Here is a 142,287-nt window from a genome sequence, read left to right on the forward strand (position 1 = left end):
GATTATAATCATGATTATCTGAATAAAAACCCTAAGCCTAGCTACTTTCATCTAAGTACCAAAACCCCAATCAAATCAATCGAGCAACTGCCTTGCTCACAAACTTGCAACTTTATATTTAATCATAATCAACCAAGCTTAATCAATCTGATTAGATTTATTAGATTCCCTAGATCCCCGTGAATTCGATCCTTATATACTACAATTGAACCTTTTATTTGAGAGAATAATTCACTCCATAAGGTAATTTGAGTAAGATCATTTATGGTCTGTTTTGTAATTTGTATGTGTATTCTTTTAGTTGTGATTTGTTTTGGTAAATTTGAAAAGATATTAATAAAAAATTTGGTAAATATGTTCATGTCTACAATATTATCTTGCCAAAAGTACTTGATATTAAGGAAGCTATTGTTACAACTTCAACAGCAAAACAAATAACACAAAAAATAGTCAAATTTACTACAACAAATGGAGAAAATTTCTCAAGAAAACTTAGTCAAATGCACAAAAGATCAAACATTACATTAGTTAAAACCTATAATAGTTTCATTAAAAGTCTTTTCGGAAGTCTTACAGAAGACTTCTACTCAGAAGACTTAAATTTCAAGCGGGAAATTTAAATATAAATGGGAAATTTAAGCGGAAAACTCAAATTTTAAATGAAAATTAAAATTTCAAATTTCATGAAAGTTAAAAAGTATATCTTATGATATAAGAAGACACATTAAACCATATGACTTGATATTTTTGAAGTTACTTAACACTTTTGAAAGTTAAAAAATATATATCTTAAAGTTGAAAATAAATTTTTTACAAAAACTAACGTAGAAAACTTCTGGAGAAGTTTTCTCTCATTAACTAGAAACATTAATAAGCATGAATGTTGTTAACCTCATAATTATCACCAATTAAGTTATGAATTTCATTCAGAAGCCACAATATTAACTAATATACATCAATTAACAAGAAAATGTTAAAAAGTCTTTATGGTTTTAGAGAAAATAAAATTTTATTAAACGATGACGTAGACGACTTCCATAGAAGTCGTCCGGAAGACTTGTACGGAAGTCTTCTAGTCAATGCATAGATTAGTTTTGCAATTGACTTTATGTGTGAGAAATTTGAATTTTTCTAGGTGACTTACATGGAAGTCGTCTAGGATAAACATGTTAGTTTTGCATCTGACCGGATTATGTTAGAAATTTGATTTTTTCTAGACGGCTTACACAGAAGTCGTCCAACAGAAAAATAAAGTTTAAATATTTTTTTTTTGTAGGTGACTTCTATGTAAATCGTTTCAAGTTACTTTTGCAACTGAAAAATAAAATTTAAATATTTTATTTTATCCAGACGACTTTCTTGTAAGTTTTCCAGCAGACTCTTCTGTAATAACCAAGGTTTGACCAGAATTTCAGAATAAAATCCTAGAAGACTTGCGCGTAAAGACATTCTCATTGATCATACATCCATCAGCATTGTTCTAGATAAATTAGTTAACGTCTATAGCAATTGACCTTGGAACCTTTGAGATCGATGCCTTTTTAGATTCATCGATCTCCTAATCTTAACAACATCATTCCATCTTTTATTAGCAGCAAAAAATGTTAGACAATAACACATAAACGCCAATATCTTTAAACTCCATCTCTAGGAGCATCTCCAAAATAAACTCTATAGCTCCAAATATAGAGTTTTTTGCTCTCCAAAAAAGAATTTCAAAATTTCAAATTTGAAGTTTTGGAGAGTGAAACTCCAAATATAGAGTTTCACTTTTCAGAACTTCAAATTTGAAGTTTCATCTTTTTATTTGCATTTTGGTCCTTACAATTATACATTATATTTATAATTCTTAAATATTTTTTTGTTTATTGTTTTAATCTTTAAAACTTTTATATCTCATAAATATTTCAAATTTGTTTTATAAATTTAAGTTTAACACATGAAATTAAATAAAAATTTTAAAACAAGATTTATAATATTTTAAAACTAGAATTAAACAACAAGAATATTACAAAAAACCATAATAAAAACTTATTAAAAAGACCAAAGATTTTTTCGTTTGATGATATCAAACTATCAGCGGCCATATTATGAGGATATTCGATTCCAGCAATTTTTGGCTCGTAATCTACAAATAAAAAATAAATAGAATCATTTCTTACTTCGAAATGCACTAGTTGATCATATATGAGAGCATTACGGAAATAATTTTATGGAATAATGTAGTATTTGCTTGCAGTTTAATATCTAAATATGTACTTTTATTTATAATTTTATATTTTAGTGTAAGATTTTTTAATTAATATTTCTGTAATATTTACTTTGAAGTTTTCCAGACGACTTTCAACATCTCAGACGACTCAGACGACTTACTAGGGCTATATTTGTAAAAATAACTTCTGTTTTTTTGTTTGGTCACAAGGGGCTGGGCTGTAATTTCACAAGGCTTTTAGGTTAGTTTTGCATTTGATTCAAGTTTGGGTATAGGTTTGGGATTAAAGTCAAGTTGTGGGTTAGTTTTGGTAAATTCTCCAATATTTATATATATGTACTACTTATTTATAGAAGTTTTATGAATTTACATCAACTATGACAAATATAAGGAACATAGTGTAAAATATAAATAATTTTAAAGTTAGGTTTGAAGTTGTACTTTTGGAGAAGAACACAATGAAACTTCAAATATAGAGTTTTGGAAACTTCAAAATAGAGTTCATTTTTGGAGATGCTCTAAGAAACAATCAAATATATCTTTAGGAAAAAGCTCCATTGATGTCTCTTTTACTCTTAACAAGTTGCGATTCTTCATCTAAGAATCCAGCTCTACAAAGCAAATCAATCAAGCATCCATAATGCTCTAGCTTTGGGGAATGATTGTATGTATTCTCTTGTTTTATCTGATGGAAATAACTTCTCCCTTCATCGACTAACCTGTGTGGCAACAAGAGTTTAAAACCATTTGATTCCAGCGCTTACAACATACAACACGCAGAGATAACAACATCCTCTCCCAGCTATCAAAACCTGCTTCCAGAAACTCTCATAGAGCAACCAGACAATGGAATCCAGTCACCATGAAATTACGGAAGCAATAGCAGCACACAGAGATTAAGCAATCCAACTTAATTCTTCACCCTTTTCATATCAGACAAAATCAAAATTCTTTATACAGATCTCTCCACCTGGAATCAAATCAAGTAGGGTTGTTTGATTTATTGTTGCCCACTAAAATCATCTTGGTTCAACATATCTATAACATCAAATATTTATGGGTACAAGAATCTATACTATACTAAAAGGAGGATATAAGCTTCTCTTACAGTGTCCACGTAGGCACAAAAAATCATCCAATCAGAGAGTCCGAAATTGCCACGTCATCTCATTTATTTTTTCGTAAAAAATAAAAAAAAATGCAAAGGAAATGATCGAACCCGGGTTAGTATGACATAAATATAGGGCAAATACCACTAAGCCATTGAAACTTTCTTGGACACATATACAAGAATCACTAAATATGTAATCACACTCTTATGTACATTTACAATAATATGGATTCAACTTTCAAGACTCCGATACTTTGTTTTGTAAAAAAAAATAAGTAAGTGATTAAGCTAATATATTCTTTGAAAGTGTGAGAACATTGACAAATATGAAAAAACATAGATTTTTTTTTTTCGTGACAAAGTTAAGAATTTTGTAAAAGTAAATTTAACATATAAATTTTCGTGACAAATATGAAAAAGCATAGATTTTTGTACAATTTTGACAAAACAACTCAAAACATAGTTCTCTAATGCCTTAATAAAATATTATTTAAGGGTGCAATAATTAAATATATCAATTCAATAAATTTTGTAATTTATAGACAAATCAATAACACAACAAATTTTAAAACATTTGTTTAACCTATCGATTTCTTTTCATGAAATCCAATTAAAAAAAAATAAAAAACAATTAAATTTATTTAATTACAATTTTATTCAATTTTGATTAATTTCAAATTGTAATAATGTATCTTTTTGAAGTTACAAAAAAATAATGTTCTTTCTTTATTACACTAGCATTATATATAGATTCCACATACACAAATAAATATAATATAACAACATAAGCTTGCTTTCCCCGATTCATATGAAAACTTTTTAAGTTATCCACCAAAGCAAATTAATTAAATCAATCAAATTGTTAGAATACAAAAAATTCATATATAATTTTATTTTAAATTTATTTATTTAAAAAGTGTATTTTCATTAAAAACAAAATAATAAATAAGTAAAACTGATTTGATGGTAATTTTTATGACATATATATATTATGTGAAAGAAATATAAGCTTATTATGGAAAAAAATCTTAAATACAAAAAACTCTAAAATTAACAAAAAAAAACTAATAAAAATTAAACTATGATATCAATTGAAAACTTTTTAGACAATATTAATAAAATATTTAAGCGATAAATAGACAAATTTGATTTTTTTTTGCCAGCCAAAAGTTTATTATTAATTAGCATCAGTTATTTCAAGATGTTTAAGACATGATGGACTTAAATGATATATGAACTATGAATAGTAGTACTTTGTAAAGCTGACTTAGATAACACATATGCACATCATTTCCAGTCCTTTTTGATGCTTAAATTCAATTTCTTCAGAGCAGTTATTCCACAAAGAGATCGTATAAGATATTGTTTTGATATTCAGATTTGTTTCTTTACTATTAAGAAGATTGATAACTGTAAAAATATCTTCTTCGAATATTATATGTCTATAACCGAATCCCAAACTTGAGACAACTTTGTTTAAAAAGTAAATAATTTCATTTTTTATATTATATAATAAATATATATTATTTACTGATAATAAAAATATAGTTATTCATTTATGCAAATATGTGAATCAAGTACAACAATCAAACAACATAATGATTTCCACAAAGAAAATTTAAAAAATATATTTATTTTATGTAGTTTTATTTTATATTCTTTAAATAATGTAATACAATATTACACATTATTTTTTTAGAATTGAGAAATACATATATATGAGTTAGACAAATTAAGCGATAATTAGACAAATTTGTTTTTTTTTTTGCCTGCCAAAAAGTTTATTATTAATTAGCATCAGTTATTTCAAGATGTTAAATGTATTAATCTTTAGAAAATGTGAAGAGTAGCTTTTAAATTGTAGATATCTTCTTACAATTCTGTTAGGCTCTATTCGTATTATATTGCGTGATCATAGTTTAAAAGATTATAATATTTTTATTAAAATAGTCATCTAATATTATATTGTTTTGAATTAAAATATTTACTCAGTTTTGTATTAATTTCTGCTGAGTATGGTAGGGGCAGAGGGAATTTCCGGTGGAGCGGTGAAATGCGTTGAGGGAATGTCTAATGTTTTTTTACCTGGAGAATTTACCTATTTTGAATAGATTAAAGATTGTTTCGATGTTTTTATCAGGCATGGACAAATTTTATGGTTTGAAGGCGTGACCGACTAATGTTATTTCTACGACTGGATCCTACTTTGTTCTTGTGTCTGGAACATTAAGTTTTTTTAATGGTAAAATATTAAGTTTTTTTTTTGGTAAAACATTAAGTTTGTACTATTTTTCAATAAATGTAAAGTTGAAAAAAAAAACTGGACACAACATATGAAGATTGAAATACAAGCAACACTCAGACCAAGAAGAGCGACTGGCCATATATAACTCATTAGTGTCATCTATAAGGGAAACACAGCACATGCAGCTACTAAGCATAAAAAAGGGTTTACAGCTTTATTAACATAGAAAACCAACCAGGTCATATTGTGGCAAACGTTTGACACTAAAAGTAAACAACTTAACAAGACCAAATTCGATTATACATTTAATCTGCAGAGTCAAACAAAGACCAAGATCGACTAGATAGCTAATCTGCAGTGCAGAAGCTGAGGTCAACAGGGTAAAGCCATAGATTTTCAAACATATACCCGGAGCAACGGCGGAGAAGAGTTAGGCAACAAGACCGGACGAGATCTAGGATCGTCGGAGAAATCGAAGTTTATGTCACCACTGAAGTCGAGACAGGTCGAACATACCTAAGCTATCTTTTTCTTTTTTTTTGGAAAAAAAAAAATAATGTTTTCTGTTTTAATATTTAATGACCATGTTGTATAGGTAATGGTATCCGGAACATATAATATAGAGAGGAATGGGGTTTGTGTTCTTCTTTTTTCTGGAGTATGTGTGGAAACTGGAAAGTCAAAAGTAAGTTCTTTTATCTCTATTAAAAAAAACCTAACTACTTCTTCTTCTTCTTCGTCTGAGCATATCTGGTCATTTTGTCAAAAAAAAAGAAAAAAAAAATGTTCAGACGTCTTTCTTTCTTAGTTTTATTTTGTACGTCTGCATTAAGCTTCGAACTGTGGCTTTCAGAAAAAAATGAGAGAATTGTGTCCCTGAGTTCAATCTTCGAACTCGGTCTCTTCAAAGATGGTACTGGTTGGTATTTGGGAATCTGGTTCAGACAATTCCCAGAAAAAGTAGTATGGACCGGTAATCGGGGCAGTCCTCTCTACAGTTCCGTAGGAAAACTTCAAATAAGCAGTTCAGCTGGGATCCAACTCTTCGACGAGTCTGGCTACATGACGTGGCATACAGATCTCACAAGTCCTGCTGCTGTAGACGACGCGCCGTTGACTGCTTATCTGTCCGATATTGGAAATCTGACAACAACCCAAATGGGATCTTGTGGCAGAGCTTTGATCACCCAGCAGATGTTTTACTTCCAGGCATGAATCTTGGAATGGAATTGTTAAGTTCTGGCACGTTCTACTACGGGGCAGGAGGGTATCAATATTACATATGGGAGTCTTCTAGGAAAATTTATCGTATCGACCCCATATACTACGGTAGAGAGTCAACCAATAGTTACACTATCAGTTTGCCCAGGGCCACAACGACCAACTACCACGCAACTTTGAAGCTGTTCCATACTGGCTTGTTGATCTGGTCCGAGTGGACTCGGAGAGATAGAAAGTGGAAGGATTTGGTGATTGCACCATCTGATAGTTGCGATAAATACACTACATGTGGAAGTGGAACCAATGCGTACTGCTCTATGAACCCGCTCAAGTCTTTTGAATGTTTCCCAGGGTTTCGGCCTCAAACTGATTCGGAGAGGAATCAAGACAGCAGCTACGTTTCACATGGACATTGCGTGAGGAAATCGCCGCTGGCCTGCTCCGATGCTGATGGGTTTCAGCTGCTGAAGAATATGAAACTTCCAGAAACTGATAATTGGACAATCTCTTACGAGGGAGTGGGTTTGGAGGAATGTAAGGAGAGGTGTCTCAGGACCTGTAACTGTACGGCGTTTGCAAACACGGACATGCCAACTGGTGTGCGGAGTTGTGTGATGTGGACGGTAAGCTTGGAGGATACTCGACGTTATAGCACCAACCGGGGTCAAAATCTTTACGTCAAACTGGCTGCTCTTGACATAAAAGAAACGGATCATCGGATTTACCGTTGGCGCAATCGTTTTGCTTCTTCTAATTGTCGTCGTCACGTTCTGCTGCTGCTGGAAGAGATACAATAATGCAGTTTTGTTAGGTAAACACTACCACTTGCTGTTCAATTTCGACTTTGAAAGTTGGTCCTGATCTCTCTTTGTCAATTGTAGCACCTGCAGAGGTAACGAACCAAAACCTACCTGCGGAGGAGGAGGAGGAGGAGGAGGAGGAGGAGGAGGAGGAGGAGGAGGAAGAGGAGTGGCGGACGGAGGTGGATGGGTATAGGGTCCTGTGCCCCCTACTCTTTTTTTTTTTTTTTTGCTTAGATAACTTAGTTTATCCACTAAACTAATAATCTTATAATTATGGAAAAAATTAAAAGGTGCCTCCAATCTAATTTAATTATTGTTGTTTTTAGCACTGTCACCCCTACAGAAAATGTTTCTAGATCCGCTCCTGAGGAAGAGACGACTGGTAGTTTGACATCTTTATTCATGGAGTTTGACGTCATCGCCCAAGCCACAAACAATTTTTCAGATGAAATCGGATCTGGTGGCTTCGCCAAAGTTTACAAGGTAAAGAGCGCATGACTCTGTGTGAGCATTCTTTAACTTACATTTAATATTTAACAACATACAGGGGAGGTTACTTGACGGGAAAGACATAGCGGTGAAACGTCTTTATAAACTGACAACTCACGCAATCCAAGGGTTCTGGAACGAAGTGAACCTCATAGCAGTTCTGCAACATACGAACCTAGTTCGACTTATTGGTTTTTTCGATGACCCCGATACCAAGATTCTCGTCTACGAGTACCTGCCAAGATCTAGCCTCAACACTTACATTTACAGTACTGGCCTTTTTTCCCTTTTTTTTCAATACCAAAAAAAAAGAAGAAGAAATGATCTAATTTTGGTTTGTGATGCACAGACACAACCCGGAGCGATGTGCTTGATTGGAACAAACGTATGGACATCGCCAAGGGAATTGCTCGAGGGCTACTATATCTTCACCAAGATTCTAGGGTTAGGATCATTCACCTTGACCTCAAACTTAGCAACGTCTTGCTTTGTGACCAAATGATACCTAGGATCTCGGATTTTGGAACGGCTAAGCGCCTTGATGGGGAAGATACTGAAGTTGTTGCCAGTAGAGCGACTGGAACTTAGTAAGCAATAAAGATCCTCAATCCATTCATGCATATATATATATACCTTTCTCGTTTAATCTTTTTTTTTTAAATAAATATTATTTATATATCGCAGCAGCCAGTGCCGGCTTTGGGGTGGTGCTGAAGGTGCAAATGCACTGGGCCCTTTTATTTTCATTAGAATTTTTTACCTGTTTTAGGGCCTTTATTTTTTGAATTTTACTTGTTTTAGGGCCTTGATTTGTTGAGCTTTACTTTTTTAGGGCCCTATTTTTTTGAATTCTTTAAAATCATGTATTTACACAGGTAAATTTTATTGTATGGCACAGGGCCCACATACATTTTAAGCCGGGCCTGGCAGCGGCTATATGGCTCCAGAGTACGCGATAGATGGCGTGTGCTCCGTTAAAGCTGATGTGTTCAGCTTTGGAGTGCTGCTTCTTGAAATGGTCAGCGGAATAAACGCAAGAGAGTTCTATTGGAAAAATGACTATAAAAGTTTCGTAGGCTTCGTAAGATTTTTATTTATAGCAACCAAATCCATAATTATTTACTTTTACAAAACAGCGAGATCTCTTATCATCTCAGATTCTACAGATGTGGAACCTATGGCTTCAAGGCAAAGTGCTAGATATCGTAGACCCATATTTCACATCATCATCATCATCATCTTCGTATCAACCAGAAGAAGCTCTCAGGTGCATTCAAATTGGCCTCTTGTGTGTTCAAGCCCACCGCGAGGACAGGCCCCCCATGGCTTCTATTATATTGATGCTTGGGAGTCAAAACGAGTTAATCAGTCTTCCTAAACCGCCTGCTGATTTATTGCTATTACAAGATCCACAAGGTGAATCTTTCACGGCAAGTGTAGCGACGGCGTAGATTGTCGTGCCCATACGCATACATATATATATATATATATATTTTTTTTTTCTATATACTGTATATAGTGATGATTTCATATTATTTTCTTTGTATGCAATATATTTAGAGAAAAAGACCAAAATAGCACTAAATCAAGTTTTTGTTCCCAAACTAGCACTCAAGGCCAAAAGTCACAAAAATAGCACTCAAGAGGTGGGGTTTAGGGTTTAGAATTTAGGGTTTAGGGTTTAGAGTTTAGGTTTTAGGGTTTAAAGTTGAGAAGTGAGATTTTGGAGATAAGATTTCAAATTTTGAAAAATAAAAAAATTTAAATTTTTCAAAAGATATAATGCTATTTTGGTCATTTTAGTTTTTGAGTGCTATTTTTGTGATATAAACTTAGAAAGGTGCTATTTTTGAGATTTGCCCATATATTTATTATATAAAATTATATACATTATATATATAAGTAATTAGTGTTTTACAGCTGTTTCATTAAATATTTTTATTTCATTTTTTTTAGAAAAGCTAACAAACAGAAATGTGGTAGTTTAGAATCAGACAGACCGCGATGGTTGCAGATGCCATCTCAGGATCATCATGGACACTACCGCACCCTAGATCACACCAGGAAGTGGAATTTCATGCTTACTTAACTACTCTTACTCTCCCCTTATCTCATGATGTGAATGATGTATTTGAATGGGTTGCTGGTGACTCTCCCTTGCGTGTTTTCAGGTCGTCTACTACGTGGGAGGTGCTGAGACCACGACAGGAGAAAAAGGATTGGGTGGACGCTGTCTTGTTCAAGGGAGCGGTTCCTAAGCACTGCTTCACGATGTGGGTGGCGAACTACGACAGACTACCTACGAGATCAAGGTTTGCTGGCTGGGGAATGCTACTTTCTGCGGAATGTGCTTTCTGCTCCAGATTCGATGAAACAAGAGACCATCTCATGCTCACCTGCGAGTATAGTAACCAAGTCTGGAAGGCGGTGCTTCTCAAATGCCAATCGCCTTCAACTCAGCTCACCAACTGGTCTGAACTTCTGTCTTGGATCAGAGCATCACCGTCAAAGAAGCTAACCTTACTGAGAAAGTTAGCCACTCAAACCACTATTTTTTTCATCTTTGGAAACAAAGAAACAACCTAATGCATAACCAGACTTCAACCCCACCTGAGTCTGTCTTCTATGGCATTGATAAAGACATGAGAAATATTATTTCAGCTAGGAGACTCAGTAAGCATTTTCACTCGCTTATGGCGATGTGGTTGAGCTAAGGAGATTAGCTTCCTTGTAGTTTGTATTCTCTAAGTTCCATCTTGTTTTTTCTCTTTTTTGCCAAGATGGCTCTAGACTAAGATCTACTTTGTAACATCCTTCTTTCATTATATGATATTTACATTTTAGCAAAAAAAGTATCTCAAAGCTCTTCTTTGAGAAATCTCATACGCTTTTATTTCCTATTTTTTTTTATTTAAATTTTTAAAAAATGTTAGATACTACTCACCTAACACAGTGTCAAATTGAAAGGTTTTATCCATATGCAAAATATTCCTATCGATGGTCTGATGGTCTTCAGTACACCAACTCCTGGTTATCAACAAATATTTATTGGGATGTACCTTTTTGAGAGTTTTACTAGGGTTAACCGATTTAAGCTGATCTGTAACAGGATTATTACCTGTTTAACAAAAAGAAGATACAAAACACTACTAATAAACAATATTCTTGTAAGGAAACTAATTAAGCTTATAGTCTGCTTAATTCTAGTCTTTATTCGGAAACTCGCTAGGCGTTACGCGTGCGGCACACACGGACCTAGCGATTTATCGAAAAAACAGAAAAATCAGAGATTACGCGAGGAGAAATTTTTTATACTTTTATATGTATAATACTATATTCTATACATATAATACAATTTTTTTGTATAATACATGTTTATGAAAGAGATATCAATGATACTAAAACTTATAGATTCATAAATACATACCAATTATATCAGAAAATATAATGTACTTCTTTTAGTTCACATCCAATACACATCATTGGTCTTTTATGTCATTGGTGATTAATAATTTATTTAGGCCGTAGAGAAAATGAGTTAATAATTTAGTTGGGCTTAGGAAAAATGGTTTTCATTGAGGAATTACACAAGTTGGGCTACGCGGTTTTAGTTATTAAGCGGACGAGTTATTAATTCAACGGACTCTACGCTTGATACGTCCTAAATTCGGAGTTTCGGACAAGGATCACTCAATGGGACTTTGGATATGAACTCGCCAAAGATGGGAGAACTAGGTGGATTGAAAGGCGATACAAAAGGTTGCGGAAAGACCTTATGATACTACCGGCTTCGATTGTGGTTTGGAATGTTACGTCAAGACCAACAAGAGAATATTTGTTTACTTGGAGAATCATTCGACAAGAAACAAGACTGTTCTAAGCGATGAACAAAGAAATAAACTCATAAAAAGGGGAAAATCATTCATTTATTTCGTGGCTCATAGGCCCTATATATAGGATTACAAGTTGTAGAAATTCAAAAAAAAAAGTGCTAAAAACAAGGGATTGAAAATAGAATCAAAGACTCGAAAATATTAAATGAGTCAAGGCGCGGAATCTGATAAAGACCAGACAAGATAACCCTTAGGCTACTGTCCAGGTTAATTCTGGTCGTGTTGGTCCATGGTGGGAAGGATAACGACACACGCGGGATGATCCACACACCCGCCAGACGTTCCACACGAACAGACTGAACTTTTGGATGATCCGCTTGACCAAGATGTGTACTGTCGTGAGACAAGTCTTGGGACAGCTTGAGACTCCTTCCTTAGTGATATATCTGAGTGAGAAATCCATTAAAAAGGTCAAACACTGAAGTAAGAACGTCAGTACAGCCTTCGGGACACGCGGGCCGCACAAAAAGGGCAATAAGGGAGAATCTGCGGCCATCTTTGGATTCTTCGCGTCCCAAGTGGATTCTGGCTCGACCATCAGTCTTATCTTGACGAGAAGGTCGGGAAAGGAGTGATGTGGATCGATCAATTCCATCTCTAGGTCGTGGTTCCAGACTGAGCTCTATTCTGGACGTATGTGGGTCAATACGATGGACAGCACGTGCAGTACGGTCGGGATGATCGGATGGGATGGTACGGAAGGTCTGATCATCACGTTCCGATGGGAGAATATGATCAGTATGGACAGAATGAACTGATGGGATGACACGGTCAGTATGTTCAGCACGATATGATGGTAAAACCTCGGATGGGTCGAGCTGGCTGACAAGATCGCCTCCTTGGGCTGTGTCCATGATCCAAGCAGGTCGGTGCTCAAACCGGGGCGCATCATTCCCTCCCTCTTCAAAAGGATTTGACCTCAAATCCATTTTACCTGAAACAAAAGAGAATGAATCAGACAAAAATAATTTTTAAATCATGTAAAATTCAATGTAAGAAGATTTTGGACATAAACTTCCTTGGAGTTTTGAACTTGTTTCCCTCAAGTATTTCCAGTTCCATGTTCCAAGATCATAAGTGTTGTGTCGACCTTCTCTGCTTACTTCCATCTGAAACTGATCCTTTTTATCCTGCACTTTCAAAAAAACTAGAAGAACCACATCCAATCTGCGAAAGAAATAATCAAAGGGTCGTTTCTCTATCCTTAAGACATCAAAAACATGATCAAAGCTCTTAGAATAATCATCAAGCACGTGGGTAAACATCATGCAAGTAATCTGATCACCAAAAATCGGTTTACTAATTCCAAAATCAGGCACAACTGTGAAACTGTTAGGAAAAGAATGAAACAATGCCAATTTTGAAAACTCCTCATCATGACGAGATCAAAGTGATTCTCTTGCCTAAGAAGTTTTGGTTCATGCTTTTTTCTACACCAAATTTCTTTTAAGGCACATCTTAATGAAAACAACTCTTGGAAAGGTTTAAGCAAAACGTTTTTCAACCAAGTAAAGATCTGTTTTTGCTTAGAAATTCTCGGTTTCAAAACGATTTCATGATGAGCAGAGACAATCAACTCATGATCCTTACAGTGCTTTTGGCTTAGACAGAGGATTGGCTTTTGGCTCACTGCTTCAGATCTTAAGAATGGAAATGTGTATGTGCTTTCCTTGTAACTCTCTTCCACGGCCTGAGGTGTTGGAAACAACCTGAACCAATCATCAAGCTGTCTAGGCCGCTGAGAACTCATGGGATCATCACGCCTATAACCATGAACTGCTCCATTCCTCAAGTTCATGAAATTCCAAATCTCAGGCTGTTGAACAAGGGCAATGCTTTCATTTCTTTGAGTCTGAACCTGTCTTTCCTGGACACTCAAAACAGAAACTAAAAGACGAGGATCATCTGTGCAAGACAAGTACTTGTTCAAATCAAAAATCAAAATCTCTTTTCCAAGAACAAGTAGCACACATTTCAGCCTTCCAAGATGCACATCAAAGTAGACATTATAGACCAGAATGGTGTCAAGGCATGCAACAATATCAATCATTCTCAAAACATGCATATCCCTCTCAACATCTGACCCCAAAAGAGCAAGTTCAGATTGAGAAACATTTATCAAAAGCTCAAGGCGTTTTTCAAAGAATGTGTTGTAAACCACAATATCATCACAGTTCAAGACAACACAAATATTACGAAATGATCTCAGAAGATGCCAAGTTTTATCATTTTTAGAACTCAAGAGGTCAGGCTTCACAACAAGATCACAAAAATCAGTTTCAGTTCCAAGTGATTTCGGAGCAACTTTTTAATCAGAATTTTGTCCAAGGCATAAGAGGATGCAAACAGATCACCAGTGATTAGTGCATGTCTAGAAGAACTCAGATCAACGTCATTTCCTTTGAAAACGAACGAATCAAAAGATTTTCTAGCACAAAAATCAGTTTGTTGCAAATTAAGATCAAATGACTTTTCAAGATGATGAAAATCTTTGCTATGTTCCAAGAACTGATCAAAACTCAAAATAATTCTAGAATTGATGCCATTGACATTTTGAAGAAGTTCATCAGGTTTAAACACTTTAAAAGAATTAATCATGTTTTCAAAAACAGATTTTAAAACACAAAAATCTTTCACCTTGTTAAGACCAAAACGAATCACATCATGAGAACTGATCTTAACAAACATATCATGCAAAGAATTAATTATATCAAGATTCTCACAGTGCTCTTGAAGATCAGAAGACAAAGGGGCAGGAGTTCTGCTGAGATCAAAGCATATATGACTCTCCTTGATGATGGATGTGATGCTTGTTGCTTCTTCATCAAAGACTGGACCAGGTTCGTCTTCCTCATCAAAGATAGGACCTAGATCATCATCCAAGGGTTTCCTATTGTCAAGACGTGGTCCTTGATGTGGATAGTTTAGTGGCTCTTCCTCAAAAACCTGTGCAGACAAAACAAGACCACTCGGATGCTCCGGTTGCAAAATGGTTAGTTCTACAATGGTCTGTTGATTATCAATCATAAGATCAGATTCAAGAGACGGAAGGTCACAATTTTCCTCACAAATCATCAAGCTTTCAATTGGCTCTTCATCATATTCATCAAAAATTGGTAAAGAATCTGAAAAATCTTTTAGATCTCCAAGGTTGTTTTCAGATTTACCTTTGGATGTTTCACTGATGAATAATGATGGCTCAGCTACATGTGCACGTGTGGATGTGCTTTTCTTATGGATCTGGCTGACGTCCTTAAGGGCTTTCAACATCTCCTTCTCAAAGTTGTCACAAAACTCTTGGACATCAAACCGTAGAGAATACCTCTTTTGAAGATCGATCATTTAATCATGAAAATTTCTCAACACAAAAGGTTAACAGATAACAAATCCTCACACTCTCTAGTTTTTATCCTCACCCACCCACACACGTGTTTCTCTCGGAAATTGAATGGTCACTCAACAAGTTGTCTCTCAAAGTTCTAAGAGAACAAGACTAGTAACCAGTTGTGATCTCCAAGCAAATGGGGGTAGTACTAGATAGAAAGATAAGAATTTTGGTTTTGAAAATCCATTTTAACCACTCTAAGGCTGGATTTCTCCTCAGCCAGCAAGATTTCTCTTCCACCACCTAGCCACTAATCGAACTTTTTGAATCTTTTTTTTTAAATTAGATCTTTTTTTTATATATAGATTTTTTTTTCTTATAAGCTGGTGACTGGTAAAGAGATGGCCCGGATTTAAGATAGAAAGAAGAAGATGAAAATATTTAGAAGAAAATGAAATATGAGAAGATGGATGTATAGATAGTACCGGTTGAGTGGCTCTGATACCACTTCGATACGTCCTAGATTCAGACAAGGATCACTCAACGGGACTTTGGATATGAACTCACCAAAGATGGGAGAACTAGGTGGATTGAAAGGCGACACAAAAGGTTGGGGAAAGACCTTATGATACTACCGCCTTCGATTGTGGTTTGGAATGTTACGTCATGACCAACAAGGGAAGATTTGCTTACTTGGAGAATCACTCGACAAGAAACAAGACTGTTCTAAGCGAAGAACAAAGAGATAAACTCATAAAAAGGGGGAAAAACATTCATTTATTTCGTGGCTCATAGGCCCTATATATAGGATTACAAGTTGTAGAAATTCAAAGAAGAATGTGATAAAAACAAGACATTGAAAATAGAATCAAAGACTAGAAAATATTAAATGAGTCAAGGTGCAGAATCTGATGAAGACCAGTCAAGATAACCCTTAGGCTACTGTCTATGTTCATTCTGGTCGTGCTGGTCCATGGTGGAAAGGATAACGTCGACACACGCGGGATGATCCACACACCCGCCAGACGTTCCACACGAACGGACTGAACATTTGGATGATCCGCTTGACCAAGATGTGTACTGTCGTGAGACAAGTCTTGGACAGCTTGAGACTCCTTCCTTAGTGATATATCTGAGTGAAAAATCCATCAAAAGGTCAAACACTAAAGCAAGAACGTCAGTACAGCCTTTCGGGACACGCGGGCCGCACAAAAAGGGCAATAAGGAAGAATCTGCGGCCATCTTTGGATTCTTCGCATCCCAAGTGGATTCTGGCTCGAGTATCTGTCTTATCTTGACGAGAAGGTCGGGAAAGGAGTGATGTGGGTCGATAAATTCCATCTCTAGGTCGTGGTTCCAGACTGAGCTCTATTCTGGATGTATGTGGGTCAATACGATGGACAACACGTGCAGTACAGTCGGGATGATCGGATGGGATGGTACGGACGGTCTGATCAGCACGTTCTGATGGGAGAATATTATCTGTAAGGACAGAATGAACTGATGGGATGACACGGTCAGTATGTTCAGCACGATCTGATGGTAAAACCTCGGTTGGGTCGAGCTGGCTGACAAGATCGCCTCCTTGGGCCGTGTCCATGATCCAAGCAGGTCGGTGCTCGAACCGTGGCGCATCAACGCTCATTACACGGGCAAGCGTGGAACACAACCGAATTGGATCATTTCGCCATGGTCCCATCCCGCTTCACGTTTAATCGGACAAAGAATCGGCTAGGCGGCCGAGTTTTTGAACAAGGATTCTAGTATACTCAAAAGACACATTTCATCATGTAAAAAAATTAATATTTTATTGGTTTAGAAAAAATAAAACATGATTATAATACTAATATTTTTTTTCCTTCTAGAAGTTTTTATTGGTTTTAACCGTTGGAATTGCTCTTATGATTAAGTTCTCTCCTGTGTATATTAATATCTTTTTCATTTAGACACATGTCAACTGATTCACTATAACCTCAGACGCCGACGTCACCATCTCTGCCTCAACCGCCGTTGTCTCCTGAGCCATGAAGACAATTGTTGTGTGTGTGTGTTTTTTTTTTTGATAAGTATGTAAATTCATTAAAATGAAGCAGAGTGTACTTATACAAGGGTTAAGTCGGTTAAGCCAATCATTGCAAAAAAAAAAAGTGAAAAAACAACGATGGACTTCGAGCGTTAGTAAACAAGTTACGAACAATAGTTCATTGCAGCGAGTGCTTCAACCAGTGTCTGAGGCGGTTCCGAAAATTTTTACGGTTCTTCCTTGCGATGATGGCCTGCCAGACTAGACTGTCGATGTTCCTGAAGGGCACTTGAGGGGTGGATGCTGGTGAAGACTGGAGCCTTGCATTCCTCTCTGACAAAGCTTGTAGATCGTTGCTTGAATAACAAGAAGGCGGAGAGTAGTTGGACATGTTGGGTCTTTGATGTCTGACAAATCGAGGAGGGCAGTCCAAGTATGAAACATAACTGGCAGGTACCCTAGGTGCTTTAAAATCAGAGTCCAAAGTTGTTCACTATACTCGCATTGAAGAAAGATGTGCTCTCTTGTTTCTGCAAAATTATTGCAGATACAGCCGGATTTGTCAATTTGATGTCCCCAGAAGCAATACGAGTTCTAGTATGGTGCTGATCGTTAACCTGCCAAACGTAGTGATCAGACGAAGAAGATAGAATAGGCAGAGGTATAGCACATAGCATTATGTTAATCTGCTCTGCAGCATTTGATTTTCTATCCTTTGGGAGTACATAAGGAGCCAACAGAGGCAGAGAGATGAACGCCAAGTTGGCGAGGACCAGATGCCCCAATGAAGTTTATTAAAGGTTCTAAGACTGAAGCTAGCCTGCAGTCCATCACCGATGATGCATTTTATAAATTAATTGTTGAGCCAAAGGTCTAAGCTTTCTCCCTTAAGCCGGTGTACTTTTGTCCCACAGAGATTTGTTGTCTGCAAACAGCAGCCATATCAAGTTTAAGCAGAGAGTCTTGTTCCACATTGATAGATCTCTAAGTCCAAGACCCCCTTCTGCCTTAGGGAGACAGACCATTTTCCATGGGGTTTTTGCTGAGGCCCTCTCTGAGATGTTACCATTCCATAGAGATTCAATAGATTTTATACAACCTTTTGGGAGTAGAAAAGTGGAGAACCAGAAGTTGATAGTTCCATGGATAACAGATGACAGAAGTTCTCTCCTTCCAGCGTAAGATAGGGCCCTCGAAGACCAAGAAGAGAATCTCGCCTTCAGTTGATCAATTGAGGGGTCTATAGTCACGGATATGAAGCTTACGGTGCATCAATGGTAGACCAAGATATCTAACAGGAAGAGCACCAGCAGAGAAACCGAGAGCAGTGAGGTCGTCGGTTTCTAACTGAGTCAATCCTGCCACATACAGTTCTGTCTTGCTTATGTTCACCGTGAGACCCGACCAAACTGTGAATCTGTCCAGAGTAAGAGATATGTTATGAAGCGAGTTGACCTGCCCATCAAAAAATATCATCACATCAGTTGTGTGTGTTTTGTGGAATATTTCTTCTGTTGTTGTACATAAACAATAAGTTCTTCCATTTTTCTCCTTCGACGTGTCTACATTTTTAAAATTTATGGCTAGGTTGAACTCAGCCAATCACAACTACTAATAGTAAACTACACATTTAACATAATGGACTGGGAAATATGGAATAGATTGGGTCGATAAGGTTTATTACAAGTGGGTTTTTAGGGTCTTTTTTGAATACATACACATAAACGTTCCAACTACAAAAAGAATCATGAGAATGAATTTATTTATTTTTTATAGAAAGATTTTTAGAAAAGAAAACACATTTCCTTTTTTATTTGTCAAATAGCACTATCAAATATTTAGTGAGAATTCCTTTTTATGACATTTTCTTACCCAACTTTTATATAAAGAGGTTTTACCCTTATGTTTTTGTGGTTCTAACAAATTAGACATATTTTCACAATTAACCAAATTAAAACGCAATTATGATGATATTTTTTAGAAACTATGTAAGATTCCCACAAATGGAGTAAAATATAATGTTTTCAAAACTCTTGTTAAAAGGCTTCTAGTTATAAAAAATTCCCACAAACTTTTTTAATCAAATGCTATTTGACATAAAAATATCTTTTTAAGTTCTTTGGGAAAATCATAATGTTTTCAAACTCTTTCAAATAAGCCTTGCAGTCAGTTTATAGCAACCAATAAGAGATTAGGGGACTCTTTAGTTATCACCCAACTACTCAACGGTGATGGGTTTTACATCACGGCTTGATCTTCACCTTCCACGTAAACTTTTTCATTACACCTGACGCGCATCCACCACTCCCACTTGGCATTTGTACTTTTGACACTTGCTTTTTTTTTTAATGAATGTTAAATTTTATTCAGCAAAAAAAGCTTTTTTACATCAAAGTGTAGACCATTATAAAAGATATTTCCTATTCTTTTGCTTTTTTACTTCTAAGTTCTTGTAGACTTCAAAATATTTTTAAACTCTGGTACTGAACCAGTACTGTATAGCATACTCCATACCTTTTCCTCCTTTCAATCTCATTAAGCTTAGTTTGTTTCTGACTCCTTTATCAACAAGCTTCTGCACAACAGTCATGGTCAAAAGTTTCTCTCCATGTTTGATCTTATTTTTTTCTCTCCATATCGTGGGAAAAATGGCTGAGAACAATGGCTTGGAAAGCATATCTTGTGCAAAATGATCTTATTATCACTATCATTTCGGACAAGAAGAGTCACAACTTCTGACCAGACCTTAGTATAATCGCTTCTCAGGATACCAGTCATTTGATGTTTTCTGCCACGTGAACGAAATTTATTTAACCACGTATACACCATTGTTTTGGTTTAGTTATTCTTCTTTTCGCTTTCTCAAGGTGTTGACTTCTTCCTTTTTATTAGTCTGTTGCTCTGTCTGCTCCACAATTTTGTGATAAAAAAATTCGTTTATATTTTCGGGTTGCAATATAAATAGGTTTATCTGAACAATAATTATCATATGCGAAGGATACAGCTCAAATAAGATTACAATATTATCTTTAACAATATCTATTCTATTATAATAAAGTTGACTTGCGTCTTTTCTTCGAGTGCCACCTCAGCATTGGGTATCTCTATGGATGACACATGTCGTCTTCCTTTCAACACAGTTCCCGTCCTTTGCCTATTTTCAGACTGGGCCACGTTTTTGACAAACATAAGTCAAGAAGCCTATGAGCCTATCGACATCCTAATTGAAATAGAGAAGCCCACCTGTAGAAATATTGGGCACTTAATCTCCTTGGTCTCTGCTAAACTGCCGGAAACAAACCCACTGCGACTATAGGTTTTCTCAGTCCGCCGTTCAGTGACGCTTCTTCTGTGCATTCAATAATCCCATGTAATGATCGCATTGATAGCCTTTACACCACTCTTTCGCTTTCATAATCTCAGGCCTCCTTCCATGGTAACGTCTGCATCGTTGATCTATAAATAGCGTCGAAAGTCGATGTCAAGCATCTATCCCAACAAATTATTCGATAGTATCTCTTTGAAGCTCATAAAACACCGATGGCCACTTCACACCTACTTCTCACTGATTTGAAAGCCGGTCTCTGTGCTAACACACCTGGTGTTTTGTAGAGATTTCTAACCATATGAGTTCCATTAAAAACTTTCAGGTTCTGCATGTATTGTGAACATTAGGAGTACGTTTAAGTTGCTGCATCTTTTATCAAAATGAGCTCAATAATTTCTGGAACAGTCGTTTTTTTTCCTTTTCAGGCCGCTTATTGTCAACGCCACGTCGAGTACTCATATCCACTTCGACACATAAACAGGGCACCGTTACTATTAGAGGTTAGTAATCACAACCTAGAATATGTCATCACATCAGAACCTCAGGTATCACACACCTCTATTGTTTTAGTGATCACAAACCATGTTTGTGGCTCTTAATTATTTTCTTCTGTTTTCTCATGTGTACCATACAATCGATTTTATTTGCACCAGAAAAGTAACATGGATTCATTCTGAGAATGGGTGGTGTTACACTGCTTGCTCGAAGTGCTCCAAGAAGCAGTGTGGCGAATCTTCATTCAAGTCCGTATGATGTGAGGGTCCAAATGTTGAGAATACAATCGATTATATATTGTTTTAAAAAAATGAAAAAAAAATTTGCCCTCCCGCAACCGCCCGCAACCGCAAACACTAACTGGAGCCAGCTTTTGAATTTATGAGATTCGGAGCAGTTTGAAGCGGTTTAGAGCGATTTGAGTTATTGTTGCAAACCGCCGACAACCGCTACCAACCGCAAAAGATGCGTTTGTGGGTGGTAGCGGGAAAACCAGTCACCCCCTTAGACGGGGGCCTATCATCGCAGCTCAAATTTTGTGATTTCGGATACTCGAAGGTGTTATTACACATTTAATTCATATACTAGATTTTGATCCGCGTTTTGAAAGAGCGGGTTTCTTTGGGTTATAAATATGAATTACTTTAGAAATTTTCATACAAAAATGGAGAATTTTTATGTTTACCACTTTTTTGGTACCACTATTCATGTTTACCACCACTAAAGAGACATTTTCAAAAATACATTATTTATTAAGTGGCAAAAGACTTTTATACTCTTGTTTTATATATATGTATAATAAATAAATAAAAAAGAAAATAAAAATAATTTTTATTCTTTTCAATTATACTCTTTCAAATTTGAAGTTCTTATAAAAAAAATATGAATTTTTTTTCGAAATTTTTTTTCGCTATTTTGTTTTTTTTTTCTTTTTGAGAATCAAAAATTATTTTTGAAACTTTTTGTAAAATTTTTTAAGTATTTATTAGAATCCTAAATTTCACATTTCAAAAACTCTAAACCTCATCCCTCGACTCTAAACCCTAAGTATAGATTAGTTAACCTTAGGATTATAAATGTTTTTTAGCATTCATTAAATATGAGGGTAAAATGAGACATTAACTCCATATATCCCTCTCTCTTAAAAAATTCTCTTTTCTCCTTTTATTAAAATATCATTTAATATTTATTTTTTTAAATAGAAAACGTGGATCCAGAGTGTGTAAAGACTTCAATACCCTTGACCAATTAGAATATTCACAAACCCAACCTCTAATTTACCCACCCACCCAAAACAAATCGGATCTAAACCCAATTATCTCCCCCCCTACCCCCAAATCCTGTCTCCGTTCTCTCTCTCTTAAGGGCCTGACTGGTTCAAACGCAACGGTTGCGGTTGCGGTTGCGGGAGTTTGTGGATGCGGACGGTTGCGGTTTCTAGCGGTTTTAAGAGATTTGTACGATTGGTACTGCGGTTAAAAATTGGTGCATTTGCGGATGACTTATGACTGGTTAACTACCAAATGCGGTAACAGTCAAATAATAAATTATCAATATTTACATTTAATATAATTATAAAAATATCAAAAATAATAAAATTATAATAAATATAAAATTTATATTTAGAAAGTTATAATTTTAATTTTTGAAAATTTATTGAAATTGTTTTTATTATAAAATTTTATAATATTAATTAAAATATAATAGATATATTTTAATATTTTCATAATTTCAATTTTAAATTTTTTATTAAATATTTTTTACTTTTGTATATATATTGTTTTAAAAAAAATTGAAAAAAATTTTACCCTCCCGCAACCGCCTGCAACCGCAAACACAAGCAGGAGCCAGCTTTTGAATTTATGAGATTCAGAGCAGTTTGAAGCGGTTTAGAGCGATTTGAGTGATTGTTGCAAACCGCCGACAACCGCTACCAACCGCAAAAACTGCATTTACGGGTGTGGATGGTAGCGGGAAAACCAGTCGCCCCTTAAGTCGTAACGTAGAGAAATTTTTTTTTACAGAGTGAACAGAAAAAGGAGAAACTTTTCACCGAATTCTTCGATGAAGAAAGATGGAGGAGAAGTCATGGTTTGGATCCCGCCCATCGAGCTCTTGGATTTAATATGTCCGTCACAAAATTCTGGGAAAGTCGACGGAATCATCAGAGAGATCAAAATCTGCAGCTTAAAATCTTGGGACTTGTGCTGTGAGTTTCAATTTTTGTCCAAAATTCTGAAATTTTTTCTCATTTGTTTTTGATTTAAAATTTATATATCTCCAGTCAAATATAAGATCAAATCGAGAAATCTTGTTTATACTTCTTGTCTCGTAGAGAAAACAACGACAGAACATGAAGACGCCTTGTGGGTTCTGGAAACTCACCTGGTAGTGGGAACACTTGTCTGGATATAGAGGTATTATTGGTCATAAAGAGTTATGGTATTCCTCGGGGGGAAAAGCAGCAGCTCTTCTGAGAAAACCAAATCAGAATGGGTGTGCACGAGTTTCACTACACCCTCTTACCTGAAGTCTGAAGACAAGGTATTCATATAACACTCTTTAATCTCTTTGGTTTATGATCTGATTCATATGACTTTCTGGGGATGCTTGTTTTGTGTCAATAGTTGTTGTGCTAATTACTCATCAATGCTATAAATTATATATTAGTTGTTAAGGGATGTTTGTACCGACAAAACATAAGTTGAGGTTTGAAATCTCTGTCTGGCTTACCTTTTAACACTTGTGAATCTTATGTGCTTTGTCACTAGTTTTTGTACAGAGAACCTATGCGTGCTTGCAGTCGGAAAGTTTTATTAGTTATGGCTTTGTTATTTTATTGTCAGGAGATGTATGGCATTTGCATAGTTGAATCAATGGTTAGATGTTATGAGAATCTCGTGGCTTGTTTTTGAATATAGCTAGGATATAATCGATCAAAGATCTTGAAACATGTGATCTTGTGTGGGTTTTAAAATGTGAACGCTAAGGCGTGAGGCGACCTCAGTTGGAGGGGTCATGGCCTTACAGAGGTGAGGCGAGGTGTTTTCAGGAAGGCGACGCTCCACCACGCCTCACGCCTCACGCCTCACACGCATTGGACGCCTCTGCAAAAAAAAAGGGGGTAAGTTTCCATAAACCAAGACACTAGAATTTGAAGTTTTAGGTAACTATTAACATAACTTGATTTTTACTTACCTTTTTATGTTTAAAAAACTTAATGAATTTTTAATAGCTCTTTCTTCCATAATATATTTACCTGATGTTGATTGTGTTATAAGCTTCAAAGTTTCTGACTCTTTACTAACCATCTTACCAGGCGGACAAGCTTTTGTCTGCAGAGTTCAGTGCCGTCCCAAATTTTAGGGTGGCCTAAGGCACAATTAAATTAAGTGGCCTTTTATACAAGTACTAATGATAAATGGTAGCACAAATAAGACAAATTAAAAAATATAAAATCACTGAATATAGTTAAAATAAAAAATATTTTGGACAAAGGAGGGATCGAACAAGAGTGTTTGCTAACTCAAAGTTTTCTTAAAAAATAACAATCAGGCTAACTAACTTGTTATGTTGTGGCCCTAAAATGTTCAATATATTTTGTGGCCTAAAGCAAGTGCTTCACTTGCTTTATATCAGGGACGGGTCTGGCAGAGTTCCAGCCTTCTCTAGAGGAGTTGATACCGTTTCTGCCACAAAATCGTCAGTTTTTGATGTATTCCGCTGCATCTCCTGTCACTGTGAAGGCTTTGACGGATCGACGCTACTTGTTATCAACCTCATGGATGTTATTTAAGTATTTTGTATGTTTAAAACTTGAGAATCCTTTTTGAATGTTTAAAACTTGGTGTGTTGCAAAAGAAAAATATTTAACACATGTAAAACTCTAAAATATATAATATTAAAAAGGGGAAAATGTTTTTACAAAAAAAATTCACATGTAAAACGTGCAGCCGTAATATATAGATTTAATATCTCGATTTAGTGATATTCTACAAAAAAAAATTCATTAAAACGGATATAAAATCAATACGAAAGATAAATATTTATCATCTTTTTTAGATTTTAAAACCGTTTATGTTTCATAAAATTTGTTTTGTTTTATTCATGTTAAAATAATAATATAAAAAAATACTCATGTAAAACGTGCAGCCGTTATATACATAAATTTAATATTCTAATTATACTTAGTAATTCTTGGTAATCTTCAAGGTAATAGTAATACCACCTTACACATAGTAATACTTTGGCAAATTTTAAGTTTTATTAGTAAAACCATGTCCAAATGAAATATTTTATAGTAAAACCAATGATTTTATATAGTGTATGTCATTAAGGAAAAGTATTACAGAAACAGTTTACCAGAAATAAGTATTTTTATAGATTCTCCTTACTATAGCCTAACGATTCACATAACAACCATGAAAGTTAAGGCATCATTTTGGAAAAATGGTAAATATTCCTAAAACTATAGAAAATAATCATCTAAATAGTTTTAACTATATACATTGTCTACTAATAGATAATATATGGGTTCTATATGTTAAATATACGTACTACTTGCAATATATATGGGTTTAAAATTACACATAATAAAACCAAGTAATCCTAGTAGTCCGAATTAATATAATAAACCCAGTAATCTTAGTATTTCGAATTACACACAGTAAATTTAGTAATCCTAGTAGTCGGATTACACACAATAAACCAAGTAATCCTAGTTGTCAGGTTATACACAATGAAAACATGATAAATAAAAGCTTGTCTTATTCCTCTACATGCCATTGCGTATGATACATCCACACCAGTCCTGCGTATAACCAAATCGATGTTACTGTCCTTTCTGAAAGTTTTCTAGGTAAAAGTTATCTAAATTTTCAGAACAACGATCTCAGGGAACAATTATATATTTGCATCATAACTTTTAGGGTAATTCAGTTTTCAGTTATTTTGGTTAGTTATTTCAGTCCGCTCAAAAAATTTGTCAGACAGAATTTAGGAGACTTTGTTAAGACCTATCAGCAGATTCTCCACGCTAGTGTGGTTGGTCATGAGCTTGATGTGGAGAAGCAAAGATTTGGGGTATGTTCTGATGAAGTATCCAGAGTTGTTAGGGTTTAAGCTCGAAGGGATAATGAGTACATTAGTTGTTTATTTGGCGTCAAGGAATAGATGCTACCTTTGGTTACCGATAAAGGACAAGATGTCTACACAACACTACTTTTTCAGCGTGAAGCTCAAGATTGATCCTGAAGGATTTGCTCGTGTTGTTGAGAAGATGCCAAGAGTTGTAAGCCTTAAGCAGTTAAGCATAACTGTGATAATGAAACCTTTTAGAGTTTCTGTTAGGAATTTATGGAACTGGTTCCTCAACTGCAGTGACCAAAGGTTTGAGGAACGGTTGGAATGTAACTTTACTGATGCAGATATGCCTAATAAATAGTAATGGTAGTGATGAGGTTGCATCTTGCGTTATTTACATTATCTATGATATACATCTTATTTTAATGATATTTCAGAAAAAATATCATCAAAATCAGACATAATAAACCCACAAAAAAAACAGTTTTAAAAATTATTTTCAAATTTTCAAAAAACTCATCAAATCCTACATTCTTTACTTTACCCATGATGTCTATTTTATTTAATGATATTCCAGATTTTTTTTTTTCAAAAAACAGCCATAATAAACCCACCAATTGATAAACACAGTTTGTAAAAAAAAAATTCAATCTCTCAAAATACTCATCAAAATTTACATTTTTTACTTTACCCATGATGTATAGGTTGTTTTAATGATATTTCATTAAAAAAAAACAGCAATAATAAACCCCTCCAACCCATAAATACAGTTTTTAAAATTATTCACAATCTCTCAAAATAGTCATCAAATCTTACATTCTTCTTATTACTCATGATGTAAAATTCATTGTGGAACTCATATGTGAATTGATTTGTAAATAGTTTATTTAATTCATAAATTGGTGAGGTGGAAAAAATATATTAAACAATTAGAGGGTAATTTAGGAATGACAAGGAGAAAAGGGTAGTGAGAAAAGAGAAGAGACAAGGAGAATGATTTTTTTCTAAAAGGGCATATTGAGTTAAAGTCCGGTAAAATAGTTAGTGTAAACATGAAAAGTGATACGATGAATGTGGTATTTTTGACAATTTTCATACAAAAATTATAATCATGAATTAGTTTATTTAAGATTTTGTATGTACACTCTTATGTAATTCTCTCTTAGGCATATGCATTTTACTCGGACTCACAAACACTGAACTGAACCGACACAAAAATACAGGTTCATGTCTCGGATTGAGCAAATTACCTAATACATTTTTGGACCATGTCTCTCTCCGAGTCGGGTACCCAAAGTACCCAAGATATTTTGTTTATAATATGTATATTAGAGTATTTCAGATATATTCCAGTATTATATAATCTTTTTTACTTTCAGATTCAGGTTTTTCATTATTGTTTCAGATTTCAGTAAAATTTAAAATCTTTAAAATTATATTTCTTGTATTCGAATAAAACTGTGGATATTATTGGTTTCTGAAGTAAAATTTAGGGTAAAATTTGGATGTTTTGGATATTTAAATATTTATAGGTATTGTTTGGATTTTCAGATTTTTTTTTGTGTTTTAGCTTTTTCATGTTTGCAGATATTTTGAGTTTTTTTTCTAAATACCTGAATTGACCGGGACCCAATACATACCTAAATTATATGTATTTTACAGGAATTTGAATTATGGAACTGAATCGACTCAAATCTAAAATAAAACGATTTGAACCCAAACTTATTTTTTTCTTTTCAAAACAGCTAGTTGGGTCCAAATGTCAGGACCTAGAAAAATCAGATCTAAAAGGAATCAATCAGTACCCGACCTAAAGACTTCAATGCCCAAACCTACTCTCGCATTATATTTATGTGTACTTTATAAGAGTTACATTTATTGAATTGATAGATTTTGGCTAATTTAATAGTATATATAGTATAGATTTGTAGATTTTTTTTCATTTTTTAACAAAAAAAGTTATAGGGTTTTTAATCATTTCTTTGATAAATAATTTTATAAAAAATTAGTTTAACATAATATATATAATTTTGTTTTAGAGATGGTTTACTAAAGTGTTTTTTATCAAATTTGATTTTATAAATATTTAGATTTATAATTAATGCGTAAATATTGTTGGTCCAATTTGAGCATAAATATGGTATATAACACTATTGCATAACAACCATAATGTTAGATGAAAAAATAATTTAGACAAAAAGTGTATCAAATGAAATAATGAGTAATAGGATTCTTTAAAAATATTTAAAATTTTGTATCATTAGAATATTCAATAGTAGGATAAAATGATAAATAACACATACAACCTTTTTTAGTAAATATTCAATAATATAGATTTCTATCAGTGCTTCAAAAGCTTGAGATTTTGTGAATAAGTTATTATTTCTTTAAAAAAATTACATAAATTTATTATTTTAAAAACTAAAAAGTTAAATTATTTGATATTTTTGACTATGATGGGCTGAGTAAATATAAAACACAAACTTAGATTTGAAGTATTAGCAGTAAGAGAACTAAAGAATATAGGCATATATTAATTCATTGGATTAATTAATGTATAATGGATAAGTTAAGAATTATGTGTTGCTTAATAACATTATACTAGGTTAAGATCCGCGCCTTGCGCGGAATGAACATTATATATAAAAATTATTTTATGTATTAAATATTTTTACATATTATGAAATAATAAATATATATTGAATAATTAAAAGTCAGTAACTATTAAATATATAATTAAATTGGTGTGAACATATAAATCAATTTTATTAATCCAATTTTTTTTAATATTTGATAGGATATGTAATTAAATTTAAATGATACTAACATACATAGTATATTTTTAATACTAATGTCTATTAAATGATGATTTCTACTCATATAGTTTTTTTTGATCATTTGTATCTTTTATAGAGAAAAATTTAAATTACTGATAACAAAATTTTCATTGTGAGATTAATAGTTTTAATAATTTATAATTAAAAAAAAAATAAGTTGTCAATGTTCGTTCAAAATTTTTACCAAAACGTTGTTCAAAGTAAATTTTGAAACTAAAAGATTTATGTATTTTATATGGTTTATAGTTTAATTTAAAACGATATATATATATATATATCAATCTTAATAATTAATTAAATTATATTTTTCACTTATATAATTTTGTAATCATTTGAATGTAAGACTTTAAACAGTTTTAGTAATTTATAGTCGTTTTTCAAAATTCAAAATATAACATATACAAAAAAATCTAATTTTTTTTATTATATGGTTATTGTGGTTGTTTAATTTATTTAATAGTTTAAAATTAAACAAATATGATAGAAGATACACTAATTTTTATCAAATCTTTATTATTGAAAATCATTAATTGTCATATATACTTTAGCCACATTAGGCAATTTCGTAAATTTTATTTAAGGAAATAATGAAGTACATTAATAATGAATTTATTGTTAGTTTAATAAAAAAACTTATTATATAATTAGATGGACCAACATATTTTTCTAATGATTCTAAGAATCATCCTAGTGATGACATGTGGCTACAAAAAGAAGTTGTAATGCTTCTCAAATAATATATAGGGGATATTGTCGGTAATAAATGTAGAGTGGATCTCATATTAATGTGTTGGTAGAACTAAAAAGCTGAGCGACTCGTTTATTACGAATACTAAGCTTGAGTGCAACTGCATTTGGTAAAAAAAGAAGGAAGATTGAATATTCACATCAAAAGCCATCGTACACGAATATGGTATTGGTTTATTAGAATAATATGTAAGATCACTAACTAAATTACTATTATGCCATTAATGAGGGTGCAACAACTTTACATAGGTAGATTTTTTCAGAGTGATTCCCTTTTAATAGTATAGATAATGATCATAACATATGAATGGTATATAGTTGAAAACAATTATTTTTTTTTTTTTTTTTTTGCTAAAAAGTTGAAAACAATTATTGTATGTTTGTTATAAAACAGTCATCAGTTTTACACTCTCAGCCAAAGTCCACCGTGGGTACTCCGGCTTATGTAGCTCCGGAGGTCTTGTCCCGGAAAAAATATAATGGGAAGGTATGCGAATTAAATTATTAACTAATATTTGATTAAATTACTAACAACTTGTGTGTAAAAATGATATAATCAAATAAATATGATATTTGATATATATATAGATTGCAGATGTATGGTCGTGTATGTGATGTTAGTTGGTGCATATCCCTTTGAAGATCCAGAAGATCCAAGAAACATTAGAAAAACCATTCAGGTACTTAAAATTTAATTTATAATCAAACGTTCATTCCACTAGTTATATAATGCTGTCGTATATGAAATTTAAAATAATTATTAATGTCAAAATTAATAAATACTTACAGAGGATCTTAAGTATCCATTATACTAGGGCTGGGCATTTTATCCGTTAAATTTGATTCGTCATTATTCGTTTCGATTCGATCCAAAAATTCTGGATATCCGTAAACTTTCAAAGCAAAGCATTACTAAAAATAAATATCAAATCGAAGCAAATCACAAATATTAAAATTTTAAGAAGCGGATAACCGATTCGATCCAGCAATATATAAATACATGTATATCTTGATTATATTTAAAGTTTTAAATGTAAAAAATTATAGAATATTATTCTAACATATGATTTGATAAAATTATATAATTATTACTATTCACATTATTACTTATATAAAAGTTACATTAAAGGAAGAGAACACATTTATGATAGTTAAAAGTTTTTTCTTAAATTTGTAATAATTGTTAACTAAGTTCAAAAAATTTACAAAATATGTAGATTCACTACTTCTTTTAATTTTTATCATATATATCATGCAAAAAATATTTTACAAAACAAATTTGTATCAAATTATTAAGACTATTTGTATTAATCAAAACATATCAGATATCCGTAAGTATTCGTAAATATCCGCAAATATCTATTTATTTTCTGGATATCCGTTTTTCCGAACATTCGTATTTTTCCGAAGCAAAGCAAATTGAAAAATTAGATATCCGTGACATACGAAGCAAATCAAAAATACCTTAAAAAACTCGGATATCCGATCCGTGCCCAGGCCCTACATTTCACCATACCGGACTACGTCAGGATTTCCTCGGAATGCAAGCATCTCTTATCTCATATCTTCGTCGCTGACCCTGATAAGGTAATGAATTAAAACCTAAACCGGTTCAGTATGATTCAACAAATTATATATATATATATGGACTAACCAATATGGGCTAAATCAATGGAATTTTTATTTATAAAAAAAATCAGAATGAATCTTAATATGCTTACATGATGACTTTACTTTAAGATACACTAAAAACCAAAACGCAACTTATCCAAACAAAAAAATTAAGAAATAATTCATTAACATCAAACTATATAATCTAAATAAAATGGCGTTGTATCAGCTACCAGTCGTGAAAACTGATCATTCGAACCGAAATCCGGATTGAAAAAATATGCTAATACCGGGTTTCTAATTTGAAATCATGCTAGAGAATAACCGTACAAGAAATCGAAAAGCACCCCTGGTTCTTAAAGAATCTCTTGCCGGGGAATTCAGAGGGAAAATGTAACGGAGATAAGACTGGAGTAGAACAAGAAGAAGAAGAAGAAGAGAGGTTTCGACAAAGCGTTGATGAGATAGTGAAGATAATAGAAGAAGCGTGAAAAGGATTGGATGGTAAGAATAATTGTGGTGGATTAGGCTTAATAAATGGAAGCATGGATCTTGATGATATTGATGATGTTGATATTTATGACGATGTGGATGTTGATGATGAGAGAAATGGTGATTTTGTATGTGCTCTATGATTTCATATCCATGTATACATGCATATGAGAAGGGCTTGTATCGCAGTGGTCTCCTTTTTCACAGATGACTGCCAAAGGTCGCAGGTTCGACTCTATGTCGCCGCGGTGGTACTATGACTCTAAATAAAAACCTAAGTGATTTTCCTGAATTTGGGGCACCACTTGCAGTGGGGTCTAGTCACTATAAAAAGTTTATCCAAAATAGTTTTTACACCAAAACAAAAAATATACATGCATATGCGTTATAAGCGCATGCATGTATTTTCTACCTATATAGCTTGAGAATATCTGATGATTTCATGTTGCATGTCGTTATAATTAAGTTGAAACTAAGTCCCTTTCTTCAGTTTATCAGTTCGTCCGATCCTTCCTTCCTCCTCTTTTCTTTTAGATGTAATGGTGCTGCAGCTTGCTACTTGTACCCGGATAACAATTATAATTAGTTAACAAAAAAAAAACAATTAAGTGGAAACAATAAAGTGTACGTTTGATATAAGTACACTTCTATTACATTGCTTTATATTCAATCCTGTTCAACCCATCTCTATATAATCCGAATATATAACAGTGTACGCTTAATATATGTATAATCCAAAGATATAAGTGTACGCTAAAAGTGTATAAGAATGATCAGTAAATTTCTTATTGGGAAATTCACTACGAAAATTATTAAGCCACCATACCAACTATAATCACCATATATTGAAATAAATGTAAAAGGTAAAAATGTGTGAAAAATTGTATGTATGAGAGAATGGTAGGAGACTATAATATGCTGCTAGGCACGGTACATTTTTACCTTTTACAATTATTTCAATACATATAAGTACGTAAAAAGATTTTCTTTCTCTGGCCAAGTTTTTGTAAAGAGCATCTATGTGAGACAAAGCACTAGCTCCAACCTCATCCATATATCAATATATATATGTTTAGAGTATTTAATTTCTTAAACATAAATATAGAACACTTAATTTGGTACTTGGTGTATATATATAAAACCCCTACTTTACAAGAAAAAAATATAATTGAATATGCAAATCCCTAATCAAATATATGTGGCTTTCAAAATCCAACTGTATTTGGCAAATGATTATTTTTTTGGTATGGAATTAGAGTGGCTCAATACTAATAATTTGAGTGAAATAATGTAAACGACCCATGCTAATGACCAAACATTATGTCCATAACGTTACTTTCTCGTATTTAAAATACCTCACATACGATATAGATCATTTATTATTGCTTGTTCTTCTTGAAAGGACGCTGTAGCATTTGTTGTATTATCTATTTATAGAATATTAATAATTTAGATATATAACCACGTATAAGCAAGCATACATCATAGGATAAATCATTTTTTCCTTTTTCTCTTAGTTACAAAATATAATCATTTAAAAACTCGGTAGGCTTATTTTGAGGCAAAAACTGAAGTACGGCCAAAACATCCGTCATCAGCATGCGGATGTTCGGGGTCGTTTTACTAAATGCACCTTCATTGTGAAGTGACGATTAGTTTAGGTTTCGGCCAAAACATCCGTCACCATCCAATACCTCGACTCTCATCAAAATGAAAATCATTTTATCTACCGGCCCCAAGCGGAACTTCACACAAGATAACAAACGGCTAGGGAGTTGGTAAAGTTTTCGGTTTTTGATGCCGGGAGATGGTCACCTCTAACAAAGAGGGATCTTGGTGGAAAAATTCTCTCCTTAGAGAAGGAGGAGGTGGAGAGCGATCTCTCTCGGCCTTGTCGAGAGGAAGTTTGCAAAAACTTATCCACACAGGACAATGTTAAAAGGCTGTTTGTTTTGAGCTTAGGGAGATTTGGAAATGAAACTAAGCATTGTCTTGAGATTAGATTACTTAACTTTGGTCGACGTATGGACGTTGGAAGAACATGCCAATAGCTGTTCACAGAGACACTTTGACAGTCTTTTGAAGACTCCAGAAGCTGTCCTCTAAAGCAAAGGAAGTATGTCGATGGTGGAATAAGCGAATTCTGCGAGACAACAAAGGGGTACTTCAGCGCCTGGATAAATTGTTCATCATGTACAGAGAACCTAGAGTATTCCATTCTGGCGCAATCTGAAATCAAGCTCCCACATATAATGTCTCTTTCACACCCTAACAAAGTTGAACAGAACTTCCTCTGAGATAGGTCAGTCTTTAAAGAGCTTGACACCTTCGTACCGGCGGACACAGAGATGGGATTGACACCAATTTCCGAGGGGACAAGCTTTGAATCCAACCAAAGTCTTCCCACTCCAGCATTACCGTGTTGGAGCAAGAGAGGTTTGACGGAACAAAACCTGAGCCGTTGGTCGTTGAGGTCTGAAACGGTGAGACACGGTGAGCAGTCGATGGTAAGTGTAGCTACGAACGGTGTTTGCAATGAACAGCGATTGGTCGGCGGTTCGTCGAACAGTAGGTTCCTCGCTTGGATAGTTTGGTAGTAGTTCTGAGAGCCATTGAGGCTCATAGATCTAGCGAGCAGTGAGCAGAGAGGACTGTTACATGAGCCTCTTTTACACCAGAACCAAGTAGAATCGATCTTCCCCGGAGGGAGAAAAGTCATGGTCTTAGGAGACAAGGAAGGTGGCGCCTGTCGCGTTAACTTGAGATCTGAGATCTGAGAAACACAAACCTGAGGAGGAGTGCAGGTATTCTGACACAGATCTGGAACTATTGCAGCCATGAGAGATGGAGAAGGGCTACACAGAAGCCAGAAGATATAAAATCGGTACTGAACGCATCTCTCACAAATAGCGACGGCGGAAGAGATTACGTAACCCAAATACACGAGAGCCTTGTGAAAAAACAGAATAAAACAAAGAAGAAGGTCAGAGTGCTGGAAAACAGTGGAGAGACGGCGACGCCGGCGAGCTACGGAGCTGCCGGCGTCGGAAGCCATGGAGGTACTGGTTGTTTCGATAACTGTGTCTGGGAGAAAGTTTTACTCAGTTGTATAACTTTTTCCATCATATGCATACTTTGTGTTTAGAAATAAACTTCTAAAAAACTTTAAAGAACTCTACAATCTTGTACTAAACCAAAATTGTAACCCACCCTCCATGATTTTTACTTTTTTTTATCTCATCAAGCTTAGTTTATTCCGCACCCCTTTATCTAACATCCTATTCAAAACTTCCATTGGCATAATCTTCTCCCAATGGCTCAATACTAATAATTTGAGTGAAATAATGTAAACGACCCATGCTAACGACCAAACATTAGGTCCATAACGTTACTTTCTCGTATTTTAAATACCTCACTATACGATATAGATCATTTATTATTGCTTCTTCTTCTTGAAAGTACGTTGTAGCATTTGTTGTATTATCTATTTATAGAATATTAATAATTTAGATATATAACCACATATAAGCAAGCATACATCATAGGATAAATCATTTCTTGTTATAAATCATATTGTGGATGTCCATAACCGGCCCATAACTTAGAGAGAGAGTCGGCCCGTCTAGAGAGGAGAGAGAGACGGCCGCGCCCTAGAGAGAGAGAGAGAGTCGGCTACTTCCTTTTCTCCTTTGGCTACTTTCCTATTTACTTTAGACTTATGATTTGTACTCTTTCCATATTTGTATTTCCATATTCTAGTCTTTCCATTATTTTATGACGGTGTAATTCCCTATATATAAAGGACTCCTTATGTTTATGAATAATATACAGAAACATACAGATTCTATTCTTTTGTTTCACAACACGTTATCATCACGATTACTCTAAGAACCCTAAGCTAAAATCCCGAGACCTAAAACCCTAATTCCCCATCGATAAACCCTATCGACGATCACGAACCCGAATCCCGATCCTTGTTCCCGATCCGTCCTCAGCACGCGACCTCAGTCCGTTCTCAGCTCGCGACCTCAGCCCGTTCGCGAGACACGATCTCAGCCTGTTCGACGCGACCCGATAGCAGCTTGCTCCCGTTCGCGATAGACGACCTCAGTCCGCTCCAGCATGCGATGATCTCAGCAAGCAGCACGTACGTGACCCGTTAGCAGCTCGATACCGTTCGACGATCAGCTCCAGCTCGCGACGATCAGCAAGCAATCCGTTCCCGGCTCTTCTCTATTTGGTGGTCCATTCAACCCTACTTGAGATTTAGGTAAAACTAAAACCTAAGAACCAAACCCTAAGGCAATAGATCCAATCCCTAATAACCTAAATTGAATCTTATTGCTTGATTAAAATCGAAACCCTAATTCCCTAAAGCCTAGCCGCATGCATACCATGCAAACCCTAATTTGAAATCGAAATTGATTTGATTGTTTATGTGATTGAATGTTTTGAATTATGATCACATAGAACTGATTGCTAGGATTGCTTAATTTCATACTTGAATTTGGTTGATTGAATTGATGAACCGATTAGATGTTATCTTGAGATAGAAATCGCCTAAGTTGATTAGTTCCCATCTTGTTTTAAGACTTCAATCTGACCGGCCTTGTTCATATGTTGAAACCCTAATTGCATTAATCTCATTCAATATGATCGTTAGGTTGATAGTAACTAAATCCTTTGATGCATTGCTTGATTGTTTGATTGAGGTTTCATGTTTCATGATCACTTAGAAACCATTTTGCTAAGATGTATAAACGATTGCATTATGAACATATAGAAACTGTTGGATAAGATTGTTCATACCCTTGGCCGTGCGGCTTCTCTTGCATCATGCATGTTCGGATTGTTTGGTCGTGCGGCTTGTTAGCAAATCATGCATACATAATCGTATGAACTGAATGCATCATATCCGTTTGGTCGTGTGACCAATTTGCATATCTGATTGTCTTGTATGCATTATAAGAACATTATAAACCTAAGATTGAAACATATGATTTCAGATGTCGAAAATCAACAACTTGGATTTTTCTGCCCTAAATCTCTCTGGAGATAATTACTTGCAATGGGCACTTGATGCTAAGATCATCCTAAAATCCAAGGGACTCGGTGAATGTATCACCGAGGATAATAATGCAAGTGAGAAAGATAGATACAATGTGATATTAATTATACGCCATAATCTTATTGTGAGTCTCAAAGATCAATACTTGACTATTGAGAATCCTCTAGACCTTTGGACAGAGTTGAAAACGAGATATGATCACCAGAGAACGGTGTTATTACCAAAGGTTAGATATGATTGGAGGAATCTCAGAATCCAGGACTTTAAGTTCGTGGACGAGTATAACTCGGCCCTGTTTAAAATAGTTTCCAAGTTGAAACTGTGTGGTGAGGATATAACGGATAAGGATATGCTTGACAAAACCTTTTCCACCTTCCACACAAGCAATGTGTTGTTACAACAACAGTTCGTGAGAAGGGCTTCACAACTTATGCTAATCTGATCTCTTGTCTCTTGCTCGCTGAGCAGAACAATGAACTGTTGATGAGAAACAGTGAATTGAGACCTCCTGGAACAAACCCATTACATGAGGCACATGCGCCGTAGAGGCTAAGAAAGAGTCGACCCATGTCCAGAGTGATAGCCAACACGACCGTGGTAGTGGAAAATGGTATGGACGTGGTGGTCGAGACCTGATATACCTTGGATTTGACCCATTTTTATCCATGGTATATTAGTATTTTACTATATATATATATATCTATGTTTTCTACTCTTCTAGGTATGTTTTCAGGTTCAGATGCATTTCGGAGTAAAGCTATGACTTTGGAGCATTTTGGAGCTTAAAGGACATTTCACCCGAGCTGACCACTTAGAGGTCGACGAGAGGAAGAATAATCGACGGTCGATATCAGGAAATGCCTCGACAGTTGAAGATTAATATCGATCGATGTATACAAGTACCATCGATCGATGTCGAGACACCAGACGCGACATTTTGGATTCAGCAAACTTAAAAACCAAGGCCAAGCCAAATTACCAAAATGCCCTGACGAGTTTTTAACCTAGTAGAATATATACTGCAAGTGTTTTGACGGCAGAAGAAGAGAGCTTTTTCTAGACCTAGTTTTGTTACAAGTTTCATTTGGGAGAGAAGATCACTTGTGATTGGAACTCCTTGTTTCTATTTCTTTTCATCTATTCTATGAGTTCTTATTTCTCTATTGATATGAATTGCTTTGCTATGTGTGAGTAGTTCAACTGTTAGATCCAGGGTTCAGATAGGTTTGTGGGATTAGCCCCAAACTATAGATCTGCCTTGTTGTGATATTCATGATAGATTTGTATTCATTGCTTGTTTTAGCCTTGCTAACTAGAACTTGATCATAGGATTGCATATTCAAGCACCCTTGTTATCCCATCCTGAAATCTATCTATCATATTAGGATTGCTAGAGAGGGCTAACCGCCAATTTAGAATCTTAGTAGGGCATTTCATACTCGCGCATAGGCCTGGCTAGAACCCGTCGATCGATGTCCTCAACTGACAATCGATCAACGTTGGCAAAGGTGTATCGGTCGACGTCTTAATAGACTATCGATCGACACTCTCTCGTGTCTGCATACTAACCGGTGAGACACGAGATCTAGTCTGTTAACCAGTGGTACATGCGATAGCTGATCACTGAGTTAAGCGAATGAGCTCTAATATATCATGCATGCAACAGTTAGGCATCTATAGGTATTATAATCTCCAACACCTGAATAGTGGCCATGCATCTAATATCATTTCCAACCAAGTTACATTTATTATTTACTCGCTTGTTACTATTGCTATTTCATTAAAATATTTACAACCTTTAGAATTAATAAACACTAGATTTAATTGTTCCCTAGCTCCTTGTGGATTCGATCCCTAAGTACTACATCTGAACCTCTTTTGATGAGAGTAACACTCCTTAGGGTAATTTGAGTGTTATCAAGACCGAAACTCGTTTGGTTGAGGCCGAGGCAACTCATATGGCTGTGGCTCCTATGGAGGCCATGGACATGGCCGAGGCCGTGGTACATCTTTCAAGCCACAAAACTCGACCAAATCTGTGTGTCATATATGTGGTGTGGATAATCATTGGGCTAAGACATGTAGGACTCCCAAACATCTCGTTGACCTCTACCAAGAGAGTTTGAAAGGGAAGAATCCTGAAGCTCATATGACTTATCAAGATGGTGAAGATGATTTCAATCATGAACAAGACGATCTCATGGAGTATGAAACGTCTGATGGTTTAAAAGATCAAAGTTGATTTCGGCCATCTATTGTTTTGTGTTCTTTGCTTTATGTTTTCTATGTTTTGATTTCTTTGAACTTGTTTTCTATTTATAGACTTAATGAATGAAAGTTTTATAAAAGTCTCTAAAGTTTAGATTTATAAACGACTATACGTCTTGATAATGAGTTCACGTCCCAAGCGTTTAATGATTACTGTATGTCCATGGGGGTAAGTGTGGAACACTCCGTGGCACATGTACATACACAGAACGGCTTGGCCGAATCATTCATAAAACGAATTCAGCTAATAGCAAGACCATTGATTATGAGGTCTAAGCTTCCGGCCACAGATTGGGGACATGCGGTCTTACACGCGGCTGAACTGATTCGTATCAGACCGTCTAGTGAACAATAAATATTCCCCATTACAATTGCTTACGGGTCATGAGCCAGACATATCCCATCTTAAGACATTTGGTTGTGCCGTCTATGTGCCAATTGCACCACCACAGAGAACAAAAATAGGACCTCAAAGGAGGATGGGGATATATGTTGGATATGATTCTCCCACGATTATTAAGTATCTTGAGCCAACTACGGGTGATTTGGTTAAGGCCAGATACGCGGATTGTCATTTTGATGAATCCGAACATCCAACATTAGGGGGAGAGAATACTAAGCTGGTAAAAGAATTAAATGGAATCAAACATCCTTATCTTGGCAAGATCCTCGGACTCAGGAATGTGATTTAGAAGTCCAAAAGATAATACATTTACAAAAGCTAGCTAATCAATTGCCAGATTCCTTTGCTGGCCCGAAAAGAGTGATTAAGTCATATATACCAGCTGCTAATGCACCAATAAGAATTGATGTTCAAGAGGGACACAATCAAGTTGCTACAGAGTCTAGACAACGTTTGAAACATGGTAGACCAATAGGTTCCAAAGATAAGAACCCTCGGAAAACTAAGAAAAGTGCAGAGAATGAAACCGAGGTTGTTAAAACCCTACGGCGGCCGTTCCTAAATCCCGGGACTTAGCCGCGGCCGATCCCAAAACCCTAATAGTGATCGCGGCCGATCATGAATGCTTAGATTCGGTCGGCCCTGATGTATCTAATACTGATTCTTGGGACGCCAAGATTCAAGGTACTAAAGGTCCTGATAATAATGAGATCTCAATAAACTATGTCTTGTCTGGGATACAATGGAACAGAAAGAATGTCGACATTGATGATATATTTGCATGCAATGTAGCACTTGAAATCATGGATGATAATGAGGATCATGAACCCACGTCTATTTATGAGTACACTCAACGATCAGATTGGATCAAATGGAAAGAAGCTATAAACGTGGAGTTAAACTCTTTAAAGAAGAGAGATGTCTTTGGACCAATAGTCCGGACACCTTATGATGTTAAACCAGTCGGCCATAAGTGGGTCTTTGTGAGAAAGAAAAACGGACATGGTAATGTCGTTAGATATAAAGCACAGCTTGTTGCACAAGGATTCTTACAGAGACCAGGAATAGATTATGAAGAGACATACTCCTCTTTGGTGGACTCTACTACTTTTAGATTTCTGATAAATCTGGCTATAAGAGAGAAATTAGACTTGGGGTTAATGGATGTTGTAACTGCATACTTATATGGGCCACTGGATAATGAGATTTATATGAGAGTACTAGAGGGTATAGAGTTGAAAAACAAATCGAGTACTCGAGAACAATACTGTATAAAGTTGAATAAGTCACTTTACGGATTAAAACAATCAGGTCGAATGTGGTACAATAGGCTAAGTGAGTACCTAGAGAGAGAAGGATACAAGAATGATCCAATCAGCCCTTGTATCTTTATAAATAAATTCGGCCAGGGTTTTGTGATTATAGCAATGTATGTTGATGATTTAAATATCCTAGGAACCTCTGGAGAAATCTCTCAAACAATTGAATATCTTACGACAGAATTCGAGATAAAAAAGATTTTGGAAAAAGAAAGTTTTGTTTGGGATTACAGCTTGAGTACATAAGAGATGGAATCCTTATGCATCAAATGGCATATACAGAGAAAGTACTAAAGAGATTCAATATGGCCGAGTCTCACCCATTGTCTAGCCCCATGGTCGTGAGGTCTCTCGGCCTGGACACTGATCCGTTCCGTCCTAAGATGGACGATGAAGATGTCCTTGGTCCCGAAGTGCCATATATCAGTGCTATAGGAGCTTTGATGTATCTGGCGAGTCACACACGACCAGATATATGCTTTGCCGTGAATCTATTATCTAGGTTTAGCTCTTGTACAGCCCAAAGGCACTTGGACGGGATTAAACATATTCTTCGTTACCTGCAAGGAACGAAAGACTTGGGTTTATTTTATACTAACCATAACAAAGAAGGGTTAGTTGGCTTTGCTGATGCAGGTTATCTCTCGGATCCTCACAATGCTCGATCACAGACCGGCTACGTCTTTACTCATGGTGGTACGTTCATCTCATGGCGTTCCATGAAGCAGACGATCGCGGCCACTTCATCAAACCACTCGGAGATCTTGGCTATTCACGAGGCCAGCCGCGAGTCTGTATGGTTACGGTCCATGACCAACCATATCCGAGTCGATTGTGGGATGACCGAAGGCAAGGACGCACCAACTGTGATGTATGAGGACAATGTAGCTTGCATTGCTCAGCTTAAAGGATGGCTACATCAAAGGAGACCGGACGAAGCACATACTGCCTAAGTTCTTCTTCATGCCCGAGCTTCAGAAAGCCGGTGAGGTCCAAGTTGTCTAAGTACGTTCCAGTGACAACTCAGCCGACCTGTTCACCAAATCACTTCCTACCTGCATATTCAGAAACCTTACGAATCAGATTGGGATGCGTAGACTAAAAGACCTTCAGTGATGTTCAGAACAGGGGGAGTAATACGTGTTGTACTCTTTTTCCTTCACCATGGTTTTGTCCTACTGGGTTTTTCTGGTAAGATTTTAATGAGGCAACATCTAAAGCGTATTACAAACTCTGTATGGTTATGGCATCCAAGGGGGAGTGTTATAAATCATATTGTGGATGTCCATAACCGGCCCATATCTTAGAGAGAGAGTCGGCCCGTCTAGAGAGAGAGAGACGGCCGCACCCTAGAGAGAGAGATAGAGAGTCGGCTATTTCCTTTTCTCCTTTGGCTACTTTCCTATTTACTTTAGACTTATGATTTGTACTCTTTCCATATTTGTATTTCCATATGCTAGTATTTCCATTATTTTATGACTGTGTAATTTCCTATATATAAAGGATTCCTTATGTTTATGAATAATATACAGAAACATACAGATTCTATTCTTTTGTTTCACAACATTTCTTCCTTTTTTCCTAGTTACAAAATATAATCATTTCAAAATTCGGTAGACTTATTTTGAGGCAAAAACTGAAGTACGGCCAAAACATCCGTCATCAGCGTGCGGATGTTCGGCGTCGTTTTACTAAACGCACCTTCATCGTGAAGTGAAGATTCGTTTAGGTTGTTAGGGCTCGTTAGATTTAAAAGTTTAAAGTGTGAAAGTATATTGAAATCTGTTCGGAGCATTGACGTTATTTTAATGTTATTGAAGTTTGATATTAATATGTTTCTAGTTCACACTATCGATTAGGATCAAGAGTTGTTTCGATTAACACAACTGTACAAGTTAACCTAATCTTCCTAGCTTTCGTAGACTGCAAGTCACCTATTCTCACCATCCCTTCCCAAACCATCTTAAAAAGAAATCCGTTTCGTCCTCACTAAATTTTTTCACACAATCTCATCTCGTATCCCGTGAAGTAAACAATGTATGATTATGAATCTTATGTAAAAGTTACCTTGTTCTTCTTGCTCATCATATCAGCAAGCTCCTCAACAAGTTTCTTCTCTTTCTATACTCTCAGCCTCTTAAAGCTCCTCCAATAGAGATTCTTCCCATTGGAGCTCTTAAAATATGTATTATGTATATATATGTATGTATTATATAGGTATAAGTATTTGTGGGATGGGGTTCACAATTTTTGTGAAATCCTATAGGCAAAGGTTCTTAATATGAGATTTTTGGAACCTTTGCCTATGGGGTTCCACAAAAATTATGGACCCCACAAATACTTATACCTATATAATATATACATATATATATATATATATATATATATATATATATATAAAAATAATACATATTTTAAGAGTTCCAGTAGGAAGAACCTCCATTGGAGGTGGTCTTAGGTATCTCACTAACTGATCACCTCTCATCTTATTCTTTATTCAAACACCGAAATTCTGTTTTTTTCTTTTTTTTTGAATGAATGTTAAATTTTTATTCATCAAAAAAACTTTTTTACATCATATGCATACTTTTTGTTTAGAAATAACCTTCTAAAAAACTTTAAAGAACTCTACAATCTTGTACTAAACCAAAATTGTAACCCAGCCTCCATGCTTTTTACTTTCTTTGATCTCATCAAGCTTAGTTTATTCCTCACCCCTTTATCTAACATCTTCTTCAAAACTTCCATTGACATAATCTTCTCCCCGTGATGCAACTTATTTCTTTCACGCCAAAGAGAATACATAGCTACTTGGAATGCATATCTGATACAAAACAACTTCTTCCTTTTCATCTTCTCATCAGATATCAGGATCAGAATAGCTTCCCACACATTTGTATATGATTCCCTCAAAATCCCTTTAACAAGAAACTCCCATACCTGAGTTGAATAAGAACACTCGAAGAAAAGGTGATCTCTTGACTCTTGAGCTGTTTTGCATAAAGCACAGGTTGTATCAACTCCTTGATTCCAACGGAAAACTCTATCCATAGTAGATAGCCTGTTTAACGCAGCCAACCAAGTCAAGAATGCATACTTAGGAGTTGCTCGAGAGAACCAAACACCACGAGACCAACGACACTGCGCCACATGTTTTTGAAACCGCCAGTACTCTCAAATCCACCGTCCCATCAACCAGCTGGGAAAGCGCCACATGTTTTTGAAACTTCTCCTGTTCCGTTACAAGGAGATATATGAGCAAGTCATGACTTGTCCGAGTGGCGTCTTAGTTGATGCTACAACCTGTCTTTGACCACCGCATGTTTTGCTTTTGCTCCTGAACCATTGCAAGTTCATGCAGATCTCTAAACGATATATCTCCACGACTCTATCTCTTTCTCGATACCGAACACAGCCTCTTTGAAATCCAAGATTAGTGAGTAGTACTCGTTTTGACCGTCGATGGCTTATTTCGCGGGTTTATTTCGGACGGCTCTTTGTTTAAATTACCCTATCGGGTTAAAAAACTAAGTAACAAAACAAAACAAAAATGAAAGCTTTCAAAACATAAGAAGATTATTATGCAATCTAAGAATCCAGCTCTACAAAGCAAATCAACCAATCATCCATATATAATGCCCTAGATTTGGGGAATGATTGTATGTATTCTACGGTTTTTGGAAAATAACTTCTCCCTTCATCTACTAAACCCGTGTGGCAGCAACAAGCGTTTAAAACCATTTGATTCCAGCGCTTACAACATACTCATCATCTTCCGTAATCCACAGCGCCTATAAGATTGATATCACACGCATGCAGAGATAACATCATCCTCTCCCAAAAATTAACTCTCATAGAGCAACCATACATTAATGGAAGACTTAATTATGATTCAGTCACCATGAAACTACGGACGCACTAGCAGCACACCGAGACAAATCAACGCAACTTAATTCTTCACCCTTTTCATATCAGACAAAATCAAAATTCTTTATACAGATATCTCCACCCGGTAGTAAGTATCGGGTTGCAGTAAATAGGAGCTTCAGTGTTGAGATCAGTTTATCTCTCTGGTTCAGTTGTATAAGTCAAGGCGATGATACAAATCTTTTGCTTATTGATGATAATGTGTTAATCTTTTGGACAGGTTGTTACTTTCATGAATATAAGTTCTATTCTTTTAATGGTTTCGGTGAGTTTATCAATTCTTTTTTGAGGGACTGGGAGACTGGTGGAGCTGGAGTTTTGGATTTAGATTTTCGTGGATCACAATTGTTAATAAAGCAAGTGGCTGATGAAACGGGTTGTATGATTTATCCTTTAATTAATTTGTTTGGAAGGGACGTGTGTTATGGATCTACAAAAGCTTTATTTTCTTGTATTTTTAAACACAAAATTCATCAAATGATTACACAAAAGGAAAAAGGGGGATGTACGTGGGATTTAGTTATACAAGATCATCGTACATGGACACGATTTCTTGTAATGGATACAATTATCGTGAGGAAGGTTTTTAAAAATTTATTAAAAAACAATATAAGGACTTGGATATGAAAATATTGGGTTGGAATTGTAGAGGAATGGGGAGCAATTATATGATTAGTTATCTGAGGGATATATGGCATAAACATAAACCGGCGTTTCTTTTCTTATCAGAAACAAAACAACAGTTTGATTTTGTTCAGAATTTTCAATTTCATTTTGGGTATAAACACCTACATACGGTGGATCCTATTGGGAGGGGTAGAGGACTGGCTCTTTATTATGACCATGATTCACCGGTTTCTATTATCTATTCAAGTAATAGAATAATAGATATTGAAACCACATATAAAGGAAAAACAATTTTTATTTCTTTTGTATATGGGGACCCCGTTCAGGGTCTTCGAGACCATGTCTGGGAACGTCTTACTCGAATTGGGATAAATAGAGTGGACCCATGGTTTATTATTGGGGATCTAAATGAAATAAGAGGTAATCATGAGAAGGAAGGGGGGGTATTACGACACGCGTCCACTTTTGTCGATTTTAATAATATGATTGACAATTGTGGTTTTTTGGAATTTCCTGCTGTGGGAAATACTATGTCATGGAGTGGGACGAGGAACAAACAAACGGTAAAATGTAGATTAGATCGGGCTTTAGGGAACGTGGAATGGCACACCCTACTCCCGTCCGCATTTGTTGAGTATTTGGGAATGGTAGGTTCGGATCATAGGCCTATTGTGACGAATTTAGATGAGAAACAAGTAAGAACGAGAAGGCAATTTCGGTTTGATAAGAGATGGATTGGTATGGATGGTCTTATGGATTCCATTTTGAGAGGTTGGTCTACAGAAAGGCCAAGTCATAGTTCGGGAGTGGTAGATAAAATTATCAACTGTAGACATGAAATTTCGGTTTGGAGGAAAAATAATCCACCATATGGGAAGGAAAAGATTAATTCTCTTCAGAAGGCTTTGGAGGACATTCAGCGTGATAATACCAAGACATATGAGGAGGTGCTAGAAGTTTCTAGGAAGTTAAATGAAGCTTATAGGGATGAAGAATTATACTGGGAACAAAAAAGTCGAACGACTTGGCATGCAAAAGGGGATAGAAATACAAAATTCTATCACGCTCTAACTAAGCAGAGACGAATACAGAATAAAATTGTGGGTATGCACAATAGTGATGGTAATTGGGTAACATCAGAATCTGAGGTAGAAGGTGTTGCGATAGATTACTTTAATGACTTGTTCACAACGACATCACCTTCGGGCTATGAAGAATTTCTAAGTGAGGTGCCTACTTTGATTACAGAGGATCAAAACAGGTCTTTAACCTCTTGGGCATCAGAGGAGGAAGTGAAATCAGCTTTATTCATGATGCATCCTGAAAAAGTTCCAGGACCGGATGGAATTATGGCTTTATTTTTCCAACAATCCTGGTCGATTATTAGATCAGATATCACAAATATGGTTAACGAATTTTTTAGGACTGGAGATTTGGAGGAGAGGATGAATATGACCAATATTTGCCTCATCCCAAAGACAGTGCGACCAAGTAGAATGACGGAATTGAGGCCAATTAGTTTATGTAATGTGGGTTATAAGATTATTTCGAAGGTCCTTTACCAACGGCTGAAGAGGCTATTACCACAATTGGTATCAGAAACACAATCCGCTTTTGTTTCTGGGAGACTGATCTCCGATAATATATTAATTGCTCAGGAGATGTTTCATGGATTAAGAACGAATAATTCATGTAAGGAGAAATTTTTAGCTATAAAAACAGATATGAGCAAAGCATATGATAGGGTCGAATGGCCTTTTATTGAGGCGATGCTACTAAAGCTGGGTTTCGCACAAAGGTGGGTATCTCGGATAATGTCTTGTATTACGTCGGTAAAATATAAAATTTTGATTAATGGTCAACCAAAAGGACATATTGTACCAAACCGAGGACTTCGTCAAGGTGATCCGTTATCACCTTATTTGTTCATTTTGTGTACTGAGGCATTAATAGCAAATATACGGAAAAAGGAAGAAGCAAAATTATTGACGGGGTTAAAAATCACGCATGGTAGTCCGGCAATTACACACTTATTATTTGCGGATGATAGCCTCTTCTTTTGCAAAGCTAATAGGCAAGAATGTGAGACTATCATACAGATTTTGAAAGACTATGAGAGAGCATCGGAGCAACAGATTAACTTTCAGAAGTCTTCAATTCAGTTTGGTCATAAAGTACCGGATGTAGCACGTTTAGAGGTGCAACAGGTTTTGGGCATTACTACAATTGGTGGTATGGGAACATACTTGGGGATTCCCGAAAGTCTTGGTGGCTCTAAAACACAAGTATTTGGTTATCTTAATGAAAGGGTCAATAATAAGGTTAATAATTGGACTATTCGATTCATTACGAAAGGAGGAAAGGAAGTTTTAATTAAAGCAGTCGCTTCCCCTATGCCAACTCATCTTATGTCCTGCTTTCGGTTACCAAAAACGGTTACGAAAAAAATTACCAGTCGGTTGGTCATTTTTGGTGGGGTGGTAGTGGTAATAAAAAAGGTATGCATTGGTTTGCCTGGGATAAAATGTGCAAAGATAAACCGGACGGTGGTATTGGTTTTAGAGATATTCAAAATTATAATACGGCATTATTAGCAAAACAACTATGGAGGTTAATCGATAAACCTGATTCTCTTTTTGCAAGAGTTTTTAAAGGAGGATACTATAGAAAATCTGATCCTTTGGATCCAATCAGATCATATTCTCCCTCATATGAGTGGAGAAGTATTACATCAGCTAGATCTCTGGTTAATAAAGGGCTAATCAAAAGAGTAGGAACTGGTTCAAGCATTTCAGTCTGGAATGATCCTTGGATCCCTGCTCCTCGCCCGAGGTCAGCAATACCAAAATGTTCGAATCAATATTTGAATCCATTACTTAAGGTGGAGGATTTAATTAATCCAGTTGATCTCTCTTGGAATCTGGATTTGCTCAAGGTATATATTCACCAGGACGATGTGGATATTATACGGAGTTTAGCTATTAGTCGTAACCCAAAACCAGATTCATATAGATGGCATTTTACGGACCATGGTCAATATACGGTTAAATCAGGTTACCGTACGGATAAATTATTTCCAGATATGGGATCTTATGATAGAGTTTTGGGACCAGATATTAAGCCATTGTTGGCTCATTCTTGGAAGCTTCAATGTTCACCAAAGCTGAAACATTTTGTTTGGCAGATACTTTCGGGTAATCTACCGGTAACCAAGAATCTTCATTCACGAGGGATAAAATGTGATGTGCAATGTCAAATATGTGGTGCAGAAGAAGAATCTATTAATCATGTTCTGTTTGAGTGTCCATTAGCACTACAAACGTGGGCTTTATCTAATATTCCCTCATGCCCAGGTGTTTTTCCCACCCCGTCACTTTTCACAAATATGGACTATCTTTTCTAGCGGTTACCTAAGGAACCAGATATGAATTGTTTTCCATGGATATTGTGGTATATTTGGAAGAATAGAAACGCTAAAGCTTTTAAGAATCAGATAAAAACCCCTTTTGATATTCTTCGAATGGCGAAAATCGAAGGTGTTTTGTGGGCTGAAACCCAGACAAAGGAACCTATAAACCGTGAATCTCTACATATTGCAGAGACCCATTTTCCACATGGAGTTAATAAGTGTTATATAGATGGAGCATGGAAGGAAAATGATCTTTATACAGGGCAGAGATGGGTCTACAGAAAAGATGGATCAACTGATACTATGATGGGTGCAATGTCTATTCGCAGGAGTCTATCACCTTTACATGCTGAATGTGAAGCTTTGATATGGGCGATGGAGTGCATGAAGACCCTACAGATCTCAGAGGTGGTGTTTGCAACAGATTGTTCTCAATTGGTGAAGATGGTGTCTATACCGACAGAATGGCCGGCGTTCACTACACACATGGAGGAGTTTCTGCGATGTAAGGAATTCTTTCTCAACTTTACTATTCAGAATATACCAAGGACGCAAAATACTCCGGCGGACAAACTGGCACGAGGTGCTAGAACTTCGCCATCTGCTATGGTTTATGTTGACTCAATTCCTTCGAGGTGGCTCTCAGAACAGGAATCTTCTTAATTTCTTAGCCTTTTGTCGTAAAAAAAAAAAGATCTCTCCACCCGAAATCAAATCAAGTATGATTGTTTGTTCTATTGTTGCCCACTAAAGTCATCTTGCTTCAACATACTACCGATCCATGTTTAAATTAGAACTATCTCATAGATTTTTTAATATATAATTATAGATCGATGTGTAGATAGGAATTAATAAATTAACTAAAAAAAAGTAAAGGACGTAACATCCATTTCTATAACATCAAATATTTATTGGTACAAGAATAAATAATAAAAACTTAGTATTAAATCCATTTTTAGGGTTTTAAATTATAAATATGTAAAATAATTTCATCCAAATCTAATAATCAATTTGAATAGTAAATTGAATTATAATTTTCTTGAGTATTCAACGGCCATGTATTCGCACTCGCAAGCCATTTTTAGGAATCTTTTTCCCGGTGGGGGCGGTGGGATATCTTTACAAGTTCCGTTTACTGTATTTTTATACTTGCGTTTGCACACCCTTAAGCATTGTCCCGTAACACGTGGATTGCAGGGTAAATATAGTAGACTTAGGACCTGACTGGTTTAAACGCAGCGGTTGCGGTTGAAGTTGCGGGAGTTTGTGAATGCGGGCCGCTGCGGTTTCTAGCGGTTTTAAGAGATTTGTACGACTGGTACTGCGGTTAAAAATTGATGCGTTTGCGGGTGACTTATGACTGGTTAACTACCAAATGCGGTAACAGTCAAATAATAAATTAACAATATTTACATTTAATATAATTATAAAAATATCAAAAATCATAAAATTATAATAAATATAAAATTTATATTTAGAAAGTTATAATTTTAATTTTTGAAAATTTATTGAAATTGTTTTTATTATAAAATTTTATAATATTAATTAAAATATAATAGATATATTTTAATATTTTCATAATTTCAATTTAAATTTTTTATTAAATATTTTTCTTTTTGTATATATATTGTTTAAAAAAAAAAAAATTTACCCTCCCGCAACCGCTCGCAACCGCAAACGCTAGCTGGAGCCAGCTTTTGAATTTATGAGGTTCAGAGCGGTTTGAAGCGGTTTAGAGCGATTTGAATGATTATTGCAAACCGCCGACAACCGCTACCAACCGCAAAAGCTACGTTTGCAGGTGGTAGCAGGAAAACCAGTCGTCCCTTAATCAAAGGCCTCCTCGCTCCTACCGTTTCTGGTCATTTAACAAAATAATAGTGGTTGCTAAGAAAATAATAATGAATCGAGTCTGAAATATTGAAGCCTTTACAAATAATACATTTTAAGAAAATCACTAAATGTTTACCTTACTGGATTGTTTGTCAAGATATTACAATCATTATTCAAAAAAAAAAGATATTACATTCATTATTTTATAATTCAATCGACGAAAAAAAACAATTGTGATCTACGTAAGTAAGAATAGATAGAGTGATATATATATATATAGTTAATATACATAAACATTAATTCATAGTGTTTATCTCACCTGAATTGAATTTTACATTTAACTTAAAAATATGTGTTTTACCCCAAAAATAAGGGTGTTCAATCTGATAAAACCGAACCAACTAAAACTAAACCGAACTGAAATAGAAAAAGTGGCTTGGATTTGGTAATAAAATATACCGAATAAATTTTATTTTTAAGAAACCAGATATATGGATATGGATTGGTATATAAACCGATCAATTACAATATAGAAATATAATTATATGTTAATTATGTAAGATCATTAAGAATTTATACATGTGTTACAAAAACAATAAGAATATATACATAATTGATTTTATTGATATGGTCTTCATAGTTAAAATGTTTATTTTAGTAATTTAATATTTTGGTTTAAGTTAAAAAGCTATGATTCATTTTTATTAAATTAAATAAAAACATAAATTTTACCTTTTTGTTAACATATATGTGTGCTAATATTTAGTTATTTATATTATTATGGATTACTAATTGTTATTATTTTTATTCTATTAAAACTATTATAATTATTAACTTAATATGTTTACTAATTATTTAAATAGTAAAAGATAAAGGGAAAATAGGCAATTTTAATACCAAATTTTTCATGTTATATTAAAGCCGATTTCTAATCACATAAACAAAATTCATAAAGTATTTTAAAAGATAAATAAATTTATGGTTTTTTGATATAAAATCGAATAAACCAAAAACCGATAGTATGTAAACCGAACTAAACTAAAGTAAATATGATAGCTATTTTTTTATAAACCGAAATACCAAAAAAATCAAGCATAAACCGAATTGATATCCGGATTGAACACCCCTACCCAAAAATAACTTTAAATTGTGTAGATATAGTTTGTATTTTTCGGGTGTTGAATATTATCTGAAAATTTTATTTTTCTAAAACTTATAATTGATAATTTAATATTTTACTTTCTTTTGTATTTTTTTTGACAACAAATATGCACAGACTCATGTTAACTTTGTAAACCAGATCGGTAACTCTGCATCTATATGAACGACGAAATACGGTTATTTCCTAGTACTGCATGCTAAGTTGTCCGTCCTTCAGATATTTTTTCTTTTGTAATATTAATAAAAACAACAACAGTACGTGAAACTTGGAAGTGCATATTGTAATTAAGAGAAGAAACGTGGACCAATCACATCGCATGGAGATAATTACCTGTTGGTATTAACATGGAGATCATCACAAAAGTGATGAACAATTGTACACCATTGGCCATTCTTTGTCTTTTATTCTTTATTATCTCTTTGGTTCTTTTAATTGATTGATTGGTTTCCCCGCTACCACCCGCAAACGCAGCTTTTGCGTTTGGTAGCGGTTGACAGCGTTTCGAAACAATCATACAAACCGCTATAAATTGCTTCAAACCGCTCCGAACCTCTTAAATTCAAAAGCTAGTTCCAGCTCGCGTTTGCGGTTGCGGGCGGTTGCGGGAGGATAATTTTTTTTTTTTATTTTTAAAAACCATATAAATACAAAAATAAAAATATTCAATAAATTTTTAAAAATGAAATTATAAAAATACTAAAATATATCTATGATATTTTAATTAATATTACAAAATTTTAAAATAAAAATATTTTCTATAATTTTAAAAATTTTAAACTATAACTTTGAAAATATAATTTATATATTTATTATAATATTATGATTTTTGATATTTTTATAATTATATAAAATGTAAATATTGTTAATTTATTATTTAACCGCTGCTGTATCTAGTAGTTAACCAGTCATAAGTATCCCGCAAACGCACCAATTTCTAACCGCAGAACCAGTCGTACAAATCTCTTAAAACCGTTAGAAACCGCAACCACCCGCATCCGCAAACGCCCGCAACCGCAACCGCAACCGCTGCGTTTGAACCAGTCAGGTCCTTAGTTGTCTTAAATCATCTGACTGTATGTAATATATAAAGAGGTTTCATTTTTATTTTTAGGAATGATTTATGAACAAGAGTGATCCGTAATAAGTGCCTATAGAATAGTTACAAACAAAAAAATGATGAAAATCTTATGATCTCAGAATGTTTAATTTTCATAAAATTAAAAATTAGTTTCAAAAAATATTTTAAGTTTTTGGTCTTTAAAGAAAATTATGACTGCACCTAAAAATTAGATGAAAATAGTTTTTTGACAAATCTGTTGATTTTAAAATCAAACAAATAGATTTCCAGAATCAATAATATAGATTTGCAATTAAAGTTCTAGTTATGCCTCTTCAAGCATATACTCCAACAGAAAATTAATAGCACCAGTAAGTAATACAACATCTAATTCATCATCTTTATGCTACGTATATTTCTTTTTTTTCTTTTGATGTTTTTTTTGTTATTGAGGAAATTCTGGATTTATGTTTGTGAATGTATAAACTTGACAAAAGGTCCCTTAACAAAAATAAATTTTCAAAAGGAGTTTAAAAAACCAGGACGAGTTAGTCTGGTGGTAAACAGTTTGTAGTTGTAAGTACGGCCCCAGGTTCGACTCTCACTGGCCACCAGGTAATTTACATCTGGACTTGTTCTGGCGCTCGAGACCGAAAACCGTTGCCTGGCCATGACCCACTCTCGGGTGTGCGTCCGCACCGCTAAAGGATTCGGTCTCTAGTCTGGACCACCACGGTGGGATTAGGACATTCGGTTATCAAAAAAAAAAGAGTTTAAGAACCTGTAAAAACAATCGTGAACACATTGCTAAGTTTGACAACATACAATTTTTTTTTTGTTTCATTTGATGATAGTGTTTCTTCTTGATATGTTATTGTTTCTATTATTTGAATCACAGGAATTCACTATGTTTGTATGAAAGACATGTTTTATTTCTTCGTGTTTCAATAACAAAACTCGACCACTTTCTCTTTTATTACAGCCACCGTTTTACTTGCCGGAATCTCAACAAAAAAATACAGTTACTGTTAACTGGCATTTATTAGAGCACAAAAATATAAAAATTAATTATAAATAATTAAATCCAATCAAAATAACATGGTTTTACTCAATATTTGCTTATTTGTATTTTACTCTTAAACTTATTTATAAATCCACTCAAATTCACATCTAAATCAAATCCTTAAACAAATTTGTGTTATTGAATAACACATGATTCTACGATCTGTTTTTAAATCATAGAACTAATAACAATAGATTTGAAATTATATTTTAAAATAACAGAACCCATAACCTTAGATTTGACTTACATTTTCAACTAGTGCTACTAAAGAAAACAGGAGAGGTGGGCTGGTTACCTGTTTAATTAATCAAGTATCAACTATATCGGTTTAATTACGAGTTCAAACTCAAATTAAAGGAAACATAACAATCTTCAAATAAATTAAGATTTTAAATAGAAAAATACAATTAGACAAGCATCAGGTGGCTTAATCTAAGCTTAGAAACCCTGAAACCTGGTAAAAAGAATAAAACTTGGGTTCACCCCCTGTGGTGAACTCTTAAATTCACCTCAACTTGTTGAACCAATTAAAATACCATGTAGGATTAGTTAAAAAGAAAATAAAATTAAAAAAAAAACAAGGAAAATATGTGAAATATATAAAAGACGTTGTTGTCAAAGAAGAGAATGCGATCTCTATTGCCTCTGCCTCTTTCTTCTTCATCTTCACAGAGAAGATATGAAGCTTTATTTGTCAAGTTTAAGTCTCCAATTATGTGCTTTCAAATCTAATTTCGACTTTATCTTCTCAAAATCCAATCAAATCATGTTCTCGTATGAGATAGATAAACAATAATCTGCATCAATTTCTAAATCCTAAATTCTAAACCCAAATCGTAAACTCTAAACTTTATTTAGATGTATTAGGTTTGGGATTAGAGTTTACAACTGAATTTAGGTTTAGAGTTTATAATTGAGTTTGAGTTTAGGGTTTACAGTTTTGGTTTGGATTTAGGGTATATAATTGTATTTGAAGCTTTATATCTTTTATGTGGAGATGGAGAAGAAGAAGCCGATGTCTTTTATTTTTTCAACTGTTTTTCTTTTTTTTCTCTAATTTTTTTTTTTGCTTAATCTTACATGGCATTTTAATTGGTTTAGAAGGTGTGAACCCAAGTCTCGTCCTTGTAAAAGACTATAGGACGATCTTTTTACTTTCTTGATATAAAAGTATTCTTAGTTCCGACAAGAAGCAATGTCTTAACAGTAACAGAGATAATAAAACACTTCGGTGACATGATTAAGGGAGAAGATGAGCGGCCTTCAATAACGTCACTTGTTGATCTTGACAGGAGATATCAAGCTTGTTAACATGAGTCTCTTAGCATTGTCATTAGGACGAATCATTGCGTCTGTGCAAAGAAAAGACTTCATGTGTTTGTACATCTCCTTTGGTCTCTCTTCATTAATCGCATGTCCTGTTTTCTTTAGTAACACTAGTTGTGCTCTGTTTTCCCCCAAATGTCTGAAACCAAGAACAAGGAAGCAATTAATCATATAAGTGTGTAAATGATGGTTTGGTGAATGAGATAGGCTAACCTCTTCAATCTGTGTGCTAATTCCACTGGGAATACTTGATCTTCCTCTCCCCATATCATCAATGTAGGCTATAAATTAGAACATTCAGTGATTATAGAGATAAATTAGACCAAGATTTGAAGATGCATTGATAGATGAGAGACCTGTGCTATCTTGGGAAGATCAGCGAATCTTCTACCTTTATGTAGAGCTTCCACAAGTTCTTTTCTTTCTAGAAGATAATCTCTACACATCACCTTTCAACAAAGAAAGCTACTATATTAGTCTTGTAGGGTTTGAAACTAAATAGGGTTTTTATATAACCTTTTACCAAAAAACATTTCCCTGGTAATCTCAAGGACCGGCCATGAAAATGAGACTAAAGTTTTATTTCACACAGGATCTATAATTAACAACTAAACAATGGATAATTACCATTTCAAAGTATCCAAAATGTAAGTGAACATTTATGGAAACTTACATGAATGTAGTCCATGGCAAAGCAAGAAGGGATCCAAACCGGAGGTTTGTAGAAAGATAACTGGAGAAGTCGCCGGAGCATCGACGGAGACTGAGGAAACAACACGTTTGCCGCCTCATCCGCGCTCTTCACTTTAAATATCCCATCCTCCACGTCTTTCTCCTCCAGAGCAACCCCGGCGCATATTAGCACCACCCGATCTATCCTCTCCTTAAACTGCGCCGCCATTGAGTAGGCCACGAACCCTCCGTAGCTGAGGCCAGCAACCGTCATGGTCCCAACGCCGTGAGCGTCCATCACCTTCATGACGCAGCTCGCCTGGAACGACTCGGACCGGTCGGGGCGAGTCGTGTGCGAGTCGCCGAAGAAGATGAGGTCCGGCACGTAGACGTTGAACCGGGGGATAAACCGGTCGATGAACCGATCCCACTGCCACATGGCGTTGGCTCCGATCCCGTGGAGGAGGAGGAGCGTGGGCTTGGCGTCGACGTGAGTCTGCGGGACCCAGCAGTGGACAACGGTGCCGTCGCCGAGATCGGAGGTTGATGATCGGAGACCGGCGCGAGAGAAGCTGTACTGGTAACATTTGTTACGGCAAGATACGTAGCTGAAGCAACTAGCCATTGATTCTCTTCTCTCTTGTCTTGTGTGTTGTGAGAGTTGCAGAGAGAAAGAGACAGAATCTACACATCGAAGTACAAAAAAAAGAAAGGAAGTGATTAAACAATTATTTTTAAGAAACCAGTTTTAAATTGATAGTGATTGCGTGACATGTTATGATTCGCTTACCTTTCAGAAGCAAACAAAAAAAGGTTATGTGATTGAGGTTTTTTTTTTTGCTTGTACAGTGAATGCGATTCTAGAAAAAAAGATGTGTGGTATCTTTTTCTTATTCTTATTACGTGATTGAATTTTCAGAGCAGTCAGTAGTGTCTGAGAGAGTAGCCAAAAGAAAGTGGTCGTGGTCGACTAGTAGTTTTTAATATGTTGGTTACAGGTAGGTGTGTGGCCGGCAGATATTTTTGAAATTTAGCGGTTTAAGTCCAGGAAACCACTTGGCAATATATATTGTTTTGTATGAACAAATTGTTTAACATTTTTTTATAACAAAACTATGTATTGTTCTAAAGAAAATACTAATGAATTGTGTATTGCTCTGCTAAATATTTAATCGGCATTGTTTTCAGTACTTCCTCCTTTGATGATAAGAGCGTTGTGTTTACGCAGAGATTCTAAGGTTCAATCTCTGATAACAGAAAATCACTCTAAAATGATAATCAATGAAGCTTAAAGTCTTAAACTTAAAGAACAAGAGACAGGCTCGTTTCAACATTAGCATTGCGTTATTCCAATGGGCCTAGAATAATGAGAATTTTCTGAAATATATAACTTCGCTTATTCCTCCCTATTTTTATTTAAATAAAAAAGCAGACTATATTGGAATTATATTTTACTTTCAGAGAGAACACCAATTGTTTTTTTAACACCAATGTTTTTAAAATTTATCAAATAGTACATGTTTATTTTAAATAAATGTAAATTATTAGATAGTTATTATAGAAAGAACAAATTTTATTGGAAAAAAAAAAAAAAGGCAAGGAGACACAATTCAAGTATTGTCTCCAAAGGAACCAAAACCAAACAAAAGTTTGTTCACAAATTAACCGATTATCTTCTGGTAACCGGAGATATTGACCAAACTTAGTGGTTATATAAGTACATGAAGCTATATAAAAATATATACGCGTGGTTTCTACTTCACCGTCGGGTAAAGATGCTCCGGCAATCTCAATTCACCTACCATAACCAACGGTTTAGCCAAAAACATATCATAACTAGACTCCATCAACTCAACACGTGTTTCATTCTCCGGTAGCTTCCAAGTGAAACCTTGAAGAAGTCTTGCGAGCATCATCGTAGTCAACGCTGTACCTAAAGCCGGAGCAGCACAACCTCTTTTCCCGGTGCTAAACGAGATAAAACGGAGATCGTTCTCCGTCAAAGTAACTTCTGAGCATTCATTGAGGTGTCTCTCCGGTTTAAAGCTAAGTGGGTCGGCCCAAACTTTTGGGTTACGGCCCAGCCCATATCGGCTGAGAAGTACTTGACTTCCCTTAGGGATGTGATATCCGGCGACGGTTGTGTCGGAAAGTGCCACGTGTGGGAGGTTAAAGGCGGCGACAGGATGGAGACGGAAAGCTTCACGGAGAATAGCTTTGACGTAGTTTAGTTTTGGGATGTCGGATTCTTGGACAATTCTTTCTTTTCCGACCACTCTGTCTATTTCTTCCATTGCCTTACGGAGTATCTCAGGTTTGTTTACCATCTCCGCCATGGCCCATTCTACGGCGTTTGATGGATTGTCTGGCGCCGCCATTACAAGCTCCTAATGATCATAAATAAACAAGTTTTTTTAGTTAATGGGGTTCTTTATCATGTAAATAAATACAATATTGCATGAAAAATACTAGTAGCAGTTATTCGTTCTTTGAAAAAAAAAATACACTAAATAAATATATTGCAACTAAGAATCAATTTGCATAAAGTTTGTTTTTGTGGGGTTTGGCCAAAATAATGTTATTTTCTATAACTTTTTAGTTATTAGAAGTCTAACAAAAATGGATAGAATCAAAAATATTTATGTAACGTAAATATATAAAATGTAAAATTTGATATATATATATATAATTAAAAAAGAAACATTTAATGGTATTTTTATCAAAAAAAACATAAAATGGTATTTTAAGAAGTATTTTCTGATTGCAACTTTGTGTTATATATAAAAAAAAAATATGTAACGTGATTATTACCTTAATAGTGGGTTTGATTTCATCAGCGGTAAGCAATGGGTTGCCTTCTTCATCTTTGATCGAAATGAAAATATCTAGAAAATCCTCTATTTGAGTTCTCTTTCCTTCTTTCCACATTTTGATCCTTCCATCAATGATAGGATCGTGATACTTGTCCATAATAGCACTTGAATCTCTCATGATCTTCTCGTGACCGTTAAGATCAAGTCCCGTGAGCATAGGTAGATAATCAGATATACAAAAAGCAAACGTAAACCCTAATGCTTCAAACATAGCTTCCATATGATCGATATCCTCGGCGGTTGGTCCACCGTCCGCTGCAGTGTTTTCAGAAAACGTTCTTGTCCCGAACATAAGTTTTTTGATAGCATTTCCGCAGTAATGCCTTGTCACAAACCGGAAATCGACTGAGCCCGAGTTCTTAACCATGTTGTATACCCATGCGGTTAAATGGTCGTTTTCTTCCGCCCTCTTCTGATGAAGCCATCTGTGTCTCGCCGGACAAACGAGTTCCGTCATCACGACTTTCCTCATTTTCTTGAATTGTTCCCCGAACGGAGTGATCACGCAGGTTTTGTATCCGTTAGAGAGGACGTTTTGCGCGTAAGTCATAGGTCTTGAGGCGAAGAGAGCGTCTTGTTGCTTGAGTATCTCACGTGCTATCTTAGGGCATGTGACGGTGATTACGTTAGTGTTTCCTAACCTCACGCATGCTATCTCAGTGTTTAGCTGCTTCATGATGCTGTGGAGCCACCGGAAAACTGGACGGCTCTTTAGCATTGCTGGAATCATGCCGATGATGGGCCATCCGGTAGGTCCAGGTGGGAGATACAATTTCTTTTTATTAGGATTAGTGATCATTTTCTTGAGAAGCATCACTAAGGTTATAGCCACAAAGGCTTGAAGAGTCGTGAGGAGATACATGTTGCTGAACGACCATGTTTGCCTAGTAGTGGAAGTAAGATCCGAAGAGTTTGAGGTAAAAGTGTTCATGTTTTTGGGCAGAGGATAAAGAGAGAGAAAAGAAGAAGAATAAAAGCTTGTTCTGTTTCTTGTTCTCTCTGCATGGATTAGGGCCGCAACTTCCTATTTATATGATTTTGGTTTCTATGAATGACCATTATACCCTGTATGTGTTGGAAAATAGGAAGGGGTGAGGAAAATGGTGGGCGGTGTAAGTCGGGTCCATCTTGAGTACTACCACCATTTTTTGAAAATTATTACGATTCTAACAGTTCCAAATGTCTATATTTTATCAGAAAATGTTTGTTTAATTATAAAGTTTTGGATGGGAATTTTAAATATTCTAACTGTTTTTATTGGTGACCTGCCAAACTTCCTCGTGTTATATGTGCAACTAAAAACCAGTCGAACAACAAGGTGAGTCTTAAAGTTATATATTATTCCTCTGTGATATTATTTGAGGAGCTGGAGTTATATATGTAACTCCTAAACAGAACCAAACTGTGACATAAGTTATCGAACTTATAATAATAGTTAGATCCTAGAAGCTTATGGTTCATTCGTTTATTAATGAACACACATACGCGAATTTGAAAATTGAATGGTGATAACCTGATATAGTTATGATGACACTAGTACAAATCGATAAGCTAAATAATCTGGTCCATATATTTATATTGACTAATCGTGTTAATTCACAAATAAAAACCGACCAAGGTTGTTTTACATATATTTTTTTCTTTGAGAAACAGTGTTACATATATTTTTCTAAGCTGAACCCAACTTTTTAGTTTTTCCCCCTCTTCAATAAAACTGATGTGTGCCATTAGTTTTGTAGCGTGTACAGTGATGTAAGAAGCCTATTGGTTTGCCAAATATATAAAAAGCCATTCAATAGGGTATTGTTTTGGAAAGAGTTCACCACTTCACCTGCCAAAAACCCTCGTGAAAGTTGGAATCAATGTGGGAAGATTCAAATGGTTGCTTTACTAACTTAGTCAATATTCTTTCGTTATTTTTGGTCCCCGCTAGTAGTTTCCATGTTGCGACACCATTTAAGGTCCACTACTGTGATGTGACCTAAAAATCTCAAGGTGGTAGTACCGTAGTAGTAACTAAGATCAGTTAGACCATGACTAACCTCTGTCTCTGGATTTTTTAATTTCCGGTAAAAGGCGGTTCTTAACTTTTCTTAGATTTTAACTAAGAAAAACTAAGAACCGTCTTTTAAATAAGACATATAAGAGCATCCGCAATGGTGAGTCTCATTGCGGAGTCCTTAGCTAGTTAAATATTAATTTTTTTTTGTTTTTGTTTGAATAGTGAAGGATCCAAATCGAAATGGTGAGTCCAATGTTGAGTCCCATTCCGGAGTCCTTAGGTATATAAATATATTATTTAAAAAAAAAAAAATTTAGATAAGAAAATTTTAATAAAACATGTCTAAATAAAAAGATGATAAAATATAAAGATACAACATGAGGTCTTATAAATAATTAAGATTATTAAATTTAAAAATACAACATGATTATGAATCACCAAATTTGTTCCAAATATTTTCTATTAAATCATATTTCAATCGATGATGTGCCTGGGTATCGTGAACATCATTCCGGATGCCGAGAATATTATGGATATTTGTAGGCATGTCGTTACCGACCCGTGAACTTCTTGGGCCGTCTTCTTCTTCAAATTCATAATCATCGTACCGAATGTAACCATCTCGTTCATTTTCGACTATCATATTGTGTAGTATAATACATGCTCTCATAATCTTCCCAATCTTCTGTTTGTCCAATGAAAGAGTCGGGTTCTTCACAATCGCAAATCGAGATTGCAATACTCCAAAAGCCCTTTCCACATCTTTCCGGGTTGCTTCTTGTTTTTTAGAAATTAATTCTGCCTTAGGGCCTTGAGGACTTGTGATAGATTGGATAAATGTTGCCCATTTGGGATAGATACCGTCAGTGAGATAGTAGGCCAAGTTATAGTTGTGTCTGTTGACCACATACTCTACCGTGGGAGCTCGGCCTTCGAAAATGTCATCAAAAACAGGAGACCTATCCAAGACATTAATATCGTTTAAAGTACCTGGTGGACCGAAGAAAGCGTGCCAAATCCAAAGATCTTGTGAAGCCACAGCCTCTAAGACAATTGTTGGTTTTCCCGAGCCACGTGCGTACTGTCCTTTCCAAGCGATTGGGCAATTCTTCCATTCCCAGTGCATGCAGTCAATGCTTCCAACCATCCCAGGAAACCCGCGTTTCTCTTCAATATCCAGCAACCGTTGAAGATCCTCTGCTGTGGGCCTTCGTAGATACTCATTTCCGAATAATTGTATTATTCCGTCAGTGAAATGGTGTAAACATGAAAGAGCCGTGCTTTCACCAAGTCGAAGATATTCGTCTGCAGCGTCAGCCGCTGAACCGTAAGCTAGTTGACGAATAGCCGCCGTACATTTTTGTAGTGGAGAAAGACCAGACCTCCCGGTTGCATCTCTTCTTTGTGTAAAGAATCGAATGTTCTCTGAGAGGGTCACCACTATACGCAAGAATAAATCCTTACTCATGCGGAACCGGCGTCTGAATAAATGGGCCGAGAATGTTGAATGTTCGCTGAAGTAGTCATTCCACAAACGGTCGTGTCCTACTTCACGGTTTCGCTCTACATAAGCACGCCTCTTCTGCTTATTGGGTTGGGACTCCACAATGTCATTGTATGTATCATCAACAATTTCGTCGACAATTTCGTCCAATCTTTCATTGACGTTTTCGGATGAGGATGATGACATCTTATCCCTACTTGAAACCAAAATTATACGTATTGGTTACTTAAATTTTAGTAATTTTTATACAAATTAGTAAATTCTATACTGCTTCATATGTTCGTTTTACTTAAATTTTAGTAATTTTTTAAAAAATTAGTAAATTCTATAAATTTTCGAAATGCTTTTCTGGTCTCCTTTTAATAATCTTATAAGAGAAGGAAACTATACGAATATGAATAACTGTCCTAAACCACTGATTGTTTGACGTTCCGATAGATTAAGCCTACTAACGTTCAGAAAGATTATAGAATGCAACACATGTTTCTGGTCTCCTTTTATTTACTCTCTTTCATTTTCATGGTACTTTCACGTTCAGAAAGATTATAACAAAATCGAACGAACCATGAAATGCAACACATGTTTCAGTTTAACATAAAATGCAACACATGTTTCAGTTTAACATAAAATGCAACACATGGTACTTTAACGTTCAGAAAGATTAAGCACCAAGAGTGATAAGTGTTACCTAATACCGAGGGTGGATACAAAGAGAAGCTACCAAGAGGATACAAGTACTTCTTCTTCTTCTACGAAGAGGATACAACGAAGAGGAAACAACTACTGCTTCTACTTCTTTAACAAAGATAAAGCACCAAAAGGATACAAGTTTTCAAAGTGGAGCAACAAAGACAACTACTTATAATACTAGACTTGAACAGAAGATTCCGTGACTTGCTTCACATCCGCTAACGACCAAAAGACTTTCAGACCTCCCAATGCACCCGTGACTTGGTTCACATGCCTTCACGGACCTGACACATCAAATAAGACAATAGTTAGTACGATAGAAAACAATTTAAAAGTCCCAACTTCACAAAACAAAATTAATACCTACAATCAAGACTAATAAATCACAACATTTCCGACATTAGTTTGAGTTTTAGAGTAGTCTCCATGTCTGAGAGTGGCTCTGTTTTCGCGAGTAAACGATCTAGGAGTTTATGTCTAGAGATCTTTTCTTTGGTTGCTAAAACAGCCTCTAGCTTCGTCAACTCCTCCTCCCTAGCACTCTTCTTCTTCTTACATCTGGCTTTGGCAGCCTTTACCCCGGGAGGTCTACCCTCTGGTTCTCCGTCTCCCCCTTCTTCTCTATCACCCTCCAAAGGTGGTTTCCGCTTCTCCTTTCCACCGTCCTTAGCCGTATGAGTTGCGCACCATTTCTGGTCATGCCTCAACTCCCTCCAGCAGTGATCCAGGACGAACTTGTAGCCGTTATTAATGAAGAAAATGTCTAAAGCCGCTTTCATGATATCATCATCATTTTGCCCACTTCTCTGCTCTCTCAAAGCCCCGTCATAGCATCCAGCAAACTTGGATACTTGCTCGTTTATCCGAGCCCACCGCTGCTTGCAAGGACGAAGCTTCCTCGGTATAGTATCCACCAGGAGAGGGCTTGCATTGTAGTAGTCAACGATACGGTTCCAGAAAGCATCAGCTTTCTGTTCAGTGCTCACCACAGGGTCCTTACTGGTGTTAAGCCACGCACCAATAAGGATTTTATCATCTGTGAGAGTCCATTTCCTCCTCTCCTTCATACCAGACTCATCGGGAACTTGGCTACCGAACCAATTAGCTTCGGGTGATTCAAGGTCAATGGGGATTTGACTAGTTAGTAGGTTTACATACCCGGAAGTGTTAGCCATGTTTACAAGTTGGTGTGAGACATTATTCTACCGACAAAGACCCTTAAGTAAGCTAACTTCCTACTAATTAAAGCCTATCCAATCAGAGCAGTTGGGTAGATGGAAAGCAAATAACTATCATTTAACACCAAAGCAAGGCGGAATTAATTCCTAACTAAGTAATTAAAGCAACTCAAATCAGAGCAGATAGCAAGTTACAAGCAAACTAAAGTTCATTTCAAACACAACAAGAGTACTAACTTTTTAAAAAATATCATACCTTATTACAGAAAATCCCGAGGACCGACACTCTCCTTTGAAACCTTTCCAATGATTCCTGCAAAAAAACATGAGATACAACATTAAAAGTTTTCATCAAAATTCAAGAAAATACAATGAAACAGAGGAGAGAACTTGCCTCGCACAATCAATAACAGGAAACCTATTAAAACTAACAGACATACCGTTAGCTTAACTCCTGATTTGTTCTTGGAAAGCTCATGTACCGTCTTCTCAAGGTGAAGGACCTTCTGCTCACTCTCATAACCTTGGACCTTAAGATCCCTAAGTTGTCTCTGAAACTCCATCATCTCCTCCATTACTGCCACTTCCCACCATTTCCAAACGTGGCAGTCTCCATCATCAGAATTGTCGCATGTAAAGTATCTTCTGTATGGGTTTTGAGACGTGTAAGAGCATCCGAGAACAGGCTGAGCTCCACAGTAACATGTCGTGGGAATTCCATCATCAGCCTCTGGTTGACGTGGGTACTGAACCGGCAATGAATTGCAGTAGCTACTGTCAGCTTCATCCGCGTAAATCTGACATTCGGCTTCAAGAAGGGAGGTTATGTCTAGAGACTCTGATGATGAAGAGGGCTGACTATAGCTGTAATCTTGTCCCATTTTCGATAACCTGAAAGAAATTAAGTAAGAACATAGCTAGACAACAATAATCATCATCACAAAACGATTTCAACGAGATATAATAAAAGAAAGTTAAAAGAAGAGTGAACGAGCTTAAAAACAAATTAGTTAGCGGTTTGAATTCAACCAAAAACCCCAGTACAAAGCATATAATCATCAGCAAAAACTAAATATTAACGAGCTACTCTAACGGAATCAACGAACTACTCAAACGGAATCAACGAGCTACTCTTTCCGGAATCAACGAGCTAATCAAACGGAATCAACGAGCTACTCAAACGGAATCAACCACCTACTCAAACGGAATTATAAATTAAAGAAATCAACGAGCTACTCAAACGGAATCAACGAGCAACGAAACAGAGAACATATCGATTGAACCAGCTTAAAACCCCTCTCCCCAAATCATTTTATACCCAAATCGTTTTGAAACCCTAATTTTAACCCCATAACCCTAATCGTTAAACGAAAACGATTCAAACCCCATAACCCAACCAGATTGAGACAAAGCAAGAAGATAACGTGGTGTGAATCGAAAAATCAGAGGAATCAAGAAGAAAACGGGAAGATCTACCTTCGTAAAGCACACGGAGAGGAATCGCCCTTCCTGTCGCCTTTCTCTCGAGAGCCCCTTTTTTTCTACGCGGTCGGTCGAAAATGAGTTAACCATTTTTGACCCAACGCAACACGAACGACACCGGCCCACTCAACGCATGACACGTACACAAGGATCAAATCCTTAAAACCCTTCGCGACGGGTCAATCCTTAGCTTAAGTTGGATAATTAATATTATTATATTGTCACTAACCTAAGGATTACGCCTAAGGATCACACTTGGACCTCCGTTGCAGTCGCTCTAAGAGTCGTTTTTAGCTGAAAAATGTAATAAAAAAATATCAAATCATGAGTTAAAAATCCCGGCTAAGAAACCGGAGTTAATCCCTTAACATGAGAGTTAGATAAATATTATTTTAAACTCATGATTATAATCAGTGAGTCCGTAACCTAATTACTGACATGGTTGTATAGATTGATAGATATTCAGCTAAAATACCCAATATAAAATATAACTATAATCAATGAAGTTTTACCAAGACCAGTTCAATATTCTTGTAGTTTGTGTTCAATAAATTGAACCCATTTATCTATTTCTAACAGGTCTGAGTAGTCAATTTCGGCACATATAGTATCAAATTGTGGATAAGATTCTACGTCTAATATTCTCAAACATGACCACCTGTCTAATATTCTCAATTTTAGGGTTTGATAGAATTAATCCACAAATCTTTATATTGAATTCTATAATTGAATCCAATACACTATTCTGATAAAACTATTCGGGAGAGCGGCGCTAGACCCACTTGTATAAATAGTGCTAACTGAATTATCAATCTGTAGAACTTTGTATAATATATAAGTACATGTATTGAAAAAAAATATAAATACATGTTTCTGTAATTTTATCGTGGATTATTTTCGCCATGTCCTTGCCAACAACCAAGGTAGTTATTTCATATTTGTGTGTATATACGTGTACTTAGTTGTGTAAATGCATGCAGGAACTTAAGAAAAACGTGCGCCATCCGTCGAACCTCACCTGTCAAATTTCACAAACTCCACCATAATTTGAATTTTTAAATATAGAACTTCTGGTCACCTTTTAATTTGGGTTGAACTGACTTCTTCTTTTGTTTACTTTTTTTAGCTAACCGAATATCATGGTCCCTCCGTAGTGGTCCAGACTAGAGACCGAAGTGAGCATGGACCCGAAGGTCACTAGGTGGTTCACCGTGTAACAGTCTTCGGTTTCGGATGCTGCAGCCCATATGTAAATTCCGCAGTAGCCAAGACTCGAATCCAGGGACGGACACTCCAGCCCATAATTTGATTTTTTAAATATAGAACTTCTGGTCACCTTTTAATTTGGGTTGAACTAACTTCTTCTTTTGTTTACTTTGTTTCATGATTATTAATTTGGTAATATTATTATTGTCTTTTATGTAAGATATATTATTATCATTGTCGTAAATCTATCCCTCCAAGCAAGATTTACATTCTAATCCCATAACGCTGAAACAAGATAATTCACGTTTTAGCCTTTAAAAAAAAAAAGAAGATAATTCACGTTTCGTACATTAAAACCCAAAGTTATACGCTAGTTCCAAAGAATCTATAGCTGTATGTAATGTAAGTTACTTAGTAAATAAATGTTTGAATTGAGTGACGAAATTGTTCATATCAGTACGTAGAATATACATATCAATGTCTCTTCATATTAATGTTCAAAATATAATAATCTCTTTTGATGTTTATTATCAACAACTAAAAACTAATATTAACAACCATTCAATATGAGATTTAGACTTGCTTGATGTTGATTGTTTGAAACATAAGAATGTGTATATTACATATTTAGAATAATCTTTCATATTTTTATATAATACTTTAAACTATTAATTTATCAAAACCATCATTACTTTTAATTATTTTTGTATATACGTGTAATTTTGATCATATCTTTTTGTAAAACAAATAACCTTAAATGCAACACACACACACACAATCAGTCGATGCCATCATCATTAGTTCAATCTAGTTATTATATGATTTTTAAGGAGTTTATGTGAAGATTTTGATTTTGTTTGGTATTTTCGACCATTTATTCTTACATGATTCTATTAGTCCATTTGGTTTTTGGCTAGATGCTAAATAATGTTTTGATGTAACAAACACATTTTAAAAAATTATGGTTTTAAAAGTTTTACGGTTTCACCTGAATAATAATACAATAGAACATCTATAAATTAATACTCGATAAATTAATAATATCTATAAATTAATAAATTTTGCCAGTCTCAACTTGGATCGGTTCAAAATTTGACACAAATCAATAAAATAATAAGATACTATATTTTTAGAAAATTCTATGTAAACATATGATCCCATTAAAATTATAAATTAATAATTTGTATGTGAACATATTTTATATAAGTAAGAACTTATTATTATATTAAATGTTTTATATTCACAATGGAATTATCTTTATATATTCTTAACACTTAATATTTTTTATGAGATTTAATAATATTATGTTTAAAACCACATTTAAGTTCTATGCAATGTATATTATATACACCGAATAATATAATAAAATAATATAAATGTAAAATTTCAAGAATAACAATTAATGTTTATACACTAAAACCAAATATTTTTCTTATCTTAGAATAAATATATCTTAAAATAAAAAAAATAAAAATAAAAAAAACTTTTGTAAATTAATATCTTTATAAATTAATAAAATTCTAAAGTCCCAACATTATTAATTTATAGAGGTTCTACTGTATATAATTAAACATATGAAGTCTTAAGAACTACTATATATCAATCAACCATTAACTAACTTAAGCTTGTCATGTGTTGATTAGCGGGTTGAGTTCAAATTACATATTTTAATTGGCAATTTAAGATAAATTAACAACGAAGAGCGTTTTATTAATACACATTATACAACTTAATCGATAACATTAATCAAAATACAGCTCTTAATTAACTAACTAATTGCTATTAGAAATATAAATAATATTTGTTGTCCCTTTCTCTCGGTCCGAGGTAAACATAGATGCAATTCAAGAACAAATGATAGTATGACGAAGAAAGACGTACGACGTTGTATCAAGTCTCAAGCTTCTAAGGGAACCAGCCATTTAACCATTTATAAAACCTAATTAAATTCAACAAATTGCGGGGTTTTTTTTTTGTCTTTGATTTTTTAGAGTTGACTTATCCCTCAAGGTACCCTTTGTTTTGCAAGTAGGAGATGATATGTTCAGCCATCTGACGTGGTGAACAAGAATCGTCATCTCCCGTGTGTTTCAGAACAACCTGTAAAAAATATACGAAGATACATCAATACTATTTTAGAAATTTACGTATCAAATTCTTCGACTACATCACGGAGAATAAATATTACGAACCTCGCAGTTCAGTGGCGCCTCGTAAGGATCATCGATTCCAGTAAAGCCTGAATCAAGAAAAAAAATCAGTATTTATCTTTTACTACTACTACTACTACAATCTCAAAACCACATCCATTTTATACCTAACAGCAAGTATTTAATAATGTTATTATTCCCTCCGTTTGAAATGTAATACCTTTGATTTTGCCGGCACGTGCGAGCTTGTACAACCCCTTTGGATCTCTTGACTCGCACACAGACAGAGGAACATCCATGAAAACCTAACAACAATTTAATCATACGTAATATGATCAATATACTATATATATCGTCTATTTTATGAAATTAAATGAATAAAAATAAAAAAAAAGGATCGGACGATAAGCACCTCCACGAAATCTCCCTCGGGTAACAACGACCGGCACTCATCTCTGTCTCTCCGGTAAGGAGAAATCAAACTTGCTATACAAATGACGCCAACGTCAGCAAACAGCTTTGCCACCTCACCTGAAGTTCAATATCATTCCTTCAACCATGATCAATTAGTTATTGATAATTTTTGGAAACAAAAAAAGAAAAATGATTGTACCGATCCTGCGTATGTTTTCGGTACGATCCTCAGCTTTGAAAGTGAGGTCCCGGTTAAGACCATGACGTACATTGTCTCCGTCAAGTGTGTAAGTAAGTTTGCCTCTTTCGAACAGAGCTTTACTTAAGGCACAAGCAACAGTGCTTTTCCCTGAGCCGCTGAGACCAGTGATCCAAATGACACAACCCTTCTGTTGAAGAAGTTGTTGTCGGTCGCATCTGCAAATGGAACTCTCGTGCCACACGATGTTCTCTGGCTTATTTTTGTCTCCGTTGATTCTCTCTTCTTTCACATTCGTCTCTACCAAGAAAAACAGAACAACAATTGTGACATTTTCAGACAAAACATCTTAGGTTTAGCAATTTGAGGAGAGTCTTTAAAGTGAAAGAATACCTGAAAGGGCGGGAAAATCGGCGGTGAGGGAAGCTTGAGCAGAGACATTAACGGCGGAGATCGGATGTAAAGAAGCAGACTTCGCGACTAGTTTTGGCTTATCTGCAGCATATGATGACGTTGGGAGCCTGAGGAAACCGTCACTTAGAGGCAGTCGCTGAGAACCGACGTCGAGACCTGGAAGAGAGCAGATGATGGACGGTCGCGATGCTCTGATTGCTAATCCTTCCATTTGAACTTTTTATTACTGAAACTTGCAGATCCCAGACGGTGTTGGGGTTAACAGTTTCTGTAGTTCTGACAAAATCAATGTACGAAACAAATCTGCTTATATAAATTATATACAAGAAAGATGGATTATTTGAAAAAAATATATAGAGAGAGAAATAAAGTTAAGAGGAACGGGCAGAGGAAGAAAACTGGTGAGGAGATTAGTGGTACCAACAATAAATTCGTCCACAATAAACACATGGACATATTCCATCATAAGAAAATGAAAAAAATAATATTCAATATTAGAACTAATTAATTTACAAATTAGTTTAAAAAAAATACTCTATCTGTTCCTAAAAATATGATGTTTTACAGAATTGATGTTCCAATATATAAAATTTTTTTATTTTTCTAAGTAACTTTTACTTTATTAAAAACTGTGTACCCAATCATATTTTAATAGTTTATTTTGTAATTGGTTGAATACCATTAATTTATAGTTTTAATGATATTTTCTAGACAAAAAATAGTTTTGTTAATATGTGTGTTTTTACCTAAACATCTTATATTTAGGAACAGAAGCATAATAAATATTTAAAATTTTGTAAAAAAACTAGTGGTTTTGGTACGTGTGTATGGGTCAGTGTTGGATACCAAATCTTTTGGGGAAATGATTGATATTTCTTGTTTGTTTTCAATTTTCATCTACCAACCTACCAAAACCCATTAAGAAACCATGTGATTATATAAGCTAAAACTATTTATATATTTTACTTTTTATTTATAATTACAACTCCTCCTACTTTTGGTTTTTATTGGAGTCTTGCTTGTTGTTCCAATATATTTGTTTACTGTGTATGCGGGTAAATGGGCTGATATTTATATTGGGCCTCATTATTCATAAATTAGTATTTGTAGTCCAATAGTAGCAGTAGTACATGGTACCCATGCTCAGCATTGCTGTTACATCAAAAAAGACTAAAGAAGTATGAAAGGCTTTGCTGTGTTGACGTCCCCTGTTTTTGACCCTGCACTGACCATTGTATTTTGAAATTGTAAAGATAAATATAAAGTGGCAAGCCACCAAAGAAGCAAAAACGTTTGAACAATCTGGTTAATTGAACAACTAAACCTCTTTTAAGATAGTCGTTAAAGATTATTCTGATAGTGAGCAAATTTATTCTCCAACGATTCAAGCCCATGAGAATCAACAACCTAAAACAACAAGTCAAGATTGGATCATTTGGAGATCAAGAAGAGTCTCCTCCTAGTCCGGAAATAGAAACCGAAGAAAGCCTTTCCTCTTGGGGCAAGATGGACCAGTTAGGCGAGTGAAGGGCTCTGAGCCACAAGAAATCATCAACATTGGCCCAGCTCTCCGTGTCCTCCTCCAAACCCGCCGTCTTCAAATCCTCCTCGATCCCTCCGTAGCCCAAACAGTAAGGCCCGAACCTGACTCCATTGCTGTCTTCAATAATGGGACGGCTCCTCACTCTCAGATAGAAATCACTCCTCTTGGCGCGATGGATCCTAATCTGATGCGAGGCCGCCACAAGAACGCAATCGTCCACGTCATCAATCAGAATCGAACCGAGCACAGGGCCTGTGTAGACGCTGCAGTTCCTCAACCGGTGGATGAAGAGAGCGTTGACTGTTCCAGTCAAATGCACTCGGCACGAATCGAGATCTGACAACGTGAACTCTCCGATCGACGAGGAGGATCTGAAGCTTTTCGAAAGAGTCTCTCCTCGTTTGTTCCTGAATCCCGGAGAATCGCGTACGACGACGTTTGTTGGAGGAGAAACGAGATCGCGTTTCTGGATCTTTGTAGCGGCGGCGGCGGCGGAAGACTGTTTGGACTTGAAGGAGAACTTCTTCTTCGGGAGTAGGGCGGCGGAGAGGGCGTCGAGGCTCTGTTTGAGGTCGGAGGCGGATCTGAGAGAGGATCGGACTTCGTACGAGGGGAGGAAGTAGGAGTTGGCTGCGACTAGCTTCTCGAGATCGTCGATCGATGATGAGACCTCCGCGAGATCGGATTTGATCTTGGATGAATCTTCCGAGGAGGAGGCGAGTCGTAGATCGGCGATTCGGGATTCGATTGATCGTTTGGAGTCGGCGAATTGGGAGAGGAACGAGGAGGTCGATTCGAAGGTGGAGGAAGAGGAAGCTGAATCGGATTTACGAGCTTGGTGGCGAGCGGAGAAGCGTTCGAGCATGTCATTGTGCTTCTTCTGCAATGCCTCGTCTACGGTTTCGGATCTCGGGTCCTCCTCTTCCATTTGTTTGTTTGTTTGCGTCTTGTCCTGTGACGACGGCGTTTTCATATATTTATATAAAATAAGCTAGGAACAGAACAAGTATGAAAAATAAGGGTAAAGCCTAACTATTAACTACAGAACGTATGGCTTTGTAAAGCTTCTGGTGGAAATTATACGTTGGTGTCGATACAATCAATACCAACACATCTTCTATTGTTGATAAACAAGGGTTTCATGTGTATTAGGAGTGCTCAAAAGTTCAAGATTGACATATGTGAAAGAAGAAAGATATGATTTGTCTTAACCATAATGAGCTAAATGCTAATATGTGAAGGCGACTTTCTAGGCGATTCTGAGAGCGATTTGCGATCTGGGTTTCTTGATGGATTCGGCTCCGCCGCCGGATCAATCGGATCTTCCGGTGAAAGACAACACGATCGAAGGGAATGGGAAAGACGTTGGTGCTCGGGATGTATCGAATTTGGAGATTGGGGAGAAGAAACGAGATGTAAGTTGGGTATCGGTGGCTATGGAGAGGAAGTGTTTGAAGAAGGTAGATGTGGAGGTTCTGATGAAAGAAGGGAAGCATACGGTGGAGATTCCGAAGAATGCTCTTCAGGTTACAACTCCGCTTTGGGAAGATTTCATAGTGGGGAAGTTTCTCGATATCGCTCCTCATATTGCGAAAGTTCATATGGTGGTGAATAAGATCTGGAGGTATGGAGATACTTTGATGAAGGTAGATGTGTATGATGTGGATGCCATAACTATGAGATTTCGAGTTTCAAATCCAAAAGCTCGTGAGAAGATTCTGCGTAGAGGAATGTGGAATATTGCGGGTGTGCCAATGGTGGTGAAGAAATGGTCGCCTAGGGCAGAGGAAGAGAAGCAGGAAGAAGCTGCTATTCCAATGTGGGTTCATCTGAGCAAAGTTCCTCTTCACATGTTCTCATGGGAGGCATTGAGTTTCGTTACGAGCCCGGTTGGTGTTCCAGTCAAGTTACATCCAGAGACTCTTGCTTGTGAAACTTTTGAGGTTGCAAAAGTTTTTGTGAACGTTGATGTTTCAAGGACACTGCCAAAGGAAATCACATTCATAAAAGAGGGAAAGGAGTTCACAGTAGAGTATTACTACCCATGGTTGCCATCGAGATGCAATCTATGTGAGAAATGGGGTCATGTTGAGCGGGTTTGTGCTAAGGGAAAGAAGGAAGATAAGAAAGAAGTGGAGTCGGGGTCAAAAACAAAGATGAAGGAGATAGCATTAGTTACTTTGGATGAGGGGGAGGAGGCAGTAAACGGTCCAGGTAGTGCTGAGATGATTCGCAATGGTAATGAAGGAAAGTTGGTGGGAAGTACGCAGAGTCAAAATTCAGGAAGTAGGGAAGTAGGGGAGAAATCAGTAGAGAGTATAGGGAGACAGAGTACAGAATGTGTATGGTTAGATGTCTCGCCTGGTAGAGTTGGGAGAAGCGCAACGCTTGAGAAAAATGACGATATTCAGATATCTGCCTCAAAGTTTTCGATTTTGAGCTTGGATACTGAGGAGGGAGAGATACAGGAAGAGAAACTTGATATGGAGGATACAACTGAAGGGGTGGAACAGATGGAGGAGCTAGAAAGTGATTTATTGGAGGATAATATTCTATCTAATCAAGAGAAGGAGAAGGAAAAGTCAGGGGCTAAAAAAGGGATGAGGAGACTGCAGAAGACCAAAGCTCAGGGTGCAAATCCTGTTAAGAGTAAGAGGTCTTCGCGTAGAAATCTTTAAAATGACGAGCTTCTTCTGGAATGTGCGCGGATTTAACAAACATTTGAAACATTCCGTTGTAAGAGAGTGGATTAGTAGTGTGGGGATGCAGTTTGGCTGTGTGTTAGAAACAAGAGTTAAGGAAAAGAAGGCAGAGGGGATTCTAAATTCAGTGTTTTGTGGGTGGTCGCATATGATGAACTATGAATGTAGTCAAGGAGGGAGGATTTGGTTAGTTTGGAGAGAAACAGTGTGTGTGACACCGGTGTATAAGACGGATCAGATGATTACTTGTTCAGTAAAGCTACAGGGGGAAGATGAATTCTTTTGTACTTTCATCTATGCGAGTAACCAGGTGGAGGAAAGAAAGGAGTTATGGGAGGATCTTTGTCATCATAAAAATTCTCCTCTCTTTAAAGATAAGGCATGGTTAGCTATGGGTGACTTTAATGAGATACTTGAAGTGGAGGAAAGTTCGACAGTCTCAGGTTTGGGAAGTACCCCTAGTGGAATGAGAGATTTTCAAAGGGCAGTTCTCCATTGTAATTTCTCTGATATGGGCTATCAGGGGCCCCTGTTCACTTGGTGCAATAAGAGAGATGAAGGTGTTATATGCAAGAAGCTGGACAGGGTATTGATAAATGATGTGGCTCAGCAGAGATTCACTACGGCATACTCGGTGTTTGAGGCTGGGGGTTGCTCTGACCACTTACGGTGTAAAATTCAGGTTCTACCGTCCCAAGAGAGCATTAGGAGACCTTTTAAATATGTGAATGTGATTGGACGACTTCAGCAATTTCTTCCTAAGGTTCAGGCGTATTGGGATAACACAGAGCGCTTGTTTCACTCAACTTCGGCAATGTTTCGATTCTCGAAGAAGCTAAAGCATCTGAAGCCGGTTATAAGAGAGCTTAGTAAGGAAAAGCTTGGAAATCTTACTAAGAGAACTAAGGAGGCGTTTGAAGTATTATGTGTAAAACAACAAGAGACCCTGCTTAACCCAAGCGCAAGTTCTGTTCAGGATGAGGCTGATGCGTATGAAAGATGGTCTTATGTTGCGGGTTTGGAGGAAGAGTTTCTGAAGCAGCGAGCTAAGCTGCATTGGCTTGAGGTGGGAGACCAAAACAATAGAACTTTTCATAATGCTATAAAAGCTCGTCAAGCTCAGAATAACATTCGAGAGATAAGACGTTTGGATGGAAGCATTGCTGCAACTCAGGCTGAAATCAAGATTGAGGCGGAGAGGTTCTTTTCTGATTTTCTTAATTTCAAGCCTACAAATTATCAGGGTGCAACAGAGGAAGAATTGGAGGAGTTGATTGATTTTCGTTGCACCTCAGCTGATTGTAACATGTTGATGGCAGACGTTTCTGAAGAGGAGATTAAGAAGGTTTTATTTGCTATGCCAGCAAATAAATCCCCAGGGCCGGATGGGTATTCAAGTGAATTCTTCAAAACAGCATGGCCTATCATTGGAAATGATTTTGTCGTGGCAATACAATCAGTCTTTCGTTTTGGTTTTCTCCCTAAAGGTGTCAATTCCACCATACTCGCTCTTATCCCGAAGAAGGAAGACTCACTGGAAATGAGAGATTTTCGCCCAATTGCCTGCTGCAATGTGATGTACAAAGTAGTATCTAAGATACTAGCAAACCGCCTGAAGCTGATTCTTCCTCGACTTGTTCTGGAAAATCAATCTGCGTTTGTAGAAGGAAGATTATTGATGGAAAACGTATTGCTTGCTTCGGAGTTAGTAAAGGGCTATCACAGTGATACTATATCGCCGCGAGGAGTGATGAAAATAGATATTTCTAAGGCATTTGATTCGGTTCAGTGGGATTTTGTGTTGAAGAGTTTGACAGTGATTGGAGTTCCTGAAAAGTTCATCCACTGGATCAAGTTATGTATCACATCACCCTCATTCTCTGTTCAGGTAAATGGAGAACTAGCAGGTTACTTTCAGAGTACTAGAGGTCTGAGGCAGGGATGTTCTCTATCTCCCTATTTGTTTGTTTTGTGCATGAACATCTTGTCTCATAAGATAAACAAAGGGGCGAGAGAGAAGAAGTTCGAGTTTCATCCGGGCTGTAAAACTTTATCACTTACACATCTTTGTTTCGCTGATGATCTGATGGTCTTTGTTGAGGGTTCAAAGAAGTCGGTGGAAGGTGCTTTGGCTGTGTTTGCAGAGTTTGAAGTGTGGTCGGGTCTGAGTATTAGCATTGAGAAATCAACCATTTATATGGCTGGTGTAGCTGAAGAAGAGAAGAGGAATATACTCTCCAATTTCCCTCTTGCGCAAGGTACTCTACCTGTTCGATACTTGGGTTTGCCTCTAATGACAAAAGGGATGAGAAGTCATGATTACATGCCTCTAGTGGAGAGGATCAGAGGTAGAATTAGCTCCTGGACGTGCAGATATCTGTCATACGCGGGTCGTCTACAGCTGATTAAAGCAGTGCTTATGAGTATGGTTAATTTCTGGGCAGCAGTCTTCCGGCTTCCTAGCAGATGTATGAAGGAGGTTGAACAGATATGTGCTGCTTTCTTGTGGACAGGGCCTGAGCTACGTTCCACAGGAGCAAAAATATCTTGGACAGAGATTTGTAAGTTGAAAAATGAAGGCGGTCTAGGTATTAGAAGTTTGAAAGAGGTTAATCAGATTTTTGGGCTGAAACTTATTTGGAGGATGTTATCTGGTGAGTCGCTGTGGGGGAAATGGTTAAAGGAGAATTTACTCAAGGGGAGGAGCTTCTGGGAAATAAAAATGAATACTCAAGCGGGTTCATGGATGTGGAGGAAAATGTTGAAGTCTCGGGAAGTTGCAAAGGGCTTCTATAGAAGAGAAGTGGGAAATGGCTGTAAAACCTCTTTTTGGTTTGATAAATGGTCAGACAAGGGCGTTTTGTTTGATATCTTGGGAGAGCGGGGATTCATCGATTTGGGGATTAAAAGAGAAGCTACGGTGGAGGATGCAGTGAAAAGTAGTAGGAGAAGAAGAAGGCATAGAATGGTGATTTTGAATAATATTGAAACTGAATTATTGGAGTTAAGAGATAAGCTGAATGAAGAAGAGGATGTTAGCATGTGGAGGATGAAGTCGGGGTATAAAGACAAGTTTTCTACCCAAGAAACTTGGTTGTTGCTAAGAGAAGACGGGTTGCAGTGCTCATGGGCTCCGGGAGTTTGGTTCTCACAAGCAACACCAAAGTTTGCGTTTCTGACTTGGCTGGCTATACAAGACAGACTGACTACTATGGATAGAATATCAAGATGGAGCAGGGGAGTGGATCAGATGTGTGTTTTATGTAGGAGCTTGGATGAGTCAAGGAATCATCTCTTTTTTGAATGTTCTTTCACTTCACAGATCTGGGAACATCTAGTAAAAGGGATTCTATGTTCTGACTATACTGTCCAATGGGATGATATTGTGAGGCTGATTACTGCTCGAAACATGGAGAATAAAGCTCAGTTCTGCATCAGGTACTCCTTACAAGCTTCCATTCATACATTGTGGCGGGAGAGAAATAAGATTAGACATGGGGAGAAGGCCATCCCTTTATTGAGTTTGAAGAAGTTGATTGAGAAAGGAGTAAGGAATAAATTTAGCCTAATGAGAGGGAAAGGTGGGAAGAAATTGGAGGGTATAATGCAATTTTGGTTTGCTACAAGAATATGAATCTTCTTATAGTTTACAGTGATCCAAAGTGACCTTTAGAGTAGTCATATGTACAAAGGTTCACACTTGATGTAAAAGGCTTTTTTGAATATGAATTTAACATTCTTTCAAAAAAAAAAATAAATGCTAATATGTGATATGATTTAATAAACTCTTGTTAATACCAGTATTCTCCCCCGTTATTACGTACCTCAAACATATCTTCACACATAACGTGTTAAGTTTGCACCCTGATGCGTGAAAGAAGAGGAGCAATATCTTGTAATTTCTTAAAAAATATTTCTTATATTGGGATTTTCTTAATATATTGATCATACACATTAAAGACAATGTCAAAAATGCATTTAGTTGTTCAATTGCGTTGTTTTCTCAAAGATTTGTTTTTTTGCTGGTGTGCAGCAACAATCCTGCTTGCCTCTAAAATCTTCACATAACCCGTCACCATAACCTTTCGACAAGCAAAATTGTTTGCAATCAGCAGGACATGGCCCAAAACATGAGAGATCAGCATCGGCCGCGCTTTGTTCTGCTAAATAGTAAAGATTACTTAGTAAACACATTAACGAGTTTAAAAAAAGAGAAAAATGATATGTATAATTTTAGATAAGTACAAGCTAAAAAATATGCTTTCAGACAAAGGTTATGAAAAGAGAGAGAATAATGATAATGTGAATGCTTGACTAACCTGTTATGGCCAATAACATAAATACTGTGATGGTGCTAACAAAAAGTAAGGATTTGATCTTGTTCATTTTTGGTGTTTCTGAAGTATTAGTATAGATAAAAGTGTTTGTGAATATTCTTATGTTTTGGTGTTGTTGGATTCTGTTGAGAGAGCTAATAGGCCTTTATATAGTTAAAATGGTGATGTAAGTTCATAAAAAAATCAAAAGGATACGTTGAACAAACTTATTCTTCTTAATAAATTTGGTAAAAAAATTGATTCTAACGATTTGAATTTGACTATTTTTATAAGGAAATATATCATACAAAAATCAAACACTGTGATAATTATTGAGGGTGGAGGGAGACTAATTTTATTTACCGGTTTATTGGTAAATGAATTCTAATGAATTTTAAATTTTTTGAAATTCCATTGTTATTAGTTTAAGAATTTTTAAAATCCATTCAAAATTTTTGTTATTAAAAAACTTTAGTTATTATTGTTACGGGTTTATTGGTAAATGAATTCTAATGAACTTTGAAAATTTTGAAATTCCATTATTATTGGTGTAAGAATTTTTAAAATCCATTCAAATTCTTTGTTATTCAAAAAGTTTAGTTATTATTGATTTTTTTCTTCTAACTAAATCTTCTGTTATTAAGAGATAAATTTTATTCATTTAACTCATAAGACTCAACTTTCAAATTATCATATCTATCGATGAGATTTTCAAAATTCATGTGATAGAATTTGGTTGCATTGATCTTTACTCTATTAATCAGTTACATTCTGACATCGGCCTTAATAACTACTAGAACTTGACCCGAGAGACCGCGCGAATATTTAATTTGTGTTTGTATTTAATGATATATTTATAAATGTAGTCATATTTGTAAATGTAAATGTAAATGCTATATTTGTACTTAATTTTATATTTTAGCATTTTATTGTAAAATGTATCACCAATATTGGGTATTATATAAACATATAACATTTATATAATTAGATCCATGACTAAGATATATAGCGAAAAAAGTTTTTAAATAAAAAGTACGAAAATAGACAATTGTGAATTAGCAATGACTAAGATATATAGCGAAAAAAGTTTTTAAATAAAAAGTACGAAAATAGACAATTGTGAATTAGCAAACTATTTATAAATGATACATTAGCTATAATATTTGTAAGTAAATAAAATTATTGTTAAACTTCTATCAAATTTGGAACATATACAAATTAAGATTTAAATTTGTAAGAAAATAAAATGAAAATATAAATTTGATGTAACTGATAAGAAATTATAAATAGACTTAAGTTTATGTACATTTAAACCATGACTTTGCGGATGTTTGCTTTTACTTTTGTAAATAAATTATTTTTAATAAGTGATAGTATATATTTTAAAATTTTACCTATGTTAAATAATTATTTAATAACATTTATAAGCATAATAATTTTCTAGTTTTTTTTTTAATTTTATTATGTTTTGTAAACCGTCAATTGTATTACCACCATTTTTAAAATATAATTCGTGCATCTATGCAAATGTTTTATTTTATTTTTTTGTAGATCAAAATTTTACGATAATGTCTAATAAATTCTTTTATATACATGGTAAGTTGGTAAATAATATAATGGTGCATGTGATCTATTTATATCGGTAAGAAGAAGAATTTGTTCAAAAAAAATAAAGAGTAACGTGATTTGTGGGGGAGAATGAGGCAAAATATAACTTATATTGTTAGATAAATATTTTGTGTATATTTTTTATATTCACTGATGTTTATAATGTTAATGTGAAATAGATAAGTTAAAAAAATTATATTGAATTGATTATGAATTTTATTTAGGAAATATTTTATTAATTTGAAAAAGACATGGAAAGCATAGAAGTAGGAGTAATTATTACTTCATTAATTTTAGAAAAGATAAATATTACTTAAAGATAGGTTCATTTAATTATTTCAATGGTATTAGATTGTAAATATTGTGCAAATTTAAGGGTTAGTCTTAATTTGTACTTCTGTTTTAATACATTAGATATGTACCTGCTGCGAAGGAATTGTGTATTGTTATATCATGACGAAGTTGTCGCCAGTGTCAAATCTAAGGGTATGAATGGTGACCAGGGAACGGCGAGGAATAATGCATTCCCTAACGTTCCTGAAAAAAATCACCATTCAGAAGGAATAATAATTCCCTCTCATTCCCTTTCATTCTTTTTTTTTGTAGAGAATTAAAGAACAAAAGTATTTCTTGTTAAAAGTGATAAGGAACAACCATTTCTTTTCATTCCTGCTATTTTATTCCCGAACATTCCTTTTTAATCCGTTCCTCTTGTTTCTCAAATGGTCACCAGTCAGACCCTAAGTGTCTAGTAAGTTCTATATATTCCTCAAAAGCTCCCCTATTAATTCCTTTCTCTGGAGTTCCATCATCATATTCTATAGTTTGTAATATGATATAATGTATGTATAAGATAGAAAAAATGAAAAATCACAAAAGAAAAAACTTTCTTGATCCTTTTTGTTTGTTTTTTTTTTCTGGCTTCACAAGTGTCTTAAACGGAATATGTTTTTTCTTTTAATTAAATTTATGAAATCAACAAGAACAGCCGCCTCCACCACCTCCTCCTTGTTGCTCACCTTGTGATGAACTTGAAGTGTTCTTTAGGTTCACATCAACCATATTGTCTGATTTTGTCGCCGACGAATATGAATCCATCCCAGGCAGTGCTGCAGCTATCTTCCTGAACAAAGCCTGCAAATCAGACAAAAAAGATAAGACACTTCAAGTCCTATTTAAACAAGGGTTTCATGTGTATTAGGAGTGCTCAAAAGTTCAAGATTGACATATGTGAAAGAAGAAAGATATGATTTGTGTTAACCATAGTGAGCTAAATGCTAATATGTGATATGATTTAATAAACTCTTGTTAATACCAGTCTTCTCCCCCGTTATTACGTACCTCAAACATATGTTCACACATAACGTGTTAAGTTTGCACCCTGATGCGTGAAAAGAAGAGGAGCAATATCTTGTAATTTCTTAAAAAATATTTCTTATATTGGGATTTTCTTAATATATTGACCATACACATTAAAGACGATGTCAAAAATGCATTTAGTTGTGTGTTGTTTTCTCAAAGATTTGCTTCTTTGCTGGTGTGCAGCAACAATCCTGCTTGCCTCTAAAATCTTCACATAACCCGTCACCATAACCTTTCGACAAGCAAAATTGTTTGCAATCAGCAGGACATGGTCCAAAACATGAGAGATCAGCATCGGCTGCGCTTTGTTCTGCTAAATAGTAAAGATTACTTACTAAACACATTAATGAGTTAAAAAAAAAAAGAGAAATGATGTGTATAATTTTAGATAAGTAGAAGCTAAAAAACATGCTTTCAGACAAAGGTTACGAAAAGAGAGAGAATAATGATAATGTGAATGCTTGACTAACCTGTTATGGCCAATAACATAAATACTGTGATGGTGCTAACAAAAAGTAAGGATCTGATCTTGTTCATTTTTAGTGTTTCTGAAGTATTAGTATAGATAAAAGTGTTGTGAATATTCTTATGTTTTGGTGTTGTTGAATTCTGTTGAGAGAGCTAATAGGCCTTTATATAGTTAAAATGGTGATGTAAGTTCATAAAAAAAATCAAAAGGATACGTTGAACGAACTTATTCTTCTTAATAAATTTGGTAAAAAAATTGATTCTAACGATTTGAATTTGACTATTTTTATAAGGAAATATATCATACAAAAATCAAACACTGTGATAATTATTGAGGGGGGGGGAGGGGGGGGGGGAGGGGGGGGGGGTGGAGGGAGACTAATTTTATTTACGGGTTTATTGGTAAATGAATTCTAATGAACTTTAAAAAATTTAAAATTCCATTGTTATTGGTTTAAAAAAATTTAAAATCCATTCAAATTTTTGGTTATTCAAAAACTTTAGTTATTATTGTTACAGGTTTATTGGTAGATGAATTCTAATGAACTTTGAAATTTTTTAAATTTCATTATTATTGGTTTAAGAATTTTTAAAATCCATTCAAATTCTTTGTTATTCAAAAAGTTTAGTTATTATTAATTTTTTTATTCTAACTAAATCTAGTGTTATTAAGAGACGAATTCTAATGAACTTTGAAAATTTTGAAATTTCATTATTATTGGTTTAAGAATTTTTAAAATCCATTCAAATTCTTTGTTATTCAAAAAGTTTAGTTATTATTGATTTTTTTTATTCTAACTAAATCTAGTGTTATTAAGAGATGAATTTTATTCATTTTTACTCATAAGAGTCAACTTTCAAAATATCTTATATATCGATGAGATTTTCAAAATCCATGTGATAGAATTTGGTTGCATTGATCTTTACTCTATTAATCGGTTACATTCTGAAATCGGCCTTAATAACTATATGTACATGCTGCGAAGGAATTGTGTATTGTTATATCATGACGAAGTTGTCGCAAGTGTCAAATCTGAGTGTCTGGTAAGTTCTATATATTCCTCCAAAGCTCCCATATTAATTCCTTTATGTGGAGTTCCATCATCATATTCTATAGTTTGTAATATAATATAATGTATGTATAAGATAGAAAAAATGAAAAATCACAAAAGAAAAAACTTTCTTGATCCTTTTTGTTTGTTTTTTTTTCTGGCTTCACATGTGTCTTAAACGGAATATGTTTTTGCTTTTAATTAAATTTATGAAATCAACAAGAACAGCCGCCTCCACCACCTCCTCCTTGTTGCTCACCTTGTGATGAACTTGAAGTGTTCTTTAGGTTCACATCAACCATATCGTCTGATTTTGTCGCCGACGAATATGAATCCATCCCAGGCAGTACTGCAGCTATTTTCCTGAACAAAGCCTGCAAAAAATGCTCATGTTGTGTGAGAGAAATCAGACAAAAAAGATAAGACATTTCAAGTCCTATTTAATAATAACCTTAATGTTGAAATTTTCTTTGGCGCTGGTCTCAATGAACATCACTCCATGCTCTTTACCCTTTTCTTCCCCTTCACTGATCGATACTTGTCTGTTTTTCATTACCCAAAATAAAGAAGAAGCATGTTATGATTTAAAAATAAGTCTTGAGATTTGGTTCTTCTTTCTCTATGTATTTTACCTTTTATCAACAAGATCAGTTTTGTTACCAACAAGGACAATAATAACGTCGCCTGAACCACCTCTTTCTCTGTGTACATCATCGATCCATTTCGGAATATTCAGAAACGTTTGCCTATCTGCAAAGCGTGTAATCAAAACACGCAAGTGGTGAACACATAACACACAATATATAAATAAACACATCACACAACAACATGGTGAACTAAAGAAGTAACCAAAAGCAATGACTCACTGGCTACATCATACACAACAATTGCAACAGAAGAGTCTCTGATGTAACTTGGGATCAGACTCCTGAATCTTTCTTGTCCCGCCGTATCCCTAAAAACCAACAAAAAAAATAGAATCCATGTCTTAAATCTCTAATATCATTTGAAAACACACAAAAAAAAAACAGATATGAGATACTTGTTTGGTCTCTCACCAAAGCTGCAAGCGAACAGTTCGATCTTCGAGGTACATTGTTTTGGACAGAAAATCGATCCCAATGGTAGGCTGCAGTCAGGGAACACAACACAACACACACAATTAAAGCCTTAATAACAAGAGGTTACATCCCAAAAAAATAAAATAAATACAAAGCATAAGCATGGATCGTGATATCATAATAAGGAGATAATCAGATCAGATATTAACAATAAGAAAGAGAGATCACAAGGCCAATACTTTTCATTGAAGATTGACCAATTCAAGACAGAGTTTCCAAGAAATCAAGAAAAACAATATGAAAGGAAACAATCAAAGGAAGGATTGTGTAGAACCTGGTAAGAGGTGTCGAATTTATCATACATGAAACGGGTGATGATGCTTGTTTTGCCCACAGATTGATCTCCTAAGAACACCAACTTGAACTTTGCCAAAGCAGAAACAGACGCCATGTTCACGTTGCTCCCGAATAAAAGAGTGATTGATAAGAGAGATCCGAGTTTTTTCCAAGAAGTTTTCTTTCTTCCTCTTGAACAAGAAGAGAGAGAGAGAGGGCGAGCACGACGACGATGACTCGGTCGCATACAACAAAGCTCAACAAGCTTCTTTCGCCACGCGCCAAATATTATGTAACGTAACCACCTAATAATATTCAACTATCTCCGCGGACTATTTAAAAATATAAGCGCGTGAATAAAACTTTCCTTGATGGGTTATCATCTCTATCTAACACGTTCTAATGTCGTTTAGTGGGGTTTATCATCAAAACCTTTCTTTATCATCTGTAGTTGTTGCATTTTTTTTTTTTTTTTTAGCAAACATTGTTGTTGTTGCATTATAAGATAAAATATTTAGACAAATTGATTTTATGATTTAGAAGACGTTTTCAGTTAAAACATTACACCATTAAGACCATCTCCAATGGCTTACTCTATTTTAGAGTAAAAAATAGTAACTCTATAATAGAGTTTGAGTTTGCTCCAATGGTACTCTATTTTAGAATAGAAAATAGAGTAATAAACAAAAAACAAACGAATTACTCTATATTTGGAGTAAACCTATTTTTCACTCTATCATAGAGTGAGAAATAGAGTACCATTGGAGCATTTTTTACTTTAAACTCTATTTTAGAGTGAAAAATAGAGTGGGGTTGGAGATGCTCTAACTAGTAAGGAAATCACATACACTGATGCATTCTTCTTACACATTTTTAGTTTAAGGACAAAGCTTATCAAATCATATCATAGCCAATGTGTTTCATAATCATCATTACGTAGAGAAAGAGATCAAGACTTTATTTGCCAAAGCCACAGAAACAAAAGTCCATAATAATAATCCGACAGCTAAATGAAACACAAAACCAGTTTGGTCATAAACCCTAACTGGAATCACCGAAAAACCCCTTACTTTCCACCAAACCTCATATTACTCCACGGAAACTTCGCCCCCGCCTCCGCCTCCGCCTCACCTCTCGCCGGCGAATTCACTCTCCCACCACCACCGCCGCGACGAGCTTTACCACCACCATAACCGCCGATCTCCCTCTTCTCCTTCTGATCAAGCCAATGACTCTTCTTATCACCTTCCTCCTCCACAAAGCTAGATCCTTTCACTTTACTCTTCCTATCTTCCTCGATATACTTCACCGGGAACATATCATTTGAGATCGACAGAGGGTGTTTGAGCGTGACGTAAGCCTTCTTGTAGTCAGCCTTGGCTATCAGCAGCCCGCCGCGCTTCTTCTTCTTCCCGTCCATGTTCAGAGTGTTCACCTTCTCGATCTCGAACCCGTAGAGAGACTCCAGGACTCTCTTGATCTCGATCTTGGTCGCGGATGGGATCGTTTTCAGCGCGAACTCGTGAATGTTTGTGAGCTTCGTCGGCATCAGAAGCTTGATCGGGAGGTTCGCGAAGTGGACCACTCGTCCTCCCATTCCTACGGAGTTTCTTCACTTCTCTGATAGGTTAAAATGGTTCTTCTACGGGAAAGGGTTCTTCGTCTTCCTCTTTGACTTGTACCTTAATGGGCCGATTACTAATTAAATGGGCTAAATGAAGCTTTATCCGCTATGCGAATATGACTTAATGGGCCGAATTAACTTTTTAACATTAATCTAATATTTTTTATTTATAAATCATTACATAATGTTGTGTGTCTGAAAGTTTTACTTACAATCTTAAACCATTTATGATTATAATTCTAATTACATTTCTAAACAATGTTAAATATATCTCATGCAATCTGCATAAACCAATTTTTATTGATGAAATTTCAACCAGTTTTATGTTTTGACATATCAATTCCAAAACCATTACAACAACAACAACAAGAAAAAGGTTTCTTGGTTACAAGTGAGTGTACTTGAGATGTGATTTAAGTCAAGGTAAGAAAACATTTTATATAACTACACATTTACATAAGATAACCTCACTTTTTTTTAAAAAAAAAATTCCATTTCATCATGATGATCATCACCACCTGCATACACCAGGCTCTGTTGTTTTGCTGAGAGCTAGAATCTCATCATACTTTGAGCCATACACAAATCCCCATAACTGCAAACAAATATCAATGAATGGGTGTGTGCTTCTCATTGTTTGTCTTCAGTGAAACAAAAGGAGAGAGAGAGTTGAAGTTAAACTACCTCCACTTCCTTAACATCAAAGTCCTGAGAGGTTGCAAGACAAGCGTTCCCGTATGTCTCCGAGTAAGCACTTGATCCACTTAGCCTATTAAAAGAACACGATGATGAATCAAACAAAGTGAGGATACATGGTTTTGTTGTTTGTCGTGGAGATAAGAAACCTTACAGCTCACTGTCTAGATAGAGAGCAAACCGTCCACCACCACCGAGAGCTAGAAAGTCCTTGGAGCATAATGTGTAAAACCTATTTGCTCCTGTGGGACGGTATATAGTGGGTTGTCCAGACTTATCAGTGAAAACAAATGTACTGTTGGTTCCCTGACACACACAAACAACACCGCAGAGACAAAAGAACATCAACTAGAGATGAAAAGAAAGAAAAGATTGCATCTTTGTGGGTGGGGGGGAGCCAAACCTGATACTTCTTATCAGTTGGTATCAAAGGCGCCTCCACAAGTCCACCAAACACCGAACCTTTCCTGTCTCCAACAACCTGAAACCAACATTGGTTTTGTCCATAGATAACGAAATGAAACCAAACGTGTTTTGAGTTTTGAGTTTACCAGTAGACTGAGACCAGGCCAGAGGAGGCTTTTTCTGTAGAGCGTTGACAGAGATATACCATGCCTCCATGTACTGAAACAAAAACACGCAGCAGATGAAACCAAAGGATCAAACATTGAGATGCTTTCAATGTGTGTGTGTGTCTCACCTATAAAGCAAAATCCATTTCCTGCCTTGAACAAGAGCAGGAAGTGAAGAATAAAGGGAACGTCTAGAGTGGTCAGTCAAAAGCAAAGAGGGCTCTGAAATGTCAGGTATAAGAATGGCTGTTGTTGCTGTGTCACCTTTATCCTGCATCTGCTTCATCTCCAAGCCATCGTCCTCAACAGTATTCCCCAAAAGAGCCTTTCGATCCTTGGAAAGCTTAACAGCCTGGTAAAAGTTCTTGAAATGCTGTTTATACTTGGACAACAAGCTCTTCTTTGCAACACTAGTTTCCTTCATTGAAGCGGATGATGATGATGAAGTATCGCTTGATTCAGCCTCTTCTTCTTCTTGATCCTGTGAGGACAAGAGGGAGCCAAGGAAAGCAGAGAAGGAAGAAGTGTCTGGTTCGTCTTTAGACTCTAGTTGATCTCTCTTGGACTCATCTTCTTCCTCATCCTAGTTATAAAGAAGCCAAATTTGACCAAGAACAATTAATCAGAACAAAGAAAGATAAAGACTCTAATTGTCAACAACCCACCACCCCAAGTCAACAACAACAACAACCAAGGCAAAAAAGATGAAAACTTACCGGAAGAGGAGGAGGAGCGGAGATGGGATTAAGGAGACCGGTGGTGAGATCGGTGACAAAGTGAACTGCTTTGCTTCTCAATGATGATGATTTCTGCTTCTTCCCCATTGATCTGTTGCCTCCTATTTTAAAACTATTTCTATTTTTAGTGGGAAAAAACTTTCAGATTCCACCCACACGATCTTTCTGATCAATCTATACCACAGATTGAGTCACCTCTCTCTCTTGTAATAGTTAGCTGTAGATTATCTACCTAAAACAGAAACACTTCTTCAAAAGATTAAAACTAAATCATCTCTCTCTCCCTTGTCTATCTTATCCAATACTCTCTCTTCTCAAATTTCTTTCTCCTTTTGATATATTGGAGACAGCTTAATAACAACTTATAAAGAAACATCATTCGGTACAGACGGCGGGTGAGCGACGGTGACGAGGAAACCAAAAAAAAATAGACCTCACGCCACGCCCTTTTTTGTTTTATTATATGTACAGGTATCCTTCACAACAGAAAGACTTCATGGCCCAATGGATAAGGCGCTGGTCTACGAAACCAGAGATTCTGGGTTCGATCCCCAGTGAAGTCGATCTATTTCTTTTACTTCACTTTTTGAATACTTACACGACGTCAGTACGAATACTTCTTACTTTTAAATGTCTACAAAAGTTTAACAAACTTCTCTAACACCAATACGGTTTAATAATGTCAAAAAGGCCATCCCATACATACATATAGATAAAAGCTCAAAGCGACACTGGCAAGAAACGAAACATCATCTAATAAAACTAGAGAGTCTAAAGAAACATATGAAAGCTTGGAGAGGTTAAATACCAACTAGCCACTAGTTTTTATTAGACCAATGAGATGCTGCTCTCACCGCCTGGAGGCTTTTTCACACCTCCAAAGTAGTCTCGGGACTCTGACTTCCCGTCTGCAAATATATATTCTTTCCGCTCATCTCCCTCAGTTTAGCTGCTTGTCTCCAGCTCCGAGCGATTCTTCACCTTTGAATATACCATTGCCCGTCAGCTCCTGAAACTTCTGGTCATGTATCTTCTTTGATGTCTTCACTAAACAGTATGTTGCTCTGTCCTCCTGCAGGCTGTTGGAACAAAATAAATCAGTTTCTCTATATTTATTTAAGAATGCAATGGCAAGAATGATATAGACTTACTTACACTGGAAACTTTAACAGAAGTACGTATGTTTCTTGGTACCCATGTCTCTGTTACCTCTTCTAGCTTCTTGTTGAGCAGCAGCAGCAGCTAATGATCGAGGAGGAGGCTGAATCTCAGTAGGAAGCCAGAAGAATTATTTAATTGGTGCATTATTAGTGATAAAAAATAAATCTGATGGGTTTCGAATTCAGGACATTATAGCATTATGGGTGCAAACCCCATTTTTTACCAATTGATCCACTGAAACTATAGTAACTTTAGGTGTAAAATTTCAAATATCAATAAATAAGGGGGTGCACGTGCCACCACACCTCTAAACGTGGCTTCGCCCCTGGGTCCGAAGATGTTGTGACCGCTTATCTCTTCCATCGTAGCACTTGATATCTGCTTCTTTCTCTTTAGCTCTGCCTCGGTTAGCAAGTTTCCGCTCAGCTCTCTCTGCTTTGCAACCTCGGTTAAAGTGGTTGGTTTCTTAGGGGAAACATTCCCGTCAGCGCTGAAAGATATCTGACTCACTCACTCCGTTGAGAGTTTGCTGCAAAATTAACCAAAATCATTTGGTTTTCACACTTGTCTACTATATATATACGTGTTGTAAAACATAATGAGAGAGACCAAAAGTACTTGATAGTAACGAAGTCCAGTAGAAGCATCGGATTCAGATGCGTCTTTTGGGTCATGAGCAAATATGCCACTGCCATTCATCTCTTTTAACTTGTAACCTGAGCAATTCTTCCTGCATGTAATCCCCTATAAGAGAAGCACTGTACCTTAAAAGTTTGTTAGCAAAGCTGTGATGTGTCTTCATGAGAAGCTTTTATTTACAAAAACGCTGAGATGGCAAGTGGAGAACAATTCACATAATTTTTTTGTGATTTAGCAAACTACCACTTTCCTTTTCATAAATCTCTGCGAAGTATGACCGTCAAAACGCACGTACACAAGGTTTGATTCCTTGCATCGGTTTGACAAAAAACAACACACATCAAACCTATCGGTTTGACAAAACTAACATACATCAAATCAACATTTTTCACGACTGCTATTCTTAGCACAAGAGCTTTCTTAACACAAGAGATATTCTTTACACATTATTCTGCTATTTTTGAAGACTGGCTGCACAAGTGAACTATATATCGCCGTCGAAATACACGTACACAAAGATCTGCTATTCATAACACAAGAGAGCTTTCGTAACACAAGAGATATTTGTGTGTTAACTTGGAGATGACATTGTTCTCTGCGAAAGCTTTCTTTACACAACAAAACTATGTAAGATATTTAAAGGTGTGATCTCTGTAACAAACATAACACAAGAGAAGGATCTCCGGATACGAAGATGGTAGGTTTTACTAATATTTCATGGAGCTTCACTATATATATATGACAGGATTCGAAGATTAACAAAGCACAGAGATGATCAGAACACATTTACCGTTGGTCAGCCATGTTGAATCAAAGTAAAAAAAAACTTACGTTGCTTAACACAAAAGAGAGACTATCAGTTTTGTTTTTTTGTTTCTTGGACATCCGAAAACTTATATTGCTTAATGCAAAATAGAGACGATCGGCTTTGTTCCTTGGACAGTTAATTTTGCATGTAACATATTAACGTATTTAATATTTGATATAACATATTAGTAATTTTTTTTGATATAATATATTTGATGTAATGTTGTAATATATAGTACGATGATCACTAATATTTGGAACACACCATAACCATTTTGCATGATAAGCGATTTTTCATGCACTAATAAGCGTAACCTTCCCACTCATTATATATCCTCTATATATTAAAAGAGAATCATTACAACATTATCGCTATGACAAATATCATCACTAGAATGCTTTTCAAAATCTCTAGAGAAATATGTTAGTCTATTAAATGTGCATTATAGTTTTTATTAAATTAATCATAAAATTAACTAATAATGTACAATTAATATTTTTTTCTTTTTCCTTAAATAAAATCTACAGAATTATCTAATATGATTACAGTATAAATATGAAAATTAATAATTTTAATAATAATTATTTAATAACAATTTGTATATCCTCCATCATTTATGTTTTATATTATATTATTAACATGAAATAAACAATCATATGAACCATATAGTAAAAAATATGTTTTTTGTATATGCTATAATTTGAAAATTTAAAATGAATATAAATTACTAAAACTATTAAAAATCAAACATTAAAAAATTTGTGATCAAGGGTTCAATTTTTTGTTACAAAAATGATTGTAACCCCATATGAATAAAAAAAATCATTTAATAGATATTCAATAAATATATACATATATATTAAAGTATATACCGTATAAAACTAGACAATATTTTAATTTCAATATTTTTATTAAAAAATTCTTGAGAACTTAAAATTTTAATTTCGAAATTTTCAGTGAATATTCAAGAATAGTTTAAAAATTAAAACTATTAAAAATCTCACATTAAAATTTTTGTTATCATGAGTTTACAATGATACATCTAATCATAAAATCATATGATAAATAAGTCTCAGTAATAGATATTAATATCAAAATATATTATATATTTATGTTAAAAGTGATTATTTACAATTATCTTATCATAAAATTATTATAAACAAAGAAAAATGATTGCTTTGACGCATTTGCATCAATTTCATTATGTACATAATATTTAATTACTTTAATTATTTAATATATACTTATTATTTGTTAGTTTTATAACATATAAAAATGCAAAATAAATAATAGTACGTAAAAATATTTTTTAAATACAATGCTCATTTTGCGCAAGGCGCGTGTCTGAACCTAGCTTTGTGATTAACAAATGTGGTTTCTAATATGTTATTTGATCCTGACAATCTCATAAATACACTTCTTCAAATCGAAGTGATTTTTAATATTGGAAGCAATATATATATATAATATATATTATTTCATTTGGATTAAATAATTTATTTTTTAATTTTATTCCTAAAATGTTTTTAATGTAATATCATAACAATATTCCAATTACCTCTTTTTGAGTTTGTTCGAAGATCTGATCATTCGTCTAATATTTGTTTTTCCCTGATACCTTATCTAGCTATTATAATTGTAAGAATGAGAGATTTGAACTATTTATTATAAGTTTTCTGATTTATCATTTAATAAATTGAACAGTTCTTACTTTGTACAATAGTTTATATATATACTAGATTTTGGCCCATGCGTTGCTACGGACTTTATTTGATACTTTAAGTTAATAGAAAAATATTAAAAGATCATTTTATTGTTGTTTTAAAATTGTTTTTGCATATGTTATGTGAAATTTATTTTATAGTTAAGAACTCGTTTTCATACATAAGTTTCAGTTAATATTTGTTAGAGATAGAAAAAATATCCAAATGTAAAAATTTAAACCGGATCCAACCCGAAATAATAATTATAATGAAATAAAAAGGAATTTGAAAGTTAAATAAGGCCAAGAAGCAATGACAACATTATACACTTACTTATGTACTAATTTAATGTTTTATTAAACTTATTATCTGATGTTAAATAATTTTCTTCATTCATTATTTATTAATGATATATTTTCATAAAAACATTTTAATTAAAATGAATTATAAACTACTACATAGTAAAAATAAAAAATGTAATAAGATAACGATGAAGCTTGATTTGTTTTTAACTAAACACTAGATTTTGACCCGCGCTTTCAAAACGCGGGTTTATTTTTGTTTTTTTTTTTCAATTGACAAATATTTAGTAAATGTATTTATTTGTGTTTTATTTTATAAAAGACTTAAAAATTTTATCTTTATTTATCGTATTTCATTTTAAATGACTATTTATGTTAAAAAAATTAAACTTTATTTTTTTAATGAATTAAGTTGGTATAACTCTGATAAATTAATTTTATTATGGGGTTAATATTTTAATTAAAAAATTATATACTTTTAATAAAGATTTATATTTTTCAATAAAAAAATCAATTATTTTTATGAATGCTTAAATTATATTAAGAAAAGAAAAAAATAATAATTAAGAATAGTTGAAAAAAAATTATTTGAACTTGGACTCAATGGCCCAGAAGAAAAAAAAAAGTGAGAATTGAATCTGATTTTTTAATAGGCTCAAATGGCCCAAGAGAGATTTGATTTGGGCTGGATCCAAAAATAATGACCCAATATAGATTTGTTATTAATATTACTTAATTGCCCTTAATGAAACATGCAATGTTAGTGAAGGAAACATGCCCCTAAGGTAATTATGACAATAGGATCCTGCTTTAATAGTACAGATATGTACAGTGACAATAATTATAATTATTTTTTTATGAGCAAACATGAAAATATATATATCAAACATGTGTTTGATTTTCGTATAACCAAACACTTAAATACCAATCACGACAACATCCTAAGTTTTGATTTTTGTTAATTTAATAGCTTTAGCATCATAGTTGTCATCAGTTTTTGTTTTAAATGTTATTAAATAGGTATGTTTACTTTTCTTAGGATTTTTTTTTTTAAAATAGAAAAAAATTATATTTTACAAATATCGTTTATATTTACAATTAAAAAAAGAAAAACTATCAAATACTTTTTATATATTTTTTAGGATTTTAGAAAATAATGTAAACGTTTACAATTATCTTCTGTTTAGAATTCCAGAAAAACTTTATTGCTATCAGATAATTATTTCAAGCTACTATTAAATAATTTTAAAATTATGATTGTTAAAGTTCATATCAATACTATTTTACACTTTGTTTTTTAATTAGATAATTTTTAGTATCATGTTCATCATCAAATTCTCTCTTAAAATATACTATCAAATAACTTCTTACAATTCTCTTTTGGTTATGAATTAAAAAATATGATACAAATCTCTTTTGTTTAAGACTTTTTTGTAAAGGAAAAGAAATATCAAATTTTTTAAAACAGTTTTAGGGTGTAAAAAAATAAAATTAAAATTACATAATCTTTTATAATTATTTTTTTCTAGGATTTAGAAAATAAAAATATTATCAAATAATTATTTACAGCAAATATTAACTATTTTTAAAAGTTGCTATTTTCAAAATTCGTTTTCACGACATCACTATTATTTTAATTAAATATTTTCAGTATGATATTTATCATTAAATTTTAAAACTAAAAATTACTTTTACAATTCTATTTGGTCATGATTTAAAAGGAAAAAAAAATCTTATTTGGTTAAGATTAAAAGAGGAATAAGTTATTTTTCAAATTTCTTTTATTTAGGATTTTAGGGAAAAAAGTTATTTTCACATAATGATAGAATTTTATTCTAAAATTCTATAATTTTATTTTATTTTGTACAAATGTCACAATTAAGTCGGGTGAAATATTTGAAGTTATTTTTGGTTTATAATTTTTTAACACAAAATTATCTATTAAAAAGAAAAGTTAGTTATTTATAAGAAATAAATTACTTTTATTTTTTTAAAGGAAAATTGCAACTATAATTCGTTTTTGTTTAAGATTTTTATACAACTAATATACTTTCAATAAAAAAATTATGTTTACAAAATACTAATTATTTTTACAAAATATTAGTGATATTGAGAAAAAAATTTTAGCCATGATTTAAAAGGAAAAAAATTTATTTGGTTAAGATTAAAAGAGGAAAAAAGATATTTTTCCAAATTTCTTTTATTTAGGATTTTAGGGGAAAATTTTATTTTCACATAATGATTGATTTTTATTAATACATACACAATTTAATATTTTTTGTACAAATGTCACAATCATATCGGGTGAAATATTTGAAGTTAATCTTGGTTTATAATTTTTTAACACAAAATTATCTATGAAAAAAAGTTAGTTATTTATAAGGAATAAATTACTTTTATTTCTTTAAAGGAAAATTGCAACTATAACTCGTTTTTTGTTTAAGATTTTTATACAACTAATATATTTTTAATAAAAAGATTATTTTTCGTTAATTATATATTGTGTCTTATGTTCCTCATATTTACACATATGTACAACAAAAAAATCATAATTAAATAAACTTGTGTTAGCATCATAAGATATAATAAGGAGGATAAAAAAATTGAGTTGCTTAAAGAAATTAAAAGAAAATACTCAGATAATATTTTCCCTGTAAATACTATTTTTTGTGAAAATAATATGAGGAACCTTAAACCTAAATATATATGTGAAAATAATATTTATTTTGGTTTATATTTGTGTAGCATACATTTATCTGTTAAAAAGGAAAGTTAGTTATTTATATGAAAATAATAAGAGTACTTGTACATTTTTATTTTCTTAGGTTTTACAAAAGGAATATCCTGATTTATAGTAATTTTTTTCTATTTGATTTCTATTAAATAATTTCTTGTACTTGTAGAATCTTATAATTAGTTTTTATTTAGGGATAATTTGTAAATTACTCCAGAAACACTTTATAATTTGATAATTACACCTTCTATTTATTTATTTTGAAAACTACACTTTCTTAAATTTGAATTTACCTTTTTATCCAAATTAGATATTTCAATAATAAGATAAAAATCCAAAATTAATAAGAATATTATAATTATTTATGTTTAAGATAAATATGTGTTTTAAGATAATTAATGTGTTATTTAACTATAGTTCTAAGTACGGGGGCACATACTTTGATTATTGCAAGCATAACGTGTATGCACAACTGTTCTGCTTATTTTGGTTCTCTTGCTTACGTCTATAGACCTGATTCATATTCCATTAAGAATTAGATATAGAATATCTTCTCATGCAATGTTTCTCTAGTAATTTTCCCATCAAAGGCTTGTGTAAAGTAGACATTATCAAGGAAAATATGATATTTAAAAAAAAAAGAAACACGAACTGATCGAGAGAGTGATAGAAAGCTCGAGTTGAAGATCCGTGTGATAAAAAAAACGTTTTTTTTTTCAGCACTAAATGACCAGAGATGAAAGAATCAAATATATCTTGTAGGTTTTAAGATGTGGTTGAATCACGGGTCTGACCTCTTTCTATATGCAAAATGAATAGTTGAAAAAGTCTTATAGAAAAAGACTTATGTTTTTAAAGTGGGAGAAGTCGTTTATCTCAATGAAATACCCAGAAAGTAGTGGCTTCTATTACAAGAGAGAGCCTAGACTCCTGGACTATTAACTTAAGTCTTTGTTTCGATACAGAAATGGTTCAAATACGTATTATGATCTGATGGATCAGAAACTCTTTTTAGTGAGTGTTAACATGACCTGAAAGTTCTAATTGCAACTTAGTTTCAAACCTAACTCATTCCAGTATGGAGTTCTCTCATGGTATTAATCAGATAAGATATGGAACTAGAACGAACATTTGGACACATACGTCGAACTTAAACAGAAGCAGAGTTCTTCAAAGGTGTAGAACAAATGGAAAATATAACAAATGTTAAGGAGAACAGAAGACGAGACGGAGAAGAGAAGGCAGACGGCGTCTGGAATTCTTCTATTTTTTTTTCAAAATAATAATTTTTTTTAACAAATATTAAAAAGATATGGAAGAGATATTGTGTAGATATATTAAAAATATATTGGGTAGATTCTCTAACGATATTTAAAAAAAATAAAAAAATATTAGAAATTGAGAAATATTAAAAAGGGACAATTTGGTAAATTTATATATACATAAGTGTATTTTTCAAAAAATTTAAACAATGGTGTAGTTTTCAAATTATAATCTTATTAGAGTGCATTTCTCCAAATTTTCCCTTTTATTTAAGTTTTTTTTTAAACAATTAATATTTTCTCTGGTAATATCTTTCTTTAGTATCTTTAAAGATGAAAAATATCCAAAATATATATTTTTTTTTAAATACTTTACAATTATTCTTTGTTTATAGAATTTTTTTAAAAAATTTACTATCAAATATTTTTAAAAGACTATAAAAAGAACCATATAAATATAATTGTTAAAGACTATGTTATAGTAATTTTTCTTTTCTAAACTCCTAAAATGAACAATAAACTATATTTTTGTAAGAATTTTCCTTTTCTAGAGTCCAAAGAAATGTAATAATAATTTTTTTTCCTAAATCTTTTTAAATTCTAATTAAAGAGAATTGTAACATATTTTTGACATATGTTACAATCTTAATAAATTAATTGACACATGTCGCGATCATGTTAATTAGCAACTTTAAAGAACCAAGCTTTATATAATAAGATATATATATATATATATATATATATATATATATTTATCGGTATACTTTTAAACTAAACCTCAAAAGCGTAGGTTAATAAAATAAGTAATTTGTTATGCTGTTCTAGAATTAGATGATATTTGACTGAACATGTGAATATATACTAGACATACATTTATATTTCGAATATGCACTTATATTCTATAACAGCTTGATTATATTTGAACACTAACCTGTGAATATAGTTTGCCGGTGATTTTCTTCAAAATTTTGACTCTTAGATATGTATCTGGAACGGAACTAATTTTTACAGATGTCCATCTTTTTACAACGACACTTATGTAATTCAATGAATTCACAAAATAAGTTAAAAAAGAAGCAAAACTCATATCAGTGAAATAGAATAGAGAACGAAAACACAATTTTATAGAGGTAGAAAATGAAATCACTTATAGAGAATCAATAGTAAACAAATCGAGAGCAGAAAACCTAATCTCCTTTCTTTATTTTACAATCGATGTTACATATATGGCTTGGGTGATTTGTGTGAGCCATAAAACTTTATTTCTTCTATGCATATGAAGTCTTTAAAATAATTAAAGCGAGTTGTAATACATTAACTATTCAACAACGATGATACATTTAAGAGACCAACATTTTTATTCATCATTTCACAAACGATAAAGATTATAGTGTTGCAAAATATTAAAATCATTTACTGAACAAAAGTATAAAAAATCAGGGCTTGTGAAAACCCGAAAAATCCGGATACTACAAGATCTTCTAATGAACTGAAGTTGAAAACGCTTGATTTGATGAGAGGTTACAGCTTATTGAGAGACTGAGCTTCCTCGTCTATGATCTGACCGCCGCCGAGAACCTTACTGATTCCATCTGACGGCTGCAAAGGAGGATCGAAGAAAGACTAAACAAGCTCAGCTTTTTCAAAAATGGAAAGAAGATTTAAAAAAGGAGCGACATTTCTCAAACAAAAAAGGCAACCTGGTGAGAACGAGCAGCGGAGGCGGGTGAGTGGTGAGGAGGAGGAGGTGGAGGAGACGTTTCCGACCAGGTAAGCAGATCGACATTGGAAGTGTTTGGCTTTCTCACTGGTGTCCTTCTCTCCATCTTTCTAAGTCTGAACTCTCTCTCTTGATCTCTTCTTCTATATGAGCTTTTGTCGAGCTATGTATGGTTTGCTAGTGAAAGACTTGTTTACTTGAATTCTAAAATTTATTTACTTTTTATTCTAAAATTCACATTTAAAAAAAAAGGGTATTATTAAATGAAAAGAACTAAAAGATAAAAGTAGTAATTCCAACAAAGACAAGATGGAAACAAACTGTACAATGTATAATCATCTTTTTGTTTCTTCAAAGCTAAAAGTGGATTGAATGTGTTGAAACCAACTTCTATGCTCTTATGAAAGACTACTGAATGTGTTGAAAAGTACTTTTAACTAGATTCGGATCCGCGCTGTGCGCGGATATTGTTCTGTCTAATACTTATTTAGTAATATATTACATATGTATATAGTATTTTATGTTATAGATTTGTAAATAATAAATTTTTAAAGATCAGATGAATTGTGATGTTTTTATAACATATATTGTTCATAGTGTTTTTTTTATTCAAGAAATTTTGGATGTTGGATATGATTTTTTTTATATAGGGGTTTTTAAAATATATTTATATGTTATGTAAAATATATCATAAACATATTAGGCGGTAATATTTATCTGGAATTTTTATTTTGAGAGATATAGTTTAATATTGTTTTAAAATATATGGTCAATTTAAATTAATGAGATCAGATTATATAAATTTATATGTTTAATGGATAATATTTTGTTTCTTATATTTGTTACACGACCCATGGCCTTTTGGTTAAAATTATAGTTGTTGTGAATCTTCAGTGGCCTATTAGTTAACTAAGTTCATAAAGATTGATCTTCCAACAGTTAAGCCCGCCCAATTTTTTGTTTCCGGGAAGGAAACCACTTTTAACGTGTCTAGGAAAATCAACAAATTTTTTCTTCGCTTCTCCGTCGGTGGTTCTGTGTTCTCTCGTAAAGAAGCTCCTCTCTAATCATCAACAGAAATTCTTCAAAATTAAATCAAATTAGAATGTTAGCGTTTAGAGAGAAAGAGCTAAACGAAGAAGACGATGTAACAAACTTTCTCTTTTATTCATCTTAGTCAACCAAATGTATACAACTTCACTTATATAGTGATAAGGTTCTCGGTCTAACTCTAACTGACAAGTAAACCGAAATAAACCAATTAAACCACATTTATACTCTAATATTCCCCCTCAAGATGGCAAGTATATAGATTTAAGAGCCATCTTGCCCACAAGAGAGTAAAACTGAGGAGAGTAGAGAGGTTTTGTGAAGATGTCGGCTATTTGGTTGTTAGAACGGACATGAAGAGTTTTGATATAACCAGCTTCAATCCTGTTCCGAATCTGATGACAATCCCGTTCAACGTGTTTCGTCCTTTCATGAAACACCGGGTTGTTTGCGATATGTATGGCAGCAGTAGAGTCACAATAGAACGAAATGGGACCATCTTGTGGAGATTGTAACTCTTCCAAGAGATGATACAACCAGATAACCTCACGCGACCCAAACTCCATAGCCCTGTACTCTGATTCCGCAGAAGAATGAGAAACCACATCCTGTTTCTTAGATTTCCACGAGATGAGAGCATTACCAAGAAACATGCAGTAACCGGATGTAGAACGTCTTGTGTCAGCGCATGAACCCCAATCTGCGTCAGTGAATCCTGTGAGAACAAGATCAGATGTGGAGGAGTAGAAAAGGCCAAATCCAATAGTGCCTTTCAAATAATGTAGTACTTTATAGGCAGCTTGAAGATGAGATGGTTTGGGTGCTGATGTAAACTGACATAACTTGTTCACTGCATAAGTGATATCAGGACGTGTTATGGTCAAGTACATCATCCGACCAACAAGACGTCGATAAACACACGCATCGTCCAGTAAAGGCTCTGTAGAATCACCGATTAACTTGATGCTAGGATCCATTGGAACAGCAGAAGGTTTGCAAGCCATTAAACCTGATTCTTCCAACAGCCCCAAAGTATATTTGCGCTGACAAAGAGAAATGCCCTTGCTAGTTCTAGCAATTTCAAGGCCAAGAAAATATTTCAGAGTTCCCAAATCTCTGATCTTGAATGATTTTTGGAGATCATCCTTCAACTGATCAACCTCATGAGTGACATTACTAGCGATAATAATGTCATCTACATAGACCAACACTGCTATGTATTGACCATTAATGTTGCGGATGAATAAAGTATGATCTGAATGCGATTTCTTAAACCCCAAGTTAAGAAGAGTGGCACTGAATTTTAAAAACCACTGTCTAGAAGCTTGTTTCAGACCATATAGAGATTTGTTAAGACGACACACAGCCTTAGCAGGCAAAGATTCCCCCTGCTTTGGTGTGTATCCCGGAGGCAAAGTCATATAAATTTCTTCATGAAGATCCCCATTCAAGAAGGCATTAGAAACATCAAGTTGAGTGAGATGCCAATTCTTAGCGGCTGAAACAGCAAGTAGTGTCTTGACTGTAGTCATTTTCGCCACTGGAGAGAAGGTTTCCACAAAATCAATACCCTCTTGCTGAGTATAACCTTTAGCAACCAAACGAGCCTTATATCTTTCAAGAGACCCATCTGCATTTACTTTTATTTTGTATACCCATTTGCAACCGATAGCATGCTTATCAGGTGGGAGGGAACAGATAGTCCAAGTGTTTGATTTCTCCAGAGCCATTAGTTCTTCATTCATAGCCTGCAACCACTCATCAAAATGTTTGGCCTGAGTAAATGAAGTTGGTTCCGGGTAAAGAGCAATAGCACATATGTAAGCCTTATATTCTTCAGATAGATTGTTGTAGGACACATATGCAGAGAGTGGATATGGAATATCCGTATCTGCTTCACTGATATTACAATAGTAATCATGCAGGTGAGAAGGCAACTTTGGCAACCTCTTTGTCTTCGTAGTATCAACTTTAGAACTGGATCCATTACTCGCAGAGGAGACACTATCAACAGGTAAGTCCTGAATCTCGATAGGTGTTTCAATTCCTCCTGCAGGGGATGCAGTTGTTTGCTCCATAGGTGAATGAGAAGAAAAGAAATCCGTGTAGATACCATCTTGACCTTTAGCATAGGGAAAGATATTTTCATGGAAGATGACATTCCGGGAAATATATGTTTCATTAGTCTCCAAGTCCATTACCTTGTATCCTTTGTAACCGGCAGGGTAACCAAGAAAGACACAAGAGCGTGAACGAGGGTGGAACTTATTGCGTTGTTTAGGTGATGTTGAGCAGTAAGCTAAACAACCAAAAACGCGAAGACCAGAATAATCAACCTTCTTAGATGTGAGAATTTCCAAAGGACATTTATCTTTCAATAATGGCGAAGGCAATCTATTGATGATGAACACAGCAGTAAGAATGCATTCCCCCCAAAACTCCACAGGTAACTGAGACTGAAACATAAGAGCTCTTGCGACATTCAAGATGTGTTGATGCTTCCTCTCAACAACAGAGTTCTGCTCTGGTGTCTCAGGACAAGAATGAAATGCCACAATTCCTTTCTTCTTGAATAGCTCTGTAAATTTCAGCTCAGGAGCATTGTCTGATCTTACCGCCTTGACAACTTTATTATATTGAGTTGCAATCATGGTAAGAAAATCCGGAAAGATAGTGATTACTTCAGCCTTTGTTTTCATCAGATATATCCATGTCAAGCGTGTATGATCATCCACAATTGTAAGGAAGTACCGATAACCTTCTATAGTTGGTGTTGAGAACGGACCCCATACGTCTATGTGCAGAAGATCAAATGCATTATCAGACATGTTGTTCTGTGAAAGAAACGGAAGACGTTTTTGTTTAGCCAAAGGACAAATATCACAATGAAAAACACCTTTATTCCTTTGTTTCAATCCAAGTATATCAATGATTGAATCTGTTTTGGATATAGAGGGATGACCCAAACGATTGTGCCATAAACAGGAATCTAGAACAACATTTGAAACAGAAGCAAAATGTTCTTGAAGCGGTCTTGGATCAGCAACAGCAGCAACGTCAAGAACATACAGGTTGGAGATCTGATCACCCTTCCCAATCATCAGATCCTTGATAAGATCCTGTATCATACAAGAATCCGGGTCAAAGATAATCCGATATCCCAAATCCTTTGTAGTCTGGCTTACACTCAGTAGATTGAGTCGAAAGTCTGGAATATACAGAACATTATTCAACACCATTGTATCACTCAAACGAACTCTGCCCATACCAGCTATTTTAACTCCAAAGCCAGTAGGAAGAGTCACTGATGTATTTATTGACTCAGAAAGTTCTTCAAATAAAGATTTTGCGTGAGCAACATGGTGTGTTGCTCCACTATCAACAATCCAAGATTCAGCACACAAAACATTTTTCGTCGCTCGCAGCATGCCAATGAAACATAGCGTAGAGGAAGAAAAATTCATACCAGGTAGAGCTGTGATTGTGCCATCAGAAGTCGAAACACAATTCACTTGAGCTGGTGGTGGTGTAAGCTGAGAGTTAAAATAGGCAATCACGCCTTCAATCTGATCCTTTGTGAGACTGTTGAGCATAGTTGAAGAAGAAGAGTCCAAAGCCAGTTGAGCAACAAGGGGTTTTGGGTTATTAATGTTCTTGTTGTAATGCTGTTTCTCAGGTTGCTGTTTCATCTTGTGTTTAAAACCAACGGGATAACCGTGAATCTTATAGCAGGTGTCAACAGTATGACCATTGTATCCGCAGTGAGAACAGACTGGTCGATTCTGTTTCGGAATGTAGCTAGTCTGAGCAGCATGAACTGAAGGAATAGACGCAGCAATGTTGAAAGCTGAAGCATTGTGGACCGGAATGATATTCCTCTGGTTATGATCCTGATCAAGAAGATTATAAACTTCAGCCAACTCAGGTACATTCTTCTTCATTATGATCTGACTTCGAATAACTGCATAAGACTCATTCAAACCAGCAAGAAACTTTATAACTTTAGCATGGTCTGCCTTTGTTGCAGTGGCCTTGCAACAATCACAGTTGCGACAGGTAGTGACGCAATTAGCTCCATCTAACTCATCCCAAAGAGTCTTCAAGGTAGTATAATACGTTGAAAGATCCATTGGCCCTTGTTGAAGTGACCAAATCTGTTGGGAAAGCTGATACGAACGTGGAAGGTTCGTAATATGAAAGCGAGTGTGTAGATCCTTCCATATCTCAGAAGCATCGTTGAAGCGAAGAATACTCTTGTAGATTTGCTTCGAAACGGTGTTCAGGATCCATGATTTGACCATCGAGTTGCAGCGAGACCAGATTCGAAAGCTAGCATGAGATTCAAGAGGTCTAACCAAAGATCCATCAACAAACACAAGCTTATTCTTCGCATCTAGAGCTATATTCATCGCAATACTCCAGTTATCATAGTTCGTTCCATCAAGAGATTCAGAGATGATAGAGAGACCTGGATTATCACCACTCGTGAGATGAAACGGTGAGTGAATGCTATTCGGCGAGAGATCATCTGTGTCAGACGAAGCCGGAGACGATTCTTCAGGAATGGAAGATCGACGAGCTGAAGAAGCTACAGATTTACCAAGGCGACGCGTAGATCTGCGACTAGTCACCATCGTAGTAGCTCAATCCTGATATTTGCGATTCTCGGTGAAATAGCCGAAGAATCTATCAAAAGAAAGAGTGATTGAACGAGAGAATCATCGATCAATCGAGGTCAAAACGAAAGAAAGAAGGAAACGGATCGATTGAGGTTTGAGCCTCAATGCTCTGATACCATGTTAGCGTTTAGAGAGAAAGAGCTAAACGAAGAAGACGATGTAACAAACTTTCTCTTTTATTCATCTTAGTCAACCAAATGTATACAACTTCACTTATATAGTGATAAGGTTCTCGGTCTAACTCTAACTGACAAGTAAACCGAAATAAACCAATTAAACCACATTTATACTCTAATATAGAATAAACACCGTTCAGTCTATCACCAAACTAAATCGATACCTCGAAAGGGTAAGTCTTTATAGTATTCTGTTTGTAAAGGATCCTGGTTAACGATCAGGGTTTCATTATATAATAATCTGCTCCTTACTCATATTGATAGATCTCTCACATCTTGCTGTAGATCGATCATCATTATTATCTTTTTACTCAATTTTTGTTTCTATTAATTTGTCTTCCTCATGTTAAGCTGACAGAAGAACTTTTGCGATTTTATTAGGTTATATGGTAAGGATCGTTTTAAAAATGGAGATTAAAAAGACAAAAGCCGAGTAGAAGACAAACCTGACAGCGATTCAAATAAGTTAAGTCTCACTTGAGAAATAGTCAATTTATTCATGAGTTTTTAGAACAGTTTTAAGTTATTTCTCTTGTTTATCTTGTTGCTCTGTTTTTATTTATATCAATTGCTTCTACTAATTTTTTGTGTCACCATTTGCAATCTTGATAGGTCATTGATAAGGTTGCATGACCGAGAAACTGGGAAATACATCATTGGAAATACATCATTGGAACAATTCAGAAACCAACTACAAAAACAAAGGTTAGTACTATATTGAATCTGTATCTATTGAGAAATCGTGAACTGAACATGTAGAATCATCATAGGATTATCGGTTTAGAAATCTGTATCTCTTTACACTCACCAGCAAGCAAGGAATTGTTGTGATCTTAGTATATGTCGATGATATCATAATCACCGGAAGTGACAAAGAAGGTATACTCCTAACTAAAGCTTTCCTTAGATCATCTTTTGATATCAAAGACTCGGGAGAGTTAAAGTACTTTCTAGGGATTGAGATGTGCCGATCCAAGGATGGGCTATTCTTATCCCAAAGGAAGTACACACTTGATCTTCTAAATGAGGCAGGTGATCTAGGAGGAAGAGCAGCCAAGACTCCACTAGAAGATGGGTATAAGGTGCTGCGTGAGGGGGAGATTGAAGACAAGCCCTATGCTGATGTTAAACACTATAGGAGAATGGTGGGAAAGCTGATATACCTCACCATCACCAGGCCTGATGTATACTTTGCAGTTAACCAAGTAAGTCAGCATATGCAAGCTCCCAAGATTAAACATTGGAACATGGTTGAAAGGGTCCTAAGATACCTAAGAGAGGCGCTAGGGCAAGGAGTGTGGATGAGATGCAACAAAAGTACAGAGATAGTTGGGTATTGTGATGCTGATTGGGCAGGAGACAGAGTGGATAGGAGATCCACCACAGGCTATTGTACATTTATTGGAGGCAATCTTGTCACTTGGAAGAGCAAGAAACAGAAGATAGTGTCATGCTCAAGTGCTGAAGCTGAATATAGGGCAATGAGGAAGCTCACTAGTGAGTTGATCTGGATCAGAAACCTACTTCAAGACTTGGGTATAGAGACATCAACTCCAATCACCATGCATTGTGATAACCAAGCTGTAATACACATAGCTTCAAACAGTGTGATCCATGAGAGGACTAAACACATTGAGGTGGACTGTCATAAAGTTAGGCAAGCAGTGGAACAAAGGATCATCTTACCTTGCTACACAAGAAGTGAGGATCAACTAGCTGACATCTTCACCAAGGCTGCAAGCACCAAGGTTGCGAGTTCATACATTCCAAGTTAGGACTTGTAGATCTTTCATCACACTGATCCTCTTAGCCATGAAGTGATCTACTCTTTTTCCTTGGCTTGGTTTTTATCCCATGAGGTTTTTCCAAGCTAAAGGTTTTAATGAGGGAATGCTTCATGGTTTCCAAGCTTGACCATCCCCTATGGTCAAGATTGAGGGGATTGTTGAGATGAAGCAATAAAGATCAAGAGATGAAGAACCAGAAGTTGTGGAGATAAGAAGAGGAGAAGCATTTGAATCAATCCGTACAAGTTGTCCTAGAAGTGTCTTGGAAGGCAAGTAAAGGAAGTGGGCGAATTCAAATACTTTGCCATCAGTCTCCATAAGGTCTGGAGGAGTTTAAACAAGTGGGAGCAAGTGGATGGAGCTGTTGGAGCTTAAGGACAACACAAAGTCACATGTTGAGCTAAGGACGGAAGAGAAAGAGGAGATGTCACTTTCATAGTACATCCGAGAGTGACTTGTTCCTGATCTTGTCTACAATTGTTTATTAGTTTCTTTGTCTTATTTCCCATCCTTGTATCTATTTATGTAATATGTTCAAGATCTAAATCAGTAAGGGAATAAGAGATTCCTCCTTCATACTCTCTCACTTTGCAACACTCTCTCTCTCTTTCTTATTATTATAGTTCTAACTTAATCTACTTAATCTCTTCACACAACCATCTCATAAATCACTAAATCTCACAAACATCACATGTCACGAGCTCAACGTCGACCTGACTTTCAAACCTGTCAAACAAAAGAACCGAAAGTTGGTGTTAGGGTATTTTTGTGTACAAGCGATCCGTGCTCAGCTCTACGGAATGATAGGAGGAAGGAGACATGTCGTTGAGTGAATTCTCCTACTTTGATAGTTGATAAACCAGGAGATCCTGCTCTTAGGATACTGCCATATGGGTATGGGCCAGTATATGTCATCGGTGCCATAGTAGCAGCATGGGAGATCGGTCATTAGGCGGGGGCCGCCTATCGACAGTGAAGAACGCAGGGTCATCTTGATCTATGATCGATGGTTCCGACTACCAGGGTCGGTCCTTCGGTGCCTCCTGATATGTAGTTGATGGTTCCGGCTACCAAGGTTGGTCCTTGGGTACCTACGCACAAGACCATGGAAGGTGTTTGGATTTATAGCTGCATCCTTCAGTGGGGATTGCCTACGTACCCTTTAGTGAGAGATCAATCCGTTCGTAGTTCATGTATTGGTGGAGGCGTGTAGCCTAGATGGGCATGTAGCCTTGGGAGCACGTAGCTCTAGTGGGCACATGGCCTAATGGGAACGTAGCCTTGGGAGCACGTAGCTCTGTAGTGGGTAGGAGTCATCTGTTCTAGAGTGAACATGGTCGGGATAGATGATAGACCTATTGATATGCTGCAGTGAGCATATGTGTTGATGTGCTTCAGTAAGCATGGAGAGACCCAGCTGATGAACTGGAGATCGTGGCCTGGGCCAGTAAGTAAAGCTGTAGTCGTGCTGCAGTAAGCATATATCTTCTTCTGGTTGATAGTAATTCCAGGGATTTGCCTGTTATAGGCATGTCGACGAAGATGGTCTTCTAAGTATGAGTTTTGCCTTGGCAGCTGTGGAATTGGTGAGCTCTCGTCATGGACGTCTTGGACCTCCTTCTTTAGATTTAGAAACCTATATTTATAGTGGAAGTCGTGCCTCTCTATTAGGATTTGGAAATATTCATTATATCCTTAGATAATAAAATATTTCCCTTTTCTTAAAGGTGGTCATATGTATTGGAATACTTTCTCTTTCTCTCAAATTTACAGAGACTCCTTGTCCAAGCTGGTTACCTTTAAATGAAGGTTTTTATTTATCTTAAGGCAAGATAAATCACTCTTCCTGGAAGCCGGAGGCTGGAGACAGGACCCAGACCCGGGGGCATGGACCCAGACCCGGGGGTAGGAAACCCGGAACCTAGAGGCAGGACCCCAAACCTAGAGGTGGGGACCTGGAAGCCGGAAGTTGGAGTAATCTCTTCATGGATATTTTTCCCCAATAGTTGGGACCAGAACGCGATGGCGCAGTCAACGACGAAGTTGAGAAACTTCTCAAAGTCGAATCCATAACAGAAGTTAGGTATCCTGACTTGCTCGCTAACCCAGCCGTTGTCAAAAAGAAAAACGGAAAGTGGCGAGTATGCGTCGATTTCACAGACCTCAATAAGGCATGTCCAAAGGATAGTTTCCCACTGCCACACATCGATCGCCTAGTCAAAGCGACAGCAGGGAACAAACTCTTGTCCTTCATGGAAGCTTTCTCTAGGTACAATCAGATCATGATGAATCCCGACGACCAGGAAAAAACCACATTCATAACTGACCGCAGTACTTACTGCTATAGAGTGATGCCATTCGGTCTTAAGAATGCGGGAGCAACTTATCAACGACTCGTAAACTGTATGTTCTCCGAACAACTCGGAAAAATGATGGAGGTATACATCGATGATATGCTCGTAAAATCACTCGAAGAGCAAGATCATATCACCCACCTCCAGGAATGCTTCGAAAGGCTCAACCAACACAATATGAAACCAACCCCGCAAAGTGCAGGTTTGCAGTGGCATCAGGCGAATTCCTGGGGTATCTCGTTACCTTCGTCGGAATCGAGACCAATCCTTAACAGATCATCACTGCCAGAAATGGCGTCCTCATTCGAGAGGAACGTGGTGAGCAAAAGCCCATCTTTTACGTAAGCAAAACTTTGCTCGATGCAGAAACACGTTATCCGATGATGGAAAAACTGGCGCTCGCGGTCGTAATGTCAGCATGAAAGCTGAGGCCGTATTTCATGTCCCATAAATCGTAGTGCTCACATCGTTCTCACTGCAGACAATATTGCATAGCTATAGTCAATCTGGAAGGTTAGCAAAATGGGCAATCGAGCTGAGCGAGTAAGACATCGAGTATCGAGCAGAAGCCTTGGCAAAATCGCAAGTACTCGCCGACTTCTTAGTATAACTCCCTACAGGGTGCACGACTAACCAAGAGCCCGATTCGACCTAGACCCTACACATCGACGGATCCTCTTCCAAAAAAGGCTCTGAAATCGGGATCAGACTCACGTCGCCGACAGGGGAAGTGCTGGAACAGTCATTCCGACTGATTTTCCATGCCTCAAACAACAAATCCAAGTACGAAGCCCTAATCCCGGGTTTACGATTGGCTCACGGCCTAAAAATACGCAACATTCACGCCTACTGCGATTCCAAACTTGTTGCAAGTCAATACAACGGGGAATACGAAGCAAGGGACAAAAGAATGGATGCTTACTTAAAATAAGGGATGAAAGCTTTCTCGACACACTCTCGACAAAAGTTTTCGAAGCAAAAGACTCGAGAAAAATGGAATACTGAGGGCCTGACTGGTTCAAACGCAGCGGTTGCGGTTGCGGGAGTTTGTGGATGCGGGCGGTTGCGGTTTCTAGCGGTTTTAAGAGATTTGTATGACTGGTACTGCGGTTAAAAATTGGTACGTTTGCGGGTGACTTATGACTGGTTAACTACCAAATGTGGTAACAGTCAAATAATAAATTAACAATATTTACATTTAATATAATTTTAAAAATATCAAAAATCATAAAATTATAATAAATCTAAAATTTATATTTAGAAAGTTATAATTTTAAATTTTGAAAATTTATTGAAATTGTTTTTATTATAAAATTTTATAATATTAATTAAAATATAATAGATATATTTTAATATTTTCATAATTTAAATTTTAAATTTTTTATTAAATATTTTTACTTTTGTATATATATTGTTTTAGAAAAAAGAAAAAAATTATACCCTCCCGCAACCGCCCGCAACCGCAAACGCTAGCTGGAGCCAGCTTTTGAATTTATGAGATTCGGAGCGGTTTGAAGCGGTTTAGAGCGATTTGAGTGATTGTTGCAAACCGCCGACAACCGCTACCAACCGCAAAAGCTGCGTTTGCGGGTGGTAGCGGGAAAACCAATCGCCCCCTGAGTCAAACGAGCAGTCCGACTCGCCAAACGGGCAAGTTGGATCGAACGCCCCGTCTAACTCGCCAAACGGGCGAGTTGGATCGACCACGCAGTCTAACTCGCCCGTTCGGCGAATCGGACCAAATCCTCTTACTGTGGACTGGACCTTATGCCTTTTCACCGAGCCTCGATGGATCAGTCCTTTGTTTCGTATTGATCGGAGTTACCGTTGGAACTTTACAACAAGAACCGCGAAGACTCGTTTTCCCGAATAAAGTCCATGGTTATCGTACAAACGGCAACTGTTAACTTAACACCACGATTGTCTAAACTAAACGAGAAGTGTGGACTTCCTTGATAAGACGACGTCGTATCAAACATATTTCTTTCTAAGAAATCGTAAAAACGTATGAGTCGATAAACGGCCCAAAGAGGCCTATAACACGGCTAACAGCCCACTTACGATCGTACGAAATTGAACCCATCAGCGCTATGACGGTTTATCTTTACTTGCGGAAAAAGATAGATCTCGCGAAATCGGAAGATAAATGTCAAGTTTCCAACATAATGATGAAGATCAAGAAGAAAAGGAATATTTCTGCGAAAGGATAAACTCGACCTAGGGGCAAAAAAGGAAGCGGGAACCGACCTAGAAGGCATATATAAGGAGAGCTAAAGCCAAATGCGCAAGGAGGATTTTTAGACCTAGAAAAAATCTGCTTGCTTAGAAAAACTTAGAACTTAGGCAGATCGATTTTACTTAGACTCTTTTTCATTCTTTAACTGAGAAAATTTGGCTAGCGAAACTCTGTCTGTTTTGTCTCTCGGAAATCTTGTAACCTTGCTCTTTTATCAATCAATAATACACCACTGTACAATTTACTCTCAATATTCTGTTATCTTTGTCTCTTTGCTCTTTCATTTTTCGTGTGTTTACGCAGATAATCCAGGACCTCTGGAAAATTTAGAGTTTTTATCTTTCCTTATTTTACGGAAAATCGACAGTGCGAATTTCAGTTTCCACAGCTGCTATCTAAGGTAATTAACATTTGTCTATGTCTACTTTAACAGTGTAATGACAGTTCCAAGCTCTTATCTCTTTACACACAATTATACGAAGGAACTGTACATTTGCATTGTCTACGAATCAGTTAGATAGAGAGTGATTTAGTTATCAATAGCTGGTTAGTCCTTTGTTTATTACTAGCTCTTAGACAAGTTCAGTGAAATTTCATTTTACAAATACTGAGAAAAAGAGCTAATCATAAACAAACTCTACAAAACTACACAAAATTCAAGTATTTTTATGAAAACAAAACAGAGGACTAACGGTTTTGATGACTGGATTTACAAGAAAATAAAAGACACTTGACAAATATTCAAGTAAAGAAAATGAAAAAGCAAAACCTGAACTAAAGAAAAACATTCAGCTCATAATAAACATAATAAAGCATATCTTCTGAGACAAAGAAGGTATGTGATTTGTGAACATGTCTCTCATACGATTATCCCAGATCAAACTTCTACCGAGGTTCCATGGCCGTTTCGTGTGGAAGCTCATGTCCTCAAATCTGCTACTCTTTGCCTCGAACTTGGGAAATATTCCTCGATTATGATTTATGAATCTCAAAAACACACTCTACAAAACCATATCACATAGACAAATCATGAAACAATGAGAAGTAAGCAATTCACACCAAAACATGAAACACAAACAAACAAAACACATTGTGAAAAACTGAAAATGATCTCCTATAGTCCTCCTTGAGGTGTTCGTTTCTGTTGGTTCTCGTGTTTTTGAGTTGTGTTGTTGTTTCTTTTCCGTGTAATAAGTTGCTATTAACATTGTGAAAAATTGAAAATGATATAATATTAATATTTTACCAAAAAAAGAAAAAACAAAACACAAGTGGACATAAACACAATTAAGTTGAAGATCCAAAAATAGATCTAAACGTGTCAAAAATAGTATTCTTATCCTTAAGTTTAATGATTATGATAGTGTTATGAAAATCTTACAAAAATTAATATGAATCAGGTTAATTGTCAAGTTTCACAAACAACAAATATTAGTTGTAAAATAAATAAATAAAATATACCAAAAATATTCTTTTAAAAATGGAAAAATAGAGAAATGTATTAAAGACAAACATATTTCTACTATATAGTTCCTGTATTTAGGGTAGAAAATAGAGGAATATATTTGGAGATGGTCCAAGAGTGGTGAAAATGTAGGACTAAGGATTAGGTGCTCTCACACGAAGTATAGTCTGTATATGATTACAAACTGAAATTCCAACAAAAGATAAATCTGTGCACCATTAGTTTATCTGCCAATGTGCAGTTTCAAAGAATGAAAGCTAGAAAAGCCTTTATATACTTCCACAAGCATCCAATTCAACTTTTTTTTGTCGGTATGAACACTGTCTTTATTATGTACTGAAAGAAAAGAATCAGAATATTGGATAAGGCTGCTTTTTTCATTCCTCTGTGTATATACATATTATAATACTACAGACTCTAAAATTTTAGTCATACATCAATTTTACCCTTTCCCAGTGCAAGCTTCTTAACCTTAAAGAATCAAAAGCTTTGTGGCTTATGTGATCCCATATGTCAATTAAGGACTCTGGCCCTACTATGCCTTCCATAATTTTACAATATACTTTATCAGCATGCAAACCTTTTCTTTATAATGTCCAAAAAACTGATATGAAAGCTAAACGAAATAACAAAACAAAAATTGATCATAAAATAAAAAAGCCTAAATACTTTACATTCATTAGAAACTTAAAGATGATAGTACACATAAACTCCTCTGATGATTGGTCAATGGCAAGGTTTTTGAAAAAAAAAAACACATGAACCAGCCAGACCAAACACATGGAGGGATGATTTCAAAAGAGACAACCTTAGACAATTCTCTACAACTGTAAAAAAAAAAATTATGTTGCAGAGATTAACTAAGTAACTAACTAATATGAGGCATCATTCAAGATTCAGACAGTTTGCTAATCGCATCCCAATCAATCTCCACAGAGGGAAACTTCTCCAGCACGAAACTCCCAATCTCATCAAACCCTGAATCCAAAAAACCCAAGAACGCAGTGGTAACCCCAGACTCCGGCGAAGAAGATCCAACCTGAGACTCATCGGAAAACGTATTTTCTTCATACTCTGTTTTTGGCGGGAGGAAAAGCTCTGTTTCAGAACAGGGGAGATCAAGATCCTCTGTTTTCACCAAGCTCTGACAAATCGCTTCGAGCTTTGCTTCGACAGAGGGATGAAGAGGCTTGAAGCTTCCATCACCACCTCCGTATCCACACTCGCGCCTCGTGTGTGGAAAATTAAGCCTCGCGAGCTCGCCACGAAGCTTGTAAGCAGCTTGGTCATAAGCCATGGCTGCTTCTTCTGCTGTGTCGAAAGTTCCGAGCCAGAGTCGGGTCCGGTTCTTGGGTAAACGGATCTCAGCAACCCACTTTCCCCAGTGCCTTTGCCTGACTCCTCTGTAGAGTTTATGAACGGTCATGTTCTTCATTGGAACAGGCTTTGGGGAGAGATTGGAGATGGTGGTGCTGCGTCTCTGGTTAAGCTGGTTTTGGATCTGGTGGATTTGGTAAGGTGTGAGTTGGTTTAGACCGAGAGGTGCGGTTTGATTGAAACCGAAGATTGTGTTTGGAACCGGAGGAAGAGAAGGTTTAAGTGCTTTCATGAGCTCTTCTTTCAAAGGATCTGAGAGATCTGTGCTGCTGTTGAACATATCTATGGCTGCCATATGTATCTTAAAAACCTAACGGAGAAGGATCAAAAACACACCTTCTTAGCTTGATCGAGCACAAGTTAAAATCTGTGAAAGAACGAGAAAAAGAAGGACAGGGGGGTGAAATATATCAAAATGAAAACTTGGGGGTCGAAATAAGAAATTTGATAGTAGTTTTTCTTTTGGCTCTCTCTAAATTTGATTGTTTTTTTTTTCCGTCTCTTGGTTTCGCTTAGATGCCAAGTTCTTTGCTTATATAATACGAGAAGCCTCTTCATTTTATTGTTGTAATTATATAAACTAGAGTCTTTGTCCGCGCGTAATTTTATTTTAGATGATAATCTACGATAATTTGTAGTTAGCTTATATTATTTAACATATCGTATATTTAATTTAAATCTTTATATATTTTAGGATTAATGTTCTTTGTTTCTACATGATTTTCTTTTCCACTTGCTAATGTTCAATAATTTTATAAAAAAATATTCTTTCATCCTATATAATTACTCTCACAAATGTGTATTTACAATAGAATTTAATTTATTAAACCTTCAGTTTCATTGCATGTTTTCTATTGTCTTTGTAGTTAGGTGTAACCTCCTTCTTACTTCATTTTTATTCTCGATTTAGAAGTTTGTCTTTGTATAATGTAAATTTTGTCATTTATGTTTCCAATTTTTTTTTGGGCCATCTTTTTTTCTATATATTTAATTATATCCAGTTTTTAGGTATTGTGATCTTCAATTCTTTTCATATTTATATTTTTATATTTTTTTGGCACGTTCTTATATGAAGGATTTTGAGTTAAAAAGTTACTTTGCAAACTTTATGTGGTGAATGAGCAGAATCGCTAACTGAAACTAAATTATGGTTTAATTTGGATTGGATATTCCAATTCTTTGACCAAAAAGAAACTGAAACCCCAAAAAAAAAACAAAAAAATTGCTGGACCCTTCAAGTTTTTCTTTTTTTCTGAGAGAGAGGCAAGAGATTATATATTTACCTGCAGCTTCTATGGGTTGGTCATTGGGTGGGTTATCAATTCCGTTGAAACAGCAATCCTTACAACCAATCTAATATCAATTTGGTATATGTATTAGGCTACTTTGGAAACGGGTACGTTTCTTGAACATATCGAAGTGACAGATGAGTTTTTTGGGAGAGATGGATTTTCTTAAGATTTTTTATTTTCTACGCAAGAGACATATGAGTTTTTGGGAGAGTTTGATTTTTTTTAAGAAATTTTCTTTTTCCTTTAAAAGGATATACTCAAAGATTGTAAATGTTGGTTTAATGAAATATATTACCTCCCTTTCCAGATGAAGATTTTTCGTAAATATGGGATTTTATATAAAGATTCCTTACAAAATTAGTAACCACATATCCTTAGAAGATTTTGTGAGTCGTGATTTTTTAAAAAATCTAGAAGTATTGTGTTGGGTTTTAACTTTTAAAACAGCTTCATGGGCTGAGGAGAGAATTATTGGTGGTCAAATATTTAAAATTTTCCAATCACAACCTGTATGCTTATTATGGTGCATAAGAGTTAAATATAGTTTGTGTATGTGTTTCCGACTCTCTATTAGTGCTGTTGTGAAACTACAGTGTTCAACAATCTTATATGGTTGTCTTTTGGTGGTCATAGACCTCATGGAACTCCATATATCTGCTGGAAATTGCTTCTATCTCTCTCTGCTATTGAGATTGTCAAATCTAGAAATTCTAATCCTGAAAAAATGTTGCAAACAATACAAAAAAAAGTTAATGCAAGTAATGGTTTAATGTTGTAGTTTTTAATATCTAATAACCCAAAAAATTCAGAACATGAAAAAAATTATGGAAATGAAAGTTTAATAAAAATTTGATTGTTAGAAAATGAAATATTTTTTTAAGAGATGAGGAATATAAAGAGAATTTTGTAGTAGACTTCAACTCAAAGTTTAGATGACCACTTCATGAGTGATTACTAACTTTGTTTCTCCGGACGAAGCTTTGTATGAGATCAATAGTGCTGTCACAGTAAAATCGAGTAGCAGGAGTTGTGGCGAGTATCAGTTTTCCTGTAGTCATGTCAGAATAAAAAAGGTGTTACAATTCAAAGACAATTTTATGTTCTATTAAACCGAGAAGCCATTGTGAACCACAAAGTAAACCAATAATCCATATAAATATATAAAAAAATATGTTGAAGTGGAAGTTTATGCATTCTAATAACTAAACAATATCTAGATATATCCCTAAAATAATTGATAATTATTACCTTTAAATACTCTGGGATTGATGCTTGTAATGATTACAACTTTGTATTTCATGACTGTCATGCTATGTAAGTCTCTAAACTGGGCAGACACATTGTCCATTATTGTCAAGCGGACCATTTTTGACCTGCATGAATTGTGTGAATATATATAAGTTGGCCTTACACAAAATTTTAAATAAACGGTTGGGTTTAATGTACATTTTTTTTCAAAAAAAAAAAGTTCGGTACCTGTTTAGTAGTAGACCAATTCTGACCTTCGTTGTTGCCCTCGGATTTTTGAGATCGTTACCTTGAAACATTCTTATTTGTCCAACCACATTTGGGATAATATTTGTCTTTCATGTCAAATTTTACTTTTTAAGAAATGATCAAAATAAGTGGTTGTTTACCTGGTAAGTTGTTGGTACCAGTGGCTATGTCGATCAACTGTTTGTATCGGAGGGGATGGAATGTGGTAAGAGGCATCATCGGGATTTTTTCCTCTATTTGTATAACCGTTGTGAATCTTGTTGCTGAAAAAAATAAGAGAAAACACATTACTTATATGGAGAATAGTTTTAGATTATCGGATCACCCAATTTGATATTATATGAGAATAGTACATTTCTTTCAAATATTTCATAGAATACAGTTTTATGAACAATAACTTCATGAAACTCCTAAAGTTTTTGCTTAAAACAAAACCTAACTAAATAAGTCTCTATTTTCTGTTAGACAACAGATGGTTGACCGTTTTGTCATTTAGTTACATTATCTTTATATTGGCTAAGACGCAACTTGGTCTTCCAAGTTAAAAAGAAAAGCATGAATACAGATTGCAGTACGCTTTGACATTCATGGGTAGCACTATCTCTAGGTGACCATTTTAACTTTCTTATGATTGAAAGATTATCAATGTGTATGAGTCAAAGACTGATAAATGATCTAGAATTCTCACCTTTTGTACATAATATATAATTCTCGATGAAGACCTATCAAAGATCTCTCAAATATATGTTTTTCACTTTCTGATTCAAGAAGAAAAAGCCATAAAAAGGTAAAAAAGGAGATTTGTAAGTAAATGGACCAAAACTAAGAAAGCTCGAGTTTTTTAGATTCTAACAAACAGAGCAACGGAATGAAATATAATAATTTCCACCACTAAAAACAGAGCAGAACATAAGATCTCATCAAAATCCTTACACTCTGGTGAAACAAAGATTCACAGATGAGTAATGAATGACCAAAACAGAGAAAGCTCAAGCCTTTCATATTATAAAACAGAGCAAAATCGAATGAAAATCATAACTTCACCGCATAGAAACAGAGCATGCTATAATTTCATCAAAAGCCATACACTATGGTGAAACCAATCTACACGAGACTGACCAATCTGAGACTGAACAAATATTACTGTAACAGTACCTGTTCGGAGCAGGTGAGAATTAGAGAGAAGCGTCTGGTTGAGAGAGGCATTGAAAATTTATTGGTTAATAAAATTAGTTAGGTTAAGTGGTTCTTTTTTACTAATCAAAAGAAAATTTCATACCCGTAATTGTGGTTTCATCGCCATGGATTGAGCTTTGAGTGGTTCTAGGGTTTTGGTTTGTACGAAAGAAAGAAGATCAGTATATAAAGAAGGAGGAAAAGAGGGAGGTGAAACAAAATCATTAATAAGGTATTGATTGATTGAAACGAAAGTATTGATTGTGTAGAAGTGGTTCTCGGCTTCTTTGGTCTTCGATCGGAGAAGACGAAGTGGTACAGGTGAGGAGAAGGATTTCGACGGTTTTTTTTTTTTTTGTGATCTGTGATGTCTGTCTAACGTGTCCAATTACATGTTTCTGATTGGTCTGAATTATTGATCCTATGTGGACAGTCTCGCTACTCCTCATATATCCCTTTTAGTATTAGTTAAATTAGTTCAACAGAATTTTTCCGTTATTTATTTTATCTCTACTTTTTGTTTTATGCTTTTGTTCTATTCACAATTTGTTAATTTAGCTGGAATATATCTTTTATTCCATGTAGACTTAGAAAATAGGAAAGCGAAGTCCACATATTCTTTGGATCTAAGCCGTTCCCAGTGAATGTTTGTGAATAATATGACTTTATGGCGTGTGTTATAAAAGAATCATCAAACATCTTGATTTTAAATTTTAAGAATAATTTTCTATAGAAGCTAAGATTTACATTCCAGTTACTGCTTCTACGCTAATGCAAACTTGGTTTTCAACGTCCTAAAGAGATTTCTGGGCAGTTCTCATCTCTACTCTCTCAGCTCTCATCGTTCTTCGACGTAGGGAGACGCTCTCAAACGTTCCTTTAGCTGGGCTGAATGGTCTCTCTCTGTTACTGGATAGTAACTCTTTTTCACTGGGCTTTAATCTCTTTTACTGGGCTTCCTCTTAAAACTATAGCCTTAGTGCTTGTAACTCTTTTTTCATTCTCCTGCAATTTAAATTTGAAAGCCAGTTTACAAAAAAAAAAAGATTTACATTCTAGATTCCAAATTGAAAACAAAAGGGAAGAAACAGATTTCATTATTCACACTTCGTTCTGTCATGTTACATTATGAAGTTACTATTACATCTTCATCTCTCTTAATAACTTTTTTTTTTGAAAAGATCTCTCTTAATAACTTCAAAAACTATATACTAGAACTTCCCATTTGATCTTGCACTCTTGTTTTGGAAGTTATTTGTTGAGATGGAATCTTTCCAGCAAAAAATACACAAAAATTTCGAAAGAGCCAAAAGTAGTTGATTCTAGGGCAAGTTGAAAGGCCAGTTTACATTCTAACCACTTATTTTCTTTATGCCAAAATATCTTTTATATTACGTCAAATTACAACATCAAATAATGTAAATTAGAAGGGGGAAAGCATGGAATAATGAAGAAATCGCAGTAATATCAACCATGATAACATTTGGCGGTCATATTATTCCATATTTCAAAAGTAGTTTATGTGGTCCAAGTCATAAAAGAACTTAGTTTGTGAGCAAGAAAATGTAGCGAGATAAAGTCAAGAAAGCTATTGGACGATGATGGAAAGAGGTGAGAACTCAGGGTGGTTAAAGTTTGCGTCACAAGGAGGCTAATGGATCTTCTTCTTCACCTTTTGACAATTCTTTTTTTCTTAACTACTATCCTCAGGAACGTGATGGGAGATTATCATTTTGTTTGAATGTGTTAGAAAAGGAGATTAACTGAATAATGATTTTGAAGATTCAAATCAGTAAAACTGCACTCTCAATTTCATTCACCATTTTCTTATCTTTTTGTCATTGAATAATATCAGAGCATCTCCAAAAAGGAACTCTATTTTGAAGTTTCTAAATCTCTATATTTGAAGTTTAAAGGTGTTCTTTTCCAAAAGCAAAACTTCAAACTTAACTTTAAAACTATTTGTATTTTATAATATGGTCCTTATATTTATCATAACTAATTTGAATTCATAAAACTTTTGTAAATAACTAGCACATATATAAACATATATAAATTTTTTTTAAATAACTTAATTAATATTAAACTTCAATCAAAATACCATATTATTCCATAAAGTGATTTTCGTAATGCATATATGATCTACTAGTGCATTTTGAAGTAAAAATGACTATCCTCATTTTTAATTTGTAGATTAGAGATAAAAGTTTTTGAAATCGGGTGATATTAATACTTGTAAATACATTAGATAAGAACCAGAAAGTAAAAGAAAAACATAAAATATTGCTAAAAGAATTGCACGAAAAGACATCATCATCAACAATCATCTTCAGTTACACAAAAAAGAATTGGACGATATTTAGAAATTTTGAAGGTTCCGGTTCAAACTTACATGACTATTAGTGTTGTTGTAATATTTAAATTTGTGTAATAGTTATGTCTTCATGTAATTATTTTAAAATTTCTTTGTTAAATTTCTTTTGTATATTTTTGTTATCTAAATCTAGTTTTAAATATTTTAAATCTTATTTTAATGTTTTATTTAATTTTATGTATAAACTTAAATTTTGTAAACAAAACTTAAATATTTATGAGATATCATTTTTATAAGGATTAAAACAATAAACAAGAAAATATTTATGAATCATAAATGTGATGTGTAATTGTAAGGTCTAAAATGCAAATAAAAATATGAAACTTCAAATTTGAAGTTTTGAATAGTGAAACTTCAAATATAGAGTTTCACTACTCAAAACTTCAAATTTGAAGTTTTGAAATTCTTTTTTGAAGAAAAAAAACTTCATATTTGAAGTTATAGAGTGTCTTTTGGAGATGCTCTCATAAAAACCGAACGTCTAAATAAAACTTTATTTTAAAAACAATTTCACTAAAAATATTAAAATGGAAAGTTAGGTATGTGCAAAAATTTAGAAGGTTGAAAAACTGCTTTCCTACCTGTAGGATTGTTTATTCCCAAGTTTATGCATTTACCAGTGAAATTCAAAACAACTAAGAGTAGCCTTCCACGTAATTTTATTCCCTTATTGTCTTACTTAAAAAGATTCTTCAAAACGATACTACGTGAAAATGCCAATGTGGGAGAAAATTATTTATAGAGAATAAGAAAATATTTGGGACCTACTTTGGCATGTTCACACATAGGATTCTACCACTGGATACTATCTATCGGTCCTCTTCTCTTAAGATCTGACAAGTTGCTTTGACAAAAGATCTGACAAGTTGCTTTGACAAAAGAAGCGAAAGAAAGAAGAGTAATCAAATCAAATCAAATCAAATCATAACGTAAATTAGGAGTAAATCTAAACTTATCGAGATAAATTCGATTACACGTCTGATACAGTTGTCGAAATAGAATCTGAACTTTCTACGTTTTCTTTCAAAAGATATTTTTTTTTATCTTTGATCGGCAATGTAAGCTCAAGAATATTAGTATATTTGTGGTTGATGATCTGGAATATGGCAAATACACATATTGCAAATCAGTGATAGTAGTCAAATGGCGCAGAATACACCTAATACGGCGAATCCTGGTTTGAACCCTGCTGGTCACACGAATATGAGCTATTGCTTTCGGTTCATTTGAATGTCTAAGAGAAGGTTTATTCGTGGTCTGTATCTGCATCCGAGAGTTAGGTCTGTATTTTTAATAGACCCGGATTTAACCTTTTAAAAAAAAAAATACACGTATTGCGCACACACACAAAAGAACAATTGAAATTAGAAAGGCATTAGGCGTACCCAAGATAACTCTTACACCTTAAATAGCGCATAAATTTTCCAAACTTTTCAACCATTCACTTTAGGTTTATAAGAAAATATTATAAAGTTTAAGTATTATAAATAATAGTTGTGTAGCGAATATTTCTTGTGACATGGATTTTGTGGTACCAAACCTAGATAGTTAGCGTAACAAAGATCATAAACACGGTGCTTCTAACATTTTTTTTTTTTTTATGAAGTCAATTATAAACACAAACTTGTGGGAATATGAACTATAACAAAATTTCCATTGGGTCCTCTTAGAAATTTGTAGCTAATTGTATTTACTATTTGGATTAAGTTTTTGTATAAAAATGTAGTTTATAGTCCCTTATCATTTGATATTGTTATCTAGTCCAGATTAGCCATATAATCATATTAGCATGACAACTGACAACCTAATATATATTGCCATGGACAATAGTTAATCTCCAAGTCAATACACGATGTACAGTTTAGTAATTAAATATCGACAAGATCATGGTGATATAGTGGCCACTTAAACATACAGTCATACACCAAATATTTGGATATCATTTAAAATTCAATGAAGCTAGTTGACTTTTGTAAATGTCAACTCTTCCTCCACCATCGGAGGTCAAGATAACATCAAATTATTATTTTTGGTCTAAAATAACATCAAATTATGACTACACCTATTTCTTTGTTGACCTCTTGTCCAATAATACAAACTAATTCTTTGAACATATATATATATATATATATATATATATATATATATATTATATATATATATATATATTTATATATATATATTTATTATAAAGTGTTAATTAGCACTTAGTTAGTCTGTATAGTGATTAATTAAATATGTATCCAACGTAAAGTGATCATCTTTATAATTCATGCATTTTATATCTGACTTATATGAAATTAATACTTAGTATGGTACGCAAAACGTAAGGATTTTGCGACATCCGTCACCTCCTATCTGGAGGACAGTGTGTCACCCCCGACAGGTCATCATACAACAATGTGACACTCGTCTCTCTTTTATTAAAGACAACGGGCCACCGACAATATCCATAATATAAAAGCTCATAAACCCAATAACATTCACCCAAGCCCAAATAAAATCCGAAAGAAAAGTCCTGTAGCATCAAGTCCGTCCAAATATTACATAATTGTTTGTCTCACTTGAAAAGGGAAAGAGTAAGGGGTGAGCGACAGGAGAATCGCTCAGTGAGGTATGGGATTCAACCCCGAAGTCCATGAACCCGAACATAGCACTCCGAATAAATATAAATTAATTCTAACACATGTCAAACACGATACCTAAAGTACCCAAGCAACAAACAATGGTCCTAGCGAGGTGCACACTCGCTGCCCACTAACATGCCAAAAACATAACACAGCTCGAGATAGTGCTCAAACACCGCCCGTAGACGATTTATCGACACTTCCAGGCTACAGCTCAACCGGTCGACTAAAGGTGGCTGCACCTCCATACAATCCGGCATACAACAGTCTCTGTATCTGTCTCCAAACAAAAACAATCCTAGCTAAGAATTTACATTAAGTGAAACAATCAATGTTTAATCTTCTAACCCCCTAGTTCCGGTTTAAGCAAAAAACCAAAAAACTCAACAAGCAATGCAGACTCGATTTCACACTGACGGAACACATTAGAAATAAATTATACTTATTTGAGGTCCTAAGCCGTGTACGAGAAGTTCGGGAATAGACCCTCACCTTAGCAATTAGAAGAAGTAATGTCTATGAACTCCAGCTGCTCAAATAGACTCCATATCTGAAATCAGATCGAAATTCTGAGTCAGAAAGCCTTTTGAACGGTTAAAAAACGGAACTGGTCAAGGTTTGCGAAAAGTCAACCCGCTGGTCAAAGTCAACCCGGCTAAGCTTTGACCAGAAATCGATTTGACTTAACCGACCAGTTTACTCTAACCAAACCAAAATTAATTTAAACCGGTCAAACCAGTCAACCAACCGGTTTACTGAGTCAACCGAGTTGACTCGACCGAGTTGACCGAGTCACCGGTGGCGACAGCGGAGGCTTACCGGCGGAGACGGCGGAGCACGGCTGCAGCGAGAGGTGGTCCGGCAGCGGAGCACGGCGATGGTGAGGCAGCGATCCGGCGGCGACGGGCGGTGGTCCGGCTGTCGAGCACGGCGACGCGGAGGCGGAAGACGGCGGCGGCGACGATTTCCGGTAGAGGTGCGTACGGCTTCGTCTGAGCTCTGACTGTGGTGTGGATGGTGTCTACGGCTTCTTCTCGACGATAGGAACACGATGGTGGTCTTGCATGCGAGAGATTCTTAACGGTTAGAGAGTTATCGACGAATTACAGAAACTGCCGAAAGTTGGCTCAAATGCATGGCGTCTTCCGGCGATTCCTTACTGCCACGAATGTGGGAACGAGCTCGACGAGGTCTCAAGGCGTGGTGGCTCCGGTGGCAACTCAGGTGGCTCCATTGAAAAGGTTTCCCCCCACTCTCTCTCTCTCTCACTCTCTCTCTCTCTCTTTGTCTCTCTAAACTTCTGATTTATTTTCCTTGCAGGCAAACAAACTGCTGGATCTGGGGAAATGGGTTTTATGGTTCATACATTGGGCCTTTTCGATTGGGCCTTCGGGAATAGATGGGCTTAGCCGGCTAACAAATTCCGAGACTGAAATCTACAGATTTATTCTTTAATCCTTGAACATGTGGTTGTATGGCTTATTTACTTAGTATATGTTTCCCTTGATTATATGTACAATGGATTATTATGTAGTGTATTTTTTTTTTTACTTTCTATTTTAAAACATAAAAAAGATACAAAAGGTTTCAGCCTAGCTAGGCAGTTTTGTGGGCATTGCCCATTAATACAAACCCATACCCCATAGTTTCACATAACTTAACCACAATTTTGAAGCCCGAATTAACATGCCCAAGTACTAAGAAGATGGATTGGTGACGATCACCGTCCTGGAAATCCTTGATGCCACAATTGGAATAAGGAGGAGGCTAGTCGCGGGGAGGTGGGTCTGATCGAAGCAATCTTAGACTTGATGTAGGAGGCGATAGAGTTTGAGATGGAATCAGGAGGTCGAAAGGTGTTCTTATGAAGCCGAGCATTCCGTTCTGACCAGAGGTGGTAGATAGTGCTTTGCTACACGAAGATGGGGAGGAGATTTGCATGCCTCAGGCCTGATAGAAGGATTAGTGCGGTGAGGGTCTGATCCCAAGATGAGGAAGCGGTTAGTCCTGATCGGTTTCCCATAGTATGCCAAACTTGCGAGGAGTAAGCACATTCAAAAAACAGGTGGTTTCGGCTCTCATCAAAGGAGTTACATAGGCGACATGTAGAAGGAGAGCTGAGGCCCCAAGACAGAATGCGATCTCTAGTCGGGCATCGATTGATGAGAACAAGCCACGCTAAGAAGCTATGCTTAGGGGTTCCTCTTGAGCACCATACTGTCTTGCTCCAATCTACAACCGGATTGTGATGTTTGATTTCCTTATAGACGATTCCAGTACTGAAGGTAGTTATGCCCATTCACTTCCCACATATATTGGTCCTCTGCCTCAGTAAGCGTTATAGCTGAGAGGAAAACCTGAATTTGTACTTGCTTCTTCGATCTAGCTGCAGGGAGCAACCAGTTTCCATGATCACTAAGACTGGCGAGAGTAGCATTCCTTGGGATTCCAAGCCGGGATGTAGGAGGGAGATTCAGAAAGTCAGAGAGGAAACCGTAGGGACTCCAATTATCGCTCCATAAACTACCAGTTCGACCATTCCCTATATCAATACAAATCCAAGAATACACAATTGGCTTTAAGCGCAAAAGACTTTTGACTAACCAAGTGTGGTTGTTGTTTTTCCTGATGGTCCAGAAGTTTTATAAGTTGGCCGATAACACAGTGTCCTTAAACCAAGCGACCCAGATGGATTCTGAAGAAAAGAACAGCATCCATATAAGCTTGATAGAGGCCGCCTTATTCCAGCTGAGGAAGTCCCGAACTCCTAGTCCCCCTTTGTCCTTTGCATGTGTGATCTGATCCCAGGCGACTCTTGCTGAATGATGTCTCTCCACCGTTCCTTTCCATAGATAGGCTCCACATAAGGAGTTAATTAATTTGATACAAAACTTTGGTAGAGTAAAAGTGGCACACCAAAAATTGGTTATTCCTGAGATCACAGTATTTATGAGCAGTAAGCGGCCGGCAAAGGAGAGAGATCTCGCACTCCAAGAGTTTAGTTTGGCTTTGACGTTCAGTATAAGGGGTTCACAATTAACCATCGTAAGCTTCTTAGTGCAGAGGAGAACTCCTAGGTATCTGATTGGTAGAGTACCATGAGAGAGACCAGTTTCTTGTTGAAGGAGTTCTATTTCTTGTTGTGAGAGGCCAAGAGTAAAGAAGTAGGATTTAGAGACACTGATTCCCAGTCCTGAATGTGCTTCAAAGTTTCTAAGGACCTCTAGGACTCCTTTGATAGATCGAGTAGAACCTTCAGTGAAAATCAGGAGGTCATATACGAAGCATAAATGGGTCAGCATTGTTTCTTCACAGAGATGATGGTAGCCGAATTCACCCTGCTGAGCCGCTCTGTTCAGGAGGATAGATAAACAGTTCATTGCGATCCCAAAGAGGTAAGGAGAAAGTGGATCTCCCTGCCTCAAACCTCAATTGCTTTTAAAATAACCCTGAACAGTTCCATTGTTACCAATGCAGAAGGAGGGGGTGCAGACGCAGGCACGTAGCCATCTGATATAGAGCTTCAGCACATTGATCGCTGACAAGGATTTGAAGATGAAATCCCAGCTAACTGTATCGAAAGCCTTTGTGATGTCCACTTTCAACGCGATTCTCTTGGGTCCTCTGTTTCTGTGGTAGTCGTTTACGACCTCGGGCGCCAGAACTGTGTTTTCAACTAGAAGCCTTCCTTGGACAAATGCAGTTTGATTTGGGAGGATAAGGGCAGGGAGTATGGGTTTCAGTCGGTGGACAAGTAGTTTAGAGATAGTCTTGTAGAGAGTGTTACAGCAAGAGATGGGTCTGAAATCTCTGATCGCAGAGGCACCTTGTCTCTTTGGTACCAGAGTGAAAATTGTTGAGTTTGTCGCCGAGGGTAAGAAGTCTGAGATGAAGAACTGATTGATGGAGTTTATGACTTCATTACCTAGCAGCGCCCAAGCAGTTTTAAAGAACCCTGAAGTGTAGCCGGCTGGACCCGGAGCTTTGTTTGCATTCAGCCTCCTCATTACTCGAGTGATCTCTTCTGGAGTTGGGAGTTTCATCATTTCTCGAGCGAGATCTTCAGGACACTGATAAGAGACAATCCATTGGATCCAGGACAACGATGTTGCAGGAAAAGGGAGAGTGTCTGGTGATAGTAGTTCTTGGAAGTGGTTTATGGCGTGAAGTCCCATTGCTTGTGGGTCAGATATGATGTCTCCTGAAGGCAGTGTGAAGTTTAAAATCGAGTTGAAGGAAGCTCGAACTCAAACAAGGCGGTGGAAGTACAGTGTGTTGAGGTCTCCCTCCCGTAGCCAGATTACCCTCAACTTCTACTTAAAGTAAGACTCCTTTATCTGCCTGAGAAAGCACCATTTGTCATGTAGTTCCTGCTCTTTCTGGAAGAGCTCTCCCGAGGGGTTTGTTAAGGCCTCCACCTGCACAGCTTGTAACAAAATGTTAGTTTGGTTTACTCTCACTTGTATGTCCGAGAAATTCTCTCTATTTAATAGTTTTAACGCTCCTTTTATTTTTCTGAGTTTATAGCAAAGAGAAGTGAGATTTAACGCAATGCTACCAGCCTGATTCCACTCGTTCTCCAGGGCGGTTAGGAAGCTAGGATGCTTGGTAAGGTAGTTGAAGAATTTGAATGGTCGAATCCTGGCTATAGGGAGGAGGACTGGACCCGACTTAATGCCAAATCGAGTATGGGCCCGACCTAATGCCAAATCGAGTCAACTAAACCATAACACAATACCGTTTACAAAAGGCATGAAAATCTACACCGGCGGTCCTAACGTCCAGCACCAAGCTATCCGATCATCCTTACCTAAAGCGACCTGCAAAAATGATAACAGAGTTGGATGAGTAATCTAGTATTACTCAGTGAACTGGCGGCCTCTACCCGCAACCTAGACTCTAACCCAGACAACCCAAAATAACAATCAATCTAGCCCTAGCATGCAATAAAAGCTAAGGCTAAGCAAACCGTTACTAAGTTAGACAAGGCCTCCTGCCATGAATCTAACTTCAAGTAACGTGAACCTGCATGAAAAACACTAATTAACTATGACTCGAGTCTAAGTCTTAACACCGTATTTCAGTGTAACCACTCAATCTAGGGTTTAACAACCATCTAATCTATACGACACTCTAATTGGGCCCGACAAAATCATTCTTCCTCCACACAAGGGACACCCGCAATCTCTTCACTATTACACCACACATGCGTAGGCGCTTGGGAATCACCCGGTCACGGTCCTCAATCGGAATCGTCGTGCCCCGGTCCTCTATCGGACTCGCCGGGGGCTGTCACATCCATGTGTGACACTCGGCCTTGGTGATCAACCAAGCTAAACCGAGCCCACCACTTTCCGGACCACGGCCGGCTTAGTGGTACCAATTTGAGGAACCTAACACTCTACTAATCTCAATTCCTAAGGAAAATACTTGGCTCTAGAATCCAAGTAAGATTCTTTGGCCAAACACGTACTCATGACTGACTCACTAGGATTCTAACACATAACCAAATAACTTAATTCTAACAACTCAACCAGTTAGTCACTCCCTTACCAAGAGCTGAGTAACCTCAATCAACAAGATTAATTAAACGAGCAAGCATTAAACTAGTCTAACAAGCAATCTACTTAATCAAACCGTTACCCAGATAGTTAGCCTCCTACTATGAAACTATCTTTAAGGATAACGGGTACTTGGACTCAACCATATCAACACGCAATAATAGAAAACATGATGCATCCTAGCTCTAGTCCTAGCCAGGTTATTAACTCAGTCTTAATTCCATTTTATCTCAGCTTAGCCCTTGCTAAACTGAGTCCGGTTCCATAAATAAAATAACTCTAAGGACTCTATCACCCAGTAACGTGATTATTCTAATTTATATGCAGACTCGATCTATCCTAAATTCCAAGTGGAATTTAAACAAACCAACTCACAGTGTTCTATGCCGATAAGCTGTTGGTTGATCGGAGAGGACTTAGCCAAAACCCAATGGACGACTTGAATGGACAGGTCTGGACTGATCTTAAATTGGACAGAACCTCCCCTGATACTGTTCTGGACTGAACTCAACCCGAGCATCACCTTCTTTAGCTTCTGGACAGTTCTTCAGACTTTCGGTGGAGTATCGAGCTTCAGAACTACAACTGAACTGAACCCATGGAACTAAACTGATCTTGGACAGCACCTCTACTTGATCATTAAAGAATAAGACTTTCTTGGACGGATTGATTTGGGCAGAGCTTCCGCGTAACAATCGCAGAAAATCTTCGATTGGAAAGAACTCGGCTTCTCAAATAAAATATCGGTCTTCAGAAAAGACTATACTCTCAAAATGACTTCTTTCTTTTACTTTTTCTCTCTCTAGCCAAGTTTTGGAGTGATTTTGATGTGAGAAGGATGAATGAAACTGAAGGGAGGGTGCTGGTATTTATAGAAAGCTTCGACCAATAATATTGCGCCACCCGAGCGACTATGTGTCAGCCCGCATGCTTCCGTTCGCATGGGCGGCGACACATGCTGCACACATGTCGTGAGGGATGTATCACATACATGCAAGAGGAAACCACTCACGTCCATATGGCTTGCTGCATGGCTGGAGGGCATGCATCGCGACTCACCGCATGCTACATGTCGATCAACATGCTTTGGTTACATGCGCGGCGACACCTCATGCTTGATTGATCCACCTCGTGCTTCTACATGTCAAGCTGCATGTCCCAGCTTCATGCAGGGTGAAATGTAGTGATTTGGTTGACACTCAGCTTGCTAGACACTTGACACCACGTCCTGACTCCATGCGTTGCGACACCTAGAGTTTCTCGGTTCATTTGACTGATTTCAGTCCTTCCGACATATTTTCTATCCGCAATCAATCCCAAATATTTTTCTACTCCCATTCTGATGCTCTGAATATTTTTAATAACTCCAGACTCCATTATAACCTTGGCGGAAATATTTCCCGAGCTTCCGGCTTCTCCGAAAAATATTACAAAATACCGAAATTAGGGTTTTTGCCCAACTTCGGATTTTCCCGTCGTGCTTGCTTCCCGTCCTGCTTAATTCTCATCCTGCTTCCGACTTATTATGTCTCCAGAATAATATTTTACTGATACGAAGATTTTCCCAGAAAACTTTGTGATGAAGAAACGTCGGTCTTCAAAAACGTCGAACTTCTAAACCATCGTGCTTCCAAAAACATGATGCTTCAAAAACGTCAGTCTGATCAATATAAGACATTTTCTAACATGTTCCAGCAGCTTATTCGGCTCATGGCTCACTCATGATCAATTCTTCGACCTTCTCGTTTTTCAAAATTTCCCGATCGATCTTTATCGCCCGCGATTCGACCACCAAGTAGATGCTCGACCAATCTTCCATTTTCTTCGATTCCTGTCAAGTTTTATATGATTAAAACTTAACATTCTTCATCATACTTTGATTCCCAAAAGCTCAGCTTCAAATTATGACTGTCGATTTCGACCATTTTACCCCAAAGGGAGGGTTATCACAACATGGATGGCCTTTATTTGCTTGGGGTTGGCCTCGATGCCACGATGCATCACTATGTACCCCAAGATTTTACCGGAGCTAACCCTGAAGGAAAACTTCGCTGGGTTTAGCTTCATGTTATACCTTCGGCGAGTGGATAAGGCTTGATATAAATCTGATGTATGGTCTTATGCATCTAAGGATTTAACCAACATGTCTTCTTGGTCTGGCCGATCTGATCTGCAAACATCATATTCATGTTGGATAAAAATATTCCATGAAGAGATTACTCCAGCTTCTGCCTCCAGGTTCCGGGGTCCTACCCTCGGGTTTGGGTCCCTGCCTCCGGATCTGGGTCCTGCCTCCGGCTTCCGACTTCCAGACCGAGTAATTTATCTTGCCTTAGGATAAATGGAAATCATCCATTAATAAGGTAACCACATGAAGGAATATCCCTAGATCCGAAAGAAAGAGGAAGTATTCTAATACATATGACCTCCCTTAAGCAAAAGAGAAATATTCTATTATCTAAGAATATAATGAATATTTCCAAATCCTAAGAGGGAAGCACGACCTCCACCATAAATATAGGTTTCTAAACCTAAAGAAAGGGGTCCACGACATCCATGACCAGCGCTCATCAACTCTACAGCCGCCAAGGTAAGGTTTCGCACCTAGAGGACCATCTTCATCAACAAGCTCATAACCGATGAATCCCTGCGAATACTATGAAGATATATGCTACATGCAGCACGTCTACAACTCTACTTACTGGATAAGGCCTTGATCTCCAGCTCATCAGCGAGGTCCCTCCGTTCTCAGTGAAGCACCTCGACACATCATGCTCACTGCATCATATCGACAGGTCTACCATCTGTTCCGGCCATGTGCCCCCTTGAATAGATGACTCCTACCAACTACAGAGACATGTGCTCCCTAGGCCACGTGTCCATTAGGCCATGCGCCCACTAGAGCCCCGTGCTCCTTAGGATACGTGCCTCCATCAGGCTTCGCGCCAATCTAGGCTCCGTGCCTCCATATACATGAACTATGAACGGCTTGATCCCCCCTTGAAGGGTACGAGGCAATCCCCATTGAAGAATGCAGCTATAAATCTAAACACCTTCCATGGTCCCGTGCATAGATACCCAAGGACCGAGTTTGGTAGCTGGAACCATCGATCACAGATCATGAAGACCCAGCGATCTTCACTATCGATAGTCGGCCTCCGCCTAACGACCAATCTCCCCTGCTGCTACTAAGGCACTGACGACCTATAGTGGCCCATACCCAATTTGCAGTATCCTATGAGCAGGATCTCCTGGTTTATCAACTATCGAAGTAGGAGAATACACTCAACGACATGTCTCCTTCCTCATATCATTCCGTAGAGCTGAGCACGGATCGCTTGTACACAAAAATACCCAAACAATTCACTAGCCATTGGTAGGTAGAGCATGCGTTCTTCAGGCCGAACGACATAACCTTGTAGCAATAGATGCCCCTGGATGTCAAGAAAGGCGTTTTCTCTTGATCTCCAGGATGCATTAGTATCTGGTTGTATCCGGATAATGCGTCCATGAAACTCATCATTTGGTGTCAGGCTGTAGCATCGACGAGTTTGTCGATGTGTGGTAATGGGAATGGGTCCTTCGGGCATGATCTATTGAGATCAGTAAAGTCTATACAGACTCTCCACTTCCCATTATTCTTCCTTACAACTACCACATCAGCTAACCATTCCAGATATTGGACCTCTCTGATGAACACGGCGTTTAGTAGGTTCTTGACCTCTTCTTTGATGATCTCATCTCTTTCAGGAGCAAACTTTTTTCTGCCTGATAGGCTGGTATTGAGGATCGACTTAAAGCTTATGCACGATCACTTCGGGGTTGATTCCTGGCATGTCCTTGTGGGACTATGCGAAGCAATCGAAATTAGATCAGAGGAAATCTATCAATCTCCGCCTCAGGCCTTCCTTTAGTTCGACCTTCGGCTCTTCAGCATGTAAAATCGGAGTTTTACTCTGTCATTGCTATAAGGCTCGAGTCTTTCCCTTCTATGTGGTTTGATAGCAAGATTGGGAGTTTTCCTGCGACCGTTCTAATGCCCCAGGGAGTAGGAAAGTTGACCATTTGATGGTATAACTCCCATATCGTGGATCCAATGTCGCCCAAGTATCATGTTGTTAGAGGACTTGCAGTCAATGATGAGCAACTTAGTGGACATGTTGATTCCTTCAGCATACACGGGAATAGTAACTTCTCCCGATGTTTACTTAACTTCTCCGTTGAACCCCACAAGCGGAGTAATCCTTAGCGTCAGCGCCCTTTCTTCCAGCCCAAGGTCTTGGTAGGCGGCTTGGAAGAAAATGTTAGTTCTATTATCAACCAGTATCCTTTTTACCAGGCCGTTCGTGACAGTGAGAGATATGACCAGAGCGTCATGATGGGGGGCCAGGACCCTCTCTTTCTCCTTCGCGGTGAAACTGATCTCATCCATGCCTAGGAGAAGGCGTTTAGTTTGTCCATCCTCTTGACCGTTCCTGGCGTTTTAGTTGCTTTTCTACGCGGCAGCATGGCTTATACCGCTTATTTCAGAGCCACTGGAGATGACGTGGATCACTATGTCCTGTCTTGGAGGTGAAGCGGGAGCGATTTCGGGAGGCTTGTTGTTAGTCCCCTTGTAGAGGAGATTTTTGGCTTTATCGGAAAGGAACTCCCGAAGGTATCCTTTTCTTAGTGGCTCGTTGACCTTGATTCTTAGTGAGACGCAGTCCTCCGTCTTGTGACCATGATCACTATGGAAGTCGCACCACCGGTTCAGGTTCCGGAAGAAATCGGGTGCTTGCATCTTCTGAGGCCACTTGACCTGTGGGGCCATCTGCCTCAGAACATGGCTTAGCTCTGGTTTTGATATAGTCAGGTTGGAGATGTCGGGCCATGTGGACACGTTCATTCCTTTGGCTCTCCCTTGGGGTCGGTTTGGAAACCTGCCCCGGTTCCTACTCCCAGCTTCTTTCCTCTGGGGGGACCCTCTGTCTCGATTTGTCTTCGCCTGCTTGGAGGCCATTTGATCTTCCTTTAGTTGAGCTTTGGTTCGATTGGCTATGTTTTCTTCCCACTTGACCTATGCCCAGGCTCGAGAGAGTAGGTCCTCTATGGTCTTGCATTGGTACTTCGTGAGTTCTTTGTATAAGTCCCCAACAGGGAGTAGACCTTTCTTGAAGCCTGGGATCGCAGTGGAGGTATTTCATACGGGGATGGATACCTGCTCTTGATTGAAGCGGACTATGTAAGTGCGCACGGGTTCGGATCGATGCTGGAGAATTTCATAAAGTTCATCTGAGGTCCTCTCCAGGTTTCTTCTACTTGCGAACAGTTCTACGAACTTGTCGGTTAGGACCGCAAAGGAGTGTATAGACCCATTAGGCAAGTTGATGTACCATTGCATAGCGGGGCCTATCAGGGTTGAACCGAAGCCTTTGCACATGGTTGCTTCTCTCGCATCCTTCGGGATTGACACATTGAGCATATGTTACTTATACTGAGCGATGTGGTCATCTGGGTCGCCGGTGCCGTCGTACATTCTCATGTTGGAGAGATTAAACTTTCACGGCATCTCGATCAATGCGATCTTGTTCTTGAAGGGAGTATCAGCGTATGAACCGTGACTGCTTCTCCAGATGGGAGGAGCTATACCTGGGAGCCTTTCGACCATCGATTGAATGACATCGAATTTCTTGGCAAATACTCGTTTGAGATAAGCAGTCATGGTGGGTTCTGACGCCTTTGCCGCCTCCATCATCTCCTCTTCATCTTCCATCTCGGAATCACTGTCTTCAAGGACACGGGTTTGGGTTTTCTTGACCGTGTTGTCATTGGTTTCCTTTTCCCCTTCACGGGAAGTGAGGACGTATGGGTCCATCATCCCCGTCGATGGGTGTGCCTAGAGGTTGCATGGGCCGAACATGGGTTCGGGATCTTCGTCGCCTGCCCCCCGTAGTATGATGGGCTTGTTTCTCATTCCGCATGATGAGGTTTTCAGCTTCGAGCTGATTGAGCTTCTAAGCGCTTTACTCCAGCTGTTTGGAGTGCTCTCCTAACGTCTCCTTCAGGTTTGGGACTTCGGAGAGAAGCTCCAGACTCTCGGTAGCGGTCTCTTTTGCTTTGATTAGTTCGGTTACTTGATTTTGAAGAGCTTCGAGTTGAGCTCGCAACTCGTTCTCTCTTTGGGTAGTTTGGAAGTGTTCTTCGGTATCTTCTATTGTCATCATCACGTAGTTAAGATTACTCCCCTCCTTCTAACGCCAAACTGTTAGGGGATTTTTGTGTAAACAAGTATAAAAAATCGAGACTAGAAGATGTTTTATTGATCAATTGAGCAGAAACTACAATGGTTGGTGTATAAACCCTAGTTCTAGTGCCTAGCTCTAATCTCTTAGTCTCTGAATGTTGATCCCTTATTCTAAGGTATGGGCTCCCCTTATATAGTTGTAGAGTAGTCGGTTGGACATGTCAGACTCTTCCATATTTGGAAATATGGAAGAATTGCTCTTAGTAGAAAACTTTCATTTTGCCCGGAGGCGGGTCTGAAAGCAGGGGTAGGAGCCGGTTTCTCATATCGCAGGAGCCTGGAGGCTGGCGTCCTGCCTCAACAGGTTCCGGAGTAATGATACCGGAGTAGTTTTTCCCCAACAGGTTCCCCTTTTGTAGTCTTGGAGACGTCGGTGAAGTAGGGTAAACTCTTATATATTCGGAAATATGAAAGAATCCCCTTAAGTAGAAAACTTCCATTTTACCCGGAGGCAGAAATGGAAGGAGGGGTCAGAACCAGGGTTCCTTTCAGCAGGAGTCTGGAGGCCGGTGTCCTGCTCGGGATCTAGGAAAATCTTATACTGGAGTATTTTTCCCCAACAGTTGTTTCGTCAACAACTCTACCTGAAGTCTCAACTTCCGGTCCTGACGCAGATCCTGCTGGATCTTCTAACAGAGTCTGATTTTTTAGCTCCTCTGTGTCATTTGCTTTTACCTTGCATACATTCAAATCCTTGTAGACCTTATCATTTGTAAATACCACATTTTTGCTTATAACACACTTCTTCTCTTCAAGAAGCCAAACTTTGTTTCCTTTCACACCTGATGGATAATGGACGAAATTCCCTTTTTAGCTCTGCCCTTGAGCTTTTTATGATCTGCATGAACGTAAACCACTGATCCAAATCTTCTCAGGTGCAGATAACTGGGCTTCTTGCACAACCAAAGTTCCTCCAGAATGTTCTCATCTATAGCAGAAGATGGACTCATGTTTATCACATACGCTGACTTAGACACCGCTTCAGCCCAGAATTGTTCTTCTAGACCCGACTCAACCAGAAAGCATCCTACCTTCTCCATAAGGGTCATGTTCATACGTTCAGCTAAACCGTTTTGCTGTAGTGTATGCGCACAGATGCTGTGTCTCTTAAATCCATGGTACTTGCAGAAGTTGTGAAACTCTTTGTTACAAAATTTAAATCCATTGAATGTTTTAAGACAACTCACCTTCTTCTTAACTCGATTCTCCACCAACATATTCAATTCACAAAATTTGCTAAATGCTTCTCCTTTAACAGCTAAGAAATATACCTAGACATTCCTTGTGTAATCATCGATAATAGACAGAAAGTATTGCGTTCATGTTGAAACTTGATATCTTCTGCTTCCTCATCACACAGGTCTCAAATAAATCCAAAAACCCAATCTTCCTGTTATCGATCACCCCTTTCCGGGCCAGAATCTATAGATTCTTCATACTCATGTTCCCAAGACGTCTATGCCACAAGACTGTCTCATTGTTAGATGGTTTTTTCCTTACACTGCTCTTTACTTCACCTGACACAGTTTCACCATCTAATAGGTACAATGACCCAGACAAGGTTTCCGAAAGAGCTAGTTTACTATTCTTGTAAAACCTAGTCTTCCTATGTCCACCACTGTGCTCAAAGCTTAAAATACCCAACGTTCCAGTAGATATCAAGTTCCTTCTTAATTCTAGAATATACATGACATTCGTGAGTGTTTTCACAAAACCGCCATGAGCTTTGATGTTGATTGTACCAATCCCGTGTACTCTAACCGCGTAATCATTAACCAGAAGAACTTATCCAGAAGTCAGCTCTTGGAACATGTGAAACCAATCCCTTCTACATGTCATGTGGTAGAAACATCAAGAATCAATCACCCACTTATCATGATGCCACTTATCTGAAACCAACAATGCATTATCCTCAGAATCAAAATCTATCACAACCACTGCCTCAGCCTCGTCTTCTCCTCTAACATACTTCTTCTTGTTTGCATAACACTCCCTCTTGGTGTGTCCCTGCTTTTTGCAGAACCAGCAAGTTATCCTAGACCCTGAGCTCAATCAAGACTTTCCCTTATCATTCCTCTTATCATTCCTCACATGATCTTTCTTCTCAGTCCTTCCTCTAGCATAATATTCTTCACCATTATCATGTGAAGCTGTAGAGGTCTTGAGATCCTGATCTTTAGACCTTGCTGCACTTGTCACCTCTTCCAATGATAATGTATCTTTGCGTACTTAAGCATTTCTTTGAGGGAGTTGAACCGTGAAGAAAGCGAATTCAGGAGAAGAATCGCTTGTACTCCTCTGACACAGTCACATTTACGCTTGATAGGTAAGAGACTATCTTCAAGAAGTCATCGATATTCTCATCCATACTCTGAGTATCAACCATCTTGAAGGTATAAAATTTGTGCTATAAGTGAATTCTATTCGGTAGAGTCTTAGAAAGATATAACCTCTCCAGTGTAGACCATGTCGATCTTCCTTAACACATGATCTCCAACATTGAGAATGATCAGATTAATCGTCTTCTCTGATTTTTTAAGCCTTTCAGCTTCCTCTTTCACCAACCGCTCCCTGTAAACATATTCGTCTTCGTCCTTCTGAATCGTTGATACATAAGGTGACATAAACTCTTCTAATACATCCTTTAAACCAAGGACAGACAAATGTGCTAGCATCCTCTTTTTCGAGAAGTCTCCCTTCCCATCAAACTGCTCTACCTCAATTCTTGCATTCACCATTGACAACCACCAACCTGAATCTGATACCACTTTGTTGAAACCACAAATGCAAGGTCAGTCTGACCTTAAAACAAAATCAAACACACAAACTCTGATACACTCTCTGACAAACTCGCCGACGTAAGTTAGAAAATATAAATTTGTAGAATAATGGTGATCATAAGAAGAAGGAAAGATAAAAAAAAACACAAGAAATTGTTTACACAGAGTTCACCTAGAATGACTACGTCTATGGAGCCTAGCAAAAGACAATCCACTATAATCATAAGAACAAAGATATATAATCTCTCTCTCACAACCCAAGCTTATAACCCAAGCTCGATCTTTTCTTGGACAAGAGAGAAGAGTATACACGAGCTCCTCCTAGTTGGATTAGGGCATTCTCCTTTTCCATACACTTATTAGGAATATTTTAAAAATACTTGTCAACTTCCATAACTCCATAAAACTAATATTTTAAGGATCCGATCAACTTCTATATCATAAAAGTGATATTTCACTTTCTTAATATTAGTATGACGTCTTTGTCTTGGTTTAAGTTATGCGATCTTATTTAATTTTCATATCCAAATCCTCGATCTTATTTAATTTTCATATCCAAATCCTCACAAAGTCTCACGGATTCTTTGACACAGATTCTGATGCAGTCTTTGACGAATCCGAACAGTAATTTTATTGGTTTGCAAAACTTGTATTCCTAATTTACTTGCTGCAGTTTAGGAATGTTGTCACATAAAAAAGCAGGTATCGTTCTTTGGATTCGAGATTGATTAAAGGAGATTTGGTTTTGAAATTTCAACGTATCCCATCTAGTTTAGTCTACGTAACAGTTATGTATTTGTACAGTTTGAAATCTTTACATAGACAGAGAATGAGAGAATTTTGTTCGAAAGACTTCCTCTTGACATGTGTGGCCTGTGACGTTATATTCTGACCTTTAGCTTGTGAGATATACAACAACAGAAGCTCGATATAATAAGTTTAGAAACTTCAATGTTTTTAGGAGGCCCTTAACGTCTGCTTCATGTATCTTAGAGCAGACCGTAACATGGATCTAGCTTTCCTATCTGGTTTGCAGCCGGACATGATCATCTCCTCGTAAACACCCGGTACCTGTTAAAACCCTCGAAACGTCAATGCTCCTACTTTCGGTCTATTCCCTTATCCACCCATAAGAAAAGATTCGTTACCTGTTGGAACTTATCAACACGAATGAGAGCTTTCATGAGTGTTGTGTATGTCACCACGTCTGGGTTTACGCCCTGCAAATGTTGTGACTTGTGAGATGGTGTTGGTCAGTATCAAGATTGGTTTTAGGGTAAAGAAGAAGTTGATTACGTTTTCTTTCATGTACTGCAAAACGGCAAAGGCTTCAGCGTCTCTTCTATCCTCTCCAAAGGCATTGATAAGGGAATTGAGAGCCAATAAACTTGGCTTCAGTCCATCTGATGTCATCACTCTAAACGCATTCACAGCTTGCTCCGATAAACCCTGGCACAAAAGAAACAATCAGTCGATGATTCTTTTAAAGATTTTTGCATGGATACTATTAAAAGGCACGATACCCTCTGTGCATAGGCATTGATGAGGGCATTGTACATTGTCGATGACGGTTTCAGGCCAACAGACTTCATCTCCTCCAAGCAATCTATTGCATCGTTAAACCTACCGGATTTGCCATAAACGTCGACGAGTGTTGTGTGTGTCACGACGTTAGGCAGTACTCCTTGGCTCTTCATCTTCCCCAACAATCTTTTCATATCATCCCATCTTTCTTGATCTCCGTAACTGTTGATCATGATGTTATAAGTTGTAGCGCAAGGCAAGCAACCTCGCTTCTCCATCGACTCAAACATCTCTTGCGCTACTATGTGCCGGCCATGCTTGCAATGGCAATCTATAAGCGTATTCCAAGTAACCCTATCAGGTTCGATACCCTCGCTTAACATTCTATCAAAAGTGGACATGGCATGATCAAGACAATTAAACTTTCCAAAGGTATCGATCACTACGTTGTAGAATTGTCTATCGGGCTTAACTCCGATGCTCTTCATCTCCTTGAGAACTTGAAATGTCTTTTGCCACTCGCCTCTATCGCGATAACCGGCCAAGAGTCTGCTGAAAACAAAAGAATTAGGCTGCACATCACCGGCTTCCATCTCTTGCAACACAATCCTGGCGCTTTCCCATCTGCCTGCATTGACATAAGCATCAATGAGGAGACTGTAGGTATGTTCATCAGGCGAAACACCACTCTTCTCCATCTCGGAAACCATCGACTCCGCATCTCTTAGAGGTCCCGTCTTCACATATCCTCTAAGCAACGCATTGTAAGCCTTGGTTCTGGGTTTTATACCGCTCTGTCTCAGCTCCTCAAACAAAGCTTCGGCCTCCACAGTCCTTCCTGAATTGGCCAATGCCGAAATGATCGAAACAAGAGTGGCAGTTTTGGCGCTCAAACCCGTAGACTGAGCCATGCCGAGAAGCTGCAAAGCCCGAGAGGGGTCACCAGATTTAGCAAAGCCCATGATGAGATCATTAACTAGCTGCACATCAAGCTCAAGCTTGTCGTGTTTGATTTCTCTATAAAGGCTCTGTAAAAGAGCGGAATCGATCTTGTTGCTACGGGTCAAAGCCTGAATCACCAAACTGTAGTTAACAAAATCGGACTGGTAACCATCTTGACGCATCCTAGAAATGAGATTAAGAGCCTTATCGATGTCATTGTTCCGAGCACAAGCTCCAATTAAAGCATTGTACGTGAGAGGAGTTAATGTTTGCTTCTGAGAAAGAAGAAACGCCTCGTAAAGCTTCTCGGAACGGCCGAGCGCGTGGATGAGAATTGAGTAGAGAAGCTCATAAGAGAAGCAAAGATTGTGCCTTTCCAGCCAAGAGACCACGGCGTACGCTAAACCGAGAGATGACCTCGACGAGCATAACGATTTTAGTAACGAGTGCCAGTACGGTGCCGGAACCGCCTTGTATGACTCCGCCAGCTCGAACTCCACCGGGTCAAGCGAAACCGCCGGCAATGGTTCCAAATTGACCGAGTCCAAAACCAATTCGACTGGTCCGAATCTGGAGAGGAATTTTAGAAGCGGAGAGAAGTCATAGCGACGACGAACCAAGGTGGATAATTCTTCTTCTTCTTCTTCTTTTTCACTCGCATCCAAACCGTTCCACGAGGAGAAGTAAGACGATGGCGAACAAGATGCGGTTGCAGAGAAGGCTGAAATCGGCCGTTGGAAGAAACGGTGGTGGTGCCGAGGGATGTAATAGAGGGAATGAAAACGAGATGAAACCAGTGGAGGTTGCATGAGAAGCATAGTCTTCCTCTCTTCTCCAACGCCGTGGTGACGCGAGTGGAGACGATTTTGATTCTATCGTTTCTTCGTTTGTGGTTGTGAGCCCGTGTGTATGTACGTGTCACTTAAACTCACCGGTAAATAAATAAAATCTAACACTATTAAAAAAAGAACAAGAAGCCTTCTGAGAGCTATGCCACGTTGGATCAGAAAATCAGCCACTAATATTGCAGCAATCATCCACGTCAACAATATGTAGATGCCCAATAAAGAATTTTAGGTTTCTCATCGTCTTCTCCCCTTCTTCTATTCCTATTTTTTCTTAGAAAGTGAAGCTTCCATCGACAAATCGTAACGCATGCACCTCCATTAAAATGCCCTTAAATCCGAGCTTTAAGCGATTATCCCACTACTCACACTTTAAGGCATTCAATCGACCTCTTTGAATTCCAAACTAACCAACTAAAGCTGCAATTACAAATATCACATCTTCCACCGATGAGCAGCACAACTTCAACAAGATCGAGAAGGAAAGTTTGTTTGAAATACCATTGCGACAATGGCTACTTCCCTCACCCTCCTTGCGGATCTGAAATCCGGGCGCTGCTTTTGCTGGGTTTTTGGGATGGGAACTTTAGGAAAGGCACTTTCGAGGCGAGGACGTTACGAGAGATCAGGGTGTGCCAAAGGAGTTGGAACTGCATTGAAGGGTTCGATATGAACCGTTTTATGCTTCGCCTCCACAATTGTCATCTCAAGTACTATGTTCAGACTTTCCTAAACACATTGATAAGCAGGTGCTTATCCGTAACAAGAAAAGGGGAGAGATATAGAAGAAAGGGAGAGAAGATAAGATTTAACTTTAGTGATCAATTATGATAAGATCAAATGTCTACAACTCAAGGTATTAAATAGATAATGTAAGACATCATACGACAACGTTTATTTAAATATGAGACTTGGCTCTAAACCTCTCACACAATCAGAGTCTTTGCCTCCTGTCCTTCTTCCTTCAGCCACTCTTCTTAGTCCTCTTCGACCTGGACCTTCTCTGTGCCATAGCTAGAGGAACTGCTAGCTTATCAATACCCCCCCCCCCGTAAGAGACTCAGCTTGTCCTCAAGCTGACAATGTGGAAACTGCTCTTTCAAACGGTCCCATAGCTCCCACGAGTTCTCAAATTCTGGTAGTCCCGACCATTTCACTAACACTTCCGTCTTCTTATCTTTTGCGGACCTTCTGATGCTTATCAACTCTTCTGGTTCTGCATTCCATTCAAACGAAGATGATAATATCAAAGGCAACTCCTGGACAGGCGTGCTAGGTTCCACCACAAGCTTTAACTGAGACACATGGAACACCGGATGTATCAAGCTGTGAGACGGCAATGCCAGCTTATAAGCTACCTTTCCAATGCGCTTCTCCACTAGGTAAGGCCCAAAGAAACGTGGAGCCAGCTTCTCTGCTCGACGATACGCTACCGACGTCTGCCTGTAAGGACGAAGTTTAAGATACACCCACGTACCCACTTGAAATTCCACGTCCCTACGCTTCTTGTTGGCTGAAGCTTGCATCCTATCTTGAGCCACTGCCAAGTTCTCTCTCAGTTCCTGCAACAGCGCGTCACGACCCCTAACCATCTCCTCTACTTCCGCATTGGCTGTAGGAATGTCTCCGAATCTGAGTAACTTTGGTGGGTCACGACCATACAAAGCCTTGAATAGAGTAGTGTTCGTGGCAG

General features: G+C 36.2%; 16 protein-coding genes, 4 long non-coding RNA genes, 1 other non-coding gene and 1 pseudogene across 30 annotated transcripts; 6 read left to right on the top strand and 16 right to left on the bottom strand.

The window, feature by feature from the left end:
• Positions 1–5,070: 5,070 nt before the first annotated feature.
• Positions 5,071–8,840, top strand: LOC125592404 (receptor-like serine/threonine-protein kinase SD1-7). Its single transcript, XM_048767494.1, has 3 exons — positions 5,071–8,075; positions 8,140–8,350; positions 8,431–8,840. The coding sequence occupies exons 1-3, from the start codon at positions 7,866–7,868 to the stop codon at positions 8,667–8,669; spliced, it is 660 nt and encodes a 219-aa protein (XP_048623451.1). The 5' UTR covers positions 5,071–7,865; the 3' UTR covers positions 8,670–8,840.
• LOC111214523 (receptor-like serine/threonine-protein kinase SD1-6) lies at positions 6,780–7,586 on the top strand. Its single transcript, XM_022717453.1, has one exon. It carries the CDS (start codon positions 6,780–6,782, stop codon positions 7,584–7,586), a length of 807 nt encoding a protein of 268 aa, XP_022573174.1.
• A 145-nt stretch (positions 8,841–8,985) lies between the features above and the next one.
• Positions 8,986–9,642, top strand: LOC125592407 (G-type lectin S-receptor-like serine/threonine-protein kinase SRK). Its single transcript, XM_048767498.1, has 2 exons — positions 8,986–9,162; positions 9,248–9,642. Exons 1-2 carry the CDS (start codon positions 9,019–9,021, stop codon positions 9,530–9,532), a joined length of 429 nt encoding a protein of 142 aa, XP_048623455.1. The 5' UTR covers positions 8,986–9,018; the 3' UTR covers positions 9,533–9,642.
• Positions 9,643–10,085: 443 nt separating this feature from the next.
• LOC125574994 lies at positions 10,086–10,667 on the top strand. Its single transcript, XM_013884562.3, has one exon. The coding sequence runs from the start codon at positions 10,086–10,088 to the stop codon at positions 10,665–10,667; it is 582 nt and encodes a 193-aa protein (XP_013740016.1).
• Positions 10,668–22,933: 12,266 nt separating this feature from the next.
• Positions 22,934–28,937, top strand: LOC106444838. Of its 2 annotated transcripts, XR_001288353.3 has the most exons (3): positions 22,953–23,354; positions 23,481–24,269; positions 24,785–28,937. It is a non-coding gene; the product is annotated as an uncharacterized LOC106444838 (long non-coding RNA). The 2 variants fall into 2 exon arrangements; XR_007328373.1 differs by lacking the exon at positions 24,785–28,937 and having other exon boundaries at positions 22,934–23,354; positions 23,481–24,650.
• Positions 28,938–55,157: 26,220 nt separating this feature from the next.
• LOC106441280 (lipase 3-like) lies at positions 55,158–56,767 on the bottom strand. The gene is made up of 4 exons (XM_013883113.3): positions 56,050–56,767; positions 55,733–55,825; positions 55,590–55,657; positions 55,158–55,515 (listed from the first exon to the last, which is right to left on the bottom strand). The coding sequence occupies exons 1-4, from the start codon at positions 56,671–56,673 to the stop codon at positions 55,323–55,325; spliced, it is 978 nt and encodes a 325-aa protein (XP_013738567.2). The 5' UTR covers positions 56,674–56,767; the 3' UTR covers positions 55,158–55,322.
• An 866-nt stretch (positions 56,768–57,633) lies between these two features.
• LOC106441279 (cytochrome P450 79B1) lies at positions 57,634–59,935 on the bottom strand. Its single transcript, XM_013883112.3, has 2 exons — positions 58,860–59,935; positions 57,634–58,435 (listed from the first exon to the last, which is right to left on the bottom strand). The coding sequence occupies exons 1-2, from the start codon at positions 59,850–59,852 to the stop codon at positions 57,803–57,805; spliced, it is 1,626 nt and encodes a 541-aa protein (XP_013738566.1). The 5' UTR covers positions 59,853–59,935; the 3' UTR covers positions 57,634–57,802.
• Positions 59,936–60,834: 899 nt separating this feature from the next.
• LOC106442941 (putative nuclease HARBI1) lies at positions 60,835–62,613 on the bottom strand. The gene is made up of 2 exons (XM_048777133.1): positions 61,584–62,613; positions 60,835–60,902 (listed from the first exon to the last, which is right to left on the bottom strand). The coding sequence occupies exons 1-2, from the start codon at positions 62,611–62,613 to the stop codon at positions 60,835–60,837; spliced, it is 1,098 nt and encodes a 365-aa protein (XP_048633090.1).
• An 887-nt stretch (positions 62,614–63,500) lies between these two features.
• LOC106442940 (glutathione S-transferase T3-like) lies at positions 63,501–64,292 on the bottom strand. The gene has a single exon (XM_013884560.1). The coding sequence runs from the start codon at positions 64,290–64,292 to the stop codon at positions 63,501–63,503; it is 792 nt and encodes a 263-aa protein (XP_013740014.1).
• A 253-nt stretch (positions 64,293–64,545) lies between these two features.
• On the bottom strand, positions 64,546–65,508 carry LOC111214524. The gene is made up of 2 exons (XM_048777134.1): positions 64,736–65,508; positions 64,546–64,608 (listed from the first exon to the last, which is right to left on the bottom strand). Exons 1-2 carry the CDS (start codon positions 65,174–65,176, stop codon positions 64,546–64,548), a joined length of 504 nt encoding a protein of 167 aa, XP_048633091.1. The 5' UTR covers positions 65,177–65,508.
• A 3,160-nt stretch (positions 65,509–68,668) lies between these two features.
• On the bottom strand, positions 68,669–70,579 carry LOC106441275 (adenylyl-sulfate kinase 2, chloroplastic). Of its 2 annotated transcripts, XM_048767528.1 has the most exons (7): positions 70,197–70,547; positions 70,140–70,163; positions 69,747–70,046; positions 69,546–69,664; positions 69,354–69,438; positions 69,176–69,222; positions 68,669–69,083 (listed from the first exon to the last, which is right to left on the bottom strand). In XM_048767528.1, exons 1-7 carry the CDS (start codon positions 70,369–70,371, stop codon positions 68,982–68,984), a joined length of 852 nt encoding a protein of 283 aa, XP_048623485.1. In that variant the 5' UTR covers positions 70,372–70,547; the 3' UTR covers positions 68,669–68,981. The 2 variants fall into 2 exon arrangements, with proteins under 2 accessions (XP_048623485.1, XP_013738563.1); XM_013883109.3 differs by having other exon boundaries at positions 70,140–70,579.
• Positions 70,580–71,466: 887 nt separating this feature from the next.
• Positions 71,467–72,676, bottom strand: LOC106441274 (tubulin-folding cofactor C-like). Its single transcript, XM_013883108.3, has one exon. It carries the CDS (start codon positions 72,674–72,676, stop codon positions 71,603–71,605), a length of 1,074 nt encoding a protein of 357 aa, XP_013738562.1. The 3' UTR covers positions 71,467–71,602.
• A 5,628-nt stretch (positions 72,677–78,304) lies between these two features.
• LOC125592418 lies at positions 78,305–78,875 on the bottom strand. Its single transcript, XR_007328391.1, has 2 exons — positions 78,725–78,875; positions 78,305–78,565 (listed from the first exon to the last, which is right to left on the bottom strand). It is a non-coding gene; the product is annotated as an uncharacterized LOC125592418 (long non-coding RNA).
• Positions 78,876–81,192: 2,317 nt separating this feature from the next.
• LOC106441273 (ras-related protein RABH1c) lies at positions 81,193–84,914 on the bottom strand. 2 transcript variants are annotated; one of them, XM_048767543.1, is made up of 6 exons: positions 84,607–84,914; positions 84,270–84,340; positions 84,078–84,166; positions 83,844–83,961; positions 83,663–83,753; positions 81,193–81,463 (listed from the first exon to the last, which is right to left on the bottom strand). In XM_048767543.1, the coding sequence occupies exons 1-6, from the start codon at positions 84,853–84,855 to the stop codon at positions 81,305–81,307; spliced, it is 777 nt and encodes a 258-aa protein (XP_048623500.1). In that variant the 5' UTR covers positions 84,856–84,914; the 3' UTR covers positions 81,193–81,304. The 2 variants fall into 2 exon arrangements, with proteins under 2 accessions (XP_048623500.1, XP_013738561.1); XM_013883107.3 differs by lacking the exon at positions 81,193–81,463 and adding an exon at positions 83,323–83,585 and having other exon boundaries at positions 84,607–84,913.
• LOC125592423 lies at positions 81,749–82,498 on the bottom strand. Its single transcript, XR_007328394.1, has 2 exons — positions 82,162–82,498; positions 81,749–82,001 (listed from the first exon to the last, which is right to left on the bottom strand). It is a non-coding gene; the product is annotated as an uncharacterized LOC125592423 (long non-coding RNA).
• Positions 84,915–85,507: 593 nt separating the features above from the next.
• LOC106441272 (50S ribosomal protein L23) lies at positions 85,508–86,292 on the bottom strand. The gene has a single exon (XM_013883105.3). It carries the CDS (start codon positions 86,203–86,205, stop codon positions 85,675–85,677), a length of 531 nt encoding a protein of 176 aa, XP_013738559.1. The 5' UTR covers positions 86,206–86,292; the 3' UTR covers positions 85,508–85,674.
• Positions 86,293–86,514: 222 nt separating this feature from the next.
• On the bottom strand, positions 86,515–91,600 carry LOC106441271 (TLD domain-containing protein 2). Of its 2 annotated transcripts, XM_013883101.3 has the most exons (8): positions 91,595–91,600; positions 88,217–88,375; positions 87,629–88,083; positions 87,480–87,552; positions 87,332–87,409; positions 87,083–87,234; positions 86,917–87,001; positions 86,515–86,827 (listed from the first exon to the last, which is right to left on the bottom strand). In XM_013883101.3, the coding sequence occupies exons 2-8, from the start codon at positions 88,322–88,324 to the stop codon at positions 86,744–86,746; spliced, it is 1,035 nt and encodes a 344-aa protein (XP_013738555.1). In that variant the 5' UTR covers positions 88,325–88,375; positions 91,595–91,600; the 3' UTR covers positions 86,515–86,743. The 2 variants fall into 2 exon arrangements, 1 of the variants encoding a protein (XP_013738555.1); XR_007328392.1 differs by lacking the exon at positions 91,595–91,600 and having other exon boundaries at positions 87,078–87,234; positions 88,217–88,693.
• On the top strand, positions 88,728–88,800 carry TRNAR-ACG. The gene has a single exon. It is a non-coding gene; the product is annotated as a tRNA-Arg (tRNA).
• On the bottom strand, positions 89,042–98,723 carry LOC106444837 (annotated as a pseudogene).
• A 14,216-nt stretch (positions 98,724–112,939) lies between these two features.
• Positions 112,940–115,120, bottom strand: LOC106441270 (ethylene-responsive transcription factor ERF060-like). The gene has a single exon (XM_013883100.3). It carries the CDS (start codon positions 113,983–113,985, stop codon positions 113,203–113,205), a length of 783 nt encoding a protein of 260 aa, XP_013738554.1. The 5' UTR covers positions 113,986–115,120; the 3' UTR covers positions 112,940–113,202.
• Positions 115,121–115,467: 347 nt separating this feature from the next.
• Positions 115,468–118,063, bottom strand: BNAA03G54470D. Of its 6 annotated transcripts, XR_007328409.1 has the most exons (8): positions 117,759–118,022; positions 117,635–117,668; positions 117,168–117,237; positions 116,620–116,742; positions 116,459–116,530; positions 116,231–116,355; positions 115,942–116,030; positions 115,468–115,698 (listed from the first exon to the last, which is right to left on the bottom strand). It is a non-coding gene; the product is annotated as an uncharacterized BNAA03G54470D (long non-coding RNA). The 6 variants fall into 6 exon arrangements; XR_007328408.1 differs by lacking the exon at positions 115,468–115,698 and having other exon boundaries at positions 115,708–116,030; positions 117,759–118,020; XR_002662830.2 differs by lacking the exons at positions 115,468–115,698; positions 117,168–117,237 and having other exon boundaries at positions 115,708–116,030; positions 117,759–118,019.
• Positions 118,064–138,007: 19,944 nt separating this feature from the next.
• LOC106441265 (pentatricopeptide repeat-containing protein At5g42310, chloroplastic) lies at positions 138,008–140,677 on the bottom strand. The gene is made up of 4 exons (XM_013883096.3): positions 138,807–140,677; positions 138,580–138,732; positions 138,432–138,503; positions 138,008–138,354 (listed from the first exon to the last, which is right to left on the bottom strand). Exons 1-4 carry the CDS (start codon positions 140,565–140,567, stop codon positions 138,241–138,243), a joined length of 2,100 nt encoding a protein of 699 aa, XP_013738550.2. The 5' UTR covers positions 140,568–140,677; the 3' UTR covers positions 138,008–138,240.
• Between the last annotated feature and the right edge of the window lie 1,610 nt (positions 140,678–142,287).

The sequence above is a fragment of the Brassica napus genome, chromosome A3, assembly GCF_020379485.1.
Source record: "Brassica napus cultivar Da-Ae chromosome A3, Da-Ae, whole genome shotgun sequence".
In the NCBI taxonomy this organism is placed as follows: Eukaryota; Viridiplantae; Streptophyta; class Magnoliopsida; order Brassicales; family Brassicaceae; genus Brassica; species Brassica napus.

Coding starts and splice junctions, on each gene's coding strand:
- LOC111214523 (XM_022717453.1), top strand. CDS start 6,780: ATGAATCTTGGAATGGAATTGTTAAGTTCTGGCACGTTCTACTACGGG.
- LOC125592404 (XM_048767494.1), top strand. CDS start 7,866: ATGGAAAAAATTAAAAGGTGCCTCCAATCTAATTTAATTATTGTTGTT. Junction 8,076..8,139: donor GCTTCGCCAAAGTTTACAAG/GTAAAGAGCGCA, acceptor AACAACATACAG/GGGAGGTTACTTGACGGGAA. Junction 8,351..8,430: donor CCTCAACACTTACATTTACA/GTACTGGCCTTT, acceptor TGTGATGCACAG/ACACAACCCGGAGCGATGTG.
- LOC125592407 (XM_048767498.1), top strand. CDS start 9,019: ATGGCTCCAGAGTACGCGATAGATGGCGTGTGCTCCGTTAAAGCTGAT. Junction 9,163..9,247: donor ATAAAAGTTTCGTAGGCTTC/GTAAGATTTTTA, acceptor CAGATTCTACAG/ATGTGGAACCTATGGCTTCA.
- LOC125574994 (XM_013884562.3), top strand. CDS start 10,086: ATGGTTGCAGATGCCATCTCAGGATCATCATGGACACTACCGCACCCT.
- LOC106441280 (XM_013883113.3), bottom strand. CDS start 56,673: ATGGCTAGTTGCTTCAGCTACGTATCTTGCCGTAACAAATGTTACCAG. Junction 55,658..55,732: donor ATCTTCCCAAGATAGCACAG/GTCTCTCATCTA, acceptor TCTAATTTATAG/CCTACATTGATGATATGGGG. Junction 55,516..55,589: donor TTAGCACACAGATTGAAGAG/GTTAGCCTATCT, acceptor TCTTGGTTTCAG/ACATTTGGGGGAAAACAGAG.
- LOC106441279 (XM_013883112.3), bottom strand. CDS start 59,852: ATGAACACTTTTACCTCAAACTCTTCGGATCTTACTTCCACTACTAGG. Junction 58,436..58,859: donor AAATCAAACCCACTATTAAG/GTAATAATCACG, acceptor TATGATCATTAG/GAGCTTGTAATGGCGGCGCC.
- LOC106442941 (XM_048777133.1), bottom strand. CDS start 62,613: ATGTCATCATCCTCATCCGAAAACGTCAATGAAAGATTGGACGAAATT. Junction 60,903..61,583: donor TGGGAAGATTATGAGAGCAT/GTATTATACTAC, acceptor TGAGATTTTTAG/GTCACATCACAGTAGTGGAC.
- LOC106442940 (XM_013884560.1), bottom strand. CDS start 64,292: ATGGCTAACACTTCCGGGTATGTAAACCTACTAACTAGTCAAATCCCC.
- LOC111214524 (XM_048777134.1), bottom strand. CDS start 65,176: ATGGGACAAGATTACAGCTATAGTCAGCCCTCTTCATCATCAGAGTCT. Junction 64,609..64,735: donor AATCAGGAGTTAAGCTAACG/GTATGTCTGTTA, acceptor GTTTTTTTGCAG/GAATCATTGGAAAGGTTTCA.
- LOC106441275 (XM_013883109.3), bottom strand. CDS start 70,371: ATGGAAGGATTAGCAATCAGAGCATCGCGACCGTCCATCATCTGCTCT. Junction 69,223..69,353: donor ACGTGCCGGCAAAATCAAAG/GTATTACATTTC, acceptor TTCTTGATTCAG/GCTTTACTGGAATCGATGAT. Junction 69,084..69,175: donor AGGCGCCACTGAACTGCGAG/GTTCGTAATATT, acceptor TATTTTTTACAG/GTTGTTCTGAAACACACGGG.
- LOC106441274 (XM_013883108.3), bottom strand. CDS start 72,676: ATGAAAACGCCGTCGTCACAGGACAAGACGCAAACAAACAAACAAATG.
- LOC106441273 (XM_048767543.1), bottom strand. CDS start 84,855: ATGCGACCGAGTCATCGTCGTCGTGCTCGCCCTCTCTCTCTCTCTTCT. Junction 84,167..84,269: donor ACTGTTCGCTTGCAGCTTTG/GTGAGAGACCAA, acceptor GTTGGTTTTTAG/GGATACGGCGGGACAAGAAA. Junction 83,754..83,843: donor ACTGATCTTGTTGATAAAAG/GTAAAATACATA, acceptor AATGAAAAACAG/ACAAGTATCGATCAGTGAAG.
- LOC106441272 (XM_013883105.3), bottom strand. CDS start 86,205: ATGGGAGGACGAGTGGTCCACTTCGCGAACCTCCCGATCAAGCTTCTG.
- LOC106441271 (XM_013883101.3), bottom strand. CDS start 88,324: ATGGGGAAGAAGCAGAAATCATCATCATTGAGAAGCAAAGCAGTTCAC. Junction 88,084..88,216: donor CCGCTCCTCCTCCTCTTCCG/GTAAGTTTTCAT, acceptor CTTTATAACTAG/GATGAGGAAGAAGATGAGTC. Junction 87,002..87,082: donor CTCTATCTAGACAGTGAGCT/GTAAGGTTTCTT, acceptor TTCTTTTAATAG/GCTAAGTGGATCAAGTGCTT.
- LOC106441270 (XM_013883100.3), bottom strand. CDS start 113,985: ATGGCAGCCATAGATATGTTCAACAGCAGCACAGATCTCTCAGATCCT.
- LOC106441265 (XM_013883096.3), bottom strand. CDS start 140,567: ATGCTTCTCATGCAACCTCCACTGGTTTCATCTCGTTTTCATTCCCTC. Junction 138,733..138,806: donor TCAATGCCTATGCACAGAGG/GTATCGTGCCTT, acceptor CTTTTGTGCCAG/GGTTTATCGGAGCAAGCTGT. Junction 138,355..138,431: donor GTGTTGATAAGTTCCAACAG/GTAACGAATCTT, acceptor GGGTTTTAACAG/GTACCGGGTGTTTACGAGGA.